The sequence below is a fragment of the Leuresthes tenuis genome, unplaced genomic scaffold (assembly GCF_036924035.1).
Source record: "Leuresthes tenuis unplaced genomic scaffold, fLeuTen1.0.hap1 SCAF_13, whole genome shotgun sequence".
Lineage (NCBI taxonomy): Eukaryota > Metazoa > Chordata > Actinopteri > Atheriniformes > Atherinopsidae > Leuresthes > Leuresthes tenuis.
This window is the reverse complement of record NW_027325367.1, coordinates 28,367,177-28,511,355: the sequence shown is the minus strand read 5'-3', so window position 1 is coordinate 28,511,355 and position 144,179 is coordinate 28,367,177.

Genomic DNA, 144,179 nt, shown 5'->3' with positions numbered 1-144,179 from the left:
TTGTTGGGATTTTGTTTTAAAATGAATTCCTTCACTCAAACTATGTTAAAACTGCTTTGTCCTTCATATGTACCCATTTCTACATATATTTCAATCATAAACTTCCTCATATTACCCTGGATGAGAAAGAACCACACTTGTGATTAAGCCATAAGCCCCTTTTGAGGAGTTCTGCATGATTTGGGATTTTATCTATAAAATTAATTCCTTCACTCAAACTATGTTAAAACGGCTTTTACGTTCATATTTATCATTGTCTAGATAGATTTAAACAACAAAAAAACAACGTTGTACTTTGCAGTAAAAGAAAGAGCAAATCAAAAGTTTTAGGAATCCGAGAATAAGCTTATTTTCATGAGTTCTGCACGATTTCGGATTTTACTATAAAATGAATTCCTTCACTCAAACTATGTTAAAACTACTTTTAACTTCATATTTATCAATGTCTAGATCGACTTCAACAAAGAACAACATTGTATTTTGCAGTAGAAGAAAGAGCAACACTGAAGGTTCAGGAATCCGAGAATAAGCTTCTTTTCATACGTTCTGCATGATTTGGGATTTTATGTATAAAATGAATTCCTTCACTCAAACTATGTTAAATGTGCTTTTAACTTCATATTTATCAATGTCTAGATCGACTTCAACAAAGAACAACATTGTATTTTGCATTAGAAGAAAGAGCAACACTGAAGGATCAGGAATCCGAGAATAAGCTTCTTTTCATACGTTCTGCATGATTTGGGATTTTATGTATAAAATGAATTCCTTCACTCAAACCATGTTAAAACTACTTTTAACTTCATATTTATCAATGTCTAGATCGACTTCAACAAAGAACAACATTGTATTTTGCAGTAAAAGAAAGAGCAACACTGAAGGATCAGGAATCCGAGAATAAGCTTCTTTTCATACGTTCTGCATGATTTGGGATTTTATGTATAAAATGAATTCCTTCACTCAAACCAAGTTAAACTGCTTTGTCCTTCATATTTATCAATGTCTAGATCGACTTCAACAAAGAACAACGTTGGATTTTGCAGTAGAAGAAAGAGAAACACTGAAGCATCAGGAATCCGAGAATAAGCTTATTTTCATGAGTTCTGCACGATTTCGGATTTTCCTATAAAATGAATTGCTTTGCTCAAAGCAAGTTAAAAATGCTTTGTCCTTCATAGTTATCCATGTCTAAAAATGTATCAAGCATAAAGTTCCTCAAATTACCATGAATGAGAAAGAAGCATCCCTTTGGTTGAGCAATACGTTCCTTTGGAGGAGTTATGCGTGATTTCGGATTTTGCTATAAAATTCATTTCTTCACTCAAACCAAGTGGAAACTGCTTTGTCCTTCATATTTATCAATATCTAGATCGATTTCAACTTCTTCTACTGCAAAGTCCAATGGTGTTCTTTGTTGAAGGCAATCTAACCTTTTCTTAACTGCTTTTTACAAACTTATGTCAGACTTTCACACCTTTTAGTAGCCGAACAACTCCGCTCCCGCTATTGATTGTGTAAAGTCGGATATTTTCACCTTTTCTTACCCGCTTTTTGCCATCTATGGTTGGACATTCACACCGTCTTACAGCGGAACACCTCCGCTCCCGCTTTTGATGGTGTATTTTCGGGCATTGGCACCTTTTCTTACCCGCTTTTTACAAACCATGGTCGGACTTTCACACCTTCTTGTAACCGAACACATCCTTTCCCGCTATTGATTGTATACAGTTGGGTATTTTAACCTTTTCTCACCCGCTTTTTAACAACTATGGTCGGACATTCACACCTTCTTACAGCGGAACACCTCCGCTCCCTCCTTTGATGGTGTATGTTCGGGCATTCAAACCTTTTCTTACCCGCTTTTTACAAACTATGGTCGGATATTCAAACCTTCTTGTAGCCGAACACATCCACTCCTGCTTTTGATGATGTATGGTTGGGCATTCGAACCTACTTGTTGCCCGCTTTTCATTAATTATGGGTGGACATTCACACCTTGTCGCAGCCAAACACCTCCGCTCTTGTTTTGATCATGTATGGTTGGACATTCGCACCTTTTCTCACCCGCGTTTTGCAAACTATGGTCGGCCATTCACAGCTTCCTCTCATATAAGTATGGTGGGATATTCACACCCACCTGCATCCGAAGACCTCCGTCCCCACTTTTGTTGATATTTAGTCGGTCATTCGCACCTTACCCGCTTTTGGCAAACTATGGCCTTCTTGCAGCCAAACACCTCTGATCTCGCTTTTGATGATGTAAGGTTGGGCATTCAGACCTTGCTTCACCTGCTTTTCACCAAATATAGTCGGACATTCACACCTTCTTGCAGCCGAACACCTCCGCTTCCGCTTTTGATGGTGTATATTCGGGCATACGAACATTTTCTTACCCGCTTTTTACAAACCATGGTCGGACTTTCACACCTTCTTGTAGCTGAACAACTCCGCTCCCTCTTTTGATTGTGTACACTCGGGTATTTTCACCTCTTCTTACCCACTTTTTACCAACTATGGTCGGACATTCACACCTTCTTAAAAGCGGAACACCTCCGCTCCCTCTTTTGATGGTGTATGTTAAGGCATTCGAAGCTTTTCTTACCCGCCTTTTACAAACTATGGTCGGACATTCAAACCTTCTTGTAGCCGAACAACTCCACTCCTGCTTTTGATGATGTATGGTTGGGCATTCGCACCTTTTCTTAACCATTTTTCAGTAATTATTGGTGGACATTCAGACCTTCTTGCAGCTGAACACCTCTGCTCTTGCTTTTGATGGTGTATAGTCGGGTATTCTAACCCTTTTTCATCAGCTTTTTTTTAAATTATGATCTGACATTCACACCTACTTGCAGTCGAACAGCTCTGCTCCCGCTTTTGATTATGTTTGGTTGGATATTGGAACCTTTTAAATGCTTTTTACAAACTTTTATCGGACGTTCACACCTTCTTGCAGCCGAACACCTCCGCTTCCGCTTTTGATGGTATATATTCGGGCATACGAACCTTTTCTTACCCGCTTTTTCAAACCATGGTTGGACTTTCACACCTTCTTGTAGCTGAACAACTCCGCTCCCTCTTTTGATTGTGTACACTCGGGTATTTTCACCTCTTCTTACCCACTTTTTACCAACTATGGTCAGACATTCACACCTTCTTACAGCGGAACACCTCCGCTCTTGCTTTTGATGGTGTATAGTCAGGCTTTCGAGCCTTTTCTTCCCTGGTTTTTACAAATTATGGTTGGACATTCAGACCTTCTTGCAGCCGACAACCTCTGCTCCCTCTTTTGATCATACATTGTTGGGCATTCGCACCTTTTCTTACCCGCTTTTTACAAACCATGGTCGGACTTTCACACCTTTTAGTAGCCGAACAACTCCGCTCCCGTTATTTATTGTGTACAGTTGGGTATTTTAAACTTTTCTTACCCGCTTTTTATCAACTATTGTCGGACATTCACACCTTCTTACAGCGGAAAACCTCCGCTCCCTCTTTTGATGGTGTATGTTCGGGCATTCAAACCTTTTCTTTCCCGCTTTTTACAAACTATGGCCAGACATTCAAACCTTCTTGTAGCCGAACACATCCACTGCTGCTTTTGATGATGTATGGTTGGGCATTCGAACCTACTTGTTTCCCGCTTTTCATTAATTATGGGTGGACATTCACACCTTGTCGCAGCCAAACACCTACGCTAACTGTTTTGATCATGTATGGTTTGACATTCGCACCTTTTCTCACCCGCTTTTTATTATGGTTGGCCATTCACAGCTTCCTCTCCACCATACTTGTATGGTGGGATATTCACACCCACTTGCATCCGAAGACCTCCGTCCCCACTTTTGTTGATATTTAGTCGGTCATTCTCACCTTACCCGCTTTTGGCAAACTATGGCCTTCTTGCAGCCAAACACCTCTGATCTTGCTTTTGATGATGTAAGATTGGGCATTCAGACCTTGCTTCACCTGCTTTTCACCAAATATAGTCGGACATTCACACCTTCTTGCAGCCGAACACTTCCGCTCCACCTTTTAGTGTTCTATCACACCTTTTTTTTCACCGCATTTTATAGATTATGGTTGTAAATTCTCAACCACTCTCATCCGAACACCTCTCCTCCCGCTTTTTTAAAAATATTTTTAACTTTAGTCGGACATTCACACCTTCTTGCAGCTGAACCACCTCTGCTTCCTGTTTTGATCATGTAACAACTCCGCTACCGCATTTGATGGTGTATAGTCGGGCATTCTCACCCTTTCTCTTCAGCTTTTTGCAAATTATGATCTGACATTCACACCTACTTGCAGTCGAACAGCTCTGCTCCCGCTTTTGATTATGTTTGGTTGGATATTCGAACCTTTTCTTAACTGCTTTTTACAAACTTTGGTCGGACGTTCACACCTTCTTGCAGCCGAACACCTCCTCTTCCACTTTTGATGGTATATATTTGGGCATTCGAACCTTTTCTTACACGCCTTTTACAAACCATGGTCGGACTTTCACACCTTCTTGTAGCCGAACAACTCCGCTCCCGCTATTGATTGTGTACAGTTGGGTATTTTAACCTTTTCTTACCCGCTTTTTACCAACTATGGTCCAACATTCACACCTTCTTGCAGCCGAACACCTCCTCTTCCGCTTTTGATGGTGTATATTCGGGCATACGAACCTTTTCTTAACTGCTTTTTACAAACCATGGTCGGACTTTCACACCTTCTTGTAGCTGAAAAACTCTGCTCCCTCTTTTGATTGTGTACAGTCAGGTATTTTAACCTTTTCTTACCCGCTTTTTACCAACTATGGTCGGACATTCACACCGTCTTACAGCTACACCTTACAGCTCCGCTCCCTCTTTTGATGGTGTATGTTCGGGCATTCGAACCTTTTCTTACCCGCTTTTTACAAACTATGGTCGGACATTCAAACCTTCTTGTAGCCAAACACATCCCCTCCTGCTTTTGATGATGTATGGTTGGGCTTTCGCACCTTTTCTTAACCATTTTTCAGTAATTATTGGTGGACATTCAGACCTTCTTGCAGCTGAACACCTCCGCTCTTGCTTTTGATGGTGTATAGTCGGGCTTTTGAGCCTTTTCTTCCCCGGTTTTTACAAATTATGGTTGGACATTCAGACCTTCTTGCAGCCGAAAACCTCTGCTCCCTCTTTTGATCATACATTGTCGGGCATTCGCACCTTTTCTTACCCGCTTTTTACAAACCATGGTCGGACTTTCACACCTTTTAGTAGCCGAACAACTCCGCTCCCGTTATTGATTGTGTACAGTTGGGTATTTTAAACTTTTCTTACCCGCTTTTTATCAACTATGGTCGGACATTCACACCTTCTTACAGCGGAACACCTCCGCTCCCTCTTTTGATGGTGTATGTTCGGGCATTCGAACCTTTTCTTTCCCGCTCTTTACAAACTATGGTCAGACATTCAAACCTTCTTGTAGCCGAACACATCCACTGCTGCTTTTGATAATGTATGGTTGGGCATTCGAACCTACTTGTTTCCCGCTTTTCATTAATTATGGGTGGACATTCACACCTTGTCGCAGCCAAACACCTACGCTAACTGTTTTGATCATGTATGGTTTGACATTCGCACCTTTTCTCACCCGCTTTTTACTATGGTTGGCCATTCACAGCTTCCTCTCCACCATACTTGTATGGTGGGATATTCACACCCACTTGCATCCGAAGACCTCCGCCCCCACTTTTGTTGATATTTAGTCGGTCATTCTCACCTTACCCGCTTTTGGCAAACTATGGCCTTCATGCAGCCAAACACCTCTGATCTCGCTTTTGATGATGTAAGGTTGGGCATTCAGACCTTGCTTCACCTGCTTTTCACCAAATATAGTCGGACATTCACACCTTCTTGCAGCCGAACACTTCCGCTCCACCTTTTAGTGTTCTATGGGGCATTCACACCTTTTTTTCACCGTATTTTATAGATTATGGTTGGAAATTCTCACCCACTCTCATCCGAACACCTCTCCTCCCGCTTTTGTTAATATATAGTCGGGCATTCGAACCTTTTCTTACCCGCTTTTTACAAACTATGGTCGAACATTCACACCTACTTGCAGCCGAATACTTCCGCTCCACCTTTTAGTGATGTATGGTTGGCATTTGCATCTTTTCTTACCCTCTTTTTATACTGATTGCTGAAGATTAAGTTGTTCTTTCTCAAACTACAAAATTTTTTTAATTGTTGAAACTTGATTTGAAGTGGATAAGTAAGGAGTACAAACAGTTTTAAGTCAGGCTGATAGAAGGAATTAATTTTATAGCAAAATCTGTATTTCATCATATGTCGAGAGATGCTTATTGCTGAAGAAGTTCTTTCTCATTCTACAAAGTGCAACGTTGTTTATCGGTGAAACCTGATTAGACATGAATAAATATGAAGGATAAAGCAGTCTTAACTTGGTTTGAGTTAAGGAATTCGTTTTATATGGAGAATCTGAATTTGTGCATAACTCGTAAAATAGAGCTTATTTTCGGATTCCTGAAGAATGAGTCTGGTTCTTTCTCATAATACAAAGAAGTGAAGAAATAAGGACAAACCGTTTTAAGTCAGTTTGATAGAAGGATTTAATTTTATAGAAAAATCTGTATTCCTTCATATCTCCTCGAGAGAAGCTTATTGCTGAAAATTAGGTCTGGTTCTTTTTCATACTACAAAATACAGTGTTGTTTATTGTTGAAACTAGATTAGAAGTAGATAAATATGAAGGACAAAGCATTTTGAACTTGGTTTGAGAGAAGGAATTAATTTTATTGCAAAATCCAAATTCATGCATAACTCGTCAAATAGATAATGATGTGTCGTTCGTGAGCGATTCGTTCGATATGAACTAATTTTTTATATGACTTGGGAGTAACGAGTTGTCTCAGTGAGTGATTCGTTCATTTTCATGCAGTACCCTTCCTCACCCCATGGCAGGCGGCAGCTTCATAAGCTCAGTCAGCAGGACAGGAAACAGTATTGATTCGTTCACGACTCAACTCCTCGGGTGACGGGTCCTCGCACAGGAAACAGTATTGATTCGTTCATGACTCAACTCCTCGGCTGACGGGTCCTCGCACAGGAAACAGTATTGATTCGTTTACGACTAAACTCCTTGGGTCTTCGTTCATTTGTCACGTTTCAAATTCTACGTTTCATTTGACAGGCTGAAGAGCAGTAGGCACAAAAGTTTGTCCACAAACCGGATCATTAATCTCATAGACTATTCTAGCATCAACAACTTGGAAACCACAATCGACTCTCTAGATGCAGAAAAAGCCTTTGATCGAGTGAACTGGAAATTTTTATTCGCAGCATTAAACCAATTCGGGTTTGGGTCACACTTCATCAACTGGATAAGGATATTATATAGCTCCCCAAATGCAAGTGTCAGGACTAATGATCAAACTTCTCCAAGCTTCAGTCTGCAGAGAGGTACAAGACAGGGTTGCCCACTTTCTCCCTCACTTTTTGCTATTTTCATCGAACCTTTAGCAGCTTCTATCAGACAAGATAGAAATATCAAAGACATCCAATCCCAAAGTATTGAGCATAAAATAAGTCTTTATGCTGATGATGTATTACTTTTCCTCCAGAACTCACAGACGTCTCTCACTCACACGATCACACTCATAAATAAATTCTCAGCACTTTCTGACTACTCTATCAACTGGTCTAAAACCACAGTTCTGCCCATTAACTGTAGGGTCCAGAATATACCTGCGATCACTTTACAGTCAGGAAATATTAGATATTTAGGCATAAACATTTCCTCCAGGCTCTCAGAGCTAACAAAGCTAAATTGTGTGCAATTATTAAAGAGAGTAGAGGACGATCTCTCTCGTTGGAAGTCCTTACCTATATCACTTATGGGGAGAGTTACAACCATTAAAATGATGATACTACCAAAAGTTAACTATTTGTTCTCAACGATCCCCATTAAACCATCTGCTACTTGGTTTAAGTCACTAGATTCATGCATCTCCAAATTTCTGTGGAAAAACAAACCACCACGTATTAGTTTAAAAATCCTACAGAAGACCAAGGACAGTGGTGGATTAGATTTACCTAATTTTCAGCACTATTCCTTAGCCAATAGGCTACAGCATCCTTTTGTATTTCTGATTTGTCAGTCCTCTCTCTTCGTTCACCGGAGTCTTCGTGTCTTTGTCCTTGAGTTTGGTGATTTTTTCTTCTTTTGATGCCTTGACACAGTGTGACAGGTGATACCACGTGGGAGATCCTTTAACTTGGACTGCTGTCCCTGTGCTGCGAAATGGCTGTGCTGCTCAAATGGTCTCTCCTTCATCATATACACAGTTATTTATACATCACCTTCCACCATGAAGCGTTGTCTCTTTTTGTTTCTCTCTTTGTTCTTAAAATGTTGTTATGCATGTCTAAACCAATCCATTAAATTAGATAATTTTGGCAGTAAAGCGATCTACAATGTGCTTGGTCGCAGAGCTGCTCATCTGTGGTAAACAGCTCTTCAGAAAGGCATTCTTCAATTGATTTCACTAATTTTATGTAATAATTTTGTGATTTCATACAAAACTACACTTCTTCTCCCATCTGTCTGAGTATTTAATATTGTCTGGGTCCCGTTAAAACATGTATTTTTCCCATCTAATTCCTTGTTTGCTTTAAAACAAGTATTCCCCATTTTCTATCCCTTCAGTAGCCAACCAGTTTGTATGGAGTACACTGGAGCAACTTGACTGATCAGTAAAACACTGCTTTTGTTGTCACCGCAAGGCTTCCCCCGTCGATTGTTTCACTGAGACACTACTGAGTAACTATAACTCAACACAGTTTATACACATAACATTCATATACATACTAACAAACAAACAAACAATTATTTATCGCAATTTTCTCATCTCTGTTTGAACGTACACCCAGGTAAATATTCCTGTAGTCTTCTCATACCGACTATGGACCCATTCATTGTTTAACTTCACTATTTTGGGGAGAGTTACAACCATTAAAATGATGATACTACCAAAAGTTAACTATTTGTTCTCAATGATCCCCATAAAACCATCTGCTACTTGGTTTAAGTCACTAGATTCATGCATCTCCAAATTTCTGTGGAAAAACAAACCACCACGTATTAGTTTAAAAACCCTACAGAAAACCAAGGACTGTGGTGGATTAGATTTACCTCATTTTCAGCACTATTCCTTAGCCAATAGGTTACAATATATATCAAAATGGTTTAAACCTAGCCCAATAGATTAACCATGGATAAATATAGAACAAGCATTGTGTGATAATCTGGAAATCTCTGACCTGCCACTTATTAGTCAAAACGTAAAATATCACAAATGTTTCAAAAGCATTAACATCATCACCTCTCTGACAGCCTGGTTGGAATTTCTTAAAATAACAGTCCTCACTTGTCCCGTGTAAGCTTACACCCAACTGGAACAATCCTCACATACTGCAAAACAAAAAAATGCTAAACTTTCCTCTGTGGAAGATCAAAGGAATCAAACATCTGGAACATATAATCCAAAATGGAAATTTTATTTAATTTGATGAGCTCATATCACAACATGAGATAAGCAGCAATAAATTCGTAGAATATCAACAACTTAAGTCTATAATAACAAAGAAATATATCCTCCACCAACCAGACTTACAACTCCCGACTAGGGTAGAAGAATTTCTAAGCATCTGCACCCCAAAACTACTATCAAAAATATATAAATTATTGTCTAAGATAGATGACACAATGTTTCTTCCATCCTCAAAATGGGAGGCAGATTTATCCATCAGTTCTAGTCATAGCTTCTGGCCACAAATATGTTTGAACACCTTCAGAATGACTCGAAATCCTAATTTACAGCTCATACAATACAAAATCCTTCATAGAACACACTATACAGGACAAAGGATGTTCAGGATGGGTCTAACACACTCAAACATCTGCTCACATTGTACAGATAACACACCTGATGATTATGCACACGCTTTGTGGTTTTGTGCGCCTGTCCAGAAGTTCTGGCTTGAAGTCTGTGAGGACCTATCAACATGGCTAAAGTGTAGCATCCCTGCATGCCCCACACTGTGCATACTGGGTGACTTAGACAACATCAACATGGAAATTAACTCAGCACACATGGTTCTCACAGTGTTATGTATCTGTGTGTCGGGCTTGGAGGGCAGTTTTGGGGGCTTGCGGGTGGGGCTGTCTTGCGGTGTGGGGCGGGGTCCCTTAGGGGCCTTGAGGTGGTGGCTGCTGGCTCTATGCCGGGTGGCCGGGCCGCTCTGGCGTGCGTGGTGGTGGTGGGCCTGGGCCCTGGGGGCTGGGCGCTCCAAGGTGTCCGCAGATGGTTGTTTTTTTTTCAGGGTGTTGGGGCGTGCGGTGGGGGGGGGGGGGGGGGTGCTTTTCGCTTGGGTGATGGTGGGTCTCAGGCCTGGGCTGCTGCGACTGGTGTGACCGGGTGGTTTGTTTGTTTGTTTTTTGGTGTTGTTTGTTTGTTTTTTGTAGAGGTCCTCCAGGGTGGGGTTGGGTTGAGTGGGGTGGGGCGGGATGGGTTCCTTCTGGGGGTAGAGTAGCTCCCGGAATATGGTCGCTGCAGGCCCCGAGCCTGGTGGACATCAGGCCCTCCTGCCCTGTGTTGGCTCCCAGGTAGCGGGGATGCCTATTGCAGCCAGTCCCTGGCTGCCCTCTCTGGGGGAGAGTAGCTCCCCCGGTGTATATCCCCATACCCCTCTCCCTTCTGGCTCCTGTACACAGCACACACTCACACATGAAGTGTTTTGGGGGCGTGTGTGTTCGGTGGTGTGTAGTGGATGGGGCCACGTAGGTGGTGCCCTTTTGTTGCACTTTGCAGTTCCCCGCCCCTGTGTTAGACATTACTACTTATCAAAAAAACACACACACACACACACATTAGGTCTTGGGGGGTGGTTACACTGAGTGGCATCTGGTGGGCGGGGCTCTTTGGGTATGTAGGCTGCCCAGAGGGCTGCGCTCCCAGTTCTATAAGTTTGGCTGCCCCTCAATTTTAATTGCTCACTATTAGAAAATATTAAAGAGCCAGAAGGGTGGGGGGAGGGGTCTTCTTCGCACACCCCTGCTTCCTTGTTGCTGCTCGGGGCGGGAGGGGCCAGGAGGATTAATTAATTGTTCTGCTGGTTCGGGGTCTGTGGTGGCTGGGGGGCTGCTGGCCCCCTGGTGTGCCCGCTGCACTACACCCCAGTGGAGTCGAGGGAGGGAGGACGTGTGGATGTGTGGTAATGATTGGGCCTGGATCTGGGACTTGCTGTCGCCTGGCCTGCCAGTGCTTCTCCTGATGGGGGGACAGCGTTGCCTCTCCCCGCTGCTCGCGACTTCACCCACCTGTGGGCACGTCTTGACTCCCAGGGCACTTGGCCAGGGGCGCTGGGGCAGGCGCTGACCCACTGTGTGGCTGTCTGGGGCGCTTGGCCCTCCTGGGTATTGGGTGGGGCCTCTGCCGGGGGGTTTGGGGGCGCTCGGGCTCCTGGGGCCCGGTTCCAGTGCACGGCCCATGTCTGGGCGGCTGGGGCCTGGCGGGGTCGGTGGGCTGTTGCCCTTGGCTCCCGGAGGGCCTCTGCCCTATGCTTATGGGGGCTCTTTCCGGGGGCTTCCTCTGCAGTCTTCTGGGTGGATGCGTGGTTGCCCCTGCGGTGACTTCCTGGGTTCTATGCTCTGTGGGGGCTGCTGGTGGCCTGGGTCTTGTGGCCCTCTCTGTCTGCTTCTGATTGCTTGGGGGGGCTGTGGATTGTGGCCCTGTACGCTTATACACTCATAACTAAGCACGGTTATCATGTAGGTCCTGTGCCATGGGTGTTGCATGTTCTCACACACACACACACACATTCATTAGTCCAGTAGCATAGTTTGAATGGGAGAAATACCACATTGAATGGACAATCTGAAAACCGCTTTTCAATGCAAGTATTACAGTGAAGAGATAAGAAGCAATATAATGTCCAAAATAAATCCAGGAAGAACAGACTGTTTAAAACTAAACATTAGAACCAGTTTGTTGTTGAATTAAGATTTAACAGCTCTCTTAAAAAGTCAGAAAAGCAAACATAGCATTTAAATCTTTGATCCTTTAATTGAAAAACTGCCTGAACAAAAGATGTTCTACAAATTGAGACTTTATGATTTCCACCTGAAGCATGTCTGAGACCGGACAGTCAGACCATATGACATATTAGAAAATATCGGGATTTAACAGCAAGGTCAGGCAGATAGGTGTCAGACAGTTTCTTACCATCTTAAAGCATTAAAGGTTAGCCTTTATTGTGTTAGAGATCACAGTAACATGACTTAAAATTTAGCTGATCTAAATACTTCTCCTCTGCTTATTTTCACCAATTCTGAGTTAATATTTATCATCAGTATTTATAATTGATCTCATTAAACCATTTAACTATTTAACTGCAGCAGATCTATGAATCAATGGATCTGTTATCTTAACAGAGCAGTAACGTGCTTTATATAAAGGTTTAAAGTGAGTTAGATTATTAGGAAATTAACAAAAACACGGCAATAAAAGGCACAACGAGAGTCAGATATCACCAATGAGTTTCTTGAAGAAGAAACCTCTAAAAGAAATTTAAAGACAGCTGCAGTAAGTCTGAGTCATAACAAGTCAAGTCAAGTCAGCTGAACACTATATTAATACTATTAGCAAATTCTAGCCCTGCAGATAAATATTAATTAATCTAACAATAAACATTGAATAAATTAGTGAAATAAAAACAGTGTTTACAGTTAAAGACATGCCTCTAAACCAGACATGTGTCACTGGAAAAGGAAAGGCTTTGTGACCTCAGCAGGCACCCCGGTTAAACACTTGAATCAATTACTCGAACTATATTATGCAATACTTGAACCAAAACAAGTTGCTAGAGTTGAGTGCAGAGGACATCAAAAGGGAGATGGGAGAGTAGCGAGAGGCAACAATGCGGCAGATAAGGCAGCAAAAACAAAAGCAGGGTATACTGCATTTAACCAGATGTCTCAGAAAACATTGGAGGAAAAATCACAACGAGAATTATGTTTAGAAAACATTAAAGAACTTCACAAAGCAGCGACACCATCTGAAAAGCAAGCATGGAACGAAAAAAAAAAGATTCCACAGGACGCTGCTGGAATCATAAAGGCAAAATAGTAGCTCCAACTGGACTACTAAATTTGCTATGTCAAGAAGCACACAGTAGAGCTCACTGTGCTAGCTCAAAAGTAACAGCGCTCATTTCACAACACTGGTGGCACCCCCACCTAAAAGACACAATAAAATATTTTGTGCAATCTTGTGAAATTTGCAAGCTGTTCAATCTCAAAGCAGGACTAGGTAGTTTCCCAGTACCTGATGCCCCTTGGAAACAGATAGTAATTGAGTTTACTGACATGGGAGCAGCGAACAGGACTGAAGGTAAACTATTTCTTCTAGTGTGTGTAGCTCCCTTTTCTAGATGGATAGAAGCCACACCTACTAAAACCGAAAAAGGAAAAGAAGTCATTAAATGGCTTACAAGAGACATAGCATTTAAATCTTTGATCCTTTAATTGAAAAACTGCCTGAACAAAAGATGTTCTACAAATTGAGACTTTATGATTTCCACCTGAAGCAGGTCTGAGACCGGACAGTCAGACCATATGACATATTAGAAAATATCGGGATTTGACAGTAAGGTCAGGCAGATAGGTGTCAGACAGTTTCTTACCATCTTAAAGCATTAAAGGTTAGCCTTTATTGTGTTAGAGATCACAGTAACATGACTTAAAATTTAGCTGATCTAAATACTTCTCCTCTGCTTATTTTCACCAATTCTGAGTTAATGCAGACACACAGTTAACCTGGGCTGAAGCTCTACGTATTGTGTTAGCCTAAGATTTACTCCAAATGCCACCATGAATGTTGTCATGTTGTCCCACATGAGGTCATGACAGGGAGGAAACACCCTGTCCATTTACAACTGCACCAACAGGCTCACCCCTTGTTGTACTACAGTATGGAAACTTGTGTGAATGTGAAACTACTGAATAACACGGTGATGAGTATATCTCAGCAGGTTACAGAAATACTCACCAAGGAACAGGACCAGGAAAGTGAACAAACTTAACTGGTCCTCTCCTATATGGACAGGACGCAGAAGCTACAACACATTGTGTAAAGGTATGGTTGACTGAGAATAGACTGAGTAACTGGATCCACAAGGATCACTGTACTCAGGCTCAAGATCCTACCGAAAGAACATTAACTGAGGTCCGGACTGACTTAGGAACCTCACCTGCTGACAAAGACTAGACCACGGGGACTAAAACTCTATCAGAGACTGAACGGACCACTGACGATGAAACCAAAGGAAAACACCACTGTGGAGACTAGACTGTAGAACCACAGTAGCAGAAACAATAAAGGTTACAATAACTAATTTTCACACCTCTCCTGTGTGAAAGTCAGTCATTAATAGCTCAAGTTACAAAGAACTAAAACAGTAATCTGGACACACCCTCTCTTCCCACCACTCCACACCAGGTGACTAAAAGATCTCTGGAAAATGAATGGCAACAACCCACTTCAATTACAATTTATTGAGAAACAAGATACAAGGTACAATCCGATCTGTGCTCAGTCATGACATGTTGAACGAAAAAGATATGAATGGGATGAATAAAATGTTCTGTGAGAACAGTTTTAATCATGTGTTCTGGTTCATTCGAGAATTTACGTGGGAGATGACCCAAGTTGTTTAATCTGGTGCAATCAATCAATGAATCAATCAATCAAACTTTATTTTCATAACACTTTTCATACAAGAAAATGATAGAAGAAAATAAAACAAAGCAGTGAAACCCAAGGCCACATATAGACACACATACACACACACACACACGCACATCTATACGTACACATACACCCACATACATCCACACATACTGGAAGGAAGAAGTAAAGATTAAGTAAAACATAATAAACTGAGGCAGAGCTGCTCGAAGTAAGGTAAAGCACAGAGCTTTGAACTGCACGATTGAAGGCCTAATTCATGTCAAGAAAAAACAAGAATGATCCTGAACAATTTAGCTAACATTCCAAAACTGCTACGAGGAAAAAATAAATAAAAAAAAATATTACTAAATAATATCAAGAATCTGGGCCATTAGGTCAAAGCATGCATGCAAGATAACAGTGATCAATAACCAACCAAAGATCTGAACACAAGCACGATGCTGTGGCACTGCTAAGGAAAAGGTTTGCAGCACAAGGCCACATGGCTCATCTAAAAAATAAATAAATGAGGAATTGAGACAAATAGAAAAATAGAATAAACCTTTGTCTTTGATTCTAATTTGTATGGAAATATGTTATTGTATCATGTGATGTTATAAGAAACTCTGATGTCACACTGTTGGTACCCCATGAAGTGTTTCTAATTCAAATGGAGCAGAAAAAACTTAATGCTGATCCTGAACTGTCTGTGGATGGCTCAGCATTACGAAACACAGCCACTGGTAAGAATTAAATAGAATTTAGTATAAAGTAACAAGTGAGAATTAAGCAGATCGTGCTGAAATTTTATCAAAAGCACTCTGAGCTGAATTAAGAGGACAGACAATATTTATCCCAAAAAGGTTAATCAGTTACTCATTGAGAAGAAATGGCTGCTTTCTTGATGCTGTGCTGCTCCCAAAATGAACTCTAACCACAAACATTTCTGTCCTGCAGCAGCAACACAGGAGCAGAAACTGCAGTGGAAGAGTTCAGCAGAACTAACATACGGATGAGACTAAGTCACATCGGAGGCGTGGAAATACAACAATTAATCATAGTTTACTAATACTTCTCAAGATTTTTCCAAAATTCTGTGAGTCTTTGTCTTCCTTTTGTCTTTTGTTCTATGTTGTCTTGTGTTTTGTTTTTGTCTTGCTGTGTTCTCTAAATGGTTTGAAGTTTTTTCCACAGAAAAGGTTGATGGTACTGGATTTCACATTAATGCTGTACAGCAGGTTGGTGAGTCTAAGGTACTGTCCTAAAACATGGTTTCTATCAACTGGCCAGTTGTTTTGTTTTTCATTTCATTTATTTATTTATTTTTTTTCGGTTTATTTATTTGTTTTTGTTTGGGGTTCATATGAAAACTTAATTTGTCGACCAATGAATACTGGGATTGAACCTGTTAAAAGGTAATTCCTGAATATAAAACATTGTGAAAATGACATATTGTGCTGCTCAGTTCTCTCTCCTGCTAACATTCATCCACAGCTTAAATTAACTGCATCTGCAGCAGAACCTCTACAGGACTCACAGCCAAGTGACTGACAAGACGTCAGTCTGAAATTCTGGGAGGCACGATCATCATGCCAAGATAATGGTTGAACAACCACACAACCTTCAACCACTGTCAACAAAATAATCTGAATTATCTCCTTAATTGTCCCAAAGAAAAAGATTAGTTAGGGAAAACGGGTGGTAAAGACCCCTTTGTGGAAGTGAAGTGCTGGTAACCTCTCCTTCCTAGTTAGCTCAGACTGCTGAACTGAGGTTCAGCCAGAAGGACAACCAAACACCAAGCAGTGACAGGATTAGACCACAAGAGACTGAGCTGCACTACACCACTCTGCACAATGTTATCATAAAATTTTCACTCAAAAGAAATTGTTAGTTTTTACACTACATCTATCATTACTCATCTGTTCTCAACAGGGTCATATCTTCATATTTACATCATGTTTAAATGTCTGTACTGTATTGTTTTGTGTTTTGTGATGTTCCTCTTTAGTTTAATGATTTTAAGTAGACCAATTACTAATCATAGGAATTCATACATATGTCCACTGCCATTGGTGTGAATCGGCTTTTCGGAGCGGGACCTTAGGCACTGAAAGGTAATTAAGTGGTCGGTCGCCAAGGGGGAATGGGGCCATAGGAGAATTTTCCCGGATATCAGCCATCGGGTTTTTCGCTCCTATTCGCTGCGAACAGTGGACGATCCTGATGGTAATGTTAATTGCCTTAAGCACTTTTTGAGTTTCAATATTTTATGAATTGTTGTAGCTTAGTTAATTATTGTTATGTGTTGTAATGGTACTTATGGGTGAGCAGGGTCTTGCCACTGCTTAAACCACATATAGTTTTGGGCCAAAATGAACTAAGATTCTACACAGAGATTGGGTTTGGGGCCACATACACACACTAATTTTAAGACATATTGAAACATTTATTAATTTATTCCTTGCATACACGTACAGGCGTGATACTTATAGCTTTTAAGAAATGTGCTCATTGCAGAGTTATGATCAGTTGAGTAAAGAAGGTTGAACTATTCTGGGAAAGAGGTTCTGTTCCCAGCATCATGATAAACACTCCTGATACAGAAAGGTTTAGCTAACGCATTACAATTATTTTACACATGCATATGCAATTAAAACTTGCTTGCTGCTGATAATTGCAAAGAAGAACAGCTTACACATAACAGCTCACATAATGAAGTTATATCAAAAGGGGGATAACAAGAGTCTCCTGTCTGGTTGTGCTGCACCTCAAGGTAGTTGGCCACTTGCAGTTTGGGGACCTGCTAAGTTGGCTGCCGCTAACAGGTGTGACACAATACAGAATATAACATTCCTACCTCATTTAGTTGACATGATTAAATCATGTCAACAGGGGGAGCTGTTATAATTGGCTTTGTTCTTAGAAAGTGTGGGGCATGCAGGAATGCTACACATGCAGGAATGCTACACTTTAGCCATGTTGATAGGTCCGTACAGACTTCAAACTAGAACTTCTGGACAGGCGCACAAAACCACAAAGCGTGTGCATAATCATCAGGTGTGTTATCTGTGCAATGTGAGCAGATGTTTGAGTGTGTTAGACCCATCCTGAACATCCTTTGTCCTGTATAGTGTGTTCTATGAAGAATTTTGTATTGTATGAGCTGTAAATTAGGATTTCGAGTCATTCTAAAGGTGTTCAAACATGTTTGTGGCCAGAAGCTATGACTAGAACTAATAGATAAATCTGCCTCCCATTTTGAGGATGGTAGAGACATTGTGACATCTATCTTAGACAATAATCTTAGACAATAAATTCCCACCAGGCTGTCAGAGAGGTGCTGATGTTAATGCTTTTAAAACATTTGTGATTTTTTACGTTTTGACTAATAAGAGGCAGGTAAGAGATTTCCAGATTATCACATAATGCTTGTTCTATATTTATCAATGGTTCATCTATTGGGCTAGGTGTAAACCATTTTGATATATACTGCAACCTATTGGCTAAGGAATAGTGCTGAAAATGAGGAAAATCTAATCCACCACTTTCCTTGGTTTTCTGTAGCTTTTTTTAACTAATACGTGGTGGTTTGTTTTTCCACAGAAATTTGGAGATGCATGAATCTAGACTTAAACCAAGTAGCAGATGGTTCTATGGGGATCATTGAGAACAAATAGTTAACTTTTGATAGTATCATCATTTTAATGGTTGTAACTCTCCCCATAAGTGATATAGGTAAGGACTTCCAACGAGAGAGATCGTCCTCTACTGTCTTTAATAATTGCACATAATTTAGCTTTGTTAGCTCTGAGAGCCTGGAGGAAATGTTTATGCCTAAATATCTAATATTTCCTGATTGTAAAGTGATCGCAGGTATATTCTGGACCCTACAGTTAATGGGCAGAACTGTGGTCTTAGACCAATTGATAGAGTAGTCAGAAAGTGCTGAGTATTTATTTATGAGTGTGATCGTGTGAGTGAGAGACGTCTGTGAGTTCTGGAGGAAAAGTAATACATCATCAGCATAAAGACTTATTTTATGCTCAATATTTTGGGGTTGGATACCTTCAATATTTCTATCTTGTCTGATAGAAGCTGCTAAAGGTTCGATGAAAATAGCAAAAAGTGAGGGAGAAAGTGGGCAACCCTGTCTTGTACCTCTCTGCAGACTGAAGCTTGGAGAAGTTTGATCATTAGTCCTGACACTTGCATTTGGGGAGCTATATAATATCCTTATCCAGTTGATGAAGTGTGACCCAAACCCGAATTTGTTTAATGCTGCAAATAAAAATTTCCAGTTCACTCGATCAAAGGCTTTTTCTGCATCTAGAGAGACTATTGTGGTTTCCAGGTTGTTGATGGTAGAATAGTCTATGATCTATGAAACTGATCTATGTTACTGTCTGATGGATCATTTTGTGATGAATATAAGGTTTTATAGAAGTCCCTAAAAGCATTGTTGATTTCATTGGTTGTTTTCTCTTTATTTCTCTTTAGTTGGTTAGCTAGGAACCTTCCAGATTTATTGCCATGCTCAAAGTTCTCCAAGCAAAGTCTTTGTATCAGCAACTGTGTTTGTTTGTTAATAATTTTGTTTAATTCAAGTTTAGCTTTTCTTAGTTCATTCAGTGTGTGTTCCTCTTTGGAGGTACTGTAGACAACTTCTAATGATTTGATCCTGAGTTCTAAATCTGATATCCTTGAACTTTCCCTCTTTTTCTTATTTGATGAAAACGAGATTATTTTGCCTCTCATGACTACTTTTCCGGCTTCCCAGAGGGCAAAGGTGACATTCCTGGCAGGTCATTATTTTCTAAATATACAGACCATTCCATTTTGAAATAATTAATAAAATCATGGTCTTTTAGTAATGATGTATTAAATCTCCAATTCCTAGCTGGTGGTATAACTCTTTTATTCTTTAGTGTGATAGAAACTGGAGCGTGATCACTGATAGTGATGGGGTGGATTTTGGTGTCTGAAATATCCCTCATCAAGGAACTGCTAACTATGAATTCCTTCACTTAAACCAAGTTAAAACTGCTTTGTCCTTCATATTTGTCCATTTTTAAGCTGGTTTCAAACATAAACTTCTTTTTATAACCTTGTATGAGGAAGAACCACACTTATGTTTGAGCAATACACTCCTTATGAGGAGTTATGCACGATTCAGGATTTTGCTGTAAAATGAATTCCTTCACTTAAACCAAGTTAAAACTGCTTTGTCCTTCTTATTTATCCATGTCTAAGCTGAGCAGAAACTGCAGTGGAAGAGTTCAGCAGAACTAACATACGGATGAGACTAAGTCTCATCGGAGGCGTGGAAATACAACAATTAATCATAGTTTACTAATACTTCTCAAGATTTTTCCAAAATTCTGTGAGTCTTTGTCTTCCTTTTGTCTTTTGTTCTATGTTGTCTTGTGTTTTGTTTTTGTCTTGCTGTGTTCTCTAAATGGTTTGAAGTTTTTTCCACAGAAAAGGTTGATGGTACTGGATTTCACATTAATGCTGTACAGCAGGTTGGTGAGTCTAAGGTACTGTCCTAAAACATGGTTTCTATCAACTGGCCAGTTGTTTTGTTTTTCATTTCATTTATTTATTTATTTTTTTCGGTTTATTTATTTGTTTTTGTTTGGGGTTCATATGAAAACTTAATTTGTCGACCAATGAATACTGGGATTGAACCTGTTAAAAGGTAATTCCTGAATATAAAACATTGTGAAAATGACATATTGTGCTGCTCAGTTCTCTCTCCTGCTAACATTCATCCACAGCTTAAATTAACTGCATCTGCAGCAGAACCTCTACAGGACTCACAGCCAAGTGACTGACAAGACGTCAGTCTGAAATTCTGGGAGGCACGATCATCATGCCAAGATAATGGTTGAACAACCACACAACCTTCAACCACTGTCAACAAAATAATCTGAATTATCTCCTTAATTGTCCCAAAGAAAAAGATTAGTTAGGGAAAACGGGTGGTAAAGACCCCTTTGTGGAAGTGAAGTGCTGGTAACCTCTCCTTCCTAGTTAGCTCAGACTGCTGAACTGAAGTTCAGCCAGAAGGACAACCAAACACCAAGCAGTGACAGGATTAGACCACAAGAGACTGAGCTGCACTACACCACTCTGCACAATGTTATCATAAAATTTTCACTCAAAAGAAATTGTTAGTTTTTACACTACATCTATCATTACTCATCTGTTCTCAACAGGGTCATATCTTCATATTTACATCATGTTTAAATGTCTGTACTGTATTGTTTTGTGTTTTGTGATGTTCCTCTTTAGTTTAATGATTTTAAGTAGACCAATTACTAATCATAGGAATTCATACATATGTCCACTGCCATTGGTGTGAATCGGCTTTTCGGAGCGGGACCTTAGGCACTGAAAGGTAATTAAGTGGTCGGTCGCCAAGGGGGAATGGGGCCATAGGAGAATTTTCCCGGATATCAGCCATCGGGCTTTTCGCTCCTATTCGCTGCGAACAGTGGACGATCCTGATGGTAATGTTAATTGCCTTAAGCACTTTTTGAGTTTCAATATTTTATGAATTGTTGTAGCTTAGTTAATTATTGTTATGTGTTGTAATGGTACTTATGGGTGAGCAGGGTCTTGCCACTGCTTAAACCACATATAGTTTTGGGCCAAAATGAACTAAGATTCTACACAGAGATTGGGTTTGGGGCCACATACACACACTAATTTTAAGACATATTGAAACATTTATTAATTTATTCCTTGCATACACGTACAGGCGTGATACTTATAGCTTTTAAGAAATGTGCTCATTGCAGAGTTATGATCAGTTGAGTAAAGAAGGTTGAACTATTCTGGGAAAGAGGTTCTGTTCCCAGCATCATGATAAACACTCCTGATACAAAAAGGTTTAGCTAACGCATTACAATTATTTTACACATGCATATGCAATTAAAACTTGCTTGCTGCTGATAATTGCAAAGAAGAACAGCTTACACATAACAGCTCACATAATGAAGTTATATCAAAAGGGGGATAACAAGAGTCTCCTGTCTGGTTGTGCTGCACCTCAAGGTAGTTGGCCACTTGCAGTTTGGGGACCTGCTAAGTTGGCTGCCGCTAACAGGTGTGACACAATACAGAATATAACATTCCTACCTCATTTAGTTGACATGATTAAATCATGTCAAAAGGGGGAGCTGTTATAATTGGCTTTGTTCTTAGAAAGTGTGGGGCATGCAGGAATGCTACACATGCAGGAATGCTACACTTTAGCCATGTTGATAGGTCCGTACAGACTTCAAACTAGAACTTCTGGACAGGCGCACAAAACCACAAAGCGTGTGCATAATCATCAGGTGTGTTATCTGTGCAATGTGAGCAGATGTTTGAGTGTGTTAGACCCATCCTGAACATCCTTTGTCCTGTATAGTGTGTTCTATGAAGAATTTTGTATTGTATGAGCTGTAAATTAGGATTTCGAGTCATTCTAAAGGTGTTCAAACATGTTTGTGGCCAGAAGCTATGACTAGAACTAATAGATAAATCTGCCTCCCATTTTGAGGATGGTAGAGACATTGTGACATCTATCTTAGACAATAATCTTAGACAATAAATTCCCACCAGGCTGTCAGAGAGGTGCTGATGTTAATGCTTTTAAAACATTTGTGATTTTTTACGTTTTGACTAATAAGAGGCAGGTAAGAGATTTCCAGATTATCACATAATGCTTGTTCTATATTTATCAATGGTTCATCTATTGGGCTAGGTGTAAACCATTTTGATATATACTGCAACCTATTGGCTAAGGAATAGTGCTGAAAATGAGGAAAATCTAATCCACCACTTTCCTTGGTTTTCTGTAGCTTTTTTTAACTAATACGTGGTGGTTTGTTTTTCCACAGAAATTTGGAGATGCATGAATCTAGACTTAAACCAAGTAGCAGATGGTTCTATGGGGATCATTGAGAACAAATAGTTAACTTTTGATAGTATCATCATTTTAATGGTTGTAACTCTCCCCATAAGTGATATAGGTAAGGACTTCCAACGAGAGAGATCGTCCTCTACTGTCTTTAATAATTGCACATAATTTAGCTTTGTTAGCTCTGAGAGCCTGGAGGAAATGTTTATGCCTAAATATCTAATATTTCCTGATTGTAAAGTGATCGCAGGTATATTCTGGACCCTACAGTTAATGGGCAGAACTGTGGTCTTAGACCAATTGATAGAGTAGTCAGAAAGTGCTGAGTATTTATTTATGAGTGTGATCGTGTGAGTGAGAGATGTCTGTGAGTTCTGGAGGAAAAGTAATACATCATCAGCATAAAGACTTATTTTATGCTCAATATTTTGGGGTTGGATACCTTCAATATTTCTATCTTGTCTGATAGAAGCTGCTAAAGGTTCGATGAAAATAGCAAAAAGTGAGGGAGAAAGTGGGCAACCCTGTCTTGTACCTCTCTGCAGACTGAAGCTTGGAGAAGTTTGATCATTAGTCCTGACACTTGCATTTGGGGAGCTATATAATATCCTTATCCAGTTGATGAAGTGTGACCCAAACCCGAATTTGTTTAATGCTGCAAATAAAAATTTCCAGTTCACTCGATCAAAGGCTTTTTCTGCATCTAGAGAGACTATTGTGGTTTCCAGGTTGTTGATGGTAGAATAGTCTATGATCTATGAAACTGATCTATGTTACTGTCTGATGGATCATTTTGTGATGAATATAAGGTTTTATAGAAGTCCCTAAAAGCATTGTTGATTTCATTGGTTGTTTTCTCTTTATTTCTCTTTAGTTGGTTAGCTAGGAACCTTCCAGATTTATTGCCATGCTCAAAGTTCTCCAAGCAAAGTCTTTGTATCAGCAACTGTGTTTGTTTGTTAATAATTTTGTTTAATTCAAGTTTAGCTTTTCTTAGTTCATTCAGTGTGTGTTCCTCTTTGGAGGTACTGTAGACAACTTCTAATGATTTGATCCTGAGTTCTAAATCTGATATCCTTGAACTTTCCCTCTTTTTCTTATTTGATGAAAACGAGATTATTTTGCCTCTCATGACTACTTTTCCGGCTTCCCAGAGGGCAAAGGTGACATTCCTGGCAGGTCATTATTTTCTAAATATACAGACCATTCCATTTTGAAATAATTAATAAAATCATGGTCTTTTAGTAATGATGTATTAAATCTCCAATTCCTAGCTGGTGGTATAACTCTTTTATTCTTTAGTGTGATAGAAACTGGAGCGTGATCACTGATAGTGATGGGGTGGATTTTGGTGTCTGAAATATCCCTCATCAAGGAACTGCTAACTATGAATTCCTTCACTTAAACCAAGTTAAAACTGCTTTGTCCTTCATATTTGTCCATTTTTAAGCTGGTTTCAAACATAAACTTCTTTTTATAACCTTGTATGAGGAAGAACCACACTTATGTTTGAGCAATACACTCCTTATGAGGAGTTATGCACGATTCAGGATTTTGCTTTAAAATGAATTCCTTCACTTAAACCAAGTTAAAACTGCTTTGTCCTTCTTATTTATCCATGTCTAAGCTGGTTTCAAGTATAAACTTCTTTATATTACTTTATATGAGAAAAAAACACACTTGTTCTTCTGGAATCCGAAATTCGCTTTCTTTTAAGGAGATAGTCAAGATTTCAGATATTGCCATAAAATTAATTGCTTCACTGAAACCAAGTTATAACTGATTTGTCCTTCATATTTGTCCATGTTTAAGCTGGTTTCAAACATAAACTTCTTTTTATAACCTTGTATGAGAAAGAACCACACTTATGTTTGAGCAATACACTCCTTATGAGGAGTTATGCACGATTTAGGATTTTGCTGTAAAATGAATTCCTTCACTTTTTTTTTTCCCTTGTTCTGTTCAGCATTATGGCAGCAGAATTGTGAATACCTTTTATGCCAAACAGATTTGCTTTGCCAAGGGAAGTTTTACAAATGTAAAGCTCCCCTTGATGCCCATTTATTTATTTCTGTTTACAATAAATAACATGTAATAGAACTGAACTGGAACGGGGGACAAGGAAAGAAGAAGAGGAAAGAAGAGGAAACAGAACAAAAATAGAAACAAAAACCAGACAACCAGCATCTACACCTGTAAAAACACAAAACAGACAATAATCCATGGTCTCTGTTGCGAATCCAGCCTTAGCGCCACCAAGAGCACCTGAAAGCAGACAAGCAGAAAACAAACAAACACACAAACAAACAAAAACAAGCACAAGTAGTGGCAATCGCATACAACACAACTGTGGATATAGATGACCTGAGGTGACATGGTAATACATCAACTGCTACTGGACTAATGAATGTGTGTTGTGTGTGTGTGTGAGAACATGCAACACCCATGGCACAGGACCTACATGATAACCGTGCTTAGTTGGTCAAGGAATCAGAAGCAGGCAGAGAGGGCCACAAGACCCAGGCCACCAGCAGCCCCCACGGAGCACAGAACCCAGGATGCCCACCGCAGGGACAACCACGCATTCACCCAGTAGACAGCAGAGGAAGCCCCCAGACAGAGCCCCCATAAGCATAGGGCAGAGGCCCCCCGGGAGCCAGGGCCAACAGCCCACCGACCACACCAGGCCCCAGCTGCCCAGACATGGGCCGTTCACCGGACCCGGACCCCAGGAGCCCGAGCGCCCCAAAACCCCCCGGCAGAGGCCCCACCCAATACCCGGGAGGGCCAAGTGCCCCAGACAGCCACGCAGTGGGTCAGTGCCTGCCCCAGCGCCCCTGGCCAAGTGCCTTGGGAGTCAAGACGTGCCCACAGGTGGGTGAAGTCGCGAGCAGTGGGGAGAGGCAACGCCGCCCCCCCATTGGGAGAAGCACAGGAAGGCCAGGCGACAGCAAGTCCCAGACCCAGGCCTAATCATCACCACACACACTTTCACGTCCCATACATCCACACATCCACACGTCCTCCCTCCCTTCACTCCGCTGGGGTGTAGCGCAACGGGCACACCAGGGGGCCAGCAGCCCCCCAGCCACCACAGACCCTGAACCAGCAGAATAATTAATTCCTCCTGGCCACTCCTGCCCGAGCAGCAACCAGGAAGCAAGGGTGTGAGAAGACCCCTCCCCTCACCCTTCTGGCTCTTCAATATTTTCTAATAGTGAGCGATTAAAATTGAGGGGCAGCCAACCTTGTAGAACTGGGACCGCGGCCCTCTGGGCAGCCTACATACCCAAAGAGCCCCGTCCACCAGATGCCCTTCACTGCAACCACCCGCCAAGACTTAATGTGTGTGTGTGTGTTTGATAAGTAGTGATGTCTAAGGTGTAATTAAAACAAGGGCGGAGAACTGCAGAGTGCAGCCAAGGGGACCACCTACGTGGCCCCATCCACTACACCCCATAGAACACACACGCCCCCAAAACACTTCATGTGTGACTGTGTGCTGTGTACAGGAGCCAAAAGGGAGAGGGGTATGGGGATATACACCAGGGCAGCTACTCTCCCCCGGAGAAGGCAGCCAGGGACTGCCTGCAATAGGCACCCCCGCTACCTGGGACCCAACACAGGGCAGGAGGGCCTGATGTCCACCAGGCACGGGGCCTGCAGCGACCATAATCCGGGAGCTACTGTACCCCCAGAAGGTACCCACCCCATCCCCCGCCCCACCCCGGAGGACCTCTACAAACAAACAAACAAACAACAACAAACAAACCACCCGGTCACACCAGACGCAGAAGCCCGGGTCCCCCCCCCCCCCCCCCCACCGCACGCCCCAACACCCTAAAGATAACAACCAGGTCCCAGAGCAACAAGCCTGGCACCAAGACCTGCACCAACCCACCCATACTGTGGCATGTCCAGGGCAACCTAACCCCCCGGGCGCAAGGCAGCGCCAGCCACCAGGGCCCAGGCCCAGCACCACCACCCATGCCAGAGCGGCCCGGCCACCCGGTACAGAGCCAGCAGCCACCACCCCAAGGCCCCTAAGGGACCCCGCCTGACACCGCAAGACAGCCCCACCCGCAAGCCCCCAAAACTGCCCTCCAAGCCCGACACACAGTCCCCTCCAGCAATGACCAACCCGGTCCTCACGACCTGAGAGACCACCAAACGCCCGAAGTCACACAGCCCCCCCACAGAACACACCCAACCGCCCAGAGCGACGGGACAGCAACCCACCACCACTATGTGATAAACCTAATCAGCGGGGACCAGAGAGAATGAAATTCAGCCAATTGATGTTTTGAGGAGGCACACATTGTTTCCATGCTAATATAATCTAAAAGAACATTTCTAAACTGGTTAATACACAGATTGTTCTTCGCTTTCCAGTTCATGAGAATAGTTTTCTTTGCGATACATAACACTGTTATAATTGGCTTTGTTCTTAGACATTATAAATTCATATTCTGTATTTTACTAAATAACCTATGTTCCTAGCTGGTACCTTTCCACTCTGCTCATACTGCACAACAGATGACCTTAAATGGTCCAAGACCTTAGAATGACATAAACCACTGGGTCAGACAAAACCTCTCTATTAGGGCAGATAGGTCTGGTACATTAGACACCTAAAACAGCAGTCACACATACACACACATTGTTTACCATAACCAAAGAACACAACAAGGACAGAAGCTGGCCTGATCATGCCACTCAAAACTGGTCAATTATACTCTGACAAGTGTGAATACAACTTCTGTGAGATAAAGCTGAATATAAATATGACATGTTTCCGGATAACGGGTCTCGGCCTGACGGATTTCCTGCGGGAGCTCTGGCACTCCGAGTCCAGCGCTGCAATATACTTTACTTGTGACCACTAATAAATACTGTTTTAATAAACCATTTCTCCAGCTTATTCTTGGGCTTCCAATGAAAAAATCGGGCTAACAATTGGTGCCGTGACCCGGATTGGCCGACTCTGAGACCGTGTCCGATCGAGAACTTCCAGAGCTGGTTGGAGGGGACCCATCTTCAGACAATTCAAGGCGCCTAAAACACAAGGTGAGCAGAAAACCTCTTGTATCAGGATATGTGAAATTTCTGCACATTGGTCATTCTAAACTAAATTGTCTGAATTAGGATGTCCTCCGATCACTAAATTAAAAGCACAAAATTTGTGTCTACAGGTTTACTAGGTGGTCACATGTAAAGTATAAACACATAGTCTCACATAGGGAGAGTCATATGTGTCCTAGTTTAGTACAATTTGGCCAAATAAAAGACATAAAATTCATCCTGTCTTCTAAACTGAATAGGAAGTAGATGCCAATAAGCGGGGGTCTGTTAGTCCGCAATTGGCGGCGTGAGTAATGTCTGTGCAATTGGCACTTGGACCGTAAAATCCGCAATCGGCGGTGGGTCTGCATTACTGCACAACAGGCGACGTGAGTAATTTCTGTGCACAAGGGCGCTTAGACCTTTATCTGCAATCGGCGGTGGGTCTGTATTACTTCACAATAGGCGGCGTAAGTAATCTCTGTGCAATTGGCACTTGGACTGTAAAATCTGCAATCGGCGGTGTGTCTGGGTTTTTTTTTTTTTTTCTTCCACAAGCGGCGGTGGTTCTGCAGTTGTTGTGAACAGGCGATACACTAAGTGTTTATCTCTGCATAAGGACACAGGGCTAAGTTGGTTATTTTTCATGAAAATGTGGGGTGGTTTGCTACTTGGTTGATATTTTACTGTGTTAGTGGAAGTGTATCTAGCAATAGAGACTGCTGGAGAATTCCTACACTGACACAGATCTCAAGTAGTTCTGTAAAAGGGGGCATTGGACTAGAAAATAAAGGGGAATTTAGTTTAGAGTTAGTGTTAGTGTTACAGAGTTTGGTGAATTAAAACGAGTGAAGAGACTGGGAGAGCCCCCAGCGATCAAGCGCACAGAGTAAAAGATTCTGTGTAGAAGCTTCTTGGTCAGGTCCAACACTCGGGCATTGCACCATTCACCCATTCTGATTAACACGTGAAATACCTGAATATGTCACAAACCTTTGTTGATAAGTGGAAAACATGTAAACCCGGCTCATTGGGGTCGGTATTATTTGACACGTTGACGAGATGGCAGAAAAAAGTTCCAAGAGAAGACGAAAAAAGAGAGACAGATAGATTTGTAAATTGGATGAGAGAAATGCAAGGGAAAGGAATGTTTGGAGGGTTTGAAAGTGCGCCACCGCAACTGAGTGATTTCTCTATGTTTTCAAAACAAGCAACAGGCAGTAGGAATCAAGCAACAGCAAAGCTAAAAGAGGCAGGTTTTTGCAGAGAGCAAGGGCAGAAAAAGACGGAAAAAAAAAGCAGTAACATTTCTTGCAGACTGTCAGTATTTTTTTTGGAGAAGTTAAATTCTCTATTCAGACGCAGTCCTCTGCACCTCTACCACAGCACGTGCCAGACACAACGTCATCTTTTCCAGGGACACATCCTACTACACTAGCAGATAAGACACATCTTCCTAACATCACACTCAATAACAGAAGCATGCCATTTAGCAAAATAAAAAAATGACCATTTATACAGATTCAGCATAAACAGCTTAGGCTCTACATGTGGACATGTGTAATTAGAAAAGAAAAGGTTAGATATCCTTAGCTTTGTCATAAATGCTCTCACCCTAAGATTATCTCATCCCAACCCTGCTTCCTTCTTCCCCCATTCAGCCCTGAGAGTGAGGACAGATTCTGATTGATCATGGGCCTGTACTTAAAGAGTAACAGAGTTACATATAGTTATTTAGTCAAAAAAATTACAATGATAATGGAAGTTTTTACTAGAGCATTTATCATCAATTCAATAATTAATTTATTTTCAAATAAATTTGAATGGGAGAAATACCACATTGAATGGACAATCTGAAAACCGCTTTTCAATGCAAGTATTACAGTGAAGAGATAAGAAGCAATACAATGTCCAAAATAAATCCAGGAAGAACAGACTGTTTAAAACTAAACATTAGAACCAGTTTGTTGTTGAATTAAGATTTAACAGCTCTCTTAAAAAGTCAGTGAAACAAACATAGCATTTAAATCTTTGATCCTTTAATTGAAAAACTGCCTGAACAAAAGATGTTTTATAAATTGAGACTTTATGATTTCCACCTGAAGCAGGTCTGAGACCGGACAGTCAGACCATATGACATATTAGAAAATATCGGGATTTAACAGCAAGGTCAGGCAGATAGGTGTCAGACAGTTTCTTACCATCTTAAAGCATTAAAGGTTAGCCTTTATTGTGTTAGAGATCACAGTAACATGACTTAAAATTTAGCTGATCTAAATACTTCTCCTCTGCTTATTTTCACCAATTCTGAGTTAATATTTATCATCGGTATTTATAATTGATCTCATTAAACCATTTAACTATTTAACTGCAGCAGATCTATGAATCAATGGATCTGTTATCTTAACAGAGCAGCAACATGCTTTATATAAAGGTTTAAAGTGAGTTAGATTATTAGGAAATTAACAAAAACACGGCAATAAAAGGCACAACGAGAGTCAGATATCACCAATGAGTTTCTTGAAGAAGAAAACTCTAAAAGAAATTTAAAGACAGCTGCAGTAAGTCTGAGTCATAACAAGTCAAGTCAAGGTTTGTTTTCATGGCACATTTAAAAACAGCCACAACAACCAGAGAGCTGTACAGCTGAACACTATATTAATACTATTAGCAAATTCTAACCCTGCAGATAAATATTAATTAATCTAACAATAAACTTTGAATAAATTAGTGAAATAAAAACAGTGTTTACAGTTAAAGACATGCCTCTAAACCAGACATGTGTCACTGGAAAAGGAAAGGCTTTGTGACCTCAGCAGGCACCCCGGTTAAACACTTGAATCAATTACTCGAACTATATTATGCCATACTTGAACCAAAACAAGTTGCTAGAGTCGAGTGCAGAGGACATCAAAAGGGAGATGGGAGAGTAGCGAGAGGCAACAATGCGGCAGATAAGGCAGCAAAAACAAAAGCAGGGTATACTGCATTTAACCAGATGTCTCAGAAAACATTGGAGGAAAAATCACAACGAGAATTATGTTTAGAAAACATTAAAGAACTTCACGAAGCAGAGGCACCATCTGAAAAGCAAGCATGGAACGAAAAAAAAAAGATTCCACAGGACGCTGCTGGAATCATGAAGGCAAAATAGTAGCTCAAACTGGACTACTAAATTTGCTATGTCAAGAAGCACACAGTAGAGCTCACTGTGCTAGCTCAAAAGTAACAGCGCTCATTTCACAACACTGGTGGCACCCCCACCTAAAAGACGCAATAAAATATTTTGTGCAATCTTGTGAAATTTGCAAGCTGTTCAATCTCAAAGCAGGACTAGGTAGTTTCCCAGTACCTGATGCCCCTTGGAAACAGATAGTAATTGAGTTTACTGACATGGGAGCAGCGAACAGGACTGAAGGTAAACTATTTCTTCTAGTGTGTGTAGCTCCCTTTTCTAGATGGATAGAAGCCACACCTACTAAAACCGAAAAAGGAAAAGAAGTCATTAAATGGCTTACAACAGAAATTATTCCAAGATTTGGGGTACCAGAAGTGATAAGATCAGATAATGGTACTCACTTCTCCAATGAAGAACTAGGAGAAGTGGAAAAATTGTTTGGAATTACACATAAGCTCGGTGCAGTCTCTCACCCAGCTTTATAAGGACTAGTGAAAAGAGCAAATAGAACCATCAAAAAGGCCGAACAGAAGTCTGTGCAGACACACAGTTAACCTGGGCTGAAGCTCTACGTATTGTGTTAGCCTAAGATTTACTCCAAATGCCACCATGAATGTTGTCATGTTGTCCCACATGAGATCATGACAGGGAGGAAACACCCTGTCCATTTACAACTGCACCAACAGGCTCACCCCTTGTTGTACTACAATATGGAAACTTGTGTGAATGTGAAACAACTGAATAACACGGTGATGAGTATATCTCAGCAAGGAACAGGACCAGGAAAGTGAACAAACTTAACTGGTCCTCTCCTATATGGACAGGACGCAGAAGCTACAACACATTGTGTAAAGGTATGGTTGACTGAGAATAGACTGAGTAACTGGATCCACAAGGATCACTGTACTCAGGCTCAAGATCCTACCGAAAGAACATTAACTGAGGTCCGGACTGACTTAGGAACCTCACCTGCTGACAAAGACTAGACCACGGGGACTAAAACTCTATCAGAGACTGAACGGACCACTGACGATGAAACCAAAGGAAAACACCACTGTGGAGACTAGACTGTAGAACCACAGTAGCAGAAACAATAAAGGTTACAATAACTAATTTTCACACCTCTCCTGTGTGAAAGTCAGTCATTAATAGCTCAAGTTACAAAGAACTACAACAGTAATCTGGACACACCCTCTCTTCCCACCACTCCACACCAGGTGACTAAAAGATCTCTGGAAAATGAATGGCAACAACCCACTTCAATTACAATTTATTGAGAAACAAGATACAAGGTACAATCCGATCTGTGCTCAGTCATGACATGTTGAACGAAAAAGATATGAATGGGATGAATAAAATGTTCTGTGAGAACAGTTTTAATCATGTGTTCTGGTTCATTCGAGAATTTACGTGGGAGATGACCCAAGTTGTTTAATCTGGTGCAATCAATCAATGAATCAATCAATCAAACTTTATTTTCATAACACTTTTCATACAAGAAAATGATAGAAGAAAATAAAACAAAGCAGTGAAACCCAAGGCCACATATAGACACACATACACACACACACACACGCACATCTATACGTACACATACACCCACATACATCCACACATACTGGAAGGAAGAAGTAAAGATTAAGTAAAACATAATAAACTGAGGCAGAGCTGCTCGAAGTAAGGTAAAGCACAGAGCTTTGAACTGCACGATTGAAGGCCTAATTCATGTCAAGAAAAAACAAGAATGATCCTGAACAATTTAGCTAACATTCCAAAACTGCTACCAGGAAAAAAAAAATTAAAAAAAATATTACAAAATAATATCAAGAATCCTGGCCCTTAGGTCAAAGCATGCATGCAAGATAACAGTGATCAATAACCAACCAAAGATCTGAACACAAGCACGATGCTGTGGCACTGCTAAGGAAAAATTTAGCAGCACAAGGCCACATGGCTCATCTAAAAAATAAATAAATGAGGAATTGAGACAAATAGAAAAATAGAATAAACCTTTGTCTTTGATTCTAATTTGTATGGAAATATGTTATTGTATCATGTGATGTTATAAGAAACTCTGATGTCACACTGTTGGTACCCCATGAAGTGTTTCTAATTCAAATGGAGCAGAAAAAACTTAATGCTGATCCTGAACTGTCTGTGGATGGCTCAGCATCACGAAACACAGCCACTGGTAAGAATTAAATAGAATTTAGTATAAAGTAACAAGTGAGAATTAAGCAGATCGTGCTGAAATTTTATCAAAAGCACTCTGAGCTGAATTAAGAGGACAGACAATATTTATCCCAAAAAGGTTAATCAGTTACTCATTGAGAAGAAATGGCTGCTTTCTTGATGCTGTGCTGCTCCCAAAATGAACTCTAACCACAAACATTTCTGTCCTGCAGCAGCAACACAGGAGCAGAAACTGCAGTGGAAGAGTTCAGCAGAACTAACATACGGATGAGACTAAGTCTCATGGGGGGGTGGAGATACAACAATTAATCATAGTTTACTAACACTTCTCAAGATTTTCCCAAAATTCTGTGAGTCTTTGTCTTCCTTTTGTCTTTTGTTCTATGTTGTCTTGTGTTTTGTCTTTGTCTTGCTGTGTTCTCTAAATGGTTTGAAGTTTTTTCCACAGAAAAGGTTGATGGTACTGGATTTCACATTAATGCTGTACAGCAGGTTGGTGAGTCTAAAGGTACTGTCCTAAAACATGGTTTCTATCAACTGGCCAGTTGTTTTGTTTTTCATTTCATTTATTTATTTATTTTTTTTCGGTTTATTTATTTGTTTTTGTTTGGGGTTCACATGAAAACTTAATTTGTCGACCAATGAATACTGGGATTGAACCTGTTAAAAGGCAATTCCTGAATATAAAACATTGTGAAAATGACATGTTGTGCTGCTCAGTTCTCTCTCCTGCTAACATTCATCCACAGCTTAAATTAACTGCATCTGCAGCAGAACCTCTAAAGGACTCACAGCCAAGTGACTGACAAGACGTCAGTCTGAAATTCTGGGAGGCACGATCATCATGCCAAGATAATGGTTGAACAACCATACAACCTTCAACCACTGTCAACAAAATAATCTGAATTATCTCCTTAATTGTCCCAAAGAAAAAGATTAGTTAGGGAAAACGGGTGGTAAAGACCCCTTTGTGGAAGTGAAGTGCTGGTACCCTCTCCTTCCTAGTTAGCTCAGACTGCTGAACTGAGATTCAGCCAGAAGGACAACTAAACACCAAGCAGTGACAGGATTGGACCACAAGAGACTGAGCTGCACTACACCACTCTGCACAATGTTATCATAAAATTTTCACTCAAAAGAAATTGTTAGTTTTTACACTACATCTATCATTACTCATCTGTTCTCAACAGGGTCATATCTTCATATTCAAGTCATGTTTAAATGTCTGTACTGTATTGTTTTGTGTTTTGTGATGTTCCTCTTTAGTTTAATGATTTTAAGTAGACCAATTACTAATCATAGGAATTCATACATATGTCCTTTGCCATTGGTGTGAATCGGCTGTTCGGAGCGGGACCTTAGGCACTGAAAGGTAATTAAGTGGTCGGTCGCCAAGGGGGAATGGGGCCATAGGAGAATTTTCCCGGATATCAGCCATCGGGTTTTTCGCTCCTATTCGCTGCGAACAGTGGACGATCCTGATGGTAATGTTAATTGCCTTAAGCACTTTTTGAGTTTCAATATTTTATGAATTGTTGTAGCTTAGTTAATTATTGTTATGTGTTGTAATGGTACTTATGGGTGAGCAGGGTCTTGCCACTGCTTAAACCACATATAGTTTTGGGCCAAAATTAACTAAGATTCTACACAGAGATTGGGTTTGGGGCCACATACACATACTAATTTTAAGACATATTGAAACATTTATTAATTTATTCCTTGCATACACGTACAGGCGTGATACTTATAGCTTTTAAGAAATGTGCTCATTGCAGAGTTATGATCAGTTGAGTAATGAAGGTTCAACTATTCTGGGAAAGAGGTTCTGTTCCCAGCATCATGATAAACACTCCTGATACAGAAAGGTTTAGCTAACGCATTACAATTATTTTACACATGCATATGCAATGAAAACTTGCTTGCTGCTGATAATTGCAAAGAAGAACAGCTTACACATAACAGCTCACATAATGAAGTTATATCAAAAGGGGGATAACAAGAATCTCCTGTCTGGTTGTGCTGCACCTCAAGGTAGTTGGCCACTTGCAGTTTGGGGACATGCTAAGTTGGCTGCCGCTAACAGGTGTGACACAATACAGAATATAACATTCCTACCTCATTTAGTTGACATGATTAAATCATGTCAAATGGGGGAGTTGTTATAATTGGCTTTGTTCTTAGAAATTATAAATTCATTTTCTGTATTTTACTAAATAACCTATGTTCCTAGCTGGTACTTTTCCACTCTGCTCATACTGCACAACAGATGACCTTAAATGGTCCAAGACCTTAGAATGACATAAACAACTGGGTCAGACAAAACATCTCTATTAGGGCAGATAGGTCTGGTACATTAGACACCTAAAACAGCACTCACACATACACACACATTGTTTATCACATCCAAAGAACACAACAAGGACAGCAGCTGGCCTGATCATGCCACTCAAAACTGGCCAATTATACTCTGACAAGAAATATGACATGTTTCCGGATAACGGGTCTCGGCCTGACGGATTTCCTGCGGGAGCTCTGGCACTCCGAGTCCAGCGCTGCAATATACTCTACTTGTGACCACTAATAAATACTTTTTTAATAAACGATTTCTCCAGCTTATTCTTGGGCTTCCAATGAAAAAATCGGGCTAACAACACTGTGAGGACCATGTGTGCTGAGTTCATTTCCATGTTGATGTTGTCTAAGTCACCCAGTATGCACAGTGTGGGGCATGCAGGAATGCTACACTTTAGCCATGTTGAAAGGTCCGTACAAACTTCAAACCAGAACTTCTGGACAGGCGCACAAAACCACAAAGCGTGTGCATAATCATCAGGTGTGTTATCTGTGTAATGTGAGCAGATGTTTGAGTGTGTTAGACCCATCCTGAACATCCTTTGTCCTGTATAGTGTGTTCTATGAAGAATTTTGTATTGTATGAGCTGTAAATTAGGATTTCGAGTCATTCTAAAGGTGTTCAAACATGTTTGTGGCCAGAAGCTATGACTAGAACTAATATATAAATCTCACTCCCATTTTGAGGATGGTAGAGACATTGTGTCATCTATCTTAGATAATAATTTATATATTTTTGATAGTAGTTTTGGGATGCAGATGCTTAGAAACTCTGCTACCCTAATCGGGAGTTGTAAGTCTGGTTGGTGGAAGATATATTTCTTTGTTATTATAGACTTAAGTTGTTGATATTCTAGGAAATTATTGCTGCCTATCTCACGTTGTGATATGAGCTCATCAAATGAAATAAATGTTCCATTTTGGATTATATGTTCCAGATGTTTGATTCCTTTGATCTTCCACAGAGTAAAGTTTAGCATTTTTTTGTTTTGCAGGATGTCAGGATTGTTCCAGATGGGTGTAAGCTTACACGGGACATGTGAAGACTTTGTTATTTTAAGAAATTCCCACCAGGCTGTCAGAGAGGTGCTGATGTTAATGCTTTTAAAACATTTGTGATTTTTTTACGTTTTGACTAATAAGTGGCAGGTCAGAGATTTCCAGATTATCCCACAATGCTTGTTCTATATATATCAATGGTTCATCTATTGGGCTAGGTGCAAACTATGTTTTATATATACTGTAACCTATTGGCTAAGGAATAGTGCTGAAAATGAGGTAAATCTAATCCACCACTTTCCTTGGTTTTCTGTAGCGTTTTTAAACTAATACGTGATGGTTTGTTTTTCCACAGAAATTTGGAGATGCATGAATCTAGTGACTTACACCAAGTAGCAGATGGTTTTATGGGGATCATTGAGAACAAATAGTTAACTTTTGATAGTATCATCATTTTAATGGTTGTAACTCTCCCCATAAGTGATATAGGTAAGGACTTCCAACGAGAGAGATCGTCCTCTACTGTCTTTAATAATTGCACATAATTTAGCTTTGTTAGCTCTGAGAGCCTGGAGGAAATGTTTATGCCTAAATATCTAATATTTCCTGACTGTAAAGTGATCGGAGGTATATTCTGGACCCTACAGTTAATGGGCAGAACTGTGGTCTTAGACCAATTGATAGAGTAGTCAGAAAGTGCTGAGAATTTATTTAAGAGTGTGATCGTGTGAGTGAGAGACGTCTGTGAGTGCTGGAGGAAAAGTAATACATCATCAGCATAAAGACTTATTTTATGCTCAATATTTTGGGGTTGGATGCCTTTAATATTTCTATCTTGTCTGATAGCAGCTGTTAAAGGTTCGATGAAAATAGCAAAAAGTGAGGGAGAAAGTGGGCAACCCTGTCTTGTACCTCTCTGCAGACTGAAGCTTGGAGAAGTTTGATCATTAGTCCTGACACTTGCATTTGGGGAGCTATATAATATCCTTATCCAGTTGATGAAGTGTGACCCAAACCCGAATTTGTTTAATGCTGCAAATAAAAATTTCCAGTTCACTCGATCAAATGCTTTTTCTGCATCTAGAGAGACTATTGTCTACCAGGAACACCTGAAAGCAGACAAGCAGAGAACAAACAAACACACAAACAAACAAAAACAAGCACAAGTAGTGGCAATCGCATACAACACAACTGTGGATATAGATGACCTGAGGCGACATGGTAATACATCAACTGCTACTGGACTAATGAATGTGTGTTGTGTGTGTGTGTGTGTGTGAGAACATGCGACACCCATGGCACAGGACCTACATGATAACCGTGCTTAGTTATGAGTGTATAAGTGTACACGGCCACAATCCACAGCCCCCCCAAGCAATCAGAAGCAGGCAGAGAGGGCCACAAGACCCAGGCCACCGGTAGCCCCCACGGAGCACAGAACCCAGGATGCCCACCGCAGGGACAACCACGCATACACCCAGTAGACAGCAGAGGAAGCCCCCGGACAAAGCCCCCATAAGCATAGGGCAGAGGCCCCCCGGGAGCAAGGGGCAACAGCCCACCGACCCCACCAGGCCCCAGCCGCCCAGACATGGGCAGTGCACCGGACCCGGGCCCCAGGAGCTCGAGCGCCCCAATACCCCCCGTTAGAGGCCCCACCCAATACCCGGGAGGGCCAAGCGCCCCAGACAGCCACACAGTGGGTCAGCGCCTGCCCAAGCGCCCCTGGCCAAGTGCCCTGGGAGTCAAGACGTGCCCACAGGTGGGTGAAGTCGAGAGCAGTGGGGAGAGGCAACGCCGCCCCCCCATTGGGAGAAGCACAGGCAGGCCAGGCGACAGCAAGTCCCAGACACATGCCCAATCATCACCACACACACTTTCACGTCCCATACATCCACACATCCACACGTCCTCCCTCCCTTGACTCCGCTGGGGTGTAGCGCAGCAGGCACACCAGGGGGCCAGCAGCCCCCCAGCCACCACAGACCCTGAACCAGTAGAATAATTAATTCCTCCTGGCCACTCCTGCCCGAGCTGCAACCAGGAAGCAGGGGTGTGACCAACCTTGTAGAACTGGTAGCGCGGCCCTCTGGGCAGCCTACATACCCAAAGAGCCCCGCCCACCAGATGCCACTCGGTGCAACCACCCCGCAAGACCTAATGTGTGTGTGTGTGTTTGATAAGTAGTGATGTCTAAGGTGTAATTAAAACAGGGGCGGGGAACTGCAGAGTGCAGCCAAGGGGCCCACCTACGTGACCCCATCCACTACACCCCACAGAACACACACGCCCCCAAAACCCTTCATGTGTGAGTGTGTGCTGTGTACAGGAGCCAAAAGGGAGAGTGGTATGGGGATATATACCGGGGCAGCTACTCTCCCCCGGAGAGGACAGCCAGGGACTGGCTGCAATAGGCACCCCCGCTACCTGGGACCCAACACAGGCCAGGCTCGGGGCCTGCAGCAACCATATTCCGGGAGCTACTGTACTCCCAGAAGGTACCCACCCCGCCCCACCCCACTCAACCCAACCCCACCCCACCCCGGAGGACCTCTACAAACAAACAACAACAAATAAACCACCCGGTCACACCAGACGCAGCAGCATGGGCCTGAGACCCACCATCACCCAGCCCCCCCCCCAACAGGGGATAAGCACCCCCCCCACCGCACGCCCCAACACCCTTAAGATAACAACCACCTGCGGACACCCTGGAGGTCCCAGAGCAAAAAGCCTTGCACCAGGACCTGCACCAACCCACCCATACTGTGGCATGTCCAGGGCAACCTAACCCCCCGGGCGCAAGGCAGCGCCCAGCCACCAGGGCCCAGACCCAGCACCACCACTCACGCCAGAGCGGCCCGGCCACCCGGTACAGAGCCAGCAGCCACCACCCCAAGGCACCTAAGGGACCCCGCCCCACACCGCAAGACATCCCCACCCGCAAGCCCCCAAAACTGACCTCCAAGCCCGACACACATATTAATATAGTGTTCAGCTGTACTACTCTGGTTGCTGTGGCTGTTTTTAAATGTGCCATGAAAACAAACCTTGACTTGACTTGTTTTGACTCAGACTTACTGCAGCTGTCTTTAAATTTCTTTTAGAGTTTTCTTCTTCAAGAAACTCATTGGTGATATCTGACTCTCGTTGTGCCTTTTATTGCCGTGTTTTTGTTAATTTCCTAATAATCTAACTCACTTTAAACCTTTATATAAAGCATGTTGCTGCTCTGTTAAGATAACAGATCCATTGATTCATAGATCTGCTGCAGTTAAATAGTTAAATGGTTTAATGAGATCAATTATAAATACTGATGATAAATATTAACTCAGAATTGGTGAAAATAAGCAGAGGAGAAGTATTTAGATCAGCTAAATTTTAAGTCATGTTACTGTGATCTCTAACACAATAAAGGCTAACCTTTAATGCTTTAAGATGGTAAGAAACTGTCTGACACCTATCTGCCTGACCTTGCTGTTAAATCCCGATATTTTCTAATATGTCATATGGTCTGACTGTCCGGTCTCAGACCTGCTTCAGGTGGAAATCATAAAGTCTCAATTTGTAGAACATCTTTTGTTCAGGCAGTTTTTCAATTAAAGGATCAGAGATTTAAATGCTATGTTTGTTTGTCTGACTTTTTAAGAGAGCTGTTAAATCTTAATTCAACAACAAACTGGTTCTAATGTTTAGTTTTAAACAGTCTGTTCTTCCTGGATTTATTTTGGACATTGTATTGCTTCTTATCTCTTCACTGTAATACTTGCATTGAAAAGCGGTTTTCAGATTGTCCATTCAATGTGGTATTCCTCCCATTCAAATTTATTTAAAAATAAATTAATTATTGAAGTGATGATAAATGCTCTAGTAAAAACTTCCATTATCATTGTAAATTTTTTGACTAAATAACTATATGTAACTCTGGTACTCTTTAAGTACAGGCCCATGATCAATCAGAATCTGTCCTCACTCTCAGGGCTGAATGGGGGAAGAAGGAAGCAGGGTTGGGATGAGATAATCTTAGGGTGAGAGCATTTATGACAAAGCTATCTAAACTTTTCTTTTCCAATTACACATGTCCACATGTACAGCCTAAGCTGTTTATGCTGAATCTGTATAAATGGTCAGTTTTTTATTTTGCTAAATGGCATGCTTCTCTTATTGAGTGTGATGTTAGGAAGATGTGTCTTATCTGCTAGTGTAGTAGGATGTGTCCCTGGAAAAGATGACGTTGTGTCTGGCATGTGCTGTGGTAGAGGTGCAGAGGACTGCGTCTGAATAGAGAATTTAACTTCTCCAAAAAAAATACTGACAGTCTTTAAGAAATGTTACTGTTTTTTTTTCCATCTTTTTCTGCCCTTGCTCTCTGCAATAAACCTACCTCCTTTAGCTTTGCTGTTGCTTGATTCCTACTGCCTGTTGCTTGTTTTGAAAACATAGAGAAATCACTCAGTTGCGGTGGCGCACTTTCAAACCCTCCAAACATTCCTTTCCCTTGCATTTCTCTCATCCAATTTACAAATCTATCTGTCTCTCTTTTTTCGTCTTCTCTTGGAACTTTTTTCTGCCATCTCGTCAACGTGTCAAATAATACCGACCCCAATGAGCCGGGTTTACATGTTTTCCACTTATAAACAAAGGTTTGTGACATATTCAGGTATTTCACGTGTTAATCAGAATGGGTGAATGGTGCAATGCCCGAGTGTTGGACCCGACCAAGAAGCTTCTACACAGAATCTTTTACTCTGTGCGCTTGATCGCTGGGGGTTCTCCCAGTCTCTTCACTCGTTTTAATTCACAAAACTCTGTAACACCCTAACTAAATTCCCCTTTATTTTCTAGTCCAATGCCCCCTTTTACAGAAATACTTGAGATCTGTGTCAGTGTAGGAATTCTCCAGCAGTCTCTATTGCTAGATACACTTCCACTAACACAGTAAAATATCAACCAAGGAGCAAACCACCCCACATTTTCATGAAAAATAACCAACTTAGCCCTGTGTCCTTATGCAGAGATAAACACTTAGTGTATCGCCTGTTCACAACAACTGCAGAACCACCGCCGCTTGTGGAAGAGAAAAAAAAAAAAAAAAAAAAACAGACACACCGCCGATTGTGGATTTTACAGTCCAAGCACCAAATGCGTAGTAATAACAGACACACCGCCGATTGCGGATTTTACAGTCCAAGTGCCAATTGCACAGAGATTACTTACGCCGCCTATTGTGAAGTAATACAGACCCACCGCCGATTGCAGATAAAGGTCTAAGCGCCCTTGTGCACAGAAATTACTCAAGTCGCCTGTTGTGCAGTAATGCAGACCCACCGCCGATTGCGGATTTTACGGTCCAAGTGCCAATTGCACAGACATTACTCACGCCGGCAATTGCGGACTAACAGACCCCATTGGCATCTACTTCCTATTCAGTTTAGAAGACAGGATGAATTTTATGTCTTTTATTTGGCCAAATTGTACTAAACTAGGACACATATGACTCTCCCTATGTGAGACTATGTGTTTATACTTTACATGTGACCACCTAGTAAACCTGTAGACACAAATTTTGTGCTTTTAATTTAGTGATCGGAGGACATCCTAATTCAGACAATTTAGTTTAGAATGACCAATGTGCAGAAATTTCACATATCCTGATACAAGAGGTTTTCTGCTCACCTTGTGTTTTAGGCGCCTTGAATTGTCTGAAGAAGGGTCCCCTCCAACCAGCTCCGGAAGTCCTCGATCAGACACGATCTCAGAGTCAGCCAATCCGGGTCACGGCACCAATTGTTAGCCCGATTTTTTCATTGGAAGCCCACGAATAAGCTGGAGAAATGGTTTATTAAAACAGTATTTATTAGTGGTCACAAGTAGAGTATATTGCAGCGCTGGACTCGGAGTGCCAGAGATCCCGCAGGAAATCCGTCAGGCCGAGCCCCGTTATCCGGGAACATGTCATATTTCTATTCAGCTTTATCTCACAGAAGTTGTATTCACACTTGTCAGAGTATAACTGGCCAGTTTTGATGGCATGATCAGGCCAGCTGCTGTCCTTGTTGTGTTCTTTGGATGTGATAAACAATGTGTGTGTATGTGTGAGTGCTGTTTTAGGTGTCTAATGTACCAGACCTATCTGCCCTTATAGAGATGTTTTGTCTGACCCAGTTGTTTATGTCATTCTAAGGTCTTGGACCATTTAAGGTCATCTGTTGTGCAGTATGAGCAGAGTGCAAAAGTACCAGCTAGGAACATAGGTTATTTAGTAAAATACAGAATATGAATTTATAATGTCTAAGAACAAAGCCAATTATAACAGTGTTATGTATCGCAAAGAAAACTATTCTCATGAACTGGAAAGCGAAGAACAATCTGTGTAATAACCAGTTTAGAAATGTTCTTTTAGATTATATTAGCATGGAAACAATGTGTGCCTCCTCAAAACATCAGTTGGCTGAATTTCATTCTCTCTGGTCCCCACTGATTAGGTTTATCACATAGTGGTGGTGGGTTGCTGTCCCGTCGCTCTGGGCGGTTGGGTGTGTGCTGGGGGGGGGCTGTGTGGCTTCGGGCGTCTGGTGGTCTCTCGGGTCGTGAGGACGGGGTTGGTCATTGCTGGAGGGCACTGTGTGTCGGGCTTGGAGGGCAGTTTTGGGGGCTTGCGGGTGGGGCTGTCTTGCGGTGTGGGGCAGGGTACCTTAGGGGCCTTGGGGTGGTGACTGCTGGCTCTGTACCGGGTGTCCGGGCCGCTCTGGCGTGGGTGGTGGTGCTGGGCCTGGGCCCTGGTGGCTGGGCGCTGCCTTGCGCCCGGGGGGTTAGGTTGCCCTGGACATGCCACAGTATGGGTGGGTTGGTGCAGGTCCTGGTGCCAGGCTTGTTGCTCTGGGACCTCCAGGGTTGTTATCTTTTGGGTGTTGGGGCGTGCGGTGGGGGGGGGATGCTTTTCCCCTTTTTGGGGGGGGGGGGGGGGGGGGGGGGGTGTCTCAGGCCCGGGCTGCTGCGGCTGGTGTGACCGGGTGGTATGTTTGTTGTTGTTTGTTTGTTTGTTTGTAGAGGTCCTCCGGGGTGGGGTGGGGTGGGTTTGGGTTGAGTGGGGTGGGGCGGGATGGGTACCTTCTGGGGGTACAGTAGCTCCCGGAATATGGTCGCTGCAGGCCCCGAGCCTGGTGGACATCAGGCCCTCCTGCCCTGTGTTGGGTCCCAGGTAGCAGGGGTGCCTATTGCAGCCAGTCCCTGGCTGCCTTCTCCGGGGAGAGTAGCTGCCCCGGTGTATATCCCCATACCCCTCTCCCTTTTGGCTCCTGTACACAGCACACACTCACACATGAAGGGTTTTGGGGGCGTGTGTGTTCTGTGGGTTGTAGTGGATGGGGCCACGTAGGTCCCCTTGGCTGCACTCTTCAGTTCCCGCCCCTGTTTTAATTACACCTTAGACATCATTACTTATCAAACACACACACACACACATTAGGTCTTGGCGGGTGGTTGCAGTGAATGGCATCTGGTGGGCGGGGCTCTTTGGGTATGTAGGCTGCCCAGAGGGCCGCGCTCCCAGTTCTACAAGGTTGGCTGCCCCTCAATTTTAATCGCTCACTATCCATCCATCCATCATCTCCCGCTTATCCGGGGGTCGGGTCGCGGGGGCAGCAGCTTGAGCAGAGAAACCCAGACGTCTCTGTCCCCGGCCACTTCTTCCAGCTCTTCCGGGGGGACCCCGAGGCGTTCCCAGGCCAGCCGAGAGACATAGTCTCTCCAGCGTGTCCTGGGTCTTCCCCGGGGTCTCCTCCCAGTGGGACGTGCCCGGAACACCTCCCCAGGGAGGCGTCCAGGAGGCATCCTAACCAGATGCCCAAGCCACCTCATCTGACTCCTCTCAATGCGGAGGAGCAGCGGTTCTACTCCGAGCCCCTCCCGGATGACTGAGCTTCTCACCCTATCTCTAAGGGAGAGCCCAGACACCCTGCGGAGGAAACCCATTTCGGCCGCTTGTATTTGCGATCTTGTTCTTTCGGTCACTACCCACAACTCGTGACCATAGGTGAGGATGGGAACGTAGATTGACCAGTAAGTAGAGAGCTTCGCCTTCTGGCTCAGCTCCCTCTTCACAACGACGGGTCGGTGCAGAGCCCGCAACACTGCAGACGCCGCACCGATCCGCCCGTCAATCTCCCGCTCCATTCGTCCCTCACTCGTGAACAAGACCCCGAGATACTTGAACTCCTCCACTCGGGGAAGGATCTCATTCCCGACCCGGAGAGAGCATTCCACCCTTTTCCGGCTCAGAACCATAGTCTCGGATTTGGAGGTGCTGATTCTCATCCCAGCCGCTTCACACTCGGCTGCGAATCGCTCCAGTGAGAGTTGAAGGTCACGGCCTGACGACGCTAACAGAACCACATCATCTGCAAAAAGCAGAGACCCGATTCTGAGGTCGCCAAATCGGACACCCTCAACACCCTGGCTGCGCCTAGAAATTCTGTCCATAAAGGTTAGGAACAGAATCGGTGACAAAGGGCAGCCCTGACGGAGTCCAACTCTCACCGGAAACGTATCCGACTTACTGCCGCCAATGCGGACCAAACTCTGGCACCGGTCATACAGAGACCGAACGGCCCCTATCAAGGGGTCCGGCACTCCATATTCCCGGAGCACCCCCCACAGGACTCCATGAGGGACACGGTCGAACGCTTTCTCCAAGTCCACAAAACACGTGTAGACTGGTTGGGCGAACTCCCATGCACCCTCCAGGATCCTGCCGAGGGTATAGAGCTGGTCCACTGTTCCACGGCCAGGACGAAAGCCACACTGCATCTCCTGAATCCGAGGCTCGATTATCCGACGGATCCTCCTCTCCAATACCCCCGAATAGACCTTACCAGGGAGGCTGAGGAGTGTGATACCCCTATAGTTGGAACACACCCTCCGGTCCCCCTTTTTAAAAAGGGGGACCACCACCCCAATCTGCCAGTCCAGAGGCACTGTCCCCGATGTCCACGCGATGCTGCAGAGGCGTGTCAGCCAAGACAGCCCTACAACATCCAGAGCCTTGAGAAACTCAGGACGGACTATTAATCGCTCACTATTAGAAAATATTGAAGAGCCAGAAGGGTGGGGGGAGGGGTCTTCTCACACCCCTGCTTCCTTGTTGCTGTTCGGGCAGGAGTGGCCAGGAGGAATTCATTATTCTGCTGGTTCAGGTTCTGTGGTGGCTGGGGGGTTGCTGGCCCCCTGGTTTGCCCGCTGCGCTACACCCCAGCGGAGTCAAGGGAGGGAGGACGTGTGGATGTATGGGACGTGAGAGTGTGTGTGGTGATGATTGGGCCTGGGTCTGGGACTTGCTGTCGCCTGGCCTGCCTGTGCTTCTCCCAATGGGGGGGCGGCGTTGCCTCTCCCCACTGCTCGCGACCTCACCCACCTGTGGGCACGTCTTGACTCCCAGGGCACTTGGCCAGGGGCGCTGGGGCAGGCGCTGACCCACTGTGTGGCTGTCTGGGGCGCTTGGCCCTCCCGGGTATTGGGTGTGGCCTCTAACGGGGGGTTTTGGGGCGCTCGGGCTCCTGGGGCCTCTCTGCACGGCCCATGTCTGGGCGGCTGGGGCCTGGTGGGGTCGGTGGGCTATTGCCACTGGCTCCCGGGGGGCCTCTGCCCTATGCTTATGGGGGCTCTGTCCGGGGGCTTCCTCTGCTGTCTACTGGGTGTATGCGTGGTTTTCTCTGTGGTGGGCATCCTGGGTTCTGTGCTCCATGGGGGCTGCTGGTGGCCTGGGTCTTGTGGCCCTCTCTGCCTGCTTCTGATTGCTTGGGGGGGCTGTGGATTGTGGCCGTGTACACTCATAACTAAGCACGGTTATCATGTAGGTCCTGTGCCATGGGTGTCGCATGTTCTCACACACACACACAACACACTTTCATTAGTCCAGTAGCAGTTGATGTATTACCATGTCGCCTCAGGTCATCTATATCCACGGTTGAGTTGTATACGATTGCCACTACTTGTGCTTGTTTTTGTTTGTTTGTGTGTTTGTTTGTTTTTTTTCTCTGCTTGTCTGCTTTCAGGTGCTCCTGGTGGCGCTAAGGCTGGATTCGCAACAGAGACCATGGGTTATTGTCTGTTTTGTTTTTTTACAGGTGTAGCAGCTGGTTGTCTGGTTTTTGTTTCTATTTTTGTTCTGTTTCCTCTTCTTTCCTCTTCTTCTTTCCTTGTCCCCCGTTCCGGTTCAGTTCTATCACATGTTATATATTGTAAACAGAAATAAATAAATGGGCATCAAGGGGAGCTTTACATTTGTAAAACTTCCCTTGGCAAAGAAAATCTGTTTGGCATAAAAGTATTCACAATTCTGCTGCTATAATGCTGAACAGAACAAGGGAAAAAAAAGTGAAGGAATTCATTTTACAGCAAAATCCTGAATCGTGCATAACTCCTCATAAGGAGTGTATTGCTCAAAACATAAGTGTGGTTCTTTCTCATACAAGGTTATAAAAAGAAGTTTATACTTGAAACCAGCTTAGACATGGATAAATAAGAAGGACAAAGCAGTTTTAACTTGGTTTGAGTGAAGCAATTCATTTTATGGCAATATCTGAAATCTTGACTATCTCCTTAAAATAAAGCGAATTTCGGATTCCAGAAGAACAAGTGTGGTTCTTTCTCATAGAAGGTAATATAAAGAAGTCTATACTTGAAACCAGCGTAGACGTGGATAAATAAGAAGGACAAAGCAGTTTTAACTTGGTTTAAGTGAAGGAATTGATTTTACAGCAAAATCCTAAATCGTGCATAACTCCTCATAAGGAGTGTATTGCTCAAACATAAGTGTGGTTCTTTCTCACACAAGGTTATAAAAATAAGTTTATGTTTGAAACGAGCTTAAGCATGGACAAATATGAAGGACAAAGCAGTTTTAACTTGGTTTGAGTGAAGCAATTCATTTTATGGCAATATCTAAAATCTTGACTATCTCATTAAAAGAAAACGAATTTCGGATTCCAGAAGAACAAGTGTGGTTCTTTCTCATAGAAGGCAATATAAAGAAGTTTATACTTGAAACCAGCTTAGAAGAGTCCCTCCATCTTTCCTCTTCTATGATTCAAGCAAAAGTGTTTTTACTCTGGTACTAGTCTTTCCCATAATATTAACTGGTGAGAAGCACCTTTTATGTTCCTTCCCATAACAAGGAATGGGGAGAGAAGCACCTTTTCCCATGACATTGAATGTTCCTTCCCATAATAATGAATGGTGAGAAAAGGGCCTTTTCTCATAACATTGTGTGATCAGCAAGCATAAACAACATAAATAGCTGGAGCACCATTTTGTCGGGAGACAACTCTGAGCGATCTTCCCGACAGGTTGTGTGGATTTGTGCGGACTTGTCTCTTTCTTGCAAGAAATAAATGTTTTGTGTTTATCGTATCCAGCGACTCTGAGCCTAATTTTAAGAGAATTTTTCTAACATAATGGTCCTTCGAGCCGGATTCTAAGTCCTTTCCACCTTCCAGAATCGGAGCTGAAACCGTGCACGGGGGAGTCCAGGATTCCTAACTGAAGTCCTCTCAGCACAGTTTCTGATAGAGGCCGGCTGCCACTGGCTGGAGGAAAGGTGACAGGATCTATTTTTGAATCAGTGGACAGACTCGCTGGATTCTTCGTTGTTTAACTTACCAGTGGATTTATGGTAAGGAACCCTTTGTATTACTATTGTTGGTTGGAAATAGTGTGATTATTAGGGAAATTTTTGATTAATTAACTAGCAATTGATGGAAAACTGGAGGCCTTTAAATAGATTGAGTCGTTGCTATTTTCCTAAGAATATACTATTTCGAATGCAACCTAGTAAATAAGCCTTTTAACTGGTAACTGTGTAAAAGTTATGTTGGATCACTCACAAATGAAGCAGTCAGAAAAAGTAAGCCTTTTAACTGGTAACCGTGTGTAGGTTGTGTTGGATTAACCCATAAAAGAAGCAGTCAGAAAAGGTCATCCTTTTAACTGGTAACTGTGTATAGGATTAACCCATAAAAACCTAATTAGCGGTCAGAAAAGGTCATCTTTTTAACTGGTAACTGTGTGTAAATTGTGCTGGATTAACCCATAAAAGAAGCAGTCAGAAAAGGTCAGCTTTTTAACTGGTAACTGTGTATAGGATTAACCCATGAAAACATAATAGCAGTCAGAAAAGGTGAAGCAAAGGAAAAAAGCCTTTTAACTGGTAACTGTATGTTGTATTGGATAACCCACAAATGAAACGGTCCGAAAAGGTTAGCCTTTTAACTGGTAGACATGTGTAGTGGTGGGATTAACCAAGGACAACAAAAATGCAGTCAGAAAAGGTTAGTCCATAGTCTGTGTGAGAAGACTACAGGAATAAATAACTCCGCGCCGCGTGTTAGAAACAGAATCTTTCTTAAGAGAGTTTGCGATGAAAGATCGCAAGTTTTAAATCCATGTTAGTTTTTGTTAGTGTTATACGTCTGATCGTTTGTTTGTTAAATGGCCTGATTGTTGAATCGTTTGTTTGTGAAATGAATTTGTTTGTTTGTTAAAGGGGCTGGTTGTTGAATTGTTTGTTTGTTAAATTGTTTTTTTTCCTTCTTTGCTGCAGTGTTGTTTTATTTGCTATGTATGTATAAGAGTGAAACAGCTGCTGGTGTGTGATGTTGCTGCTGGTGACGACAGAAAAATGTGTTACTGACTAATTGAGTTGAAGTGAACATTGGAATCTGGTTGTTGCTCGTGACATAGCGACAGAAGTAGTGTTTCATTCAATAGTACTCACAATAACTCCACCGAAAATTGATTAGCTGCAAGAGGACAGTATGGGAAATATCTGTTTTAAAGCTAACCGGGAGTTAAGTGGGAGTGCTAAAATCATGTTTCAGAAAAAAACAGATAATATTGAATACTTAGAGAGATGTGAAAATAAATTTGGGTTTGAGGGAGAATTGAACATGGTAAAATTGCCCAATCCTAGAGAAGGGGAATACAAAAGTAATGTACAAAGTAAATCTAGTTTAAAAAAGCACAACAAAAAAAAGAACAACAAGGATTAGAGCTAGACATTTGTACAAGTTTGTGTATTAAGATTTAGCAGCTCTCTTAAAGAGTTAAAGTTCAGAAGATCTCAGACAAACAAACAGATCATTTCAAATCTTTACTCATTTCACAGGAAAAACTGTCTGAGCAAAAGATGTTTTACAAGCTGAGATTTTTATCATTTCCATATCAAACCTGCCATTCTTAGGCAAAGTCCTAGGAAAAGTTGTATACCAACAGCTTTCTGACTTTTTCCTGTCTAACAATGCTTTTGATACTTTCCTCTCATAGTCTTGATTTTATGTGTTTAACTGAGAGATGAAACAACAAGACAAGACGAGAGTGGGGAGGGTAAAACATTTATTTTTGTCCTTAATTCGAGCATGTGTCATTTAAAAATGGAGATAAAATTATCTTAAATACTTTGTCTTACCGCAGAATGATTTTATTGATGATTTTACTGAATTTCTTTAAATTGTGTGCACTGCTGTTGACTGTTTAGTCATAACAGGGGACTTGAAGGTGCACATGGATGTAGCCCATAATAAGCAAGCTAAAGAACTCACTGCTTTCCTTGAAATGTTTGGTCTAACTCAGCGTGTGACTTTGCATAGATGAAGAGAGAGTTATTTTTCTGAAATCATAAAAAAAAAAAAACTGCAGTAACAACTCTCATGTCTTGCTTGCTACAGTAAACAGATTAACAAACCCTCCAGGTTGCATTTAGAACTCATTTCTACATATAAGGGTAATGAAGTTGGAATATTCTTTAATGACAAAGTTCAAGGCATTAAAAATGAAATACTTTCCACCTGAAGCAGGTCTGAGACCAGACAGTCAGACCTTTCAGGTGCAGATGATTTTCAAGCCAAACTTAAACATTTTCTAAATTTGAGATTAGCTCTTCTGAAAAAAAATCATAAGTGTATCAGAAACATAAGCCGGAAATAGAGAATTTAACATATTAATGTTAAGTAATGCTATGGTTAAGTAATGCTTCATTACTTCTGATTGACTAACTTCCCTAAAACTTATGAATTTATGAGCTTAGGAACTGACATCATATTCATCAGAGATTAAAGCATTTATCTCACAGAATGGGAACCAAAAGAGTATTAGTATATATATACATATATATATATAATATATTTATATATATATTATATATAAAATATATATTTTTTAAAAACCAACACAGCAATGAAATATGCTATGTGAGTCAGATATCAAACAATAGTTTTCTTAAGGAGAAATTTAAAGACAGCTGCAATAAATCAGCGTAATATATGGAGTAATATATTAATACTATAAGCAGTTTCTAAGCCTGCAGATAAATATTAATTAAATTAAACAGAAAGGTTGTGCATGTGTGTTCAACAGGTGCCAAACTAGATGTGTCAAATGCAGAGAGTAATTTTGTCTGACTTGTAACATGACAATAAACAGTCATCTTAATGTGTTTGCACAGCAATGGAATAAAGAGGGAAAGCAGAGGAGCACTCTAACAACAAAAAGAAAAGGAAGAAAGGACTAAACTTTTTGTTGGAAGGGAGAGAAGCAACTATTTAGGTGATGAGGGAAAGCAAAAACACAGATCACAACAGGAGCAGTGACAGAGAAGGAGAGACAGAGCAGGAGGAGATACATGTCGGCTGTGTGGAAGGAGGGGGCATTGGGCGACTGCAGGAGCAAGAGTAAGATAGAGGAAGATTTTGGGAGTCAGTTATGACTAGATAAGAAAAAAACAGGAGCTGTAACCAGGATAGAAGCAGAAAAGCCAGAAAAAGTGTTAAACTTAGAGGGAATTGAACTTATCTTATAGTATGACATCAAACCTGAGATTAGATTGAATGTTTCCGGGACGGAGGTAACTTTTCTATCCATCCTGATGACATTTCGGGAGTTGACGAATCCAAAGAAATTATTTGGGTCAAATCAGCAAATGGTAAGAGCCATCCTGAGCGTTTATCAAAACTCTTGACAGTAACAGATACACGGAGTGGAGTAAGTGCTGATTGTCAAGTTGTCTTGTCCACTCTGTGTCCCTGTAACTTACTGGGAAGGGATTTACTCCATTTATTGAAGCTAAGAATAGTTCCAGAAGAAAAAGGGTTAACTGTAGTTTGAATGAAGTCCGCTCAAACAATGATTCAGCATGAGACCACCTTCATACTGGTATAGTTTGGATCTTGTGTCTACAGGCCCCAGCGCTATCACGCTTCCTCTCCTTAAGAAGGCAAAAGAACACGTCTCAGGAAAGCTCACCCTCAGGTCACCACATGAAGTACACTGTACTGTGTATTACAAATATACTCAAGGGGAGGACATATTTAATTTTTTAAACAAATGAGAAAGTTAAAACATGCTGAAGTTAAAACACTTATACTGGAATAAAGAGGGTTGTTGTGCAGTCAGCTGCTTACTCTCCCACAGCATGAGAAAGTTTTTAAGATCATGGAATGCACCCCATATGTCACTCTCCAAACCCACAGATGACCACTGGAGGCGTTTAGGTGTGTTTGTGACTGCATGTGAAGAAGCCTCAGATTGGGAGGAGGTGGATCCAGGAGTATTCTGAGAAACTGGATGCATATACTAGTCCATTAAATTGGACCATGGATGCAAAACCAAATGTACACTTACAAGGACAGTATCGAGCCATGGAGCACGGCATGTCTCTACAGGAGGGCTGGTAGCAATAATGAACAAGGTTTTTGCAGTGTATGGTTTTATTTATAATAAAATCATAATATCATAATATGATAATAAAGAATTTTTGTCTAACATGTCAAATATGTGCAAATATGATCCATACATATGGCCTAGGACCGGGACGAGGACAGTTCCCGAGGCCGGAGGACCCTTTTCAACACGTTTGTATGGATTTCATTGAATTAAATAAAGGGGTCTCCCTGGTGATTAGTGATGTTTTACCAAATGAAGTGAAGTATTTCCAAATGCACAGGCAGATGTACCCTCAACACTGGTGAATTAAATATTACCTAGATTTGGAATTCCTGAAAAAATCTACAGTGATAACAGGGACGCACTTTGTAAACAATATTATCTTCCTGATGGCGAAGAACTTAAAAGCAAAAAAGGATCTCAGAAACCACTGTGCATATCATCCACAATCAGCAGGTTTGCTGGAAAGACACAATTGAATAATTAGGTCAAGACTGAAGAGACTGGGAAGAATTGGGTTTACTGTTTACCACTAGTAGTCCTAAACATGCATATTACTCTAACTAGCACAGGATTAACTCCATTTGAGATAATGTATAATGTATGACCATTTTTACAACCACAGTTAAAACTATTCACCGGACATGATGAAGAAAGAGAAGAAACCTTAGCAGGATACATGGTTAAAATGTTAACAAGTAGAGAGATCTCTTCTGTCTAGTGTCTGTTCCAGGTGACCCTTTGGAGGAATCTCTAAAACCTGGAGACTGGATCCTCATCAAAGTGATAAAGAAAGATAACTGCTCCAGCCCAAGGTGGGAAGGTCCATATCAGGTACTGCTTACAGAAACCACAGCAGCTAAACTAATATATCCTGGATGCACTTATCACACTGTAAACTAGTAAGGCCACGACCTGCAGAAGTAGGGAAAGATTAGTTACCCACCACCGTTCTCTGAGGCATAAGTCTGACTACAAAGGGGAATTCTCTCAACAGGAGGGGGTTCGTCTCAACCTCAGTGAAGAAAACAACGGCTAAAACGAGAACATAGGGTGTGGCTAAAATAAGACAGGGATAGACAGACAGCAGCCGTGGCATCCATTTAAATTACCAGGATTTGTAGGTTAAAAGGAACCAGTTGTGTATTGTTAATCATTATTCTTATTATCGTATTCCTAATTCTATGGGATTAAGCACAGATTAATAAAAAACTAAAAGATAATGCACTACAATGAATCACACGGACACAGACTGACCACAGAGATAGGAGGTCCCTCAGGTCCAACAGACAACTTGTCAACCTATTTTTTTGTTGCAGGAATAGATGGGGTGGCTGACATTGACTTATGCTCAATTATTTTATGTAAAGACAACCAAAAAGCCCATGTGTATTCTGAAAAGTACATATGTGAAATGTATGTTAATACAAGATTTCTGAAGAATCGCCGGTGTATCAGTTGGAATTTTGTTAGAATGTATACAGCATGACAAAATATCCAATCTAATTGTATTGAATGTGCTAAAGCCAGAATATAAATTTAGAAATGAAGCATTACAATTGCATTATAATTGCATAATGAATCTTTTGTACCTAACACAGAGCAATGTAAAACTCTCTCTTTGTTGTTCCCAGCAGTTAAGAAAAGAGACAACTGCCCTCAGTGTTGGCTTATACGGGTAATTTATATATGTTTCATCCACAGGGGTACAGGTAAGAATGTGGGTACACTCATGTCACATAATTGTCAAGAATCCATCTATTGTCACTCAGGACGCAGGTAACTACTCAGCATCTTGGTTTCGGAACCAAACTTCCATGAGAGCAGACCTCTGGTGGCTGTGTGGGGATATGAAACTGAGGTCCGTCCTTCTGCCTAACTGGCAGCTGCACAATAGCCCAACTACTGATGCCTTTCCGTCTGTTCCCTGAGGGGGACTTTAAGGCCTTGGGTGAGAAGCTGCAATGTCTCAAGCATTTAACTGTGTCTGGAGGTTCATTTGACAACAGAGTGTACCTGGATAGCATTGAAATTCTGAGTCCCAGATGAATTTAAAGCTAGAAATCAAGTAAATACAGACTTTGAATCTTTTCTTTTCTGGTGGGCAACAATAAAAAAAAATGTTTATTGGATAAATTACATCTACAAGGCATTGCTGAACAATTAAAATGTTTGGAACTTTATCCTGTTCCTTTATTCCTAACAATACTTCCGCAGATGGCAGAATCACAAAGAGGGACTCGCATCACTCTCTGCAGAGCTGATAGAAAATCAATGATCCCTACACTGACATGATGGAGAAGTGGTTTGATATCTGTCTGTTGTCACAGCCATAGTAGCCACCTGTGCTTGATGTTGTATCAAATGCTTGAGAGGACTGTCCCAAAGACTGATTGAAACCATCCGTACCCGCATAATGTATCAACAGGTAGAGGGAGATGATGACAACGAGCGACACATGGATGATGGAGACGATGATACAGATAACATTTAAAGTACTTTGAATGACCCTGAGTGAATTCTCGATGATTTCTTTAATGATTATTTTTGCGTTCATATGAAAGACCAATGAACATGGGAATTGGACCTATTAAAAGACAATTCCTGAATGTAGAGCATTGTAAAGATGATATGTTGCTTCTTCCTGCTAACATTTGTCCACAGTTTGATGAACTGCATCAGCAGCAGAACCACTACAGGACTCAAAGTCAGGTAACTGACCAGGTTTCTGGAATTCTGGAATTCCCATCATGCCAAGACGATGGCGGAACAATCACAAATTTTTATCCACATGTGTACAAAAGGGTGGACGGCGAAGCTAAGCGCTCCACCCCAACTGAATGAAAAGCTGATTTGAAGAGTTCATTCCACCAAGACTGAAAAGGAAATGTCACCCATGAAATCAACAATGCTTTTAGGGACTTCTATAAAACCTTATATTCATCACAAAATGATCCATCAGACAGTAACATAGATCAGTTTCATAGATCATAGACTATTCTGCCGTCAACAACCTGGAAACCACAATAGTCTCTCTAGATGAAGAAAAAGTATTTGATCGAGTGAACTGGACATTTTTATTTGCAGCATTAAACAAATTCGGGTTTGGGTCACACTTCATCAACTGGATAAGGATATTATATAGCTCCCCAAATGCAAGTGTCAGGACTAATGATCAAACTTCTCCAAGCTTCAGTCTGCAGAGAGGTACAAGACAGGGTTGCCCACTTTCTCCCTCACTTTTTGCTATTTTCATCGAACCTTTAGCAGCTGCTATCAGACAAGATAGAAATATTAAAGGCATCCAACCCCAAAATATTGAGCATAAAATAAGTCTTTATGCTGATGATGTATTACTTTTCCTCCAGAACTCACAGACGTCTCTCACTCACACGATCACACTCATAAATAAATTCTCAACACTTTCTGACTACTCTATCAATTGGTCTAAGACCACAGTTCTGCCCATTAACTGTACGGTCCAGAATATACCTGCGATCACTTTACAGTCAGGAAATATTAGATATTTAGGCATAAACATTTCCTCCAGGCTCTCAGAGCTAACAAAGCTAAATTATGTGCAATTATTAAAGACAGTAGAGGACGATCTCTCTCGTTGGAAGTCCTTACCTATATCACTTATGGGGAGAGTTACAACCATTAAAATGATGATACTACCAAAAGTTAACTATTTGTTCTCAATGATCCCCATAAAACCATCTGCTACTTGGTTTAAGTCACTAGATTCATGCATCTCCAAATTTCTGTGGAAAAACAAACCACCACGTATTAGTTTAAAAATGCTACAGAAAACCAAGGAAAGTGGTGGATTAGATTTACCTCATTTTCAGCACTATTCTTTAGCCAATAGGTTACAGTATATATCATAATGATTTACACCTAGCCCAATAGATGAACCATGGATAAATATAAAACAAGCATTGTGTGATAATCTGGAAATCTCTTACCTACCTCTTATTAGTCAAAACGTAAAAAATCACAAATGTTTTAAAAGCATTAACATCAGCACCTCTCTGACAGCTTGGTGGGAATTTCTTAAAATAACAAAGTCTTCACTTGTCCCGTGTAAGTTTACACCCATCTGGAACAATCCTGACATCCTGCAAAACAAAAAATGCCAAACTTTATTCTGTGGAAGATCAAAGGAATCAAACATCTGGAACATATAATCCAAAATGGAAATTTTATTTCATTTGATGAGCTCATATCACAACATGAGATAGGCAGCAATAAATTCCTAGAATATCAACAACTTAAGTCTATAATAACAAAGAAATATATCCTCCACCAACCAGACTTACAACTCCCGATTAGGGTAGCAGAATTTCTAAGCATCTGCACCCCAAAACTACTATCAAAAATATATAAATTATTGTCTAATATAGATGACACAATGTCTCTACAATCCTCAAAATGGGAGGCAGAATTATCTATTAGTTCTAGTCATAGCTTCTGGCCACAAACATGTTTGAACACCTTTAGAATGACTCGAAATCCTAATTTACAGCTCATACAATACAAAATTCTTCATAGAACACACTATAAAGGACAAAGGATGTTCAGGATGGGTCTAACACACTCAAACTTCTGCTCACATTGCACAAATAACACACCTGATGATTATGCACACGCTTTGTGGTTTTGTGCGCCTGTCCAGAAGTTCTGGTTTGAAGTCTGTACGGATCTATCAACATGGCTAAAGTGTAGCATTCCTGCATGCCCCACACTGTGCATACTGGGTGACTTAGACAACATCAACATGGAAATGAACTCAGCACACATGGTCCTCACAGTGTTGTTAGCCCGATTTTTTCATTGGAAGCCCAAGAATAAGCTGGAGAAATTGTTTATTAAAAAAGTATTTATTAGTGGTCACAAGTAGAGTATATTGCAGCGCTGGACTCGGAGTGCCAGAGCTCCCGCAGGAAATCCGTCAGGCCGAGCCCCGTTATCCGGAAACATGTCATATTTCTTGTCAGAGTATAATTGGCCAATTTTGAGTGGCATGATCAGGCCAGCTGCTGTCCTTGTTGTGTTCTTTGGATGTGATAAACAATGTGTGTGTATGTGTGAGTGCTGTTTTAGGTGTCTAATGTACCAGACCTGTCTGCCCTAATAGAGATGTTTTGTCTGACCCAGTTGTTTATGTCATTCTAAGGTCTTGGACCATTTAAGGTCATCTGTTGTGCAGTATGAGCAGAGTGGAAAAGTAACAGCTAGGAACATAGATTATTTAGTAAAATACAGAAAATGAATTTATAATTTCTAAGAACAAAGCCAATTATAACAACTCCCCCTTTTGACATGATTTAATCATGTCATCTAAATGAGGTAGGAATGTGATATTCTGTATATTGTGAAACCTGTTAGCGGCAGCCAACTTAGCAGGTCCCCAAACTGCAAGTGGCCAACTACCTTGAGGTGCAGCACAACCAGACAGGAGATTCTTGTTATCCCCCTTTTGATATAACTTCATTATGTGAGCTGTTATGTGTAAGCTGTTCTTCTTTGCAATTATCAGCAGCAAGCAAGTTTTCATTGCATATGCATGTGTAAAATAATTGTAATGCATTAGCTAAACCTTTCTGTATCAGGAATGTTTATCATGTTGCTGGGAACAGAACCTCTTTCCCAGAATAGTTCAACCTTCATTACTCAACTGATCATAACTCTGCAATGAGCACATTTCTTAAAAGCTATAAGTATCACGCCTGTACGTGTATGCAAGGAATAAATTAGTAAATGTTTCAATATGTCTTAAAATTAGTGTGTGTATGTGGCCCCAAACCCAATCTCTGTGTAGAATCTTAGTTCATTTTGGCCCAAAACTATATGTGGTTTAAGCAGTGGCAAGACCCTGCTCACCCATAAGTACCATTACAACACATAACAATAATTAACTAAGCTACAACAATTCATAAAATATTGAAACTCAAAAAGTGCTTAAGGCAATTAACATTACCATCAGGATCGTCCACTGTTCGCAGCAAATAGGAGCGAAAAACCCGATGGCTGATATCCGGGAAAATTCTCCTATGGCCCCATTCCCCCTTGGCGACCGACCACTTAATTACCTTTCAGTGCCTAAGGTCCCGCTCTGAACAGCCAATTCACACCAATGGCAGTGGACATATGTATGAATTCCTATGATTAGTAATTGGTCTACTTAAAATCATTAAACTAAAGAGGAACATCACAAAACACAAAACAATACAGTACAGACATTTAAACATGATGTGAATATGAAGATATGACCCTGTTGAGAACAGATGAGTAATGATAGATGTAGTGTAAAAAACTAACAATTTCTTTTGAGTGAAAATTTTATGATAACATTGTGCAGAGTGGTGTAGTGCAGCTCAGTCTCTTGTGGTCCAATCCTGTCACTGCTTGGTGTTTGGTTTTCCTTCTGGCTGAACCTCAGTTCAGCAGTCTGAGCTAACTAGGAAGGAGAGGTTACCAGCACTTCACTTCCACAAAGGGGTCTTTACCACCCGTTTTCCCTAACTAATCTTTTTCTTTGGGACAATTAAGGAGATAATTCAGATTATTTTGTTGACAGTGGTTGAAGGTTGTGTGGTTGTTCAACCATTATCTTGGCATGATGATCGTGCCTCCCAGAATTTCAGACTGACGTCTTGTCAGTCACTTGGCTGTGAGTCCTGTAGAGGTTCTGCTGCAGATGCAGTTAATTTAAGCTGTGGATGAATGTTAGCAGGAGAGAGAACTGAGCAGCACAACATGTCATTTTCACAATGTTTTATATTCAGGAATTGCCTTTTAACAGGTTCAATCCCAGTATTCATTGGTCGACAAATTAAGTTTTCATATGAACCCCAAACAAAAACAAATAAATAAACCGAAAAAAATAAATAAATAAATGAAATGAAAAACAAAACAACTGGCCAGTTGATAGAAAACATGTTTTAGGACAGTACCTTTAGACTCACCAACCTGCTGTACAGCATTAATGTGAAATCCAGTACCATCAACCTTTTCTGTGGAAAAAACTTCAAACCATTTAGAGAACACAGCAAGACAAAGACAAAACACAAGACAACATAGAACAAAAGACAAAAGGAAAAACTTTAGGTGTTAGTAAACTATGATTAATTGTTGTATCTCCACCCCCCCCGATGAGACTTAGTCTCATCCGTATGTTAGTTCTGCTGAACTCTTCCACTGCAGTTTCTGCTCCTGTGTTGCTGCTGCAGGACAGAAATATTTGTGGTTAGAGTTCATTTTGGGAGCAGCACAGCATCAAGAAAGCAGCCATTTCTTCTCAATGAGTAACTAATTAACCTTTTTGGGATAAATATTGTCTGTCCTCTTAATTCAGCTCAGAGTGCTTTTGATAAAATTTCAGCACGATCTGCTTAATTCTCACTTGTTACTTTATACTAAATTCTATTTAATTCTTACCAGTGGCTGTGTTTCGTAATGCTGAGCCATCCACAGACAGTTCAGGATCAGCATTAAGTTTTTTCTGCTCCATTTGAATTAGAAACACTTCATGGGGTACCAACAGTGTGACATCAGAGTTTCTTATAACATCACATGATACAATAACATATTTCCATACAAATTAGAATCAAAGACAAAGGTTTATTCTATTTTTCTATTTGTCTCAATTCCTCATTTATTTATTTTTTAGATGAGCCATGTGGCCTTGTGCTGCTAACTTTTTCCTTAGCAGTGCCACAGCATCGTGCTTGTGTTCAGATCTTTGGTTGGTTATTGATCACTGTTATCTTGCATGCATGCTTTGACCTAATGGCCCAGATTCTTGATATTATTTTGTAATATTTTTTTTAATTTATTTTTTCCTCGTAGCAGTTTTGGAATGTTAGCTAAATTGTTCAGGATCATTCTTGTTTTTTCTTGACATGAATTAGGCCTTCAATCGTGCAGTTCAAAGCTCTGTGCTTTACCTTACTTCGAGCAGCTCTGCCTCAGTTTGTTATGTTTTACTTAATCTTTACTTCTTCCTTCCAGTATGTGTGGATGTATGTGGGTGTATGTGTACGTATAGATGTGCGTGTGTGTGTGTGTGTATGTGTGTCTATATGTGGCCTTGGGTTTCACTGCTTTGTTTTATTTTCTTCTATCATTTTCTTCTATGAAAAGTGTTATGAAAATAAAGTTTGATTGATTGATTCATTGATTGATTGCACCAGATTAAACAACTTGGGTCATCTCCCATGTAAATTCTCGAATGAACCAGAACACATGATTAAAACTGTTCTCACAGAACATTTTATTCATCCCATTCATATCTTTTTCGTTTGACCAACATGTCATGACTGAGCACAGATCGGATTGTACCTTGTATCTTGTTTCTCAATAAATTGTAATTGAAGTGGGTTGTTGCCATTTTCCAGAGATCTTTTAGTCACCTGGTGTGGAGTGGTGGGAAGAGAGGGTGTGTCCAGATTACTGTTGTAGTTCTTTGTAACTTGAGCTTTTAATGTCTGACTTTCACACAGGAGAGGTGTGAAAATTAGTTATTGTAACCTTTATTGTTTCTGCTACTGTGGTTCTACAGTCTAGTCTCCACAGTGGTGTTTTCCTTTGGTTTCATCGTCAGTGGTCCGTTCAGTCTCTGATAGAGTTTTAGTCCCCGTGGTCTAGTCTTTGTCAGCAGGTGAGGTTCCTAAGTCAGTCCGGACCTCAGTTAATGTTCTTTCGGTAGGATCTTGAGCCTGAGTACAGTGATCCTTGTGGATCCAGTTACTCAGTCTATTCTCAGTCAACCATACCTTTACACAATGTGTTGTAGCTTCTGCGTCCTGTCCATATAGGAGAGGACCAGTTAAGTTTGTTCACTTTCCTGGTCCTGTTCCTTGGTGAGTATTTCTGTAACCTGCTGAGATATACTCATCACCGTGTTATTCAGTTGTTTCACATTCACACAAGTTTCCATACTGTAGTACAACAAGGGGTGAGCCTGTTGGTGCAGTTGTAAATGGACAGGGTGTTTCCTCCCTGGCATGACCTCATGTGGGACAACATGACAACATTCATGGTGGCATTTGGAGTAAATGTTAGGCTAACACAATACGTAGAGCTTCAGCCCAGGTTAACTGTGTGTCTGCACAGACTTCTGTTCGGCCTTTTTGATGGTTCTATTTGCTCTTTTCACTAGTCCTTGTAAAGCTGGGTGAGAGACTGCACCGAGCTTATGTGTAACCCCAAACAATTTTTCCACTTCTCCTAGTTCTTCATTGGAGAAGTGAGTACCATTATCTGATCTTATCACTTCTGGTACCCCAAATCTTGGAATAATTTCTCTTGTAAGCCATTTAATGACTTCTTTTCCTTTTTCGGTTTTAGTAGGTGTGGCTTCTACCCATCTAGAAAAGGGAGCTACACACACTAGAAGAAATAGTTTACCTTCAGTCCTGTTCGCTGCTCCCATGTCAGTAAACTCAATTACTATCTGTTTCCAAGGGGCATCAGGTACTGGGAAACTACCTAGTCCTGCTGAGATTGAACAGCTTGCAAATTTCACAAGATTTCACAAAATATTTTATTGTGTCTTTTAGGTGGGGGTGCCACCAGTGTTGTGAAATGAGCGCTGTTACTTTTGAGCTAGCACAGTGAGCTCTACTGTGTCCTTCTTGACATAGCAAATTTAGTAGTCCAGTTGGAGCTACTATTTTGCCTTCATGATTCCAGCAGCGTCCTGTGGAATCTTTTTTTTTTCGTTCCATGCTTGATTTTCAGATGGTGCCGCTGCTTCGTGAAGTTCTTTAATGTTTTCTAAACATAATTCTCGTTGTGATTTTTCCTCCAATGTTTTCTGAGACATCTGGTTAAATGCAGTATACCCTGCTTTTGTTTTTGCTGCCTTATCTGCCGCATTGTTGCCTCTCGCTACTCTCCCATCTCCCTTTTGATGTCCTCTGCACTCGACTCTAGCAACTTGTTTTGGTTCAAGTATGGCATAATATAGTTCGAGTAATTGATTCAAGTGTTTAACCGGGGTGCCTGCTGAGGTCACAAAGCCTTTCCTTTTCCAGTGACACATGTCTGGTTTAGAGGCATGTCTTTAACTGTAAACACTGTTTTTATTTCACTAATTTATTCAATGTTTATTGTTAGATTAATTAATATTTATCTGCAGGGTTAGAATTTGCTAATAGTATTAATATAGTGTTCAGCTGTACAGCTCTCTGGTTGCTGTGGCTGTTTTTAAATGTGCCATGAAAACAAACCTTGACTTGACTTGTTATGACTCAGACTTACTGCAGCTGTCTTTAAATTTGAGTTTTCTTCTTCAAGAAACTCATTGGTGATATCTGACTCTCGTTGTGCCTTTTATTGCCGTGTTTTTGTTTATTTCCTAATAATCTAACTCACTTTAAACCTTTATATAAAGCACGTTGCTGCTCTGTTAAGATAACAGATCCATTGATTCATAGATCTGCTGCAGTTAAATAGTTAAATGGTTTAATGAGATCAATTATAAATACTGATGATAAATATTAACTCAGAATTGGTGAAAATAAGCAGAGGAGAAGTATTTAGATCAGCTAAATTTTAAGTCATGTTACTGTGATCTCTAACACAATAAAGGCTAACCTTTAATGCTTTAAGATGGTAAGAAACTGTCTGACACCTATCTGCCTGACCTTGCTGTTAAATCCCGATATTTTCTAATATGTCATATGGTCTGACTGTCTGGTCTCAGACCTGCTTCAGGTGGAAATCATAAAGTCTCAATTTGTAGAACATCTTTTGTTCAGGCAGTTTTTCAATTAAAGGATCAAAGATTTAAATGCTATGTTTGTTTGTCTGACTTTTTAAGAGAGCTGTTAAATCTTAATTCAACAACAAACTGGTTCTAATGTTTAGTTTTAAACAGTCTGTTCTTCCTGGATTTATTTTGGACATTGTATTGCTTCTTATCTCTTCACTGTAATACTTGCATTGAAAAGCGGTTTTCAGATTGTCCATTCAATGTGGTATTTCTCCCATTCAAATTTATTTAAAAATAAATTAATTATTGAATTGATGATAAATGCACTAGTAAAAACTTCCATTATCATTGTAAATTTTTTGACTAAATAACTATATGTAACTCTGGTACTCTTTAAGTACAGGCCCATGATCAATCAGAATCTGTCCTCACTCTCAGGGCTGAATGGGGGAAGAAGGAAGCAGGGTTGGGATGAGATAATCTTAGGGTGAGAGCATTTATGACAAAGCTATCTAACCTTTTCTTTTCCAATTACACATGTCCACATGTACAGCCTAAGCTGTTTATGCTGAATCTGTATAAATGGTCAGTTTTTTATTTTGCTAAATGGCATGCTTCTGTTATTGAGTGTGATGTTAGGAAGATGTGTCTTATCTGCTAGTGTAGTAGGATGTGTCCCCGGAAAAGATGACGTTGTGTCTGGCACGTGCTGTGGTAGAGGTGCAGAGGACTGCGTCTGAATAGAGAATTTAACTTCTCCAAAAAAAATACTGACAGTCTGCAAGAAATGTTACTGCTTTTTTTTCCGTCTTTTTCTGCCCTTGTCAGCTGAACACCTCCGCTTCCGCTTTTGATGGTGCATAGTCGGGCTTTCGAGCCTTTTCTTCCCCGGTTTTTACAAATTATGGTTGGACATTCAGACCTTCTTGCAGCCGAAAACCTCCGCTCCCTCTTTTAATCATACATTGTCGGGCATTCGCAGCTTTTCTTACTCGCTTTTTACAAACCAGGGTCGGACTTTCACATCTTTTAGTAGCCTAACAACTCCGCTCCCGGTATTGATTGTGTACAGTTGGGTATTTTAACCTTTTCTTACCCGCTTTTTACCAACTATGGTCTGACATTCACACCTTCTTACAGCGGAACACCTCCGCTCCCTCTTTTGATGGTGTATGTTCGGGCATTCAAACCTTTTCTTACCCGCTTTTTACAAACTATGGTCGGACATTCAAACCTTCTTGTAGCCGAACACATCCACTCCTGCTTTTGATGATGCATGGTTGGGCATTCGCACCTTTTCTTACCCATTTTTCAGTAATTATTGGTGGACATTCACACCTTCTTGCAGCTGAACACCTCCTCTCCCACTTATGATCATGTGTGGTTTGATATTCGAAAATTTCCTTTCATGTTTTCTAGCAATTATTGATGGACATTCAGACCTTCTTTCAGCTGAACACCTCCGCTTCTGCTTTTGATGGTGCATAGTCGGGCTTTCGAGCCTTTTCTTCCCCGGTTTTTACAAATTATGGTTGGACATTCAGACCTTCTTGCAGCCGAAAACCTCCGCTCCCTCTTTTAATCATACATTGTCGGGCATTCGCAGTGTTTCTTACCTGCTTTTTACAAACCAGGGTCGGACTTTCACATCTTTTAGTAGCCTAACAACTCCGCTCCCGGTAATGATTGTGTACAGTTGGGTATTTTAACCTTTTCTTACCCGCTTTTTACCAACTATGGTCTGACATTCACACCTTCTTACAGCGGAACACCTCCGCTCCCTCTTTTGATGGTGTATGTTCGGGCATTCGAACCTTTTCTTACCCGCTTTTTACAAACTATGGTCAGACATTCAAACCTTCTTGTAGCCGAACACATCCACTCCTGCTTTTAATGATGCATGGTTGGGCATTCGCACCTTTTCTTACCCATTTTTCAGTAATTATGGTTGGACACTCACACCTTCTTGCAGCTGCACACCTCCTCTCCCGCTTATGATCATGTGCGGTTTGATATTCGAAAATTCTCTTTCATGTTTTCTAGCAATTATTGTTGGACATTCAGACCTTCTTGCAGCTGAACACCTCCGCCCCCACTTTTGTTGATGGTGTATAATCAGTCATTCGCACCTTACCCGCTTTTGGCAAACTATGGCCTTCTTGCAGCCAAACACCTCTGATCTCGCTTTTGATGATGTAAGGTTGGGCATTCAGACCTTGCTTCACCTGCTTTTCACCAAATATAGTCGGACATTCACACCTTCTTGCAGCCGAACACTTCCGCTTCACCTTTTAGTGTTCTATGGGGTATTCACACCTTTTTCAACTGGTCTAAGACCACAGTTCTGCCCATTAACTGTATGGTCCAGAATATACCTGCGATCACTTTACAGTCAGGAAATATTAGATATTTAGGCATAAACATTTCCTCCAGGCTCTCAGAGCTAACAAAGCTAAATTATGTGCAATTATTAAAGACAGTAGAGGACGATCTCTCTCGTTGGAAGTCCTTACCTATATCACTTATGGGGAGAGTTACAACCATTAAAATGATGATACTACCAAAAGTTAACTATTTGTTCTCAACGATCCCCATAAAACCATCTGCTACTTGGTTTAAGTGACTAGATTCATGCATCTCCAAATTTCTGTGGAAAAACAAACCACCACGTATTAGTTTAAAAATCCTACAGAAGACCAAGGACAGTGGTGGATTAGATTTACCTAATTTTCAGCACTATTCCTTAGCCAATAGGCTACAGCATCCTTTTGTATTTCTGATTTGTCAGTCCTCTCTCTTCGTTCACCGGAGTCTTCGTGTCTTTGTCCTTGAGTTTGGTGATTTTTTCTTCTTTTGATGCCTTGACACAGTGTGACAGGTGATACCACGTGGGAGATCCTTTAAGTTGGACTGCTGTCCCTGTGCTGCGAAATGGCTGTGCTGCTCAAATGGTCTCTCCTTCATCATATACACAGTTATTTATACATCACCTTCCACCATGAAGCGTTGTCTCTTTTTGTTTCTCTCTTTGTTCTTAAAATGCTGTTATGCATGTCTAAACCAATCCATTAAATTAGATCATTTTGGCAGTAAAGCGATCTACAATGTGCTTGGTCGCAGAGCTGCTCATCTGTGGTAAACAGCTCTTCAGAAAGGCATTCTTCAATTGATTTCACTAATTTTATGTAATAATTTTGTGATTTCATACAAAACTACACTTCTTCTCCCATCTGTCTGAGTATTTAATATTGTCTGGGTCCCGTTAAAACATGTATTTTTCCCATCTAATTCCTTGTTTGCTTTAAATCAAGTATTCCCCATTTTCTATCCCTTCAGTAGCCAACCAGTTTGTATGGAGTACACTGGAGCAACTTGACTGATCAGTAAAACACTGCTTTTGTTGTCACCGCAAGGCTACCCCCGTCGGTTGTTTCACTGAGACACTACTGAGTAACTATAACTCAACACAGTTTATACACATAACATTCATATACATACTAACAAACAAACAAGCAATTATTTATCGCAATTTTCTCATCTCTGTTTGAACGTACACCCAGGTAAATATTCCTGTAGTCTTCTCATACCGACTATGGACCCATTCATTGTTTAACTTCACTGTTTTGCAAATTCTAATTGAATATTACACATTGACATTGAACTTTACTGGATAAGCAGGTCTTCATTGCATTCAGCAGCCTATATGTGAGCATCTATGTGTAAGCTGTTCTTCTTTACATTTATCACCTGCAAGCAATTCTTCATTGCACATGCATATGAAAATAGTAAAACAATTCCAATGCGTTAGCGAAACCTTCTATATCAGGAGTGTCCATCATGATGCTGGGAATAGAACCTCTTTCCCAGAATAGTTCAACCTTCTTACTCAACTGATCATAACTCCGCAATGAGCACATTTCAAAGTATCATTCCTCTACATGTATTCAAAAATCTATGTGTAAATGTTTAATATTTCTTATATTTGTTGATGTCATTCTGTGTGCATGTGGCCTAAACCCAATCTCTGTGTGGCAATTTTAATTTAAACAAGTTGAACTCTGCCTCTGATCATTTAAAAAAAGGTGTGTACCGATATCAACCTTTCTCAGGTAATTACTGATCCTACAAAACCAAACTTAAGAGATCCTTCAAGGTTGTCCCTGATTGGCTCAATCATAACAAATCAAAGGTAGAAAATCCGCAGTGTCTGAACTTGGTGTTAGTTATCACTGCTCAATAGCCTGTATCAGAATTGCAAAAATGAAAACATTAGGTCCACGCTTGGTATCCAGATCCTGAAACATCTCCATGAGCAGGCTTTTTTTTAAACTGATCTGTTGAATAGTTATACTCATGACACTGTTAAAATCCCAGATGAAGATCTAGCACTTGACCATTTTTGTAAATCTTCTAATTCCATAGTTGATAAACACACCCCTTTTAAAAAGTATAGAACTTAGAACAGGTCTAGTCCCTGGCTTTCGGCAGAACTGTCTTCTTTACTTTTTTTTTTTTTTTCCCCCTTGTCCTGTTCAGCATTATGGCAGCAGAATTGTAGTCTGAATACCTTTGATGCCAAAATGATTTGCTTTGCCAAGGGAAGTTTTATAAATGTAAAGCTCCCTTTGATGCCCATTTATTTATTTCTGTTTACAATATATGACATGTAATAGAACTGAACCGGACCGGGGGACAAGGAAAGAAGAAGAGGAAAGAAGAGGAAACAGAACAAAAATAGAAACAAAAACCAGACAACCAGCTGCTACACCTGTAAAAAACAAAACAGACAGCAATCCATGGCCTCTGAGGGGAATACAGCCTTAGCGCCACCAGGAGTACCTGAAAGCAGACAAGCAGAGAAAAAACAAACACACAAACAAAGAAAAACAAGCACAAGAAGTGGCAATCGCATACAACACAGCTGTGGATATAGATGACCTGAGACGACATGATAATACATCAACTGCTTAGTGACCATGCTACTGGACTAATGAATGTGTCTGTGTGTGTGTGAGAACATGCAACACCCATGGCACAGGACCTACATGATAACCGTGCTTAGTTATGAGTGTATAAGCGTACAGGGCCACAATCCACAGCCCCCCCAAGCAATCAAAAGCAGACAGAGAGGGCCACAAGACCCAGGCCACCAGCAGCCCCCACAGAGCACAGAACCCAGGAAGCCCACCGCAGGGGCAACCACGCATCCACCCAGATGACTGCAGAGGAAGCCCCCGGAAAGAGCCCCCATAAGCATAGGGCAGAGGCCCTCCGGGAGCCAGGGGCACCAGCCCACCGACCCCGCCAGGCCCCGGCAGCCCAGACATGGGCAGTGCACTGGACCCGGGCCCCAGGAGCCCTAGCGCCCCCAAACTCCCCGGCAGAGGCCCCACCCAATACCCAGGAGGGCCAAGCGCCCCAGACAGCCACACAGTGGGTCAGCGCCTGCCCCAGCGCCCCTGCCCAAGTGCCCTGGGAGTCAAGACGTGCCCACAGGTGGGTGAAGTCGCGAGCAGCGGGGAGAGGCAACGCTGTCCCCCCATCGGGAGAAGCACAGGCAGGCCAGGCGACAGCAAGTCCCAGATCCAGGCCCAATCATTACCACACATCCACACGTCCTCCCTCCCTCGACTCCACTGGGGTGTAGTGCAGCGGGCACACCAGGGGGCCAGCAGCCCCCCAGCCACCACAGACCCCTAACCAGCAGAACAATTAATTAATCCTCCTGGCCCCTCCCGCCCCGAGCAGCAACAAGGAAGCAGGGGTGTGCGAAGAAGACCCCTCCCCCCACCCTTCTGGCTCTTCAATATTTTCTAATAGTGAGCAATTAAAATTGAGGGGCAGCCAAACTTATAGAACTGGGAGCGCAGCCCTCTGGGCAGCCTACATACCCAAAGAGCCCCGCCCACCAGATGCCACTCAGTGTAACCACTCCCCAAGACCTAATGTGTGTGTGTGAGTGTGTTTGATAAGTAGTAATGTCTAACACAGGGGCGGGGAACTGCAAAGTGCAACAAAAGGGCACCACCTACGTGGCCCCATCCACTACACACCACCGAACACACACGCCCCCAAAACCCTTCATGTGTGAGTGTGTGCTGTGTACAGGAGCCAGAAGGGAGAGGGGTATGGGGATATACACCGGGGGAGCTACTCTCCCCCAGAGAGGGCAGCCAGGGACTGGCTGCAATAGGCATCCCCGCTACCTGGGAGCCAACACAGGGCAGGAGGGCCTGATATCCACCAGGCTCGGGGCCTGCAGCGACCATATTCCGGGAGCTACTCTACCCCCAGAAGGTACCCATCCCGCCCCACCCCACTCAACCCAACCCCACCCTGGAGGACCTCTACAAAAAACAAACAAACAACAACAAAAAACAAACAAACAAACCACCCGGTCACACCAGTCGCAGCAGCCCAGGCCTGAGACCCACCATCACCCAAGCGAAAAGCACCGCCCCCTCCCCCACCGCACGCCCCAACACCCTGAAAAAAAACCAACCATCTGCGGACACCTTGGAGCGCCCAGCCCCCAGGGCACATGCCCACCACCACCACGCACGCCAGAGCGGCCCGGCCACCCGGCATAGAGCCAGCAGCCACCACCTCAAGGCCCCTAAGGGACCCCGCCCCACACCGCAAGACAGCCCCACCCGCAAGCCCCCAAAACTGCCCTCCAAGCCCGACACACAGTCCCCCCCAGCAATGACCAACTCGGTCCCCACGACCCGAGAGACCACCAGACGCCCGAAGCCACACAGCCCCCCCCAGCACACACCCAACCGCCCAGAGCTACAGGACAGCAACCCACCACCACCACTATGTGATAAAGCTAATCAGAGGGGACCAGAGAGAATGAAATTCAGCCAATTGATGTTTTGAGGAGGCAGACATTGTTTCCATGCTAATATAATCTAAAAGAAAATTTCTAAACTGGTTAATACACATATTGTTTTTCGCTTTCCAGTTCATGAGAATAGTTTTCTTTGCGATACATAACACTGTGAGAACCATGTGTGCTGAGTTAATTTCCATGTTGATGTTGTCTAAGTCACCCAGTATGCACAGTGTGGGGCATGCAGGGATGCTACACTTTAGCCATGTTGATAGGTCCTCACAGACTTCAAGCCAGAACTTCTGGACAGGCGCACAAAACCACAAAGCGTGTGCATAATCATCAGGTGTGTTATCTGTGCAATGTGAGCAGATGTTTGAGTGTGTTAGACCCATCCTGAACATCCTTTGTCCTGTATAGTGTGTTCTATGAAGGATTTTGTATTGTATGAGCTGTAAGGTGTTCAAACATATTTGTGGCCAGAAGCTATGACTAGAACTGATGGATAAATCTGCCTCCCATTTTGAGGATGGAAGAGACATTGTGTCATCTATCTTAGACAATAATTTATATATTTTTGATAGTAGTTTTGGGGTGCAGATGCTTAGAAATTCTGCTACCCTAGTCGGGAGTTGTAAGTCTGGTTGGTGGAGGATATATTTCTTTGTTATTATAGACTTAAGTTGTTGATATTCTAGGAATTTATTGCTGCTTATCTCATGTTGTGATATGAGCTCATCAAATGAAATAAAATTTCCATTTTGGATTATATGTTCCAGATGTTTGATTCCTTTGATCTTCCACAGAGGAAAGTTTAGCATTTTTTTGTTTTGCAGTATGTGAGGATTGTTCCAGATGGGTGTAAGCTTACACGGGACAAGTGAGGACTTTGTTATTTTAAGAAATTCCAACCAGGCTGTCAGAGAGGTGATGATGTTAATGCTTTTGAAACATTTGTGATTTTTTACGTTTTGACTAATAAGTGGCAGGTCAGAGATTTCCAGATTATCACACAATGCTTGTTCTATATTTATCCATGGTTCATCTATTGGGCTAGGTTTAAACCATTTTGATATATACTGTAACCTGTTGGCTAAGGAATAGTGCTGAAAATGAGGTAAATCTAATCCACCACAGTCCTTGGTCTTCTGTAGGGTTTTTAAACTAATACGTGGTGGTTTGTTTTTCCACAGAAATTTGGAGATGCATGAATCTAGTGACTTAAACCAAGTAGCAGATGGTTTTATGGGGATCATTGAGAACAAATAGTTAACCTTTGGTAGTATCATCATTTTAATGGTTGTAACTCTCCCCATAAGTGATATAGGTAAGGACTTCCAACGAGAGAGATCGTCCTCTACTTTCTTTAATAAGTCTTTAATAATTGCACATAATTTAGCTTTGTTAACTCTGAGAGCCTGGAGGAAATGTTTATGCCTAAATATCTAATATTTCCTGACTGTAAAGTGATCGCAGGTATATTCTGGACCCTGCAGTTAATGGGCAGAACTGTGGTCTTAGACCAGTTGATAGAGTAGTCAGAAAGTGCTGAGAATTTATTTATGAGTGTGATCGTGTGAGTGAGAGACGTCTGTGAGTTCTGAAGGAAAAGTAATACATCATCAGCATAAAGACTTATTTTATGCTTAATATTTTGGGATTGGATGCCTTTAATATTTCTATCTTGTCTGATAGAAGCTGCTAAAGGTTTGATGAAAATAGCAAAAAGTGAGGGAGAAAGTGGGCAACCCTGTCTTGTACCTCTCTGCAGACTGAAGCTTGGAGAAGTTTGATCATTTGTCCTGACACTTGCATTTGGGGAGCTATATAATATCCTTATCCAGTTGATGAAGTGTGACCCAAACCCGAATTTGTTTAATGCTGCGAATAAACATTTCCAGTTCACTCGATCAAATACTTTTTCTGCATCTAGAGAGACTATTGTGGTTTCCAAGTTGTTGATGCTAGAATAGTCTATGAGATTAATGATCCGGTTTGTGGACAAACTGTTGTGCCTACTGCTCTTCAGCCTGTCAAATGAAACGTAGAATTTGAAACGTGACAAATGAACGAAGACCCAAGGAGTTTAGTCGTAAACGAATCAATACTGTTTCCTGTGCGAGGACCCGTCAGCCGAGGAGTTGAGTCATGAACGAATCAATACTGTTTCCTGTGCGAGGACCCGTCACCCGAGGAGTTGAGTCGTGAACGAATCAATACTGTTTCCTGTCCTGCTGACTGAGCTTATGAAGCTGCCGCCTGCCATGGGGTGAGGAAAGGTACTGCATGAAAATGAACGAATCACTCACTGAGACAACTCGTTACTCCCGAGTCATATAAAAAATTAGTTCATATCGAACGAATCGCTCACGAACGACACATCATTATCTATTTGACGAGTTATGCATGAATTTGGATTTTGCAATAAAATTAATTCCTTCTCTCAAACCAAGTTCAAACTGCTTTGTCCTTCATATTTATCTACTTCTAATCTAGTTTCAACAATAAACAACACTGTATTTTGTAGTATGAAAAAGAACCAGACCTAATTTTTAGCAATAAGCTTCTCTCGAGGAGATATGAAGGAATACAGATTTTGCTATAAAATGAAATCCTTCTATCAAACTGACTTAAAACGGTTTGTCCTTATTTCTTCACTTCTTTGTATTATGAGAAAGAACCAGACTCATTCTTCAGGAATCCGAAAATAAGCTCTATTTTACGAGTTATGCACAAATTCAGATTCTCCATATAAAACGAATTCCTTAACTCAAACTAAGTTAAGACTGCTTTGTCCTTCATATTTATTCATGTCTAATCAAGTTTCAACGATAAACAACGTTGCACTTTGTAGAATGAGAAAGAACTTCTTCAGCAATAAGCATCTCTCGACATATGATGAAATACAGATTTTGCTATAAAATTAATTCCTTCTATCAGCCTGACTTAAAACTGTTTGTCCTCCTTACTTATCCATTTCAAATCAAGTTTCAACAATTAAAAAAAATTTGTAGTTTGAGAAAGAACAACTTAATCTTCAGCAATCAGTATAAAAAGAGGGTAAGAAAAGATGCAAATGCCAACCATACATCACTAAAAGGTGGAGCGGAAGTATTCGGCTGCAAGTAGGTGTGAATGTTCGACCATAATTTGTAAAAAGCGGGTAAGAAAAGGTTAGAATGCCCGACTATATATTAACAAAAGCGGGAGGAGAGGTGTTCGGATGAGAGTGGGTGAGAATTTCCAACCATAATCTATAAAATACGGTGAAAAAAAGGTGTGAATACCCCATAGAACACTAAAAGGTGGAGCGGAAGTGTTCCGCTGCAAGAAGGTGTGAATGTCCGACTATATTTGGTGAAAAGCAGGTGAAGCAAGGTCTGAATGCCCAACCTTACATCATCAAAAGCGAGATCAGAGGTGTTTGGCTGCAAGAAGGCCATAGTTTGCCAAAAGCGGGTAAGGTGCGAATGACCGACTAAATATCAACAAAAGTGAGGGCGGAGGTCTTCGGATGCAAGTGGGTGTGAATATCCCACCATACAAGTATGGTGGAGAGGAAGCTGTGAATGGCCAACCATAGTAAAAAGCGGGTGAGAAAAGGTGCGAATGTCAAACCATACATGATCAAAACAGTTAGCGTAGGTGTTTGGCTGCGACAAGGTGTGAATGTCCACCCATAATTAATGAAAAGCGGGAAACAAGTAGGTTCGAATGCCCAACCATACATCATCAAAAGCAGCAGTGGATGTGTTCGGCTACAAGAAGGTTTGAAAGTCTGGCCATAGTTTGTAAAAAGCGGGAAAGAAAAGGTTTGAATGCCCGAACATACATCATCAAAAGAGGGAGCGGAGGTGTTCCGCTGTAAGCAGGTGTGAATGTCCGACCATAGTTGATAAAAAGCGGGTAAGAAAAGTTTAAAATACCCAACTGTACACAATCAATAACGGGAGCGGAGTTGTTCAGCTACTAAAAGGTGTGAAAGTCCGACCATGGTTTGTAAAAAGCGGGTAAGAAAAGGTGCGAATGCCCGACAATGTATGATCAAAAGAGGGAGCAGAGGTTTTCGGCTGCAAGAAGGTCTGAATGTCCAACCATAATTTGTAAAAACCAGGGAAGAAAAGGCTCGAAAGCCCGACTATACACCATCAAAAGCAAGAGCGGAGGTGTTCAGCTGCAAGGTTTGAATGTCCACCAATAATAACTGAAAAATGGTTAAGAAAAGGTGCGAATGCCCAACCATACATCATCAAAATCAGGAGTGGATGTGTTCGGCTACAAGAAGGTTTGAATGTCCAACCATAGTTTGTAAAAGGCGGGTAAGAAAAGGATCGAATGCCTTAACATACACCATCAAAAGAGGGAGCGGAGGTGTTCCGCTGTAAGAAGGTGTGAATGTCCGACCATACTTGGTAAAAAGCGGGTAAGAAGAGGTGAAAATACCCGAGTGTACACAATCAAAAGAGGGAGCGGAGTTGTTCAGCTACTTGTTTCCCGCTTTTCATTAATTATGGGTGGACATTAAAACCTTGTCGCAGCCAAACACCTACGCTAACTGTTTTGATCATGTATGGTTTGACATTCGCACCTTTTCTCACCCGCTTTTTACTATGGTTGGCCATTCACAGCTTCCTCTCCACCATACTTGTATGGTGGGATATTAACACCCACTTGCATCCGAAGACCTCCGTCCCCACTTTTGTTGATATTTAGTCGGTCATTCGCACCTTACCCGCTTTTTTGCAAACTATGGCCTTCTTGCAGCCAAACACCTCTGATCTCGCTTTTGATGATGTAAGATTGGGCATTCAGACCTTGCTTCACCTGCTTTTCACCAAATATAGTCGGACATTCACACCTTCTTGCAGCCGAACACTTCCGATCCACCTTTTAGTGTTCTATCACACCTTTTTTTTCATCGCATTTTATAGATTACGGTTGTAAATTCTCAACCACTCTCATCCGAAGACTTCTCCTCCCGCTTTTTTAAAAATATTTTTAACTTTAGTCGGACATTCACACCTTCTTGCAGCTGAACCACCTCTGCTTCCTGTTTTGATCATGTAACAACTCCGCTACCGCATTTGATGGTGTATAGTTGGGCATTCTCACCCTTTCTCTTCAGCTTTTTGCAAATTATGATCTGACATTCACACCTACTTGCAGTCGAACAGCTCTGCTCCCGCTTTTGATTATGTTTGGTTAGATATTCGAAACTTTTGTTAACTGCATTTTACAAACTTTGGTCGGACGTTCACACCTTCTTGTAGCCGAACACCTCCGCTTCCGCTTTTGATGGTGTATATTCGGGCATACAAACCTTTTCTTACCCGCTTTTTACAAACCATGGTCAGACTTTCACACCTTCTTGCAGCTGAACAACTCCGCTCCCGCTTTTGATGGTGTATAGTCGGGCTTTCAAGCCTTTTCTTCCCCAGTTTTTACAAATTATGGTTGGACATTCAGACCTTCTTAAAGCCGAACACCTCCGCTCCCTCTTTTGATCATACATCATACATTGTCGGGCATTCGCACCTTGTCTTACCCGCTTTTTACAAACTTTAGTCAGAAATTCACACCTTGCAGCTGAACCACCTCCGTTCCCTCTTTTGATCATGTATGGTCTGGAAATACTACCTTTTCTTACCCGTTTGTGAGTAATTATGGCTGGACATTGACACCTACTTGCAGCCGAACACCACTTCTCCTGCTATTGATGGTGAATGGTCCGGCATTCTAGTCTTTTCTAACAAATTTTTCAGCAATTATGGTCGGAATTTCACCCCTACTCACAGCCGAACAACTCCGCTCCCGCATTTGATGGTGTATAGTCGGGCATTCTCACCCTTTCTCATCAGCTTTTTGCAAATTATGATCTGACATTCACACCTACTTGCAGTCGAACAGCTCTACTCCCGCTTTTGATTATGTTAGGTTGGTTATTCGAACCTTTTCTTAACTGCTTTTTACAAACTTTGGACGGACGTTCACACCTTCTTTTAGCTGAACACATCCACTCCTGCTTTTGATAATGTATAGTTGGGCATTCGCACCTTTTTTTTACCCATTTTTCAGGAATTATGGGTGGACATTCACACCTTCTTGCAGCTGAACACCTCCTCTCCCACTTATGATCATGTGCGGTTTGATTTTCGAAAATTTTCTTTCATGTTTTCTAGCAATTATTGATGGACATTTAGACGTTCTTGCAGCTGAACACCTCCGCTCCTGCTTTTGATCTTACATTGTCAAGCATTCGCACCTTGTCTTACCCGCTTTTTACAAACTTTAGTTTAACATTCACACCTTTTTGCAGCCGAACACCACCTCTACCGCTTTTGATGATGTATGGTCCGGCATTCTTACCTTTTCTAACACATTTTTCAGCAATTATGATCGGACATTCACACCTTTTTGCAGCCGAACAACTCCACTCCCGCATTTGATGGTGTATAGTCGGGCATTCTCACCCTTTCTCATTAGCTTTTTGCAAATTATGATCTGACATTCACACCTACTTGCAGTCGAACAGCTCTGCTCCCGCTTTTGATTATGTTTGGTTCGATATTCGAACTTTTTCTTAACTGCTTTTTACAAACTTTGGTTGGACGTTCACATCTTCTTGAAGCCGAACACCTCCGCTTCCGCTTATGATGGTTTATATTCGGGCATACGAACCTTTTCTTACCCGCTTTTTACAAACCATGGTCGGACTTTCACACCTTCCTGTAGCTGAACAACTCCGCTCCGTCTTTTGATTGTGTACAGTCGGGAATTTTAACCTTTTCTTACCCACTTTTTACCAACTATGGTCGGACATTCACATCTTATTACAGCGGAACACCTCCGCTCCCTCTTTTGATGGTGTATGTTCAAGCATTCGAACCTTTTCTTACCCACCTTTTACAAACTATATTCGAACATTCAAACCTTCTTGTATCCAAACACATCCCCTCCTGCTTTTGATGATGTATGGTTGGGCATTTGCACCTTTTCTTACCCATTTTTCAGTAATTATTGGTGGACATTCAGACCTTCTTGCAGCTGAACACCTCCGCTCCCTCTTTTGATCATACATTGTCGGGCATTCGCACCTTGTCTTACCCGCTTTTTATAAACTTTAGTCGGACATTCACACCTTGCAGCTGAACCACCTCCGCTCCCTGTTTTGATCATGTATGGTCTGGCAATACTACCTTTTCTTACCCGTTTGTGAGTAATTATGGCTGGACATTCACACCTACTTGCAGCCGAACACCACTTCTCCCGCTTTTGATGATGTATGGTCCGGCATTCTAGTCTTTTCTAACACATTTTTTAGTAATTATGGGTGGACATTAACACCTGCTTGCAGCTGAAAAACTCTTCTCCCGCTTATGATCATATTCAGTTTGACATTCGAAAATTTTCTTTCATGTTTTCTAGAAATTACTGATGGACATTCAGACCTTCTTGCAGCTGAACACCTCCGCTCCCGCTTTTGATCGTGTATAGTCGGGCTGTCGAGCCTTTTCTTCCCCGGTTGTTACATATTATGGTTGGACATTCAGACCTTCTTGCAGCCGAACACATCCACTCCTGCTTTTGATGATGTATGGTATGCTATTCGCACCTTTTCTTCACCATTTTTCAGTAATTATTGGTGGACATTCAGACCTTCTTGCAGCTGAACACGTCCGCTCCCGCTTTTGATAGTGTATAGTCGGGCTTTCGAGCCTTTTTCGTCCCCGGTTTTTACAAATTATGGTTGGACATTCAGACCTTGCAGCCGAAAACCTCCGCTCCCTCTTTTGATCATACATTGTCGGGCATTCGCACCTTTTCTTATCCGCTTTTTACAAGCCATGGTCGGACTTTCACACCTTTTAGTAGCCGAACAACTCCGCTCCCGTTATTGATTGTGTACAGTTGGGTATTTTAACCTTTTCTTACCCGCTTTTTATCAACTATGGTCGGACATTCACAACTTCTTACAGCGGAACACCTCCGCTCCCTCTTTTGATGGTGTATGTTCGGGCATTCGAACCTTTTCTGTCCTGCTTTTTACAAACTATGGTCAGACATTCACACCTTCTTGTAGCCGAACACATCCACTGCTGCTTTTGATGATGTATGGTTGGGCATTCGAACCTACTTGTTTCACGCTTTTCATTAATTATGGGTGGACATTCACACCTTGTCGCAGCCAAACACCTACGCTAACTGTTTTGATCATGTATGGTTTGACATTCGCACCTTTTCTCACCCGCTTTTTACTATGGTTGGCCATTCACAGCTTCCTCTCCACCATACTTGTATGGTGGGATATTCACACCCACTTGCATCCGAAGACCTCCGCCCCCACTTTTGTTGATATTTAGTCGGTCATTCGCACCTTACCCGCTTTTGGCAAACTATGGCCTTCTTGCAGCCAAACACCTCTGATCTCGCTTTTGATGATGTAAGGTTGGGCATTCAGACCTTGCTTCACCTGCTTTTCACCAAATATAGTCGGACATTCACACCTTCTTGCAGCGGAACACTTCCGCTCCACCTTTTAGTGTTCTATGGGGTATTCACACCTTTTTTTCACCGTATTTTATAGATTATGGTTGGAAATTCTCACCCACTCTCATCCGAACACCTCTCCTCCCGCTTTTGTTAATATATAGTCGGGCATTCGAACCTTTTCTTACCCGCTTTTTACAAATTATGGTCGAACATTCACACCTACTTGCAGCCGAATACTTCCGCTCCACCTTTTAGTGATGTATGGTTGGCATTTGCATCTTTTCTTACCCTCTTTTTATACTGATTGCTGAAGATTAAGTTGTTCTTTCTCAAACTACAAAATTTTTTTAATTGTTGAAACTTGATTTGAAGTGGATAAGTAAGGAGGACAAACAGTTTTAAGTCAGGCTGATAGAAGGAATTAATTTTATAGCAAAATCTGTATTTCATCATATGTCGAGAGATGCTTATTGCTGAAGAAGTTCTTTCTCATTCTACAAAGTGCAACGTTGTTTATCGTTGAAACTTGATTAGACATGAATAAATATGAAGGACAAAGCAGTCTTAACTTAGTTTGAGTTAAGGAATTCGTTTTATATGGAGAATCTGAATTTGTGCATAACTCGTAAAATAGAGCTTATTTTCGGATTCCTGAAGAATGAGTCTGGTTCTTTCTCATAATACAAAGAAGTGAAGAAATAAGGACAAACCGTTTTAAGTCAGTTTGATAGAAGGATTTCATTTTATAGCAAAATCTGTATTCCTTCATATCTCCTCGAGAGAAGCTTATTGCTAAAAATTAGGTCTGGTTCTTTTTCATACTACAAAATACAGTGTTGTTTATTGTTGAAACTAGATTAGAAGTAGATAAATATGAAGGACAAAGCAGTTTGAACTTGGTTTGAGAGAAGGAATTAATTTTATTGCAAAATCCAAATTCATGCATAACTCGTCAAATAGATAATGATGTGTCGTTCGTGAGCGATTCGTTTGATATTAACTAATTTTTTATATGACTCGGGAGTAACGAGTTGTCTCAGTGAGTGATTCGTTCATTTTCATGCAGTACCCTTCCTCACCCCATGGCAGGCGGCAGCTTCATAAGCTCAGTCAGCAGGACAGGAAACAGTATTGATTCGTTCACGACTCAACTCCTCGGGTGACGGGTCCTCGCACAGGAAACAGTATTGATTCGTTTACGACTAAACTCCTTGGGTCTTCGTTCATTTGTCACGTTTCAAATTCTACGTTTCATTTGACAGGCTGAAGAGCAGTAGGCACAACAGTTTGTCCACAAACCGGATCATTAATCTCATAGACTATTCTAGCATCAACAACTTGGAAACCACAATCGACTCTCTAGATGCAGAAAAAGCATTTGATCGAGTGAACTGGAAATTTTTATTCGCAGCATTAAACAAATTCGGGTTTGGGTCACACTTCATCAACTGGATAAGGATATTATATAGCTCCCCAAATGCAAGTGTCAGGACAAATGATCAAACTTCTCCAAGCTTCAGTCTGCAGAGAGGTACAAGACAGGGTTGCCCACTTTCTCCCTCACTTTTTGCTATTTTCATCAAACCTTTAGCAGCTTCTATCAGACAAGATAGAAATATTAAAGGAATCCAAACCCAAAATATTAAGCATAAAATAAGTCTTTATGCTGATGATGTATTACTTTTCCTTCAGAACTCACAGACGTCTCTCACTCACACGATCACACTCATAAATAAATTCTCAGCACTTTCTGACTACTCTATCAACTGGTCTAAGACCACGGTTCTGCCCATTAACTGCAGGGTCCAGAATATACCTGCGATCACTTTACAGTCATGAAATATTAGATATTTAGGCATAAACATTTCCTCCAGGCTCTCAGAGTTAACAAAGCTAAATTATGTGCAATTATTAAAGACTTATTAAAGAGAGTAGAGGACGATCTCTCTCGTTGGAAGTCCTTACCTATATCACTTATGGGGAGAGTTACACCCATTAAAATGATGATACTACCAAAAGTTAACTATTTGTTCTCAACGATCCCCATAAAACCATCTGCTACTTGGTTCAAGTCACTAGATTCATGCATCTCCAAATTTCTGTGGAAAAACAAACCACCACGTATTAGTTTAAAAACCCTACAGAAGACCAAGGACTGTGGTGGATTAGATTTACCTCATTTTCAGCACTATTCCTTAGCCAATAGGTTACAGTATATATCAAAATGGTTTAAACCTAGCCCAATAGATGAACCATGGATAAATATAGAACAAGCATTGTGTGATAATCTGGAAATCTCTGACCTGCCACTTATTAGTCAAAACGTAAAAAATCACAAATGTTTCAAAAGCATTAACATCATCACTTCTCTGACAGCCTGGTTGGAATTTCTTAAAATAACAAAGTCCTCACTTGTCCCGTGTAAGCTTACACCCATCTGGAACAATCCTCACATACTGCAAAACAAAAAAATGCTAAACTTTCCTCTGTGGAAGATCAAAGGAATCAAACATCTGGAACATATAATCCAAAATGGAAATTTTATTTCATTTGATGAGCTCATATCACAACATGAGATAAGCAGCAATAAATTCCTAGAATATCAACAACTTAAGTCTATAATAACAAAGAAATATATCCTTCACCAACCAGACTTACAACTCCCGACTAGGGTAGCAGAATTTCTAAGCATCTGCACCCCAAAACTACTATTAAAATATATGAATTATTGTCTAAGATAGATGACACAATGTCTCTTCCATCCTCAAAATGGGAGGCAGATTTATCCATCAGTTCTAGTCATAGCTTCTGGCCACAAATATGTTTGAACACCTTACAGCTCATACAATACAAAATCCTTCATAGAACACACTATACAGGACAAAGGATGTTCAGGATGGGTCTAACACACTCAAACATCTGCTCACATTGCACAGATAACACACCTGATGATTATGCACACGCTTTGTGGTTTTGTGCGCCTGTCCAGAAGTTCTGGCTTGAAGTCTGTGAGGACCTATCAACATGGCTAAAGTGTAGCATCCCTGCATGCCCCACACTGTGCATACTGGGTGACTTAGACAACATCAACATGGAAATTAACTCAGCACACATGGTTCTCACAGTGTTATGTATCGCAAAGAAAACTATTCTCATGAACTGGAAAGCGAAAAACAATATGTGTATTAACCAGTTTAGAAATTTTCTTTTAGATTATATTAGCATGGAAACAATGTCTGCCTCCTCAAAACATCAATTGGCTGAATTTCATTCTCTCTGGTCCCCTCTGATTAGCTTTATCACATAGTGGTGGTGGTGGGTTGCTGTCCCGTCGCTCTGGGCGGTTGGGTGTGTGCTGGGGGGGGCTGTGTGGCTTCGGGCGTCTGGTGGTCTCTCGTGTCGTGGGGACCGGGTTGGTCATTGCTGGGGGGGACTGTGTGTCGGGCTTGGAGGGCAGTTTTGGGGGCTTGCGGGTGGGGCTGTCTTGCGGTGTGGGGCGGGGTCCCTTAGGGGGCTTTTCGCTTGGGTGATGGTGGGTCTCAGGCCTGGGCTGCTGCGACTGGTGTGACCGGGTGGTTTGTTTGTTTGTTTTTTGTTGTTGTTTGTTTGTTTTTTGTAGAGGTCCTCCAGGGTGGGGTTGGGTTGAGTGGGGTGGGGCGGGATGGGTACCTTCTGGGGGTAGAGTAGCTCCCGGAATATGGTCGCTGCAGGCCCCGACCCTGGTGGATATCAGGCCCTCCTGCCCTGTGTTGGCTCCCAGGTAGCGGGGATGCCTATTGCAGCCAGTCCCTGGCTGCCCTCTCTGGGGGAGAATAGCTCCCCCGGTGTATATCCCCATACCCCTCTCCCTTCTGGCTCCTGTACACAGCACACACTCACACATGAAGGGTTTTGGGGGCGTGTGTGTTCGGTGGTGTGTAGTGGATGGGGCCACGTAGGTGGTGCCCTTTTGTGGCACTTTGCAGTTCCCCGCCCCTGTGTTAGACATTACTACTTATCAAACACACTCACACACACACATTAGGTCCTGGTGGGCGGGGCTCTTTGGGTATGTAGGCTGCCCAGAGGGCTGCGCTCCCAGTTCTATAAGTTTGGCTGCCCCTCAATTTTAATTGCTCACTATTAGAAAATATTGAAGAGCCAGAAGGGTGGGGGGAGGGGTCTTCTTCGCACACCCCTGCTTCCTTGTTGCTGCTCGGGGCGGGAGGGGCCAGGAGGATTAATTAATTTTTCTGCTGGTTCGGGGTCTGTGGTGGCTGGGGGGCTGCTGGCCCCCTGGTGTGCCCGCTGCACTACACCCCAGTGGAGTCGAGGGAGGGAGGACGTGTGGATGTGTGGTAATGATTGGGCCTGGATCTGGGACTTGCTGTCGCCTGGCCTGCCTGTGCTTCTCCCGAAGGGGGGGCAGCGTTGCCTCTCCCCGCTGCTCGCGACTTCACCCACCTGTGGGCACGTCTTGACTCCCAGGGCACTTGGCCAGGGGCGCTGGGGCAGGCGCTGACCCACTGTGTGGCTGTCTGGGGCGCTTGGCCCTCCTGGGTATTGGGTGGGGCCTCTGCCGGGGAGTTTGGGGGCGCTCGGGCTCCTGGGGCCCGGGTCCAGTGCACGGCCCATGTCTGGGCGGCTGGGGCCTGACGGGGTCGGTGGGCTGTTGCCCCTGGCTCCCGGAGGGCCTCTGCCCTATGCTTATGGGGGCTCTTTCTGGGGGCTTCCTCTGCAGTCTTCTGGGTGGATGCGTGGTTGCCCCTGCGGTGGGCTTCCTGGGTTCTGTGCTCTGTGGGGGCTGCTGGTGGCCTGGGTCTTGTGGCCCTCTCTGTCTGCTTGCTTGGGGGGGCTGTGGATTGTGGCCCTGTACGCTTATACACTCATAACTAAGCACGGTTATCATGTAGGTCCTGTGCCATGGGTGTTGCATGTTCTCACACACACACACACACATTCATTAGTCCAGTAGCATGGTCACTAAGCAGTTGTGTGTCATGTCGTCTCAGGTCATCTATATCCACAGCTGTGTTGTATGCGATTGCCACTTCTTGTGCTTGTTTTTCTTTTTTTTGTGTGTTTGTTTTTTCTCTGCTTGTCTGCTTTCAGGTGCTCCTGGTGGCGCTAAGGCTGTATTCCCCTCAGAGGCCAAGGATTGCTGTCTGTTTTGTTTTTTACAGGTGTAGCAGCTGGTTGTCTGGTTTTTGTTTCTATTTTTGTTCTGTTTCCTCTTCTTTCCTCTTCTTCTTTCCTTGTCCCCCGGTCCGGTTCAGTTCTATTACATGTCATATATTGTAAACAGAAATAAATAAATGGGCATCAAAGGGAGCTTTACATTTATAAAACTTCCCTTGGCAAAGCAAATCATTTTGGCATCAAAGGTATTCAGACTACAATTCTGCTGCCATAATGCTGAACAGGACAAGGGAAAAAAAAAAAAAAGTAAAGAAGACAGTTCTGCCGAAAGCCAGGGACTAGACCTGATCTAAGTTCTATACTTTTTAAAAGGGGTGTGTTTATCAACTATGGAATTAGAAGATTTACAAAAATGGTCAAGTGCTAGATCTTCATCTGGGATTTTAACAGTGTCATGAGTATAACTATTCAACAGATCAGTTTAAAAAAAAGCCTGCTCATGGAGATGTTTCAGGATCTGGATACCAAGCGTGGACCTAATGTTTTCATTTTTGCAATTCTGATACAGGCTATTGAGCAGTGATAACTAACACCAAGTTCAGACACTGCGGATTTTCTACCTTTGATTTGTTAAGATTGAGCCAATCAGGGACAACCTTGAAGGATCTCTTAAGTTTGGTTTTGTAGGATCAGTAATTACCTGAGAAAGGTTGATATCGGTACACACCTTTTTTTAAATGATCAGAGGCAGAGTTCAACTTGTTTAAATTAAAATTGCCACACAGAGATTGGGTTTAGGCCACATGCACACAGAATGACATCAACAAATATAAGAAATATTAAACATTTACACATAGATTTTTGAATACATGTAGAGGAATGATACTTTGAAATGTGCTCATTGCGGAGTTATGATCAGTTGAGTAAGAAGGTTGAACTATTCTGGGAAAGAGGTTCTATTCCCAGCATCATGATGGACACTCCTGATATAGAAGGTTTCGCTAACGCATTGGAATTGTTTTACTATTTTCATATGCATGTGCAATGAAGAATTGCTTGCTGGTGATAAATGCAAAGAAGAACAGCTTACACATAGATGCTCACATATAGGCTGCTGAATGCAATGAAGACCTGCTTATCCAGTAAAGTTCAATGTCAATGTGTAATATTCAATTAGAATTTGCAAAACAGTGAAGTTAAACAATGAATGGGTCCATAGTCGGTATGAGAAGACTACAGGAATATTTACCTGGGTGTACGTTCAAACAGAGATGAGAAAATTGCGATAAATAATTGTTTGTTTGTTTGTTAGTATTTATATGAATGTTATGTGTATAAACTGTGTTGAGTTATAGTTACTCAGTAGTGTCTCAGTGAAACAACCGACGGGGGAAGCCTTGCGGTGACAACAAAAGCAGTGTTTTACTGATCAGTCAAGTTGCTCCAGTGTACTCCATACAAACTGGTTGGCTACTGAAGGGATAGAAAATGGGGAATACTTGTTTTAAAGCAAACAAGGAATTAGATGGGAATAATACATGTTTTAACGGGACCCAGACAATATTAAATACTCAGACAGATGGGAGAAGAAGTGTAGTTTTGTATGAAATCACAAAATTATTACATAAAATTAGTGAAATCAATTGAAGAATGCCTTTCTGAAGAGCTGTTTACCACAGATGAGCAGCTCTGCGACCAAGCACATTGTAGATCGCTTTACTGCCAAAATGATCTAATTTAATGGATTGGTTTAGACATGCATAACAGCATTTTAAGAACAAAGAGAGAAACAAAAAGAGACAACGCTTCATGGTGGAAGGTGATGTATAAATAACTGTGTATATGATGAAGGAGAGACCATTTGAGCAGCACAGCCATTTCGCAGCACAGGGACAGCAGTCCAAATTAAAGGATCTCCCACGTGGTATCACCTGTCACACTGTGTCAAGGCATCAAAAGAAGAAAAAATCACCAAACTCAAGGACAAAGACACGAAGACTCCGGTGAACGAAGAGAGAGGACTGACAAATCAGAAATACAAAAGGATGCTGTAGCCTATTGGCTAAGGAATAGTGCTGAAAATTAGGTAAATCTAATCCACCACTGTCCTTGGTCTTCTGTAGGATTTTTAAACTAATACGTGGTGGTTTGTTTTTCCACAGAAATTTGGAGATGCATGAATCTAGTCACTTAAACCAAGTAGCAGATGGTTTTATGGGGATCGTTGAGAACAAATAGTTAACTTTTGGTAGTATCATCATTTTAATGGTTGTAACTCTCCCCATAAGTGATATAGGTAAGGACTTCCAACGAGAGAGATCGTCCTCTACTCTCTTTAATAATTGCACATAATTTAGCTTTGTTAGCTCTGAGAGCCTGGAGGAAATGTTTATGCCTAAATATCTAATATTTCCTGACTGTAAAGTGATCGCAGGTATATTCTGGAACCTACAGTTAATGGGCAGAACTGTGGTCTTAGACCAGTTGATAGAGTAGTCAGAAAGTGCTGAGAATTTATTTATGAGTGTGATTGTGTGAGTGAGAGACGTCTGTGAGTTCTGAAGGAAAAGTAATACATCATCAGCATAAAGACTTATTTTATGCTCAATACTTTGGGATTGGATGTCTTTGATATTTCTATCTTGTCTGATAGAAGCTGCTAAAGGTTTGATGAAAATAGCAAAAAGTGAGGGAGAAAGTGGGCAACCCTGTCTTATACCTCTCTGCAGACTGAAGCTTGGAGAAGTTTGATCATTTGTCCTGACACTTGCATTTGGGGAGCTATATAATATCTTTATCCGGTTGATGAAGTGTGACCCAAACCCAAATTTGTTTAATGCTGCGAATAAAAATTTCCAGTTCACTCCATCAAATGCTTTTTCTGCATCTAGAGAGTCGATTGTGGTTTCCAAGTTGTTGATGGTAGAATAGTCATTGAGATTAATGATCCGGTTTGTGAACGAACTGTTGTGCCTACTGCTCTTCAGCCTGTCAAATGAAACGTAGAATTTGAAACGTGACAAATGAACGAAGACCCAAGGAGTTGAGTCGTAAACAAATCAATACTTTTTCCTGTGCGAGGACCCGTCAGCCGAGGAGTTGAGTCATGAACGAATCAATACTGTTTCCTGTGCGAGGACCCGTCACCCGAGGAGTTGAGTCGTGAACGAATCAATACTGTTCCCTGTCCTGCTGACTGAGCTTATGAAGCTGCCACCTGCCATGTGGTGAGTAAGGGTACTGCATGAAAATGAACGAATCACTCACTGAGACAACTCGTTACTCCCGAGTCATATAAAAAATTAGTTCATATCGAACGAATCGCTCACGAACGACACATCACTATCTATTTGACGAGTTATGCATGAATTCGGATTTTGCAATAAAATTTATTCCTTCTCTCAAACCAAGTTCAAACTGCTTAGTCCTTCATATTTATCTACTTCTAATCTAGTTTCAACAATAAACAACACTGTATTTTGTAGTATGAAAAAGAACCAGACCTAATTTTCAGCAATAAGCTTCTCTCGAGGAGATATGAAAGAATACAGATTTTGCTATAAAATGAAATCCTTCTATCAAACTTACTTAAAACGGTTTGTCCTTATTTCTTCACTTCTGATGAAGTTTCAACAATAAACAACAAACTTTGTATTATGAGAAAGAACCAGACTCATTCTTCAGGAATCCGAAAATAAGCTCTATTTTACAAGTTATGCACGAATTCGAATTCTCCTATAAAACGAATTCCTTAACTCAAACCAAGTAAAGACTGCTTTGTCCTTCATATTTATTCATGTCTAATCAAGTTTCAACGATAAACAACGTTGTACTTTGTAGAATGAGAAAGAACTATGCAATAAGCATCTCTCGACATATGACGAAATACAGATTTTGCTATAAAATTAATTCCTTCCATCAGCCTGACTTAAAACTGTTTGTCCTCCTTATTTATCCACTTCAAATCAAGTTTCAACACTTAAAAAAAATTTGTAGTTTGAGAAAGAACAACTTAATCTTCAGCAATCAGTATAAAAAGAGGGTAAGAAAAGGTGCAAATGCCAACCATACATAACTAAAAGGTGGAGCGGAAGTATTCGGCTGCAAGTAGGTGTGAATGTTCGACCATAATTTGTAAAAAGCGGGTAAGAAAAGGTTCAAATGCCCGACTATATATTAACAAAAGTGGGAGGAGAGGTCTTCGGATGAGAGTGGGTGAGAATTTCCAACCATAATCTATAAAATGCGGTGAAAAAAAAGGTGTGAATACCACATAGAACACTAAAAGGTGAAGCGGAAGTGTTCGGCTGCAAGAAAGTGTGAATGTCCGACTATATTTGGTGAAAAGCAGGTGAAGCAAGGTCTGAATGCCCAACCTTACATCATCAAAAGCGAGATCAGAGGTGTTATGCTGCAAGAAGGCCATAGTTTGCCAAAAGCGGGTGAGGTGCGAATGACCGATTATACACCATCAACAAAAGTGGGGGCGGAGGTGTTCAGCTGCAAGAAGGTCTGAATGTCCAACAGTAATTGCTAGAAAACATGAAAGAGAATTTTCGAATATCAAACCGCACATGATCATAAGTGGGAGAGGAGGTGTGCAGCTGCAAGAAGGTGTGAATGTCCACCCATAATTTGTAAAAACCGGGGAAGAAAAGGCTCGAAAGCCCGACAATGCACCATCAAAAGCGGAAGCGGAGGTGTTCAGCTGAAAGAAGGTGTGAATGTCAGACCATAGTTGGTAAAAAGCGGGTAAGAAAAGGTTAAAATACCCAACTGTACACAATCAATACCGGGAGCGGAGGTGTTCAGCTACAGGAAGGTGTGAAAGTCCGACCCTGGTTTGTAAAAAGCAGGTAAGAAAAGCTGCGAATGCCCGACAATGTATGATTAAAAGAGGGAGCGGAGGTTTTCGGCTGCAAGAAGGTCTGAATGTCCAACCATAATTTGTAAAAACCAGGGAAGAAAAGGCTCGAAAGCCCGACTATACACCATCAAAAGCAAGAGCGGAGGTGTTCAGCTGCAAGAAGGTCTGAATGTCCACCAATAATTACTGAAAAATGGTTAAGAAAAGGTGCGAATGCCCAACCATACATCATCAAAATCAGGAGTGGATGTGTTCGGCTACAAGAAGGTTTGAATGTCCGACCATGGTTTGTAAAAAGCGGGTAAGAAAAGGTTCGAATGCCCGAATATATACCATCAAAAGCGGAAGCGGAGGTTTTCCGCTGCAAGAAGGTGTGAACGTCCGATAAAAGTTTGTAAAAAGCATTTAAAAGGTTCCAATATCCAACCAAACATAATCAAAAGCGGGAGCAGAGCTGTTCGACTGCAAGTAGGTGTGAATGTCAGATCATAATTTGCAAAAAGCTGATGAAAAAGGGTGAGAATGCCCGACTATACACCATCAAAAGCAAGAGCGGAGGTGTTCAGCTGCAAGAAGGTCTGAATGTCCACCAATAATTACTGAAAAATGGTTAAGAAAAGGTGCGAATGCCCAACCATACATCATCAAAGCAGGAGTGGATGTGTTCGGCTACAAGAAGGTTTGAATGTCCGACCATAGTTTGTAAAAGGCGGGTAAGAAAAGCTTCGAATGCCTTAACATACACCATCAAAAGAGGGAGCGGAGGTGTTCCGCTGTAAGAAGGTGTGAATGTCCGACCATAGTTGGTAAAAAGCGGGTAAGAAGAGGTGAAAATACCCGAGTGTACACAATAAAAAGAGGGAGCGGAGTTGTTCAGCTACAAGAAAGTGTGAAAGTCCGACCATGGTTTGTAAAAATCAGGTAAGAAAATGTTCGTATGCCCGAATATACACCATCAAAAGCGGAAGCGGAAGTGTTCGGCTGCAAGAAGGTGTGAATGTCCGACTATATTTGGTGAAAAGCAGGTGAAGCAAGGTCTGAATGCCCAACCTTACATCATCAAAAGCGAGATCAGAGGTGTTTGGCTGCAAGAAGGCCATAGTTTGCCAAAAGCGGGTAAGGTGCGAATGACCGACTAAATATCAACAAAAGTGGGGACGGAGGTCTTCGGATGCAAGTGGGTGTGAATATCCCACAATACTTATATGAGAGGAAGCTTTGAATGGCCGACCATAGTTTGCAAAACGCGGGTGAGAAAAGGTGCGAATGTCCAACCATACATGATCAAAACAAGGAGCGGAGGTGTTTGGCTGCGACAAGGTGTGAATGTCCACCCATAATTAATGAAAAGCGGGCAACAAGTAGGTTCGAATGCCCAACGATACATCATCAAAAGCAGGAGTGGATGTGTTCGGCTACAAGAAGGTTTGAATATCCGACCATAGTTTGTAAAAAGTGGGTAAGAAAAGGTTTGAATGCCCGAACATACACCATCAAAGGAGGGAGCGGAGGTTTTCCGCTGTAAGAAGGTGTGAATGTCCGACCATAGTTGTTAAAAAACGGGTAAGAAAAGGTTAAAATACCCAACTGTATACAATCAATAGCGGGAGCGGATGTGTTCGGTTACAAGAAGGTGTGAAAGTCCGACCATGGTTTGTAAAAAGCGGGTAAGAAAAGGTGCCAATGCCCGACAATGTATGATCAAAAGAGGGAGCGAAGGTTTTCGGCTACAAGAAGGTTTGAATGTCCGACCATAGTTTGTAAAAAGCGGGTAAGAAAAGTTTCGAATGCCCAAAAATACACCATCAAAAGCGGGAGCGGAGGTGTTCCGCTGTAAGACGGAGTGAATGTCCGACCATAGATGGTAAAAAGCGGGTAAGAAAAGGTTAAAATACCCGACTGTACACAATCAATAGCGGGAGCGGAGTTGTTCGGCTACAAGAAGGTGTGAACGTCCGACCAAAGTTTGTAAAAAGCAGTTAAGAAAATGTAAGATCGCCTTCAACAAAGAACACCATTGGACTTTGCAGTAGAAGAAATTGAAATCGATCTAGATATCTATAAATATGAAAGACAAAGCAGTTTCCACTTGGTTTGAGTGAAGAAATTAATTTTATAGCAAAATCTGAAATCACGCATAACTCCTCCAAAGGAACGTATTGCTCAACCAAAGGGATGCTTCTTTCTCATTCAGGGTAATATGAGGAACTTTATGCTTGATACATTTTTAGACATGGATAACTATGAAGGACAAAGCAATTTTAAATTGGTTTGAGCAAAGCAATTAATTTTATAGGTAAATCCGAAATCGTGCAGAACTCATGAAAATAAGCTTATTCTCGGATTCCTGATCCTTCAGTGTTTCTCTTTCTTCTACTGCAAAATCAAATGTTGTTCTTTGTTGAAGTCGATCTAGACATTGATAAATATGAAGGACAAAGCAGTTTTAACTTGGTTTGAGTGAAGGAATTCATTTTATACATAAAATCCCAAATCATGCAGAACGTATGAAAAGAAGCTTATTCTCGGATTCCTGAACCTTCAGTGTTGCTCTTTCTTCTACTGCAAAATACAATGTTGTTCTTTGTTGAAGTCGATCTAGACATTGATAAATATGAAGTTAAAAGTAGTTTTAACATAGTTTGAGTGAAGGAATTCATTTTATAGTAAAATCCGAAATCGTGCAGAACTCATGAAAATAAGCTTATTCTCGGATTCCTACAACTTTTGATTTGCTCTTTCTTTTACTGCAAAGTACAACATTGTTTTTTTTGTTTAAATCTATCTAGACATTGATAAATATGAACGTAAAAGCCGTTTTAACATATATTGAGTGAAGGAATTAATTTTATAGATAAAATCCCAAATCATGCAGAACTCCTCAAAAGGGGCTTATGGCTTAATCACAAGTGTGGTTCTTTCTCATCCAGGGTAATATGAGGAAGTTTATGATTGAAATATATGTAGAAATGGGTACATATGAAGGACAAAGCAGTTTTAACATAGTTTGAGTGAAGGAATTCATTTTAAAACAAAATCCCAACAAATAAAGAACTCATGAAAAGCTTATTCTCAGAGTCCTGAAACTTTAGATTTGCTCTTTCTTTTACTGCAAAGTACAACGTTGTTTTTTGTTGAAATCTATCTACACATTGATAAATACCGGCCGAACATCTCTGCTGCCGCTTTTGACATTTTATGGTTTGGCATTCTTACCTTTTCTTACCCGCTTTTTACAAATTTTGATCTGACATTCACACCTACTTGCAGTCGAACACCTTCTCTCCCGCTTATGATCATGAGCGGTTTGACATTCGAAAATTTTCTTTCATGTTTTCTAGCAATTACTGATGGACATTCAGACCTTCTTGCAGCCGAACACCTCCGCTCCCGCTTTTGATGGTGTATATTCGGGCATACAAAACTTTTCTTACCCGCTTTTTACAAACCATGGTTGGACATTCACACTTTGTTGCTGAACTACTCCGCTCCCTCTTTTTATTGTATACAGTCGGGTATTTTCACCTTTTCTTACCAGCTTTTACCAACTACGGTCGGACATTCCCACCTTCTTACAGCGGAACACCTCCGCTCCCTCTTTTGATGGTGTATGTTCGGGCATTTGAAGCTTTTCTTACCCGCCTTTTACAAACTATGGTCGGACATTCAAACCTTCTTGTAGCCGAACACATCCGCTCCTGCTTTTGATGATGTATGGTTGGCTATTCGCACCTTTTCTTAACCATTTTTCAGTAATCATTGGTGGACATTCAGACCTTCTTGCAGCTGAACACCTCCGCTCCCGCTTTTGATAGTGTATAGTCAGGCTTTCGAGCCTTTTTGTCCCCGGTTTTTACAAATTATGGTTGGACATTCAGACCTTACAGCCGAAAACCTCCGCTCCCTCTTTTGATCATACATTGTCGGGCATTCGCACCTTGTCTGACCCGCATTTTATAAACTTTAGTCGGACATTCACACCTTCTTGCAGCTGAACCACCTCCGCTCCCTGTTTTGATCATGTATGGTCTGGCAATACTACCTTTTCTTATCCGTTTGTGAGTAATTATGGTTTGACATTCACACCTACTCACAGCCGAACAACTCCACTCCCGCATTTGATGGTGTATGTTCGGGCATTCTCACCCTTTCTCATTAGCTTTTTGCAAATTATGATCTGACATTCACACCTACTTGCAGTCGAACAGCTCTGCTCCCGCTTTTGATTATGTTTGGTTCGATATTCAAACCTTTTCTTAACTGCTTTTTACAAACTTTGGTTGGACGTTCACGTCTTTTTGAAGCCGAACACCTCCGCTTCCGCTTATGATGGTTTATATTCGGGCATACGAACCTTTTCTTACCCGCTTTTTACAAACCATGGTCGGACTTTCACACCTTCCTGTAGCTGAACAACTCCGCTCACTCTTTTGATTGTGTACAGTCGGGAATTTTAACCTTTTCTTACCCACTTTTTACCAACTATGGTCGGACATTCACACCTTATTACAGCGGAACACCTCCGCTCCCTCTTTTGATGGTGTATGTTCGAGCATTCGAACCTTTTCTTACCCACCTTTTACAAACTATAGTCGAACATTCAAACCTTCTTGTATCCAAACACATCCCCTCCTGCTTTTGATGATGTATGGTTGGGCATTCGCACCTTTTCTTACCCATTTTTCAGTAATTATTGGTGGACATTCAGACCTTCTTGCAGCTGAACACCTCCGCTCCCTCTTTTGATCATACATTGTCGGGCATTCGCACCTTGTCTTACCCGCTTTTTATAAACTTTAGTCGGACATTAACACCTTGCAGCTGAACCACCTCCGCTCCCTGTTTTGATCATGTATGGTCTGGCAATACTACCTTTTCTTACCCGTTTGTGAGTAATTATGGCTGGACATTCACACCTACTTGCAGCCGAACACCACTTCTCCCGCTTTTGATGATGTATGGTCCGGCATTCTAGTCTTTTCTAACACATTTTTTAGTAATTATGGGTGGACATTAACACCTGCTTGCAGCTGAAAAACTCTTCTCCCGCTCTTATGATCATATTCAGTTTGACATTCGAAAATTTTCTTTCATGTTTTCTAGTAATCATTGGTGGACATTCAGACCTTCTTGCAGCTGAACACCTCCGCTCCCGCTTTTGATTGTGTATAGTCGGGCTGTCGAGCCTTTTCTTCCCCGGTTGTTACATATTATGGTTGGACATTCAGACCTTTTTGCAGCCGAAAACCTCCTCTCCCTCTTTTGATCATACAATGTCGGGCATTCACACCTTTTCTTACCCGCTTTTTGCAAACCATGGTTGGACTTTCACACCTTTTAGTAGCCGAACTACTCCGCCCCCGCTATTGATTGTGTAAAGTCGGGTATTTTAACCTTTTCTTACCCGCTTTTTATCAACTATGGTCGGACATTCACATCTTCTTACAGCGGAACACCTCCGCTCCCTCTTTTGATGGTGTATGTTCGGGCATTCGAACCTTTTCTTTCCTGCTTTTTACAAACTATGGTCAGACATTCAAACCTTCTTGTAGCCGAACACATCCACTGCTGCTTTTGATGATGTATGGTTGGGCATTCGAACCTACTTGTTTCCCGCTTTTCATTAATTATGGGTGGACATTCACACCTTGTCGCAGCCAAACACCTACGCTAACTGTTTTGATCATGTATGGTTTGACATTCGCACCTTTTCTCACTCGCTTTTTACTATGGTTAGCCATTCAAAGCTTCCTCTCCACCATACTTGTATGGTGGGATATTCACACCCACTTGCATCCGAAGACCTCCGCCCCCACTTTTGTTGATATTTAGTCGGTCATTCGCACCTTACCCGCTTTTGGCAAACTATGGCCTTCTTGCAGCCAAACACCTCTGATCTCGCTTTTGATGATGTAAGGTTGGGCATTCAGACCTTGCTTCACCTGCTTTTCACCAAATATAGTCGGACATTCACACCTTCTTGCAGCCAAACACTTCCGCTCCACCTTTTAGTGTTCTATGGGGTATTCACACCTTTTTTTCACCGTATTTTATAGATTATGGTTGGAAATTCTCACCCACTCTCATCCGAACACCTCTCCTCCCGCTTTTGTTGATATATAGTCGGGCATTCGAACCTTTTCTTACCCGCTTTTTACAAATTATGGTCGAACATTCACACCTACTTGCAGCCGAATACTTCCGCTCCACCTTTTAGTGATGTATGGTTAGCATTTGCATCTTTTCTTACCCTCTTTTTATACTGTTTGCTGAAGATTAAGTTGTTCTTTCTCAAACTACAAAATTTTTTTAATTGTTGAAACTTGATTTGAAGTGGATAAGTAAGGAGGACAAACAGTTTTAAGTCAGGCTGATAGAAGGAATTAATTTTATAGCAAAATCTGTATTTCATCATATGTCAAGAGATGCTTATTGCTGAAGAAGTTCTTTCTCATTCTACAAAGTGCAACGTTGTTTATCGTTGAAACTTGATTAGACATGAATAAATATGAAGGACAAAGCAGTCTTAACTTGGTTTGAGTTAAGGAATTCGTTTTATAGGAGAATCTGAATTTGTGCATAACTCGTAAAATAGAGCTTATTTTCGGATTCCTGAAGAATGAGTCTGGTTCTTTCTCATAATACAAAGAAGTGAAGAAATAAGGACAAACCGTTTTAAGTCAGTTTGATAGAAGGATTTCATTTTATAGCAAAATCTGTATTCCTTCATATCTCCTCGAGAGAAACTTATTGCTAAAAATTAGGTCTGGTTCTTTTTCATACTACAAAATACAGTGTTGTTTATTGTTGAAACTAGATTAGAAGTAGATAAATATGAAGGACAAAGCAGTTTGAACTTGGTTTGAGAGAAGGAATTAATTTTATTGCAAAATCCGAATTCATGCATAACTCGTCAAATAGATAATGATGTGTCGTTCGTGAGCGATTCGTTCGATATGAACTAATTTTTTATATGACTCGGGAGTAACGAGTTGTCTCAGTGAGTGATTCGTTCATTTTCATGCAGTACCCTTCCTTACCCCATGGCAGATGGCAGCTTCATAAGCTCAGTCAGCAGGACAGGAAACAGTATTGATTCGTTCATGACTCAACTCCTCGGGTGACGGGTCCTCGCACAGGAAACAGTATTGATTCGTTCATGACTCAACTCCTCGGCTGACGGGTCCTCGCACAGGAAACAGTATTGATTCGTTTACGACTAAACTCCTTGGGTCTTCGTTCATTTGTCACGTTTCAAATTCTACGTTTCATTTGACAGGCTGAAGAGCAGTAGGCACAACAGTTTGTCCACAAACCGGATCATTAATCTCATAGACTATTCTAGCATCAACAACTTGGAAACCACAATCGACTCTCTAGATGCAGAAAAAGCATTTGATCGAGTGAACTGGAAATTTTTATTCGCAGCATTAAACAAATTCGGGTTTGGGTCACACTTCATCAACTGGATAAGGATATTATATAGCTCCCCAAATGCAAGTGTCAGGACAAATGATCAAACTTCTCCAAGCTTCAGTCTGCAGAGAGGTACAAGACAGGGTTGCCCACTTTCTCCCTCACTTTTTGCTATTTTCATCAAACCTTTAGCAGCTTCTATCAGACAAGATAGAAATATTAAAGGCATCCAATCCCAAAATATTGAGCATAAAATAAGTCTTTATGCTGATGATGTATTACTTTTCCTTCAGAACTCACAGACGTCTCTCACTCACACAATCACACTCATAAATAAATTCTCAGCACTTTCTGACTTTACAGTCAGGAAATATTAGATATTTAGGCATAAACATTTCCTCCAGGCTCTCAGAGTTAACAAAGCTAAATTATGTGCAATTATTAAAGACTTATTAAAGAAAGTAGAGGACGATCTCTCTCGTTGGAAGTCCTTACATATATCACTTATGGGGAGAGTTACAACCATTAAAATGATGATACTACCAAAAGTTAACTATTTGTTCTCAATGATCCCCATAAAACCATCTGCTACTTGGTTTAAGTCACTAGATTCATGCATCTCCAAATTTCTGTGGAAAAACAAACCACCACGTATTAGTTTAAAAACCCTACAGAAGACCAAGAACTGTGGTGGATTAGATTTACCTCATTTTCAGCACTATTCCTTAGCCAATAGGTTACAGTATATATCAAAATGTTTCAAAAGCATTAACATCAACACCTCTCTGACAGCCTGGTTGGAATTTCTTAATATAACAAAGTCCTCACTTGTCCCGTGTAAGCTTACACCCATCTGGAACAATCCTCACATACTGCAAAACAAAAAAATGCTAAACTTTTTGGAAGATCAAATGAATCAAACATCTGGAACATATAATCCAAAATGGAAATTTTATTTAATTTGATGAGCTCATATCACAACATGAGATAAGCAGCAATAAATTCCTAGAATATCAACAACTTAAGTCTATAATAACAAAGAAATATATCCTCCACCAACCAGACTTACAACTCCCGACTAGGGTAGAAGAATTTCTAAGCATCTGCACCCCAAAACTACTATCAAAAATATATAAATTATTGTCTAAGATAGATGACACAATGTTTCTTCCATCCTCAAAATGGGAGGCAGATTTATCCATCAGTTCTAGTCATAGCTTCTGGCCACAAATATGTTTGAACACCTTCAGAATGACTCGAAATCCTAATTTACAGCTCATACAATACAAAATCCTTCATAGAACACACTATACAGGACAAAGGATGTTCAGGATGGGTCTAACACACTCAAACATCTGCTCACATTGCACAGATAACACACCTGATGATTATGCACACGCTTTGTGGTTTTGTGCGCCTGTCCAGAAGTTCTGGCTTGAAGTCTGTGAGGACCTATCAACATGGCTAAAGTGTAGCATCCCTGCATGCCCCACACTGTGCATACTGGGTGACTTAGACAACATCAACATGGAAATGAACTCAGCACACATGGTTCTCACAGTGTTATGTATTGCAAAGAAAACTATTCTCATGAACTGGAAAGCGAAAAACAATATGTGTATTAACCAGTTTAGAAATTTTCTTTTAGATTATATTAGCATGGAAACAATGTCTGCCTCCTCAAAACATCAATTGGCTGAATTTCATTCTCTCTGGTCCCCTCTGATTAGCTTTATCACATAGTGGTGGTGGTGGGTTGCTGTCCCGTCGCTCTGGGCGGTTGGGTGTGTGCTGGGGGGGGCTGTGTGGCTTCGGGCATCTGGTGGTCTCTCGGGTTGTGGGGACCGGGTTGGTCATTGCTGGGGGGGACTGTGTGTCGGGCTTGGAGGGCAGTTTTGGGGGCTTGCGGGTGGGGCTGTCTTGCGGTGTGGGGCGGGGTCCCTTAGGGGCCTTGAGTGGTGGTGATGGGCCTGGGCCCTGGGGGCTGGGCGCTTCAAGGTGTCCGCAGATGGTTGTTTTTTTTTCAGGGTGTTGGGGCGTGCGGTGGGGGGGGCGGTGCTTTTCGCTTGGGTGATGGTGGGTCTCAGGCCTGGGCTGCTGCGACTGGTGTGACCGGGTGGTTTGTTTGTTTGTTTTTTGTTGTTGTTTGTTTGTCTTTTGTAGAGGTCCTCCAGGGTGGGGTTGGGTTGAGTGGGGTGGGGCGGGATGGGTACCTTCTGGGGGTAGAGTAGCTCCCGGAATATGGTCGCTGCAGGCCCCGAGCCTGGTGGACATCAGGCCCTCCTGCCCTGTGTTGGCTCCCAGGTAGCGGGGATGCCTATTGCAGCCAGTCCCTGGCTGCCCTCTCTGGGGGAGAGTAGCTCTCCCGGTGTATATCCCCATACCCCTCTCCCTTCTGGCTCCTGTACACAGCACACACTCACACATGAAGGGTTTTGGGGGCTTGTGTGTTCGGTGGTGTGTAGTGGATGGGGCCACGTAGGTGGTGCCCTTTTGTTGCACTTTGCAGTTCCCCGCCCCTGTGTTAGACATTACTACTTATCAAACACAATCACACACACAAATTAGGTCTTGGGGGGTGGTTACACTGAGTGGCATCTGGTGGGCGGGGCTCTTTGGGTATGTAGGCTGCCCAGAGGGCTGCGCTCCCAGTTCTATAAGTTTGGCTGCCCCTCAATTTTAATTGCTCACTATTAGAAAATATTGAAGAGGCAGAAGGGTGGGGGGAGGGGTCTTCTTCGCACACCCTTGCTTCCTTGTTGCTGCTCGGGGCGGGAGGGGCCAGGAGGATTAATTAATTGTTCTGCTGGTTCGGGGTCTATGGTGGCTGGGGGGCTGCTGGCCCCCTGGTGTGCCCGCTGCACTACACCCCAGTGGAGTCGAGGGAGGGAGGACGTGTGGATGTGTGGTAATGATTGGGCCTGGATCTGGGACTTGCTGTCGCCTGGCCTGCCTGTGCTTCTCCCGATGGGGGGGCAGCGTTGCCTCTCCCCGCTGCTCGCGACTGCACCCACCTGTGGGCACGTCTTGACTCCCAGGGCACTTGGCCAGGGGCGCTGGGGCAGGCGCTGACCCACTGTGTGGCTGTCTGGGGCGCTTGGCCCTCCTGGGTATTGGGTGGGGCCTCTGCCGGGGGGTTTGGGGGCGCTCGGGCTCCTGGGGCCCGGTTCCAGTGCACGGCCCATGTCTGGGCGGCTGGGGCCTGGCGGGGTCGGTGGGCTGTTGCCCTTGGCTCCCGGAGGGCCTCTGCCCTATGCTTATGGGGGCTCTTTCCGGGGGCTTCCTCTGCAGTCTTCTGGGTGGATGCGTGGTTGCCCCTGCGGTGACTTCCTGGGTTCTGTGCTCTGTGGGGGCTGCTGGTGGCCTGGGTCTTGTGGCCCTCTCTGTCTGCTTCTGATTGCTTGGGGGGGCTGTGGATTGTGGCCCTGTACGCTTATACACTCATAACTAAGCACGGTTATCATGTAGGTCCTGTGCCATGGGTGTTGTATGCGATCACACACACACACACATTCATTAGTCCAGTAGCATGGTCACTAAGCAGTTTATGTATTATCATGTCGTCTCAGGTCATCTATATCCACAGCTGTGTTGTATGCGATTGCCACTTCTTGTGCTTGTTTTTCTTTGTTTGTGGAATGGAATTAGAAGATTTACAAAAATGGTCAAGTGCTAGATCTTCATCTGGGATTTTAACGGTGTCATGAGTATAACTATTCAACAGATCAGTTTAAAAAAAAGCCTGCTCATGGAGATGTTTCAGGATCTGGATACCAAGCGTGGACCTAATGTTTTCATTTTTGCAATTCTGATACAGGCTATTGAGCAGTGATAACTAACACCAAGTTCAGACACTGCGGATTTTCTACCTTTGATTTGTTAAGATTGAGCCAATCAGGGACAACCTTGAAGGATCTCTTAAGTTTGGTTTTGTAGGATCAGTAATTACCTGAGAAAGGTTGATATCGGTACACACCTTTTTTTAAATGATCAGAGGCAGAGTTCAACTTGTTTAAATTAAAATTGCCACACAGAGATTGGGTTTAGGCCACATGCACACAGAATGACATCAACAAATATAAGAAATATTAAACATTTACACATAGATTTTTGAATACATGTAGAGGAATGATACTTTGAAATGTGCTCATTGCGGAGTTATGATCAGTTGAGTAAGAAGGTTGAACTATTCTGGGAAAGAGGTTCTATTCCCAGCATCATGATGGACACTCCTGATATAGAAGGTTTCGCTAACGCATTGGAATTGTTTTACTATTTTCATATGCATGTGCAATGAAGAATTGCTTGCTGGTGATAAATGCAAAGAAGAACAGCTTACACATAGATGCTCACATATAGGCTGCTGAATGCAATGAAGACCTGCTTATCCAGTAAAGTTCAATGTCAATGTGTAATATTCAATTAGAATTTGCAAAACAGTGAAGTTAAACAATGAATGGGTCCATGAGAAGACTACAGGAATATTTACCTGGGTGTACGTTCAAACAGAGATGAGAAAATTGCGATAAATAATTGTTTGTTTGTTTGTTAGTATGTATATGAATGTTATGTGTATAAACTGTGTTGAGTTATAGTTACTCAGTAGTGTCTCAGTGAAACAACCGATGGGGGAAGCCTTGCGGTGACAACAAAAGCAGTGTTTTACTGATCAGTCAAGTTGCTCCAGTGTACTCCATACAAACTGGTTGGCTACTGAAGGGATAGAAAATGGGGAATACTTGTTTTAAAGCAAACAAGGAATTAGATGGGAAAAATACATGTTTTAACGGGACCCAGACAATATTAAATACTCAGACAGATGGGAGAAGAAGTGTAGTTTTGTATGAAATCACAAAATTATTACATAAAATTAGTGAAATCAATTGAAGAATGCCTTTCTGAAGAGCTGTTTACCACAGATGAGCAGCTCTGCGACCAAGCACATTGTAGATCGCTTTACTGCCAAAATGATCTAATTTAATGGATTGGTTTAGACATGCATAACAGCATTTTAAGAACAAAGAGAGAAACAAAAAGAGACAACGCTTCATGGTGGAAGGTGATGTATAAATAACTGTGTATATGATGAAGGAGAGACCATTTGAGCAGCACAGCCATTTCGCAGCACAGGGACAGCAGTCCAAGTTAAAGGATCTCCCACGTGGTATCACCTGTCACACTGTGTCAAGGCATCAAAAGAAGAAAAAATCACCAAACTCAAGGACAAAGACACGAAGACTCCGGTGAACGAAGAGAGAGGACTGACAAATCAGAAATACAAAAGGATGCTGTAGCCTATTGGCTAAGGAATAGTGCTGAAAAATGAGGTAAATCTAATCCACCACTGTCCTTGGTCTTCTGTAGGATTTTTAAACTAATACGTGGTGGTTTGTTTTTCCACAGAAATTTGGAGATGCATGAATCTAGTGACTTAAACCAAGTAGCAGATGGTTTTATGGGGATCGTTGAGAACAAATAGTTAACTTTTGGTAGTATCATCATTTTAATGGTTGTAACTCTCCCCATAAGTGATATAGGTAAGGACTTCCAACGAGAGAGATCGTCCTCTACTCTCTTTAATAATTGCACATAATTTAGCTTTGTTAGCTCTGAGAGCCTGGAGGAAATGTTTATGCCTAAATATCTAATATTTCCTGACTGTAAAGTGATCGCAGGTATATTCTGGACCATACAGTTAATGGGCAGAACTGTGGTCTTAGACCAGTTGAAAAAGATGTGAATACCCCATAGAACACTAAAAGGTGAAGCGGAAGTGTTCGGCTGCAAGAAGGTGTGAATGTCCGACTATATTTGGTGAAAAGCAGGTGAAGCAAGGTCTGAATGCCCAACCTTACATCATCAAAAGCGAGATCAGAGGTGTTTGGCTGCAAGAAGGCCATAGTTTGCCAAATGCGGGTGAGGTGCGAATGACCGATTATACACCATCAACAAAAGTGGGGGCGGAGGTGTTCAGCTGCAAGAAGATCTGAATGTCCAGCAATAATTGCTAGAAAACATGAAAGAGAATTTTCGAATATCAAACCGCACATGATCATAAGCGGGAGAGGAGGTGTGCAGCTGCAAGAAGGTGTGAGTGTCCAACCATAATTACTGAAAAATGGGTAAGAAAAGGTGCGAATGCCCAACCATGCATCATTAAAAGCAGGAGTGGATGTGTTCGGCTGCAAGTAGGTGTTAATGTCCAGCCATAATTACTCACAAACGGGTAAGAAAAGGCAGTATTGCCAGACCATACATGATCAAAAGAGGGAACGGAGGTGGTTCAGCTGCAAGGTGTGAATTTCTGACTAAAGTTTGTAAAAAGCGGGTAAGACAAGGTGCGAATGCCCGACAATGTATGATGTATGATCAAAAGAGGGAGCGGAGGTGTTCGGCTTTAAGAAGGTCTGAATGTCCAACCATAATTTGTAAAAACTGGGGAAGAAAAGGCTTGAAAGCCCGACTATACACCATCAAAAGCGGGAGCGGAGTTGTTCAGCTGCAAGAAGGTGTGAAAGTCTGACCATGGTTTGTAAAAAGCGTGTAAGAAAAGGTTTGTATGCCCGAATATACACCATCAAAAGCGGAAGCGGAGGTGTTTGGCTACAAGAAGGTGTGAACGTCCGACCAAAGTTTGTAAAATACAGTTAACAAAAGTTTCGAATATCTAACCAAACATAATCAAAAGCGGGAGCAGAGCTGTTCGACTGCAAGTAGGTGTGAATGTCAGATCATAATTTGCAAAAAGCTGAAGAGAAAGGGTGAGAATGCCCGACTATACACCATCAAATGCGGTAGCGGAGTTGTTACATGATCAAAACAGGAAGCAGAGGTGGTTCAGCTGCAAGAAGTTGTGAATGTCCGACTAAAGTTAAAAATGGTTTTAAAAAAGCGGGAGGAGAGGTCTTCGGATGAGAGTGGTTGAGAATTTGCAACCATAATCTATAAAATGCGATGAAAAAAAAGGTGTGATAGAACACTAAAAGGTGGATCGGAAGTGTTCGGCTGCAAGAAGGTGTGAATGTCCGACTATATTTGGTGAAAAGCAGGTGAAGCAAGGTCTGAATGCCCAATCTTACATCATCAAAAGCGAGATCAGAGGTGTTTGGCTGCAAGAAGGCCATAGTTTGCCAAAAGCGGGTAAGGTGCGAATGACCGACTAAATATCAACAAAAGTGGGGACGGAGGTCTTCAGATGCAAGTGGGTGTGAATATTCCACCATACAAGTATGGTGGAGAGGAAGCTGTGAATGGCCAACCATAGTAAAAAGCGGGTGAGAAAAGGTGCGAATGTCAAACCATACATGATCAAAACAGTTAGCGTAGGTGTTTGGCTGCGACAAGGTGTGAATGTCCACCCATAATTAATGAAAAGCGGGAAACAAGTAGGTTCGAATGCCCAACCATACATCATCAAAAGCAGCAGTGGATGTGTTCGGCTACAAGAAGGTTTGAATGTCTGGCCATAGTTTGTAAAAAGCGGGAAAGAAAAGGTTTGAATGCCCGAACATACACCATCAAAAGAGGGAGCGGAGGTGTTCCGCTGTAAGAAGGTGTGAATGTCCGACCATAGTTGATAAAAAGCGGGTAAGAAAAATACCCAACTGTACACAATCAATAACGGGAGTGGAGTTGTTCGGCTACTAAAAGGTGTGAAAGTCCGACCATGGTTTGTAAAAAGCGGGTAAGAAAAGGTGCGAATGCCCGACAATGTATGATCAAAAGAGGGAGCAGAGGTTTTCGGCTGCAAGAAGGTCTTAATGTCCAACCATAATTTGTAAAAACCAGGGAAGAAAAGGCTCGAAAGCCCGACTATACACCATAAAAAAGCAAGAGCGGAGGTGTTCAGCTGCAAGGTTTGAATGTCCACCAATAATTACTGAAAAATGGTTAAGAAAAGGTGCAAATGCCCAACCATACATCATCAAAATCAGGAATGGATGTGTTCGGCTACAAGAAGGTTTGAATGTCCAACCATAGTTTGTAAAAGGCGGGTAAGAAAAGCTTCGAATGCCTTAACATACACCATCAAAAGAGGGAGCGGAGGTGTTCCGCTGTAAGAAGGTGTGAATGTCCGACCATAGTTGGTAAAAAGCGGGTAAGAAGATGTGAAAATACCCGAGTGTACACAATCAAAAGAGGGAGCGGAGTTGTTCAGCTACAAGAAGGTGTGAAAGTCCGACCATGGTTTGTAAAAAGCGGGTAAGAAAAGGTTCGAATGCCCGAATATATACCATCAAAAGCGGAAGCGGAGGTGTTCCGCTGCAAGAAGGTGTGAACGTCCGATAAAAGTTTGTAAAAAGCATTTAAAAGGTTCCAATATCCAACCAAACATAATCAAAAGCGGGAGCAGAGCTGTTCGACTGCAAGTAGGTGTGAATGTCAGATCATAATTTGCAAAAAGCTGATGAAAAAGGGTGAGAATGCCCGACTATACACCATCAAAAGCAAGAGCGGAGGTGTTCAGCTGCAAGAAGGTCTGAATGTCCACCAATAATTACTGAAAAATGGTTAAGAAAAGGTGCGAATGCCCAACCATACATCATCAAAAGCAGGAGTGGATGTGTTCTGCTACAAGAATGTTTGAATGTCCCACCATAGTTTGTAAAAGGCGGGTAAGAAAAGGCTTCGAATGCCTTAACATACAACATCAAAAGAGGGAGCGGAGGTGTTCCGCTGTAAGAAGGTGTGAATGTCCGACCATAGTTGGTAAAAAGCGGGTAAGAAGAGGTGAAAATACCCGACTGTACACAATCAAAAGAGGGAGCGGAGTTGTTCAGCAACAAGAAGGTGTGAAAGTCCGACCATGGTTTGTAAAAAGCGGGTAAGAAAATGTTCGTATGCCCGAATATACACCATCAAAAGCGGAAGCGGAGGTGTTTGGCTGCAAGAAGGTGTGAATGTCCGACTATATTTGGTGAAAAGCAGGTGAAGCAAGGTCTGAATGCCCAACCTTACATCATCAAAAGCGAGATCAGAGGTGTTTGGCTGCAAGAAGGCCATAGTTTGCCAAAAGCGGGTAAGGTGCGAATGACCGACTAAATATCAACAAAAGTGGGGACGGAGGTCTTCGGATGCAAGTGGGTGTGAATATCCCACCATACTTATATGAGAGGAAGCTGTGAATGGCCGACCATAGTTTGCAAAACGCGGGTGAGAAAAGGTGCGAATGTCCAACCCTACATGATCAAAACAAGGAGCGGAGGTGTTTGGCTGCGACAAGGTGTGAATGTCCACCCATAATTAATGAAAAGCGGGCAACAAGTAGGTTCAAATGCCCAACCATACATCATCAAAAGCAGGAGTGGATGTGTTCGGCTACAAGAAGGTTTGAATATCCGACCATAGTTTGTAAAAAGCGGGTAAGAAAAGGTTTGAATGCCCGAACATACACCATCAAAGGAGGGAGCGGAGGTCTTCCGCTGTAAGACGGTGTGAATGTCCGACCATAGATGGTAAAAAGCGGGTAAGAAAAGGTTAAAATACCCGACTGTACACAATCAATAGCGGGAGCGGGGTTGTTCGGCTACAAGAAGGTGTGGACGTCCGACCAAAGTTTGTAAAAAGCAGTTAAGAAAAGGTTAGATCGCCTTCAATAAAGAACACCATTGGACTTTGCAGTAGAAGAAGTTGAAATCGATCTCGATATTGATAAATATGAAGGACAAAGCAGTTTCCACTTGGTTTGAGTGAAGAAATGAATTTTATAGCAACATCCGAAATCACGCATAACTCCTCCAAAGGAACGTATTGCTCAACCAAAGGGATGCTTTTTTCTCATTCAGGGTAATATGAGGAACTTTATGCTTGATACATTTTTTAGACATGGATAACTATGAAGGACAAAGCAATACATTTTATAGCAAAATCCGAAATCGTGCAGAACTCATGAAAATAAGCTTATTCTCGGATTCCTGATCCTTCAGTGTTTCTCTTTCTTCTACTGCAAAATCCAATGTTGTTCTTTGTTGAAGTCGATCTAGACATTGATAAATATGAAGGACAAAGCAGTTTTAACTTGGTTTGAGTGAAGGAATTCATTTTATACATAAAATCCCAAATCATGCAGAACGTATGAAAAGAAGCTTATTCTCGGATTCCTGATCCTTCAGTGTTAGTCTTTCTTCTACTGCAAAATCCAATGTTGTTCTTTGTTGAAGTCGATCTAGACATTGATAAATATGAAGTTAAAAGTAGTTTTAACATAGTTTGAGTGAAGGAATTCATTTTATACATAAAATCCCAAATCATGTACAACGTATGAAAAGAAGCTTATTCTCGGATTCCTGAACCTTCAGTGTTTCTCTTTCTTCTACTGCAAAATACAATGTTGTTCTTTGTTGAAGTCGATCTTGACATTGATAAATATGAAGTTAAAAGCAGTTTTAACTTGGTTTGAGTGAAGGAATTCATTTTATACATAAAATCCCAAATCATGCAGAACGTATGAAAAGAAGCTTATTCTCGGATTCCTGAACCTTCAGTGTTGCTCTTTCTTCTACTGCAAAATACAATGTTGTTCTTTATTGAAGTCGATCTAGACATTGATAAATATGAAGTTAAAAGTAGTTTTAACATAGTTTGAGTGAAGAAATTCATTTTATAGTAAAATCCGAAATCGTGCAGAACTCATGAAAATAAGCTTATTCTCGGATTCCTACAACTTTTGATTTGCTCTTTCTTTTACTGCAAAGTACAACGTGGTTTTTTTTTTGTTTAAATCTATCTAGACATTGATAAATTTGAACGTAAAAGCCGTTTTAACATAGTTTGAGTGAAGGAATTAATTTTATAGATAAAATCCCAAATCATGCAGAACTCCTCAAAAGGGGCTTATGGCTTAATCACAAGTGTGGTTCTTTCTCATCCAGGGTAATATGAGGAAGTTTATGATTGAAATATATGTAGAAATGGGTACATATGAAGGACAAAGCAGTTTTAACATAGTTTGAGTGAAGGAATTCATTTTAAAACAAAATCCCAACAAATGAAGAACTCATGAAAAGCTTATTCTTGGATTCCTGAAACTTTAGATTTGCTCTTCCTTTTACTGCAAAGTACAACGTTGTTTTTTGTTGAAATCTATCTAGACATTGATAAATACCGGCCGAACATCTCTGCTGCCGCTTTTGACATTTTATGGTTTGGCATTCTTACCTTTTCTTACCCGCTTTTTACAAATTTTGATCTGACATTCACACCTACTTGCAGACGAACACCTTCTCTCCCGCTTATGATCATGAGCGGTTTGACATTCGAAAATTTTCTTTCATGTTTTCTAGCAATTACTGATGGACATTCAGACCTTCTTGCAGCCGAACACCTCCGCTCCCGCTTTTGTGTATATTCGGGCATACAAAACTTTTCTTACCCGCTTTTTACAAACCATGGTTGGACATTCACACTTTGTTGCTGAACTACTCCGCTCCCTCTTTTGATTGTATACAGTCGGGTATTTTCACCTTTTCTTACCAGCTTTTACCAACTACGGTCGGACATTCACACCTTCTTACAGCGGAACACCTCCGCTCCCTCTTTTGATGGTGTATGTTCAGGCATTCGAACCTTTTCTTACCCGCCTTTTACAAACTATAGTCGGACATTCAAACCTTCTTGTATCCAAACACATCCCCTCCTGCTTTTGATGATGTATGGTTGGGCTTTCGCACCTTTTCTTAACCATTTTTCAGTATTTATTGGTGGACATTCAGACCTTCTTGCAGCTGAACACCTCCGCTCCCGCTTTTGATGGTGTATAGTTGGGATTTCGAGCTTTTTCTTCCCTGGTTTTTACAAATTATGGTTGGACATTCAGACCTTGCAGCCGAAAACCTATGCTCCCTGTTTTGATCATACATTGTCAGGCATTCGCACCTTGTCTTACCCGCTTTTTACAAACTTTAGTCAGACATTCACACCTTGCAGCTGAACCACCTCCGCTCCCTGTTTTGATCATGTATGGTCTGGCAATACTACGTTTTCTTACCCGTTTGTGAGTAATTATGGCTTGACATTCACACCTACTTGCAGCCGAACACCACTTCTCCCGCTTTTGATGATGTATGGTCCGGCATTCTAGTCTTTTCCAACACATTTTTCAGAAATTATGGATGGACATTAACACCTGCTTAAAGCTGAATAACTCCTCTCCCACTTATGATCATATGCAGTTTGACATTCGAAAATTTCCTTTCATGTTTTCTAGCAATTATTGATGGACATTCAGACCTTCTTGCAGCTGATCACCTCCACTCCCGCTTTTGATCGTGTATAGTCGGGCTTTCGAGTCTTTTCTTCCCCGGTTGTTACATATTATGGTTGGACATTCAGACCTTTTTGCAGCCGAAAACCTTCTCTCCCTCTTTTGATCATATAATGTCGGGCATTCACACCTTTTCTCACCCGCTTTTTACAAACCATGGTCGGACTTTCACACCTTTTAGTAGCCGAAACACTCCGCCCCCGCTATTGATTGTGTAAAGTCGGGTATTTTAACCTTTTCTTACCCGCTTTTTAAAAACTATGGTCGGACATTCACACCTTCTTACAGCGGAACACCTCCGCTCCCTCTTTTGATGGTGTATGTTCGGGCTTTCGAACCTATTCTTACCCCCTTTTTACAAACTATTCTCAGAGATTCACACCTACTCACAGACGAAAAACTCCGCTCCAGCATTTGTTGGTGTATAGTCGGGCATTCTCACCCTTTCTCATCAGCTTTTTTAAAATTATGATCTGACATTCACACCTACTTGCAGTCGAACAGCTCTGCTCCCGGTTTTGATTATGTTTGGTTAGATATTCGAAACTTTTCTTAACTGCTTTTTACAAACTTTGGTCGGACGTTCACACCTTCTTGCAGCCGAACACCTCCGCTTCCACTTTTGATGGTGTATATTTGGGCATACAAACGTTTTCTTACCCGCTTTTTATAAACTTTAGTGGGACATTCACACCTTCTTGCAGCTGAACCACCTCCGTTCCCTGTTTTGATCATGTATGGTCTGGCAATACTGCCTTTTCTTACCCGTTTGTGAGTAATTATGGCTGGACATTCACACCTACTCACAGCCGAACAGTACCGCTCCCGCATTTGATGGTGTATAGTCGGGCATTCTCACCCTTTCTCATCAGCTTTTTGCAAATAATGATCTGACATTCACACCTACTTGCAGCCGAACACCACTTCTCCCGCTTTTGATTATGTTTGGTTGGATATTCAAACCTTTTCTTATCTGCTTTTTACAAACTTTGGACGGATGTTCACGTCTTCTTGAAGCCGAACACCTCCGCTTCCGCTTTTTATGGTGTATATTCAGGCATACGAACCTTTTCTTACCCGCTTTTTACAAACCATGCTCGGACATTCACACTTTGTTGCTGAACTACTCCGCTCCCTCTTTTTATTGAGTACAGTTGGGTATTTTCACCTCTTCTTACCAGCTTTTTACCAACTATGGTCGGACATTCCCACTTTCTTACAGCGGAACACCTCTGCTCCCTCTTTTGATGGTGTATGTTCGGGCATTCAAACCTTTTCTTACCCGCCTTTTACAAACTATGGTCGGACATTCAAACCTTCTTGTAGCCGAACACATCCGCTCCTGCTTTTGATGATGTATGGTTGGCTATTCGCACCTTTTCTTAACCATTTTTCAGTAATTATAGTTGGACATTCAGACCTTCTTGCAGCTGAACACCTCCGCTCCCGCTTTTGATAGTGTATAGTCAGGCTTTCGAGCCTTTTTGTCCCCGGTTTTTAAGAATTATGGTTGGACATTCAGACCTTAAAGCCGAAAACCTCCCCTCCCTCTTTTGATCATACATTGTCGGGCATTCGCACCTTGTCTTACCCGCTTTTTATAAACTTTAGTCGGACATTCACACCTTCTTGCAGCTGAACCACCTCCGCTCCCTGTTTTGATGGTGTATAGTCGGGCATTCTCACCCTTTCTCATTAGCTTTTTGCAAATTATGATCTGACATTCACACCTACTTGCAGTCGAACAGCTCTGCTCCCGCTTTTGATTATGTTTGGTTCGATATTCGAACCTTTTCTTTACTGCTTTTTACAAACCATGGTCGGACTTTCACACCTTCCTGTAGCTGAACAACTCCGCTCCCTCTTTTGATTGTGTACAGTCAGGAATTTTAACCTTTTCTTACCCACTTTTTACCAACTATGGTCGGACATTCACACCTTATTACAGCGGAACACCTCCGCTCTTGCTTTTGATGGTGTATAGTCGGGCTTTCGAGCCTTTTCTTCCCCGGTTTTTACAAATTATGGTTGGACATTCAGACCTTACAGCCGAAAACCTCCGCTCCCTCTTTTGATCATACATTGTCGGGCATTCGCACCTTGTCTTACCCGCTTTTTATAAACTTTAGTCGGACATTCACACCTTCTTGCAGCTGAACCACCTCCGCTCCCTGTTTTGATCATGTATGGTCTGGCAATACTACCTTTTCTTACGCGTTTGTGAGTAATTATGGTTTGACATTCACACCTACTCAAAGCCGAAGAACTCCACTCCCGCATTTGATGGTGTATAGTCGGGCATTCTCATCCTTTCTCATCAGCTTTTTTGCAAATTATGATCTGACATTCACACCTACTTGCAGTCGAACAGCTCTGCTCCCGCTTTTGATTATGTTTGGTTGAATATTCGAATCTTTTCTTAACTGCTTTTTACAAACTTTGGTCGAATTTTCACGTCTTCTTGAAGCCGAACACCTCCGCTTCCGCTTTTGATGGTTTATATTCGGGCATACGAACCTTTTCTTACCCGCTTTTTACAAACCATGGTCGGACTTTCACACCTTCTTGTAGCTGAACTACTCCGCTCCCTCTTTTGATTGTGTACAGTCGGGAATTTTAACCTTTTCTTACCCACTTTTTACCAACTATGGTCGGACATTCACACCTTCTTACAGCGGAACACCTCCGCTCCCTCTTTTGATGGTGTATGTTCGAGCATTCGAAGCTTTTCTTACCTGCCTTTTAGAAACTATAGTCGGACATTCTTGCAGCCGAAAACCTCTGCTCCCTCTTTTGATCATACATTGTCGGGCATTCTCACCTTTTCTTACCCGCTTTTTACAAACTATGGTCAGACATTCACACCTTCTTGTAGCCGAACACATCCACTGCTGCTTTTGATGATGTATGGTTGGGCATTCGAACCTACTTGTTTCCCGCTTTTCATTAATTATGGGTGGACATTCACACCTTGTCGCAGCCAAACACCTACGCTAACTGTTTTGATCATGTATGGTTTGACATTCGCACCTTTTCTCACCCGCTTTTTACTATGGTTGGCCATTCACAGCTTCCTCTCCACCATACTTGTATGGTGGGATATTCACACCCACTTGCATCCGAAGACCTCCGCCCCCCACTTTTGTTGATATTTAGTCGGTCATTCGCACCTTACCCGCTTTTGGCAAACTATGGCCTTCTTGCAGCCAAACACCTCTGATCTCGCTTTTTTTATGATGTAAGGTTGGGCATTCAGACCTTGCTTCACCTGCTTTTCATCAAATATAGTCGGACATTCACACCTTCTTGCAGCGGAACACTTCCGCTCCACCTTTTAGTGTTCTATGGGGTATTCACACCTTTTTTTCACCGTATTTTATAGATTATGGTTGGAAATTCTCACCCACTCTCATCCGAACACCTCTCCTCCCGCGTTTGTTAATATATAGTCGGGCATTCGAACCTTTTCTTACCCGCTTTTTACAAATTATGGTCGAACATTCACACCTACTTGCAGCCGAATACTTCCGCTCCACCTTTTAGTGATGTATGGTTGGCATTTGCATCTTTTCTTACCCTCTTTTTATACTGATTGCTGAAGATTAAGTTGTTCTTTCTCAAACTACAAAATTTTTTTAATTGTTGAAACTTGATTTGAAGTGGATAAGTAAGGAGGACAAACAGTTTTAAGTCAGGCTGATAGAAGGAATTAATTTTATAGCAAAATCTGTATTTCATCATATGTCGAGAGTTGCTTATTGCTGAAGAAGTTCTTTCTCATTCTACAAAGTGCAACGTTGTTTATCGTTGAAACTTGATTAGACATGAATAAATATGAAGGACAAAGCAGTCTTAACTTGGTTTGAGTTAAGGAATTCGTTTTATATGGAGAATCTGAATTTGTGCATAACTCGTAAAATAGAGCTTATTTTCGGATTCCTGAAGAATGAGTCTGGTTCTTTCTCATAATACAAAGAAGTGAAGAAATAAGGACAAACCGTTTTAAGTCAGTTTGATAGAAGGATTTCATTTTATAGCAAAATCTGTATTCCTTCATATCTCCTCGAGAGAAGCTTATTGCTGAAAATTAGGTCTGGTTCTTTTTCATACTACAAAATACAGTGTTGTTTATTGTTGAAACTAGATTAGAAGTAGATAAATATGAAGGACAAAGCAGTTTGAACTTGGTTTGAGAGAAGGAATTAATTTTATTGCAAAATCCAAATTCATGCATAACTCGTCAAATAGATAATGATGTGTCGTTCGTGAGCGATTCGTTCGATATGAACTAATTTTTTATATGACTCGGGAGTAACGAGTTGTCTCAGTGAGTGATTCGTTCATTTTCATGCAGTACCCTTACTCACCACATAGCAGGCGGCAGCTTCATAAGCTCAGTGAGCAGGACAGGAAACAGTATTGATTCGTTCACGACTCAACTCCTCGGGTGACGGGTCCTCGCACAGGAAACAGTATTGATTCGTTCATGACTCAACTCCTCGGCTGACGGGTCCTCGCACAGGAAACAGTATTGATTCGTTTACGACTAAACTCCTTGGGTCTTCGTTCATTTCTCACGTTTCAAATTCTACGTTTCATTTGACAGGCTGAAGAGCAGTAGGCACAACAGTTTGTCCACAAACCAGATCATTAATCTCATAGACTATTCTAGCATCAACAACTTGGAAACCACAATCGACTCTCTAGATGCAGAAAAAGCATTTGATCGAGTGAACTGGAAATTTTTATTCGCAGCATTAAACAAATTCGGGTTTGGGTCACACTTCATCAACTGGATAAGGATATTATATAGCTCCCCAAATGCAAGTGTCAGGACAAATGATCAAACTTCTCCAAGCTTCAGTCTGCAGAGAGGTACAAGACAGGGTTGCCCACTTTCTCCCTCACTTTTTGCTATTTTCATCAAACCTTTAGCAGCTTCTATCAGACAAGATAGAAATATTAAAGGCATCCAATCCCAAAATATTAAGCATAAAATAAGTCTTTATGCTGATGATGTATTACTTTTCCTTCAGAACTCACAGACGTCTCTCACTCACACGATCACACTCATAAATAAATTCTCAGCACTTTCTGACTACTCTATCAACTGGTCTAAGACCACAGTTCTGCCCATTAACTGCAGGGTCCAGAATATACCTGCAATCACTTTACAGTCAGGAAATATTAGATATTTAGGCATAAACATTTCCTCCAGGCTCTCAGAGTTAACAAAGCTAAATTATGTGCAATTATTAAAGACTTATTAAAGAAAGTAGAGGACGATCTCTCTCGTTGGAAGTCCTTACCTATATCACTTATGGGGAGAGTTACAACCATTAAAATGATGATACTACCAAAAGTTAACTATTTGTTCTCAATGATCCCCATAAAACCATCTGCTACTTGGTTTAAGTCACTAGATTCATGCATCTCCAAATTTCTGTGGAAAAACAAACCACCACGTATTAGTTTAAAAACCCTACAGAAGACCAAGGACTGTGGTGGATTAGATTTACCTCATTTTCAGCACTATTCCTTAGCCAATAGGTTACAGTGTATATCAAAATGGTTTAAACCTAGCCCAATAGATGAACCATGGATAAATATAGAACAAGCATTGTGTGATAATCTGGAAATCTCTGACCTGCCACTTATTAGTCAAAACGTAAAAAATCACAAATGTTTCAAAAGCATTAACATCATCACCTCTCTGACAGCCTGGTTGGAATTTCTTAAAATAACAAAGTCCTCACTTGTCCCGTGTAAGCTTACACCCATCTGGAACAATCCTCACATACTGCAAAACAAAAAAATGCTAAACTTTCCTCTGTGGAAGATCAAAGGAATCAAACATCTGGAACATATAATCCAAAATGGAAATTTTATTTCATTTGATGAGCTCATATCACAACATGAGATAAGCAGCAATAAATTCCTAGAATATCAACAACTTAAGTCTATAATAACAAAGAAATATATCCTCCACCAACCAGACTTACAACTCCCGACAAGGGTAAAAGAATTTCTAAGCATCTGCACCCCAAAACTACTATCAAAAATATATAAATTATTGTCTAAGATAGATGACACAATGTCTCTTCCATCCTCAAAATGGGAGGCAGATTTATCCATCAGTTCTAGTCATAGCTTTTGGCCACAAATATGTTTGAACACCTTCAGAATGACTCGAAATCCTAATTTACAGCTCATACAATACAAAATCCTTCATAGAACACACTATACAGGACAAAGGATGTTCAGGATGGGTCTAACACACTCAAACATCTGCTCACATTGCACAGATAACACACCTGATGATTATGCACACGCTTTGTGGTTTTGTGCGCCTGTCCAGAAGTTCTGGCTTGAAGTCTGTGAGGACCTATCAACATGGCTAAAGTGTAGCATCCCTGCATGCCCCACACTGTGCATACTGGGTGACTTAGACAACATCAACATGGAAATGAACTCAGCACACATGGTTCTCACAGTGTTATGTATCGCAAAGAAAACTATTCTCTTGAACTGGAAAGCGAAAAACAATATGTGTATTAACCAGTTTAGAAATTTTCTTTTAGATTATATTAGCATGGAAACAATGTCTGCCTCCTCAAAACATCAATTGGCTGAATTTCATTCTCTCTGGTCCCCTCTGATTAGCTTTATCACATAGTGGTGGTGGTGGGTTGCTGTCCCGTCGCTCTGGGCGGTTGGGTGTGTGCTGGGGGGGGCTGTGTGGCTTCGGGCGTCTGGTGGTCTCTCGGGTCGTGGGGACCGGGTTGGTCATTGCTGGGGGGGACTGTGTGTCGGACATGGAGGGCAGTTTTGGGGGCTTGCGGGTGGGGCTGTCTTGCGGTGTGGGGCGGGGTCCCTTAGGGGCCTTGAGGTGGTGGCTGCTGGCTCTATGCCGGGTGGCCGGGCCGCTGTGGCGTGCGTGGTGGTGGTGGGCCTGGGCCCTGGGGGCTGGGCGCTCCAAGGTGTCTGCAGATGGTTGTTTTTTTTTCAGGGTGTTGGGGCGTGCGGTGGGGGGGGGGCGGTGCTTTTCGCTTGGGTGATGGTGGGTCTCAGGCCTGGGCTGCTGCGACTGGTGTGACCGGGTGGTTTGTTTGTTTGTTTTTTGTTGTTGTTTGTTTGTCTTTTGTAGAGGTCCTCCAGGGTGGGGTTGGGTTGAGTGGGGTGGGGCGGGATGGGTACCTTCTGGGGGTAGAGTAGCTCCCGGAATATGGTCGCTGCAGGCCCCAAGCCTGGTGGACATCAGGCCCTCCTGCCCTGTGTTGGCTCCCAGGTAGCGGGGATGCCTATTGCAGCCAGTCCCTGGCTGCCCTCTCTGGGGGAGAGTAGCTCCCCCGGTGTATATCCCCATACCCCTCTCCCTTCTGGCTCCTGTACACAGCACACACTCACACATGAAGGGTTTTGGGGGCGTGTGTGTTCGGTGGTGTGTAGTGGATGGGGCCACGTAGGTGGTGCCCTTTTGTTGCACTTTGCAGTTCCCCGCCCCTGTGTTAGACATTACTACTTATCAAACACAATCACACACACAAATTAGGTCTTGGGGGGTGGTTACACTGAGTGGCATCTGGTGGGCGGGGCTCTTTGGGTATGTAGGCTGCCCAGAGGGCTGCGCTCCCAGTTCTATAAGTTTGGCTGCCCCTCAATTTTAATTGCTCACTATTAGAAAATATTGAAGAGCCAGAAGGGTGGTGGGAGGGGTCTTCTTCGCACACCCCTGCTTCCTTGTTGCTGCTCGGGGCGGGAAGGGCCAGGAGGATTAATTAATTGTTCTTCTGGTTCGGGGTCTGTGGTGGCTGGGGGGCTGCTGGCCCCCTGGTGTGCCCGCTGCACTACACCCCAGTGGAGTCGAGGGAGGGAGGACGTGTGGATGTGTGGTAATGATTGGGCCTGGATCTGGGACTTGCTGTCGCCTGGCCTGCCTGTGCTTCTCCCGATGGGGGGGCAGCGTTGCCTCTCCCCGCTGCTCGCGACTTCACCCACCTGTGGGCACGTCTTGACTCCCAGGGCACTTGGCCAGGGGCGCTGGGGCAGGCGCTGACCCACTGTGTGGCTGTCTGGGGCGCTTGGCCCTTCTGGGTATTGGGTGGGGCCTCTGCCGGGGGGTTTGGGGGCGCTCGGGCTTCTGGGGCCCGGTTCCAGTGCACGGCCCATGTCTGGGCGGCTGGGGCCTGGCGGGGTCGGTGGGCTGTTGCCCTTGGCTCCCGGAGGGCCTCTGCCCTATGCTTATGGGGGCTCTTTCCGGGGGCTTCCTCTGCAGTCTTCTGGGTGGATGCGTGGTTGCCCCTGCGGTGACTTCCTGGGTTCTGTGCTCTGTGGGGGCTGCTGGTGGCCTGGGTCTTGTGGCCCTCTCTGTCTGCTTCTGATTGCTTGGGGGGGCTGTGGATTGTGGCCCTGTATGCTTATACACTCATAACTAAGCACGGTTATCATGTAGGTCCTGTGCCATGGGTGTTGCATGTTCTCACACACACACACACATTCATTAGTCCAGTAGCATGGTCACTAAGCAGTTTATGTATTATCATGTCGTCTCAGGTCATCTATATCCACAGCTGTGTTGTATGCGATTGACACTTCTTGTGCTTGTTTTTCTTTGTTTGTGGAATGGAATTAGAAGATTTACAAAAATGGTCAAGTGCTAGATCTTCATCTGGGATTTTAACAGTGTCATGAGTATAACTATTCAACAGATCAGTTTAAAAAAAGCCTCCTCATGGAGATGTTTCAGGATCTGGATACCAAGCGTGCACCTAATGTTTTCATTTTTGCAATTCTGATACAGGCTATTGAGCAGTGATAACTAACACCAAGTTCAGACACTGCGGATTTTCTACCTTTGATTTGTTAAGATTGAGCCAATCAGGGACAACCTTGAAGGATCTCTTAAGTTTGGTTTTGTAGGATCAGTAATTACCTGAGAAAGGTTGATATCGGTACACACCTTTTTTTAAATGATCAGAGGCAGAGTTCAACTTGTTTAAATTAAAATTGCCACACAGAGATTGGGTTTAGGCCACATGCACAAAGAATGACATCAACAAATATAAGAAATATTAAACATTTACACATAGATTTTTGAATACATGTAGAGGAATGATACTTTGAAATGTGCTCATTGCGGAGTTATGATCAGTTGAGTAAGAAGGTTGAACTATTCTGGGAAAGAGGTTCTATTCCCAGCATCATGATGGACACTCCTGATATAGAAGGTTTCGCTAACGCATTGGAATTGTTTTACTATTTTCATATGCATGTGCAATGAAGAATTGCTTGCTGGTGATAAATGCAAAGAAGAACAGCTTACACATAGATGCTCACATATAGGCTGCTGAATGCAATGAAGAACTGCTTATCCAGTAAAGTTCAATGTCAATGTGTAATATTCAATTAGAATTTGCAAAACAGTGAAGTTAAACAATGAATGGGTCCATGAGAAGACTACAGGAATATTTACCTGGGTGTACGTTCAAACAGAGATGAGAAAATTGCGATAAATAATTGTTTGTTTGTTTGTTAGTATGTATATGAATGTTATGTGTATAAACTGTGTTGAGTTATAGTTACTCAGTAGTGTCTCAGTGAAACAACCGACGGGGGAAGCCTTGCGGTGACAACAAAAGCAGTGTTTTACTGATCAGTCAAGTTGCTCCAGTGTACTCCATACAAACTGGTTGGCTACTGAAGGGATAGAAAATGGGGAATACTTGTTTTAAAGCAAACAAGGAATTAGATGGGAAAAATACATGTTTTAACGGGACCCAGACAATGTTAAATACTCAGACAGATGGGAGAAGAAGTGTAGTTTTGTATGAAATCACAAAATCATAAAATTAGTGAAATCAATTGAAGAATGCCTTTCTGAAGAGCTGTTTACCACAGATGAGCAGCTCTGCGACCAAGCACATTGTAGATCGCTTTACTGCCAAAATGATCTAATTTAATGGATTGGTTTAGACATGCATAACAGCATTTTAAGAACAAAGAGAGAAACAAAAAGAGACAACGCTTCATGGTGGAAGGTGATGTATAAATAACTGTGTATATGATGAAGGAGAGACCATTTGAGCAGCACAGCCATTTCGCAGCACAGGGACAGCAGTCCAAGTTAAAGGATCTCCCACGTGGTATCACCTGTCACACTGTGTCAAGGCATCAAAAGAAGAAAAAATCACCAAACTCAAGGACAAAGACACGAAGACTCCGGTGAACGAAGAGAGAGGACTGACAAATCAGAAATACAAAAGGATGCTGTAGCCTATTGGCTAAGGAATAGTGCTGAAAATTAGGCAAATCTAATCCACCACTGTCCTTGGTCTTCTGTAGGATTTTTAAACTAATACGTGGTGGTTTGTTTTTCCACAGAAATTTGGAGATGCATGAATCTAGTGACTTAAACCAAGTAGCAGATGGTTTTATGGGGATCGTTGAGAACAAATAGTTAACTTTTGGTAGTATCATCATTTTAATGGTTGTAACTCTCCCCATAAGTGATATAGGTAAGGACTTCCAACGAGAGAGATCGTCCTCTACTCTCTTTAATAATTGCACATAATTTAGCTTTGTTAGCTCTGAGAGCTCGAGGAAATGTTTATGCCTAAATATCTAATATTTCCTGACTGTAAAGTGATCGCAGGTATATTCTGGACCCTACAGTTAATGGGCAGAACTGTGGTCTTAGACCAGTTGATAGAGTAGTCAGAGAGTGCTGAGAATTTATTCATGAGTGTGATTGTGTGAGTGAGAGACGTCTGTGAGTTCTGAAGGAAAAGTAATACATCATCAGCATAAAGACTTATTTTATGCTCAATACTTTGGGATTGGATGTCTTTGATATTTCTATCTTGTCTGATAGAAGCTGCTAAAGGTTTGATGAAAATAGCAAAAAGTGAGGGAGAAAGTGGGCAACCCTGTCTTATACCTCTCTGCAGACTGAAGCTTGGAGAAGTTTGATCATTTGTCCTGACACTTGCATTTGGGGAGCTATATAATATCCTTATCCGGTTGATGAAGTGTGACCCAAACCCAAATTTGTTTAATGCTGCGAATAAAAATTTCCAGTTCACTCCATCAAATGCTTTTTCTGCATCTAGAGAGTCGATTGTGGTTTCCAAGTGTTTGATGGTAGAATAGTCTATGAGATTAATGATCCGGTTTGTGAACGAACTGTTGTGCCTACTGCTCTTCAGCCTGTCAAATGAAACGTAGAATTTGAAACGTGACAAATGAACGAAGACCCAAGGAGTTGAGTCGTAAACAAATCAATACTTTTTCCTGTGCGAGGACCCGTCAGCCGAGGAGTTGAGTCATGAACGAATCAATACTGTTTCCTGTGCGAGGACCCGTCACCCGAGGAGTTGAGTCGTGAACGAATCAATACTGTTCCCTGTCCTAATGACTGAGCTTATGAAGCTGCCACCTGCCATGTGGTGAGTAAGGGTACTGCATGAAAATGAACGAATCACTCACTGAGACAACTCGTTACTCCCGAGTCATATAAAAAATGAGTTCATATCGAACGAATCGCTCACGAACGACACATCACTATCTATTTGACGAGTTATGCATGAATTCGGATTTTGCAATAAGATTAATTCCTTCTCTCAAACCAAGTTCAAACTGCTTTGTCCTTCATATTTATCTACTTCTAATCTAGTTTCAACAATAAACAACACTGTATTTTGTAGTATGAAAAAGAACCAGACCTAATTTTCAGCAATAAGCTTCTCTCGAGGAGATATGAAAGAATACAGATTTTGCTATAAAATGAAATCCTTCTATCAAACTTACTTAAAACGGTTTGTCCTTATTTCTTCACTTCTGATGAAGTTTCAACAATAAACAACAAACTTTGTATTATGAGAAAGAACCAGACTCATTCTTCAGGAATCCGAAAATAAGCTCTATTTTACAAGTTATGCACGAATTCGGATTCTCCTATAAAACGAATTCCTTAACTCAAACCAAGTTAAGACTGCTTTGTCCTTCATATTTATTCATGTCTAATCAAGTTTCAACGATAAGCAACGTTGCACTTTGAAGAATGAGAAAGAACTTCTTCAGCAATAAGCATCTCTCGACATATGACGAAATACAGATTTTGCTATAAAATTAATTCCTTCTATCAGCCTGACTTAAAACTGTTTGTCCTCCTTATTTATCCACTTCAAATCAAGTTTCAACAATTAAAAAAAATTTGTAGTTTGAGAAAGAACAACTTAATCTTCAGCAATCAGTATAAAAAGAGGGTAAGAAAAGGTGCAAATGCCAACCATACATAACTAAAAGGTGGAGTGGAAGTATTCGGCTGTAAGTAGGTGTGAATGTTCGACCATAATTTGTAAAAAGCGGGTAAGAAAAGGTTCGAATGCCCGACTATATATTAACAAAAGTGGGAGGAGAGGTCTTCGGATGAGAGTGGGTGAGAATTTCCAACCATAATCTATAAAATGCGGTGAAAAAAAAGGTGTGAATACCCCATAGAACACTAAAAGGTGAAGCGGAAGTGTGCGGCTGCAAGAAGGTGTGAATGTCCGACTATATTTGGTGAAAAGCAGGTGAAGCACGGTCTGAATGCCCAACCTTACATCATCAAAAGCGAGATCAGAGGTGTTTGGCTGCAAGAAGGCCATAGTTTGCCAAAAGCGGGTAAGGTGCGAATGACCGATTATACACCATCAACAAAAGTGGGGGCGGAGGTGTTCAGCTGCAAGAAGGTCTGAATGTCCAAATATAATTGCTAGAAAACATGAAAGAGAATTTTCGAATATCAAACCGCACATGATCATAAGCGGGAGAGGAGGTGTGCAGCTGCAAGAAGGTGTGAGTGTCCAACCATAATTACTGAAAAATGGGTAAGAAAAGGTGCGAATGCCCAACCATGCATCATCAAAAGCAGGAGTGGATGTGTTCGGCTACAAGAAGGTTTGAATGTCCGACCATAGTTTGTAAAAGGCGGGTAAGAAAAGGTTCGAATGCCCGAACATACACCATCAAATGAGGGAGCGGAGGTGTTCCGCTGTAAGAAGGTGTGAATGTCAGACCATAGTTGGTAAAAAGCGGGTAAGAAAAGGTTAAAATACCCAACTGTACACAATCAATACCGGGAGCGGAGTTGTTAGGCTACTAAAAGATGTGAAAGTCCGACCCTGGTTTGTAAAAAGCAGGTAAGAAAAGCTGCGAATGCCCGACAATGTGTGATTAAAAGAGGGAGCGGAGGTTTTCGGCTGAAAGAAGGTCTGAATGTCCAACCATAATTTCTAAAAACCGGGGAAGAAAAGGCTCGAAAGCCCGACTATGCACCATCAAAAGCGGAAGCGGAGGTGTTCAGCTGAAAGAAGGTCTGAATGTCCATCAATAATTGCTAGAAAAAATGAAAGGAAATTTTCGAATATCAAACCACACATGATCATAAGTGAGAGAGGAGGTGTTCAGCTGCAAGAAGGTGTGAATGTCCACTCATAATTACTGAAAAATGGGTAAGAAAAGGTGCGAATGCCCAACCATGCATCAACAAAAGCAGGAGTGGATGTGTTCGGCTACAAGAAGGTTTGAATGTCCGACAATAGTTTGTAAAAAGTGGGTAAGAAAAGGTTCGAATGCCCGAACATACACCATCAAAAGAGGGAGCGGAGCTGTTCCGATGTAAGACGGTGTGAATGTCCGACAATAGTTGGTAAAAAGCCGGTAAGAAAAGGTTAAAATACCTGACTGTACACAATCAAAAGAGGGAGCGGAGTTGTTAAGCTACAAGAAGGTGTGAAAGTCCGACCATGGTTTGTAAAAAGCTAGTAAGAAAAGGTTCGTATGCCCGAATATACACCATCAAAAGCGGAAGAGGAGGTGTTCGGCTGCAAGAAGGTGTGAACGTCCGACCAAAGTTTGTAAAAAGCAGTTAAGAAAAGGTTCGAATATCCAACCAAACATAATCAAAAGCGGGAGCAGAGCTGTTCGACTGCAAGTAGGTGTGAATGTCAGATCATAAGTTGCAAAAAGCTGATGAGAAAGGGTGAGAATGCCCGACTAAACACAATCAAATGCGGGAGCGGAGGTGTTCGTCTGTGAGTAGGTGTGAATGTCCGACCATAAATGCTGAAAAATGTTTTAGAAAAGGTAAGAATGCCGGACCATACATCATCAAAAGCGGGAGCAGAGCTGTTCGACTTCAAGTAGGTGTGAATGTCAGATCATTTTTTGCAAAAAGCTGATGAGAAAGGGTGAGAATACCCGACTATACACCATCAAATGCGGGAGCGGTACTGTTCGGCTGTGAGTAGGTTTGAATGTCCGACCATAATTGCTGAAAAATGTGTTAGAAAAGACTAGAATGCCGGACAATACATCATCAAGAGCAGGAGAGGTGGTGTTTGGCTGCAAGTAGGTGTGAATGTCCAGCCATAATTACTCACAAACGGGTAAGAAAAGGTAGTATTGCCAGACCATACATTATCAAAACAGGGAGCGGAGGTGGTTCAGCTGCAAGGTGTGAATGTCTGACTAAAGTTTGTAAAAAGCGGATAAGACAAGGTGCGAATGCGCGACAATGTATGATCAAAAGCGGGAGCGGAGGTTTTCGGCTGCAAGGTCTGAATGTCCAACCATAATTTGTAAAAACCGGGGAAGAAAAGGCTCGAAAGCCCGACTATACACCATCAAAAGAGGGAGCGGTGGTTTTCGGCTACAAGAAAGTCTGAATGTCCACCGATAATTCCTGAAAAATGGATAAAAAAAGGGTGCGAATGCCCAACCATACATCATCAAAAGCAGGAGTGGATGTGTTCGGCTACAAGTTTTGAATGTCCGAGCATAGTTTGTAAAAGGCGGGTAAGAAAAGGTTCGAATGCCCGAACATACACCATCAAAAGAGGGAGTGGAGGCGTTCCGCTGTAAGAAGGTGTGAATGTCCGACCATAGTTGGTAAAAAGTGGGTAAGAAAAGGTTAAAATACCCGACTGTACACAATCAAAAGAGGGAGCGGAATTGTTCAGCTACAAGGTGTGAGAGTTAGACCATGGTTTGTAAAAAGCGGGTAAGAAAAGGTTCGTATGCCCGAATATGCACCATCGAAAGCGGAAGCGGAGGTGTTCGGCTGCAAGAAGGTGTGAACGTCCGACCAAAGTTTGTAAAAAGCAGTTAAGAAAAGGTTTGAATATCTAACCAAACATAATCAAAAGCGGGAGCAGAGCTGTTCAACTGCAAATAGGTGTGAATGTCAGATCATAATTTTCTAAAAGCTGAAGAGAAAGGGTGAGAATGCCCGACTATACACCATCAAAAGCGGTAGCGGAGTTCTTCGGCTGTGAGTAGGTGTGAATCTCCGACCATAATTGCTGAAAAATGTGTTAGAAAAGGTAAGAATGCCGGTCCATACATCATCAAAAGCGGGAGAGGTGATGTTCGGCTGCAAGTAGGTGTGAATATCCAGCCATAATTACTCACAAACGGGTAAGAAAAGGTAGTATTTCCAGACCATACATGTTCAAAACAGGGAGCGGAGGTTGTTCAGCTGCAAGAAGGTGTGAATGTCCGACTAAAGTTTGTAAAAAGCGGGTAAGACAAGGTGAAAAAGCCCGACAATGTATGATCAAAAGAGGGAGCGGAGGTGTTCGGCTTTAAGAAGGTCTGAATGTCCAACCATAATTTGTAAAAACCGGGAAGAAAAGGCTCGAAAGCCCAACTATACACCATCAAAAGTGGGAGCGGAGGTGTTCAGCTGCAAGAAGGTCTGAATGTCCATCAATAATTGAGTTATATCATGAAAGAAAATGTTCGAATATCAAACCGCACATGATCATAAGAGAGGAGGTGTTCAGCTGTAAGAAGGTGTGAATGTCCCTCCATAATTCCTGAAAAATGGGTAGAAAAAGGTGCGAATGCCCAACCATACATTATCAAAAGCAGGTGTGAATGTCAGATCATAATTTGCAAAAAGCTGATGAGAAAGGATGAGAATGCCCGACTATACAACATCAAATGCGGGAGCGGAGGTGTTCGGCTCTGAGTAGGTGTGAATGTCCGATCATAATTGCTGAAAAATGTGTTAGAAAAGGTAAGAATGCCGGACCATACATCATCAAAAGCGGTAGAGGTGGTGTTCGGCTGCAAAAAGGTGTGAATGTTCGACTAAAGTTTGTAAAAAGCGGGTAAGACAAGGTGCGAATGCTTGACAATGTATGATCAAAAGCAGGAGCGGAGGTGTTCAGCTGCAAGAAGGTCTAAATGTCCATCAATAATTGCTAGAAAACATGAAAGAAAATTTTCGAAAATCAAACCGCACATGATCATAAGTGGGAGAGGAGGTGTTCAGCTGCAAGAAGGTGTGAATGTCCACCAATAATTACTGAAAAATGGTTAAGAAAAGGTGCAAATGCCCAACCATACATCATCAAAATCAGGAGTGGATGTGTTCGGCTACAAGAAGGTTTGAATGTCCAACCATAGTTTGTAAAAGGCGGGTAAGAAAAGCTTCGAATGCCTTAACATACACCATCAAAAGAGGGAGCGGAGGTGTTCCGCTGTAAGAAGGTGTGAATGTCCGACCATAGTTGGTAAAAAGCGGGTAAGAAGAGGTGAAAATACCCGAGTGTACACAATCAAAAGAGGGAGCGGAGTTGTTCAGCTACAAGAAGGTGTGAAAGTCTGACCATGGTTTGTAAAAAGCGGGTAAGAAAAGGTTCGAATGCCCGAATATATACCATCAAAAGCGGAAGCGGAGGTGTTCCGCCGCAAGAAGGTGTGAACGTCCGATAAAAGTTTGTAAAAAGCATTTAAAAGGTTCCAATATCCAACCAAACATAATCAAAAGCGGGAGCAGAGCTGTTCGACTGCAAGTAGGTGTGAATGTCAGATCATAATTTGCAAAAAGCTGATGAAAAAGGGTGAGAATGCCCGACTATACACCATCAAAAGCAAGAGCGGAGGTGTTCAGCTGCAAGAAGGTCTGAATGTCCACCAATAATTACTGAAAAATGGTTAAGAAAAGGTGCGAATGCCCAACCATACATCATCAAAAGCAGGAGTGGATGTGTTCTGCTACAAGAAGGTTTGAATGTCCGACCATAGTTTGTAAAAGGCAGGTAAGAAAAGGCTTCGAATGCCTTAACATACACCATCAAAAGAGGGGGCGGAGGTGTTCCGCTGTAAGAAGGTGTGAATGTCCGACCATAGTTGGTAAAAAGTGGGTAAGAAGAGGTGAAAATACCCGAGTGTACACAATCAAAAGAGGGAGCGGAGTTGTTCGGCTGCAAGAAGGTGTGAATGTCCGACTATATTTGGTGAAAAGCAGGTGAAGCAAGGTCTGAATGCCCAACCTTACATCATCAAAAGCGAGATCAGAGGTGTTTGGCTGCAAGAAGGCCATAGTTTGCCAAAAGCGGGTAAGGTGCGAATGACCGACTAAATATCAACAAAAGTGGGGACGGAGGTCTTCGGATGCAAGTGGGTGTGAATATCCCACCATACTTCTATGAGAGGAAGCTGTGAATGGCCGACCATAGTTTGCAAAACGCGGGTGAGAAAAGGTGCGAATGTCCAACCCTACATGATCAAAACAAGGAGCGTAGGTGTTTGGCTGCGACAAGGTGTGAATGTCCACCCATAATTAATGAAAAGCGGGGAACAAGTAGGTTCGAATGCCCAACCATACATCATCAAAAGCAGGAGTGGATGTGTTCGGCTACAAGAAGGTTTGAATGTCCGACCATAGTTTGTAAAAAGCGGGTAAGAAAAGGTTCGAATGCCCGAAAATACAACATCAAAAGCGGGAGCGGAGGTGTTCCGCTGTAAGACGGTGTGAATGTCCGACCATAGATGGTAAAAAGTGGGTAAGAAAAGGTTAAAATACCCGACTGTACACAATCAATAACGGGAGCGGAGTTGTTCGGCTACAAGAAGGTGTGAACGTCCGGCCAAAGTTTGTAAAAAGCAGTTAAGAAAAGGTTAGATTGCCTTCAACAAAGAACACCATTGGACTTTGCAGTAGAAGAAGTTGAAATCGATCTCGATATTGATAAATATGAAGGACAAAGCAGTTTCCACTTGGTTTGAGTGAAGAAATTAATTTTATAGCAAAATCCGAAATCACGCATAACTCCTCTAAAAGAACGTATTGCTCAACCAAAGGGATGCTTCTTTCTCATTCAGGGTAATATGAGGAACTTTATGCTTGATACATTTTTAGACATGGATAACTATGAAGGACAAAGCAATTCATTTTATAGGAAAATCCGAAATCGTGAAGAACTCATGAAAATAAGCTTATTCTCGGATTCCTGATCCTTCAGTGTTTCTCTTTCTTCTACTGCAAAATCCAATGTTGTTCTTTGTTGAAGTCGATCTAGACATTGATAAATATGAAGGACAAAGCAGTTTTAACTTGGTTTGAGTGAAGGAATTCATTTTATACATAAAATCCCAAATCATGCACAACGTATGAAAATAAGCTTATTCTCGGATTCCTGATCCTTCAGTGTTAGTCTTTCTTCTACTGCAAAATCCAATGTTTTTCTTTGTTGAAGTCGATCTAGACATTGATAAATATGAAGGACAAAGCAGTTTTAACATAATTTGAGTGAAGGAAATCATTTTATAGCAAAATCCCAAATCATGTAGAACGTATGAAAAGAAGCTTATTCTCGGATTCCTGAACCTTCAGTGTTGCTCTTTCTTCTACTGCAAAATACAATGTTGTTCTTTGTTGAAGTCGATCTAGACATTGATAAATATGAAGTTAAAAGTAGTTTTAACATAGTTTAAGTGAAGAAATTCATTTTATAGTAAAATCCGAAATCGTGCAGAACTCATGAAAATAAGCTTATTCTCGGATTCCTACAACTTTTGATTTGCTCTTTCTTTTACTGCAAAGTACAACGTTGTTTTTTTTTGTTTAAATGTATCTAGACATTGATAAATTTGAACGTAAAAGCCGTTTTAACATAGTTTGAGTGAAGGAATTAATTTTATAGATAAAATCCCAAATCATGCAGAACTCCTCAAAAGGGGCTTATGGCTTAATCATAAGTGTGGTTCTTTCTCATCCAGGGTAATATGAGGAAGTTTATGATTGAAATATATGTAGAAATGGGTACATATGAAGGACAAAGCAGTTTTAACAGTTTGAGTGAAGGAATTCATTTTAAAACAAAATCCCAAAAAAATGAAGAACTCATGAAAAGCTTATTCTCGGATTCCTGAAACTTTAGATTTGCTCTTTCTTTTACTGCAAAGTACAACGATGTTTTTTGTTGAAATCTATCTAGACATTGATAAATACCGGCCGAACATCTCTGCGTCCGCTTTTGACATTTTATGGTTTGGCATTCTAACCTTTTCTTACCCGCTTTTTACAAATTTTGATCTGACATTCACACCTACTTGCAGTCAAACACCTTCTCTCCCGCTTATGATCATGAGCGGTTTGACATTCGAAAATTTTCTTTCATGTTTTCTAGCAATTACTGATGGACATTCAGACCTTCTTGCAGCCGAACACCTCCGCTCCCGCTTTTGATGGTGTATATTCGGGCATACAAAACTTTTCTTACCCGCTTTTTACAAACCATGGTTGGACATTCACACTTTGTTGCTGAACTACTCCGCTCCCTCTTTTGATTGTATACAGTCTGGTATTTTCACCTTTTCTTACCAGCTTTTACCAACTACGGTTGGACATTCACACCTTCTTACAACGGAACACCTCCGCTCCCTCTTTTGATGGTGTATGTTCAGGCATTCGAACCTTTTCTTACCCGCCTTTTACAAACTATAGTCGGACATTGAAACCTTCTTGTATCCAAACACATCCCCTCCTGCTTTTGTTGATGTATGGTTGGGCTTTCGCACCTTTTCTTAACCATTTTTTAGTAATTATTGGTGGACATTCACACCTTCTTGCAGCTGAACACCTCCGCTCCCGCTTTTGATGGTGTATAGTCGGGCTTTCGAGCCTTTTCTTCCCTGGTTTTTATAAATTATGGTTGGACATTCAGACCTTGCAGCCGAAAACCTATGCTCCCTCTTTTGATCATACATTGTCAGGCATTCGCACCTTGTCTTACCCGCTTTTTACAAACTTTAGTCAGACATTCACACCTTGCAGCTGAACCACCTCGGCTCCCTGTTTTGATCATGTATGGTCTGGCAATACTACCTTTTCTTAGTAATTATGGCTTGACATTCACACCTACTTGCAGCCGAACACCACTTCTCCCGCTTTTGATGATGTATGGTCCGGCATTCTAGTTTTTTCTAACACATTTTTCAGTAATTATGGGTGGACATTAACACCTGCTTAAAGCTGAATAACTCCTCTCCCGCTTATGATCATATGCAGTTTGACATTCGAAAATTTTCTTTCATGTTTTCTAGAAATTACTGATGGACATTCAGACCTTCTTGCAGCTGAACACCTCCGCTCCCTCTTTTGATGGTGTATGTTCGGGCTTTCGAACCTATTCTTACCCCCTTTTTACAAACTATTCTCGGAGATTCACACCTACTCACAGACGAACAACTCCGCTCCCGCATTTGTTGGTGTATAGTCGGGCATTCTCACCCTTTCTCATCAGCTTTTTTAAAATTATAATCTGACATTCACACCTACTTGCAGTCGAACAGCTCTGCTCCCGCTTTTGATTATGTTTGGTTAGATATTCGAAACTTTTCTTAACTGCTTTTTACAAACTTTGGTCGGACGTTCACACTTTCTTGCAGCCGAACACCTCCGCTTCCGCTTTTGATGGTGTATATTTGGGCATACAAACGTTTTCTTACCCGCTTTTTATAAACTTTAGTGGGACATTCACACCTTCTTGCAGCTGAACCACCTCCGTTCCCTGTTTTGATCATGTATGGTCTGGCAATACTGCCTTTTCTTACCCGTTTGTGAGTAATTATCGCTGGACATTCACACCTACTTATAGCCGAACACCACCTCTCCCGCTCTTGATGATGTATGGACCGGCATTCTTACCTTTTCTAACACATTTTTCAGCAATTATGGTTGGAGATTCACACCTACTCAAAGCCGAACAACTCCGCTCCCGCATTTGATGGTGTATAGTCGGGAATTCTCACCCTTTCTAATCAGCTTTTTGCAAATTATGATCTGACATTAACACCTACTTGCAGTCGAACAGCTCTGCTCCCGCTTTTGATTATGTTTGGTTGGATATTCGAACCTTTTCTTATCTGCTTTTTACAAACTTTGGACGGATGTTCACGTCTTCTTGAAGCCGAACACCTCCGCTTCCACTTTTTATGGTGTATATTCAGGCATACGAACCTTTTCTTACCCGCTTTTTACAAACCATGCTCGGATATTCACACTTTGTTAATGAACTACTCCGCTCCCTCTTTTTATTAAGTACAGTCGGGTATTTTCACCTCTTCTTACCAGCTTTTTACCAACTATGGTCGGACATTCCCACCTTCTTACAGCGGAACACCTCCGCTCCCTCTTTTGATGGTGTATGTTCGGGCATTCAAACCTTTTCTTACCCGCCTTTTACAAACTATGGTCGGAAATTCAAACCTTCTTGTAGCCGAACACATCCGCTCCTGCTTTTGATGATGTATGGTTGGCTATTCGCACCTTTTCTTAACCATTTTTCAGTGATTATTGGTGGACATTCAGACCTTCTTGCAGCTGAACACCTCCGCTCCCGCTTTTGATAGTGTATAGTCAGGCTTTCGAGCCTTTTTGTCCCCGGTTTTTACAAATTATGGTTGGACATTCAGACCTTGCAGCCGAAAACCTCCGCTCCCTCTTTTGATCATACATTGTCGGGCATTCGCACCTTGTCTTACCCGCTTTTTACAAACTTTAGTCAGACATTCACACCTTGCAGCTGAACCACCTCCGCTCCCTGTTTTGATCATGTATGGTCTGGCAATACTACCTTTTCTTATCCGTTTGTGAGTAATTATGGTTTGACATTCACACCTACTCACAGCCGAACAACTCCACTCCCGCATTTGATGGTGTATAGTCGGGCATTCTCACCCTTTCTCATTAGCTTTTTGCAAATTATGATCTGACATTCACACCTACTTGCAGTCGAACAGCTCTGCTCCCGCTTTTGATTATGTTTGGTTCGATATTCGAACCTTTTCTTAACTGCTTTTTACAAACTTTGGTTGGACGTTCACGTCTTCTTGAAGCCGAACACCTCCGCTTCCGCTTATGATGGTTTATATTCGGGCATACGAACCTTTTCTTACCCGCTTTTTACAAACCATGGTCGGACTTTCACACCTTCCTGTAGCTGAACAACTCCGCTCCCTCTTTTGATTGTGTACAGTCGAGAATTTTAACCTTTTCTTACCCACTTTTTACCAACTATGGTCGGACATTCACACCTTATTACAGCGGAACACCTCCGCTCCCTCTTTTGATGGTGTATGTTCGAGCATTCGAACCTTTTCTTACACACCTTTTACAAACTATAGTCGAACATTCAAACCTTCTTGTATCCAAACACATCCCCTCCTGCTTTTGATGATGTATGGTTGGGCATTCGCACCTTTTCTTACCCATTTTTCAGTAATTATTGGTGGACATTCAGACCTTCTTGCAGCTGAACACCTCCGCTCCCTCTTATTCACACCTTTTTTTAACCGTATTTTATAGATTATGGTTGGAAATTCTCACGCACTCTCATCCGAACACCTCTCCTCCCGCTTTTGTTAATATATAGTCGGGCATTCGAACCTTTTCTTACCCGCTTTTTACAAATTATGGTCGAACATTCACACCTACTTGCAGCCGAATACTTCCGCTCCACCTTTTAGTGATGTATGGTTGGCATTTGCATCTTTTCTTACCCTCTTTTTATACTGATTGCTGAAGATTAAGTTGTTCTTTCTCAAACTACAAAATTTTTTTAATTGTTGAAACTTGATTTGAAGTGGATAAGTAAGGAGGACAAACAGTTTTAAGTCAGGCTGATAGAAGGAATTAATTTTATAGTTAAATCTGTATTTCATCATATGTCGAGAGATGCTTATTGCTGAAGAAGTTCTTTCTCATTCTACAAAGTGCAAACTTGTTTATCGTTGAAACTTGATTAGACATGAATAAATATGAAGGACAAAGCAGTCTTAACTTAGTTTGAGTTAAGGAATTCGTTTTATATGGAGAATCTGAATTTGTGCATAACTCGTAAAATAGAGCTTATTTTCGGATTCCTGAAGAATGAGTCTGGTTCTTTCTCATAATACAAAGAAGTGAAGAAATAAGGACAAACCGTTTTAAGTCAGTTTGATAGAAGGATTTCATTTTATAGCAAAATCTGCATTCCTTCATATCTCCTCGAGAGAAGCTTATTGCTAAAAATTAGGTCTGGTTCTTTTTCATACTACAAAATACAGTGTTGTTTATTGTTGAAACTAGATTAGAAGTAGATAAATATGAAGGACAAAGCAGTTTGAACTTGGTTTGAGAGAAGGAATTAATTTTATTGCAAAATCCAAATTCATGCATAACTCGTCAAATAGATAATGATGTGTCGTTCATGAGCGATTCGTTCGATATGAACCAATTTTTTATATGACTCGGGAGTAACGAGTTGTCTCAGTGAGTGATTCGTTCATTTTCATGCAGTACCCTTCCTCACCCCATGGCAGGCGACAGCTTCATAAGCTCAGTCAGCAGGACAGGAAACAGTATTGATTCGTTCACGACTCAACTCCTCGGGTGACGGGTCCTCGCACAGGAAACAGTATTGATTCGTTCATGACTCAACTCCTCGACTGACGGGTCCTCACACAGGAAACAGTATTGATTCGTTTACGACTAAACTCCTTGGGTCTTCGTTCATTTGTCACGTTTCAAATTCTACGTTTCATTTGACAGGCTGAAGAGTAGTAGGCACAACAGTTTGTCCACAAACCGGATCATTAATCTCATAGACTATTCTAGCATCAACAACTTGGAAACCACAATCGACTCTCTAGATGCAGAAAAAGCATTTGATCGAGTGAACTGGAAATTTTTATTCGTAGCATTAAACAAATTCGGGTTTGGGTCACACTTCATCAACTGGATAAGGATATTATATAGCTCCCCAAATGCAAGTGTCAGGACAAATGATCAAACTTCTCCAAGCTTCAGTCTGCAGAGAGGTACAAGACAGGGTTGCCCACTTTCTCCCTCACTTTTTTCTATTTTCATCAAACCTTTAGCAGCTTCTATCAGACAAGATAGAAATATTAAAGGCATCCAATCCCAAAATATTAAGCATAAAATAAGTCTTTATGCTGATGATGTATTACTTTTCCTTCAGAACTCACAGACGTCTCTCACTCACACGATCACACTCATAAATAAATTCTCAGCACTTTCTGACTACTCTATCAACTGGTCTAAGACCACAGTTCTGCCCATTAACTGCAGGGTCCAGAATATACCTGCGATCACTTTACAGTCAGGAAATATTACATATTTAGGCATAAACATTTCCTCCAGGCTCTCAGAGTTAACAAAGCTAAATTATGTGCAATTATTAAAGACTTATTAAAGAAAGTAGAGGACGATCTCTCTCGTTGGAAGTCCTTACCTATATCACTTATGGGGAGAGTTACAACCATTAAAATGATGATACTACCAAAAGTTAACTATTTGTTCTCAATGATCCCCATAAAACCATCTGCTACTTGGTTTAAGTCACTAGATTCATGCATCAATAATTTCTGTGGAAAAACAAACCACCACGTATTAGTTTAAAAACCCTACAGAAGACCAAGGACTGTGGTGGATTAGATTTGTTACAGTGTATATCAAAATGGTTTAAACCTAGCCCAATAGATGAACCATGGATAAATATAGAACAAGCATTGTGTGATAATCTGGAAATCTCTGACCTGCCACTTATTAGTCAAAACGTAAAAAATCACAAATGTTTCAAAAGCATTAACATCATCACCTCTCTGACAGCCTGGTTGGAATTTCTTAAAATAACAAAGTCCTCACTTGTCCCGTGTAAGCTTACACCCATCTGGAACAATCCTCACATACTGCAAAACAAAAAAATGCTAAACTTTCCTCTGTGGAAGATCAAAGGAATCAAACATCTGGAACATATAATCCAAAATGGAAATTTTATTTCATTTGATGAGCTCATATCACAACATGAGATAAGCAGCAATAAATTCCTAGAATATCAACAACTTAAGTCTATAATAACAAAGAAATATATCCTCCACCAACCAGACTTACAACTCCCGACAAGGGTAAAAGAATTTCTAAGCATCTGCACCCCAAAACTACTATCAAAAATATATAAATTATTGTGTAAGATAGATGACACAATGTCTCTTCCATCCTCAAAATGGGAGGCAGATTTATCCATCAGTTCTAGTCATAGCATTTGGCCACAAATATGTTTGAACACCTTCAGAATGACTCGAAATCCTAATTTACAGCTCATACAATACAAAACCCTTCATAGAACACACTATACAGGACAAAGGATGTTCAGGATGGGTCTAACACACTCAAACATCTGCTCACATTGCACAGATAACACACCTGATGATTATGCACACGCTTTGTGGTTTTCTGCGCCTGTCCAGAAGTTCTGGCTTGAAGTCTGTGAGGACCTATCAACATGGCTAAAGTGTAGCATCCCTGCATGCCCCACACTGTGCATACTGGGTGACTTAGACAACATCATCAACATGGAAATTAACTCAGCACACATGGTTGTCACAGTGTTATGTATCGCAAAGAAAACTATTCACATGAACTGGAAAGCGAAAAACAATATGTGTATTAACCAGTTTAGAAATTTTCTTTTAGATTATATTAGCATGGAAACAATGTCTGCCTCCTCAAAACATCAATTGGCTGAATTTCATTCTCTCTGGTCCCCTCTGATTAGCTTTATCACATAGTGGTGGTGGTGGGTTGCTGTCCCGTCGCTCTGGGCGGTTGGGTGTGTGCTGGGGAGGGCTGTGTGGCTTCGGGCGTCTGGTGGTCTCTCGGGTCGTGGGGACCGGGTTGGTCATTGCTGGGGGGGACTGTGTGTCGGGCTTGGAGGGCAGTTTTGGGGGCTTGCGGGTGGGGCTGTCTTGCGGTGTGGGGCGGGGTCCCTTAGGGGCCTTCAGGTGGTGGCTGCTGGCTCTATGCCGGGTGGCCGGGCCGCTCTGGCGTGCGTGGTGGTGGTGGGCCTGTGCCCTGGGGGCTGGGCGCTCCAAGGTGTCCGCAGATGGTTGTTTTTTTTTTCAGGGTGTTGGGGCGTGCGGTGGGGGGGGGCGGTGCTTTTCGCTTGGGTGATGGTGGGTCTCAGGCCTGGGCTGCTGCGACTGGTGTGACCGGGTGGTTTGTTTGTTTGTTTTTTGTTGTTGTTTGTTTGTTTTTTGTAGAGGTCCTCCAGGGTGGGGTTGGGTTGAGTGGGGTGGGGCGGGATGGGTACCTTCTGGGGGTAGAGTAGCTCCCGGAATATGGTCGCTGCAGGCCCCGAGCCTGGTGAACATCAGGCCCTCCTGCCCTGTGTTGGCTCCCAGGTAGCGGGGATGCCTATTGCAGCCAGTCCCTGGCTGCCCTCTCTGGGGGAGAGTAGCTTCCCCGGTGTATATCCCCATACCCCTCTCCCTTCTGGCTCCTGTACACAGCACACACTCACACATGAAGGGTTTTGGGGGCGTGTGTGTTCGGTGGTGTGTAGTGGATGGGGCCACGTAGGTGGTGCCCTTTTGTTGCACTTTGCAGTTCCCCGCCCCTGTGTTAGACATTACTACTTATCAAACACACTCACACACACACATTAGGTCTTGGGGGGTGGTTACACTGAGTGGCATCTGGTAGGCGGGGCTCTTTGGGTATGTAGGCTGCCCAGAGGGCTGCGCTCCCAGTTCTATAAGTTTGGCTGCCCCTCAATTTTAATTGCTCACTATTAGAAAATATTGAAGAGCCAGAAGGGTGGGGGGAGGGGTCTTCTTCGCACACCCCTGCTTCCTTGTTGCTGCTCGGGGCGGGAGGGGCCAGGAGGATTAATTAATTGTTCTGCTGGTTAGGGGTCTGTGGTGGCTGGGGGGCTGCTGGCCCCCTGGTGTGCCCGCTGCACTACACCCCAGTGGAGTCGAGGGAGGGAGGACGTGTGGATGTGTGGTAATGATTGGGCCTGGATCTGGGACTTGCTGTATTCTGGCCTGCCTGTGCTTCTCCCGATGGGGGGGCAGCGTTGCCTCTCCCCGCTGCTCGCGACTTCACCCACCTGTGGGCACGTCTTGACTCCCAGGGCACTTGGCCAGGGGCGCTGGGGCAGGCGCTGACCCACTGTGTGGCTATCTGGGGCGCTTGGCCCTCCTGGGTATTGGGTGGGGCCTCTGTCTGGGGGTTTGGGGGCGCTCGGGCTCCAGGGGCCCGGGTCCAGTGCACGGCCCATATCTGGGCAGCCGGGGCCTGGCGGGGTCGGTGGGCTGTTGCCCCTGGCTCCCGGAGGGCCTCTGCCCTATGCTTATGGGGGCTCTTTCCGGGGGCTTCCTCTGCAGTCTTCTGGGTGGATGCGTGGTTGCCCCTGCGGTGACTTCCTGGGTTCTGTGCTCTGTGGGGGCTGCTGGTGGCCTGGGTCTTGTGGCCCTCTCTGTCTGCTTCTGATTGCTTGGGGGGGCTGTGGATTGTGGCCCTGTACGCTTATACACTCATAACTAAGCACGGTTATCATGTAGGTCCTGTGCCATGGGTGTTGCATGTTCTCACACACACACACATTCATTAGTCCAGTAGCATGGTCACTAAGCAGTTTATGTATTATCATGTCGTCTCAGGTCATCTATATCCACAGCTGTGTTGTATGCGATTGCCACTTCTTGTGCTTGTTTTTCTTTGTTTGTGGAATGGAATTAGAAGATTTACAAAAATGGTCAAGTGCTAGATCCTCATCTGGGATTTTAACAGTGTCATGAGTATAACTATTCAACAGATCAGTTTAAAAAAAAGCCTGCTCATGGAGATGTTTCAGGATCTGGATACCAAGCGTGGACCTATAGTTTTCATTTTTGCAATTCTGATACAGGCTATTGAGCAGTGATAACTAACACCAAGTTCAGACACTGCGGATTTTCTACCTTTGATTTGTTAAGATTGAGCCAATCAGGGACAACCTTGAAGGATCTCTTAAGTTTGGTTTTGTAGGATCAGTAATTACCTGAGAAAGGTTGATATCGGTACACACCTTTTTTTAAATGATCAGAGGCAGAGTTCAACTTGTTTAAATTAAAATTGCCACACAGAGATTGGGTTTAGGCCACATGCACACAGAATGACATCAACAAATATAAGAAATATTAAACATTTACACATAGATTTTTGAATACATGTAGAGGAATGATACTTTGAAATGTGCTCATTGCGGAGTTATGATCAGTTGAGTAAGAAGGTTGAACTATTCTGGGAAAGAGGTTCTATTCCCAGCATCATGATGGACACTCCTGATATAGAAGGTTTCGCTAACGCATTGGAATTGTTTTACTATTTTCATATGCAAGTGCAATGAAGAATTGCTTGCTGGTGATAAATGCAAAGAAGAACAGCTTACACATAGATGCTCACATATAGGCTGCTGAATGCAATGAAGACCTGCTTATCCAGTAAAGTTCAATGTCAATGTGTAATATTCAATTAGAATTTGTAAAACAGTGAAGTTAAACAATGAATGGGTCCATAGTCGGTATGAGAAGACTACAGGAATATTTACCTGGGTGTACGTTCAAACAGAGATGAGAAAATTGCGATAAATAATTGTTTGTTTGTTTGTTAGTATTTATATGAATGTTATGTGTATAAACTGTGTTGAGTTATAGTTACTCAGTAGTGTCTCAGTGAAACAACCGACTGGGGAAGCCTTGCGGTGACAACAAAAGCAGTGTTTTACTGATCAGTCAAGTTGCTCCAGTGTACTCCATACAAACTGGTTGGCTACTGAAGGGATAGAAAATGGGGAATACTTGTTTTAAAGCAAACTAGGAATTAGATGGGAAAAATTCATGTTTTAACGGGACCCAGACAATATTAAATACTCAGACAGATGGGAGAAGAAGTGTAGTTTTGTATGAAATCACAAAATTATTACATAAAATTAGTGAAATCAATTGAAGAATGCCTTTCTGAAGAGCTGTTTACCACAGATGAGCAGCTCTGCGACCAAGCACATTGTAGATCGCTTTACTGCCAAAATGATCTAATTTAATGGATTGGTTTAGACATGCATAACAGCATTTTAAGAACAAAGAGAGAAACAAAAAGAGACAACGCTTCATGGTGGAAGGTGATGTATAAATAACTGTGTATATGATGAAGGAGAGACCATTTGAGCAGCACAGCCATTTCGCAGCACAGGGACAGCAGTCCAAGTTAAAGGATCTCCCACGTGGTATCACCTGTCACACTGTGTCAAGGCATCAAAAGAAGAAAAAATCACCAAACTCAAGGACAAAGACACGAAGACTCCAGTGAACGAAGAGAGAGGACTGACAAATCAGAAATACAAAAGGATGCTGTAGCCTATTGGCTAAGGAATAGTGCTAAAAATTAGGTAAATCTAATCCACCACTGTCCTTGGTCTTCTGTAGGATTTTTAAACTAATACGTGGTGGTATGTTTTTCCACAGAAATTTGGAGATGCATGAATCTAGTGACTTAAACCAAGTAGCAGATGGTTTTATGGGGATCGTTGAAAACAAATAGTTAACTTTTGGTAGTATCATCATTTTAATGGTTGTAACTCTCCCCATAAGTGATACAGGTAAGGACTTCCAACGAGAGAGATCGTCCTCTACTCTCTTTAATAATTGCACATAGTTTAGCTTTGTTAGCTCTGAGAGCCTGGAGGAAATGTTTATGCCTAAATATCTAATATTTCCTGACTGTAAAGTGATCGCAGGTATATTCTGGACCCTGCAGTTAATGGGCAGAACTGTGGTCTTAGACCAGTTGATAGAGTAGTCAGAAAGTGCTGAGAATTTATTTATGAGTGTGATTGTGTGAGTGAGAGACGTCTGTGAGTTCTGAAGGAAAAGTAATACATCATCAGCATAAAGACTTATTTTATGCTCAATACTTTGGGATTGGATGTCTTTGATATTTCTATCTTGTCTGATAGAAGCTGCTAAAGGTTTGATGAAAATAGCAAAAAGTGAGGGAGAAAGTGGGCAACCCTGTCTTATACCTCTCTGCAGACTGAAGCTTGGAGAAGTTTGATCATTTGTCCTGACACTTGCATTTGGGGAGCTATATAATATCCTTATCCGGTTGATGAAGTGTGACCCAAACCCAAATTTGTTTAATGCTGCGAATAAAAATTTCCAGTTCACTCCATCAAATGCTTTTTCTGCATCTAGAGAGTCGATTGTGGTTTCCAAGTTGTTGATGGTAGAATAGTCTATGAGATTAATGATCCGGTTTGTGAACGAACTGTTGTGCCTACTGCTCTTCAGCCTGTCAAATGAAACGTAGAATTTGAAACGTGACAAATGAACGAAGACCCAAGGAGTTGAGTCGTAAACAAATCAATACTTTTTCCTGTGCGAGGACCCGTCAGCCGAGGAGTTGAGTCATGAACGAATCAATACTGTTTCCTGTGCGAGGACCCGTCACCCGAGGAGTTGAGTCGTGAACAAATCAATACTGTTCCCTGTCCTGCTGACTGAGCTTATGAAGCTGCCGCCTGCCATGTGGTGAGTAAGGGTACTGCATGAAAATGAACGAATCACTCACTGAGACAACTCGTTACTCCCGAGTCATATAAAAAATTAGTTCATATCGAACGAATCGCTCACGAACGACACATCACTATCTATTTGACGAGTTATGCATGAATTCGGATTTTGCAATAAAATTAATTCCTTCTCTCAAACCAAGTTCAAACTGCTTTGTCCTTCATATTTATCTACTTCTAATCTAGTTTCAACAATAAACAACACTGTATTTTGTAGTATGAAAAAGAACCAGACCTAATTTTCAGCAATAAGCTTCTCTCGAGGAGATATGAAAGAATACAGATTTTGCTATAAAATTAAATCCTTCTATCAAACTTACTTAAAACGGTTTGTCCTTATTTCTTCACTTCTGATGAAGTTTCAACAATAAACAACAAACTTTGTATTATGAGAAAGAACCAGACTCATTCTTCAGGAATCCGAAAATAAGCTCTATTTTACAAGTTATGCACGAATTCGGATTCTCCTATAAAACGAATTCCTTAACTCAAACCAAGTTAAGACTGCTTTGTCCTTCATATTTATTCATGTCTAATCAAGTTTCAACAATAAACAACGTTGTACTTTGTAGAATGAGAAAGAACTTCTTCAGCAATAAGCATCTCTCGACATATGACGAAATACAGATTTTGCTATAAAATTAATTCCTTCTATCAGCCTGACTTAAAACTGTTTGCCCTCCTTATTTATCCACTTCAAATCAAGTTTCAACAATTAAAAAAAAATTGTAGTTTGAGAAAGAACAACTTAATCTTCAGCAATCAGTATAAAAAGAGGGTAAGAAAAGGTGCAAATGCCAACCATACATCACTAAAAGGTGGAGCGGAAGTATTCGGCTGCAAGTAGGTGTGAATGTTCGACCATAATTTGTAAAAAGCGGGTAAGAAAAGGTTCGAATGCCCGACTATATATTAACAAAAGTGGGAGGAGAGGTCTTCGGATGAGAGTGGGTGAGAATTTCCAACCATAATCTATAAAATGCGGTGAAAAAAAAGGTGTGAATACCCCATAGAACACTAAAAGGTGAAGCGGAAGTGTTCGGCTGCAAGAAGGTGTGAATGTCCGACTATATTTGCTGAAAAGCAGGTGAAGCAAGGTCTGAATACCCAACCTTACATCATCAAAAGCGAGATCAGAGGTGTTTGGCTGCAAGAAGGCCATAGTTTGCCAAGGTGCGAATGACCGATTATACACCATCAACAAAGTGGGGTTGGAGGTGTTCAGCTGCAAGAAGGTCTGAATTTCCAACAATAATTGCTAGAAAACATGAAAGAGAATTTTCGAATATCAAACCGCACATGCTCATAAGCGGGAGAGGAGGTGTGCAGCTGCAAGAAGGTGTGAGTGTCCAACCATAATTACTGAAAAATGGGTAAGAAAAGGTGCGAATGCCCAACCATGCATCATCAAAAGCAGGAGTGGATGTGTTCGGCTACAAGAAGGTTTGAATGTCCGACCATAGTTTGTAAAAAGCGGGTAAGAAAAGGTTCGAATGCCCGAACATACACCATCAAAAGAGGGAGCGGAGGTGTTCCGCTGTAAGAAGGTGTGAATGTCAGACCATAGTTGGTAAAAAGCGGGTAAGAAAAGGTTAAAATACCCAACTGTACACAATCAATACCGGGAGCGGAGTTGTTAGGCTACTAAAAGATGTGAAAGTCCAACCCTGGTTTGTAAAAAGCGGGTAAGAAAAGCTGCGAATGCCCGACAATGTATGATTAAAAGAGGGAGCGGAGGTTTTCGGCTGCAAGAAGGTCTGAATGTCCAACCATAATTTGTAAAAACCGGGGAAGAAAAGGCTCGAAAGCCCGACTATGCACCATCAAAAGCGGAAGCGGAGGTGTTCAGCTGAAAGAAGGTCTGAATATCCATCAATAATTGCTAGAAAACATGAAAGGAAATTTTCGAATATCAAACCACACATGATCATAAGTGGGAGAGGTGTTCAGCTGCAAGAAGGTGTGAATGTCCACCCATAATTACTGAAAAATGGGTAAGAAAAGGTGCGAATGCCCAACCATGCATCATCAAAAGCAGGAGTGGATGTGTTCGGCTACAAGAAGGTTTGAATGTCCGACCATAGTTTGTAAAAAGCGGGTAAGAAAAGGTTTGAATGCCCGAACATACACCATCAAAAGAGGGAGCGGAGCTGTTCCGATGTAAGACGGTGTGAATGTCCGACCATAGTTGGTAAAAAGCGGGTAAGAAAAGGTTAAAATACCTGACTGTACACAATCAAAAGAGGGAGCGGAGTTGTTCAGCTACAAGAAGGTGTGAAAGTCCGACCATGGTTTGTAAAAAGCGGGTAAGAAAAGGTTCGTATGCCCGAATATACACCATCAAAAGCGGAAGAGGAGGTGTTCGGCTGCAAAAAGGTGTGAATGTCGGACCATAGTTGGTAAAAAGCGGGTAAGAAAAGGTTAAAATACCCAACTGTACACAATCAATAGCGGGAGCGGAGTTGTTCGGCTACAAGAAGGTGTGAAAGTCCGACCATGGTTTGTAAAAGGCGTGTAAGAAAAGGTTCGAATGCCCCAATGTATACCATCAAAAGTGGAAGAGGAGGTGTTCGGCTGCAAGAAGGTGTGAACGTCCGACCAAAGTTTGTAAAAAGCAGTTAAGAAAAGGTTCGAATATCCAACCAAACATAATCAAAAGCGGGAGCAGAGCTGTTCGACTGCAAGTAGGTGTGAATATCAGATCATAATTTGCAAAAAGCTGTTTAGAAAGGGTGAGAATGCCCGACTATACACCATCAAATGCGGTAGCGGAGGTGTTCGTCTGTGAGTAGGTGTGAATGTCCGACCATAATTGCTGAAAAATGTGTTAGAAAAGACTAGAATGCCGGTCCATACATCATCAAAAGCGGGAGAGGTGGTGTTCGGCTGCAAGAAGGTGTGAATGTCCCTCCATAATTCCTGAAAAAAGGGTAGAAAAAGATGCGAATGCCAAACCATACATTATCAAAAGCAGGTGTGAATGTCAGATCATAATTTGCAAAAAGCTGATGAGAAAGGATGAGAATGCCCGACTATACAACATCAAATGCGTGAGCGGAGGTGTTCGGCTCTGAGTAGGTGTGAATGTCCGATCATAATTGCTGAAAAATGTGTTAGAAAAGGTAAGAATGCCGGACCATACATCATCAAAAGCGGTAGAGGTGGTGTTCGGCTGAAAAAAGATGTGAATGTTCGACTAAAATTTGTAAAAAGCGGGTAAGACAAGGTGCGAATGCTTGACAATGTATGATCAAAAGCAGGACCGGAGGTGTTCAGCTGCAAGAAGGTCTAAATGTCCATCAATAATTGCTAGAAAACATGAAAGAAAATTTTCGAAAATCAAACCGCACATGATCATAAGTGGGAGAGGAGGTGTTCAGCTGCAAGAAGGTGTGAATGTCCACCCATAATTCCTGAAAAATGGGTAAAAAAAAGGTGCGAATGCCCAACTATACATTATCAAAAGCAGGAGTGGATGTGTTCAGCTAAAAGAAGGTGGGAACGTCCGACCAAAGTTTGTAAAAAGCAGTTAAGAAAAGGTTCGAATAACCAACCTAACATAATCAAAAGTGGGAGCAGAGCTGTTCGACTGCAAGTAGGTGTGAATTACAGATCATAAGTTGCAAAAAGCTGATGAGAAAGGGTGAGAATGCCCGACTAAACACAATCAAATGCGGGAGCGGTACTGTTCGGCTGTGAGTAGGTTTGAATGTCCGACCATAATTGCTGAAAAATGTGTTAGAAAAGACTAGAATGCCGGACAATACATCATCAAGAGCAGGAGAGGTGGTGTTCGGCTGCAAGTAGGTGTGAATGTCCAGCCATAATTACTCACAAACGGGTAAGAAAAGGTAGTATTGCCAGACCATACATTATCAAAACAGGGAGCGGAGGTGGTTCAGCTGCAAGGTGTGAATGTCTGACTAAAGTTTGTAAAAAGCGGATAAGACAAGGTGCGAATGCGCGACAATGTATGATCAAAAGCGGGAGCGGAGGTTTTCGGCTGCAAGGTCTGAATGTCCAACCATAATTTGTAAAAACCGGGGAAGAAAAGGCTCGAAAGCCCGACTATACACCATCAAAAGAGGGAGCGGTGGTTTTCGGCTGCCCGAAAGTCTGAATGTCCACCGATAATTCCTGAAAAATGGATAAAAAAAGGGTGCGAATGCCCAACCATACATCATCAAAAGCAGGAGTGGATGTGTTCGGCTACAAGTTTTGAATGTCCGAGCATAGTTTGTAAAAGGCGGGTAAGAAAAGGTTCGAATGCCCGAACATACACCATCAAAAGAGGGAGTGGAGGCGTTCCGCTGTAAGAAGGTGTGAATGTCCGACCATAGTTGGTAAAAAGTGGGTAAGAAAAGGTTAAAATACCCGACTGTACACAATCAAAAGAGGGAGCGGAATTGTTCAGCTACAAGAAGGTGTGAGAGTTAGACCATGGTTTGTAAAAAGCGGGTAAGAAAAGGTTCGTATGCCCGAATGTGCACCATCGAAAGCGGAAGCGGAGGTGTTCGGCTGCAAGAAGGTGTGAACGTCCGACCAAAGTTTGTAAAAAGCAGTTAAGAAAAGGTTTGAATATCTAACCAAACATAATCAAAAGCGGGAGCAGAGCTGTTCAACTGCAAATAGGTGTGAATGTCAGATCATAATTTTCTAAAAGCTGAAGAGAAAGGGTGAGAATGCCCGACTATACACCATCAAAAGCGGTAGCGGAGTTGTTCGGCTGTGAGTAGGTGTGAATCTCCGACCATAATTGCTGAAAAATGTGTTAGAAAAGGTAAGAATGCCGGTCCATACATCATCAAAAGCGGGAGAGGTGATGTTCGGCTGCAAGTAGGTGTGAATATCCAGCCATAATTACTCACAAACGGGTAAGAAAAGGTAGTATTTCCAGACCATACATGTTCAAAACAGGGAGCGGAGGTTGTTCAGCTGCAAGAAGGTGTGAATGTCCGACTAAAGTTTGTAAAAAGCGGGTAAGACAAGGTGAAAAAGCCCGACAATGTATGATCAAAAGAGGGAGCGGAGGTGTTCGGCTTTAAGAAGGTCTGAATGTCCAACCATAATTTGTAAAAACCGGGAAGAAAAGGCTCGAAAGCCCAACTATACACCATCAAAAGTGGGAGCGGAGGTGTTCAGCTGCAAGAAGGTCTGAATGTCCATCAATAATTGCGTTATATCATGAAAGAAAATGTTCGAATATCAAACCGCACATGATCATAAGAGAGGAGGTGTTCAGCTGTAAGAAGGTGTGAATGTCCCTCCATAATTCCTGAAAAATGGGTAGAAAAAGGTGCGAATGCCCAACCATACATTATCAAAAGCAGGTGTGAATGTCAGATCATAATTTGCAAAAAGCTGATGAGAAAGGATGAGAATGCCCGACTATAAAACATCAAATGCGGGAGCGGAGGTGTTCGGCTCTGAGTAGGTGTGAATGTCCGATCATAATTGCTGAAAAATGTGTTAGAAAAGGTAAGAATGCCGGACCATACATCATCAAAAGCGGTAGAGGTGGTGTTCGGCTGCAAAAAGGTGTGAAT